Below are 128,312 nucleotides of genomic sequence, written 5' to 3' on the forward strand. Positions count from 1 at the left end.
CGGGATGAATTTCCATTAATTAGTGTCCTCTCTAATTTCTCTTAAGAGTGTCTTTTAGTTTTTTCAGTGTATCAGTCTTTCACTTCTTTGGTTAGGTGCATTAGTAGATATTTTATTCTTTTTGATGCAATTGTGAATGGAATTGTTTTCCTGATTTCTCTTTCTGCTAGTTCATCATTAGTGTATGGGAATGCAACAGATTTCTGTGTATTAATTTTTTATCCTGCAACTTTGCTGCATTCAGATATTAGTTCTGGTAGTTTTGGAGTGGCTTCTTTAGGGTTTATTATGTACAATACCATGTCATCTGCAAACACTTACAGTTTGGCTTCTTCCTTTCCAATCTGGATGCCTTTTATTTCTTTGTATATCTCATTGCCATAGCTAGGATCTGCAGTACTATGTTGAATAAAAGCGGGGATAGCAGGCATCCTTGTCTTGTGCCCGATGCTAGGGGAAAAGCTTTCAGCTTCTCGCTGTTAAGTATGATGTTGGTTGTGGGTTTATCATATATGGCCTTTATTATGTTGAGGTACTTGCCCTCTATACACATTCTGTTGAGAGTTTTTATCACGTATGGATATTGAATTTTGTCAAATGCTTTTTCATCATCTATGCAGATATCATGTGGTTTTTGTCTTTGTTTTTGTTGATGTGGTAGATGGTGATGATGGATTTTCCAATGTTATACCATCCTTGCATCCCTGAGATGAATCTCACTTCATCATGGTGTATGATCCTCTTGATGTATTTTTTAATTCAGTTTGCTTATATTTTTTTGACTATTTTTGCATCTGTGTTCATCAGGGATATTGGTCTGTAGTTTTCTTTTTTTGTGTGGTGTCTTTGCCTGGTTTTGGTATTAGAGGGATGCTGGCTTCATAGAATGAATTTGGAAGTATTCCCTCCTCTTCTATTGTTTGGAAAACTTTAAGGAGAATGGGTATTATGTCTTCTCTAAATGTCTGATAAAATTCAGCAGTGAATCCTTCTGGTTCGGGGGTTTTGTTCTTCGTAGTTTTTTGTTTACTGAATCCATTTCGTTGCCGGTAATTGGTCTGTTTAGATTTTCTGTTTCTTCCTTGGTCAGTCTGGAAGGTTGCATTTTTTTAGAAAGTTGTCCATTTCTTCTGGGTTATCCAGTTTGTTAGCATATAGATTTTAATATTATTCTCTAATAATTCTTTTATTTCTGTTGTGTCCGTCATGATTTTTCCCTTCTCATTTCTGATTCTGTTTATGTGCGTAGATTCTCTTTTTCTCTTAATAAGTCTGGCTTGTGGTTTATATATTTTGTTTATTTTCCTAAAGAACCATCTCTTGGTTTCCTTGATTTTTCTATTGTTTTATTGTCGTCAATTTTATTTATTTATTCTCTGATCTTTATTATGTCCCTCCTGTTGCTGAATTTGGGCCTCAGTAGTTCTTCCTTTTTTCAGTTTCAATAATTATGAATTTAGACTATTCATCTGGGATTGTTCTTCCTTCTTTAAACAGGCCTGGATTGCAATATACTTTCCTCTTAGAATTGCCTTTGTTGCATCCCACAGAAGTTGGGGCATTGTGCTGTTGTTTCCATTTGTCTCCATGTATTGTTTGATCTCTGTTTTAATTTGGTCATTGATCCATTGATTATTAAGGAGCCTGTTGTTAAGCCTTCATGTGTTTTGTGTGCCTTTTGGTTTTCTTTGTACAGTGTATTTCTACTTTTATACCTTTGTGATCTTAGAATTTGATTGATGTGATTTCAGTCTTCTTGAATTTGCTGAGACTCCTTATGTGGCCTAGTATGTGGTCTATTGTGGAAAATGTTCCATGTGTCCTTGAGAAGAATGTGTGTCCTGCTTCTTTTCAGTGTAGAGTTCTGTAGATGTCTGTTAGGTCCATCTGTTCTAGTGTGTTGTTCAGTGCCAGTGAGTCCCTTTCTTACTTTCTGTCTGTTGTATCTGTCCTATGGAGTGAGTGGTGTGTTGAAGTCTCCTTAAATGAATGCATTGCATTCTGTTTCCTCTTTTAATTCTGTTAGTATTTGTTTCACATATGTAGGTGCTCCTCTGTTGGGTGCATAGACATTTAGAATGTTATATCCTCTCATTGGAATGATCCCTTTATCATTATGTGATGTCCTTCTTTGTCTGTTGTGACTTTCTTTCTTTTGAAGTCTATTTTGTCTGAGACCAGTACTGCAACACCTCCTTTTTTCTCCCTATCGTTTGCATGAAATATCTTTTTCCATCCCTTGACTTTTAGTGTATGTGTGTCTTTGGGTTTGAAGTGAGTCTCTTGTAGGCAGCATATAGATGGGTCTTGCTTTTTTATGCATTCTGTTACTCTGTGTCTTTTGATTGGTGCATTCAGTCCATTTATATTTAGGGTGTTTATCCATAGATATGTACTTACTGCCATAGCAGGGTTTGGATTCGTGGTTACCAAAGGTTCAAGGGTAGCTTCTTTACTATCTAACCATCTAACTTAACTCTCTTATTATGCTATTATAAAGAAAGACTGATGATTCTTTATTCCTTTCCCTTCTTAATATTCTTCCTGCATTCCTCACATGTTAGGTGTTTTATTCTGTACTCTTTTATGTTTCGTTTCACTGCTTTTGTGGATAGTTGATTTTATTTTTTGCCTTTAGTTAGTATTTGGTTGGTCGGCTTTCTTTGCTGTGATTTTATTTTCTCTGGTGACATCTGTTTAGTCTTAGGAGTGCTCCTGTCTAAAACAGTCCCTCTAAAATACCCTGTAGAGGTTCTTTGTGGGAGGCAAATTCCCTCAACTTTTGCTTGTCTGGGAATTGTTTAATCCCTCCTTCATATTTAAATGATAATCGTGCTGGATACAGTATTCTTGGTTCAAGGCCCTTCTGTTTCGTTGCATTAAATGTATCATGCCATTCTCTTCTGGCCTGTAAGGTTTCTGTTGAGAAGTCTGATGATAGCCTGATGGCTTTTCCTTTATAGGTGATCTTTTTTGCTCTCTCTGGCTGCCTTGAATACTCTGTCCTTGTCTTTGATCTTTGCCACTTCAAGTATTATGTCTTGGTGTTGTCCTCCTTGGGTCCCTTGTGTTGTGAGATCTGTGAGCTTCCATGGTCTGAGAGACTATTTCCTTCCACAGCTTGGGGAAGTTTTCAGCAGTTATTTCTTCAAAGACACTTTCTATCCCTCTTTCTCTGTCTTCTTCTGGTACCCCTATAATGCAAATATTGTTCCGTGTTTGGTTGGTCACGCAGTTCTCTTAAGATTCTTTCATTCCTAGAGATCCTTTTATCTCTCTGTGCCTCAGCTTCTCTATATTCCTGTTCTCTGATTTCTATTCCATTAACAGTCTCTTGCACCTCGTCCAGTTTGCTCTTTAGACCTTCTAATGGCTGTTTCATGTCTGTTATGTCCCTCCGGCCTTCTTCCCTTAGCTCTAGCATATTTCTCTGCAGGTCCATTGGCCTGGTTATGACTTTTATTTTGAATTCTTTTTCAGGAAGATTGGTTGTATCTATCTCAGCAGGCCCTGTCTGTGGGGTTGTCTGAGTGCTTTTTGACTGGACTATATTCTTCTGCCTTTTCATGGTAGTACAAGTGGTCGCAGGCAGATGGCGCGTGTGTCAGCTGGGTGAACAAAGTCCCTTCCTGCTTGCTGGTCGCCTTGCCCTTTTCTCCTGCCTGTCAGTTACCGGCACACAGGGAGCAGTCTCTGGGATAATTGACTGAGCTGCCATGGGCAGGGTGGCCCTTGGGATAGCTCAGGAAACTACGGGGGGTCGCAGACGCGCCGTCTGTGTTCTCCTGCAAGAGCGGCACCCCTTCGTGCCTTTCGGACCTTGCTCTGGGTTCCTCTGTCTGTGCTGGGCAGCTGTGTGCCGGCGGCAGCGTCTGCGTCTGTCCCAGTTACCTACGCGCTGGAAAAAGACTCTATGTGCTTGTTGTGGGCGGTACTGTTCTCCGGCTGCTCCACAGCTGTGGCTGGTCAGCCAGTTTGCTTGCAGCACCGGCCTGGAGTAATGAATGGCCGGCTGCTTATTGCCGTAAGGGACTTCAGGGCTGTGTAACCCCCCCAGGGGGTTAGGGTGCCTGAAGTTCCTGAAGATTCCAAGCCTGCTGGGCTGAGTGTGCCGGGACAATTTTGTCCAACTGTTAAGCCCTTGTCCCTTTAAGACTTTAAAAAATTGCCCACTTTTCTTTTGTCCCAGGGGAGCTGGCTGTGGGGACCCTCTTGCAGTCTCTGTCTCAGATTTTACTTTTCCTTTTCTCTAATATCCGTACACCATGCAATGTGTATCTGTGTTCCCGGTGCAGATTATTAAGGCTGGTTATTTGGCAGTCCTGTGCTTCCACTCCATCCCCACTCTGATTCTCTTCCTCCTGCCAGTGAGTTGGGGTCTGGGGAGTGCTCGGATCCCGCCGGGTCATGGCTTTGTATCTTACCCTTTCCGATGCTGAGTTCTTGCAGATGTAGATGTAGTCTGGCTGTTGTACTGTATGTTCTGGTCTCTCTTTTAGGAGTAGTTGTATTTGTTGTATTTTCAAAAATACATATGGTTTTGGGAGGAGATTTCTCCCACCCTACTCACGCTGCTATCTTGATCCCCTCCCCCACCAGGTTTCCTTATTTACTTATTTTAATTTAGTGGGTACAGAGTTTCTCTTTGGGATGATGAAAAAGTCCTGGGAACAATAACTGCTACCCATGCATGCTTAGCTTTGCTTGACCTATTTCCATGAGAGGGTTTGGAGTGATCCAGAAACTGTGCTGCTACCTCCATCTTTCTGAAAACTTGCCCAGTCTTTTGACATCATTAGTTTAAATTTGGACAGTGGTGATGGCTTCACAATCCTGTGAATGTACTTAATGCCACTATTGTACACTTAAAAATGGTTAAAATGGTAAATTTTGTGTTATGTCTGTTTTGCCATGATAAAAAAAATGAAAGAACAAGATAACTCAGAATTAGATAAGATGATAGACCTCAGGACTGCATTGAAATATTTTTCTAATTCTCAGAAATGAAGCCTGAATTAAAAATAATGCAAGAGTGAGTGAACATAGTGGATAATACCTGAAAGACACAAACAAGAAGGGGAGGAAATGTTTAGAAATGAAAAAGAAGATGAAAAGAATTTTAGGGAGATGGCAGTCTGAAAGGATAGGCAAAAAGGGACAGTTCTGGAAAGAGTACTGCAAATACACCAGAGAATTTCTTATACCATTAAGTGACATTTCAAATCAGTGGGACAATAAGTTAGTCAGTAAGTTGTGATACACAAATGTCGGGGTATAAATAGTTTCTCAGGAGGGATCCACAGTGTGGCAAAAGTAGCTGTCTTTAAGGAGGGAGGGAAAGGGGGGCTGAGGGACCCGGGGAAAGGGGGGATTCCCATTGCTTCCCTTTGGTGACTTTCTAATGCTCTCTCACATGAATGAATCTATTACCTCTCAAGTCTGATCCCTGAGTTCAAACCCCAGCTCCTTCCGTCACCAGCTCAAACTTGGGCAAATTCCCCGCACTCTCTAGGCTTATCTCCTTATCTGTGAAACGGGGTGAGTAACTTAGCCTGGTGTTGCCTGACACAGCATAAACTCTCAATAAATGTATTTTACTAGTGGAGACAACCCAAATGTCCATCAGCAGATGAATGGATAAACAAAAATCGTAGAGCCACACCATAGGATATTATACAGTCATAAAAAGGAATGAAATGCTGACATGTGGTACAACGTGGATGAATTTTGAAAACATTCGGCTAAAGGAAAGAAGCCAGACTCAGAAGTCACACACTGTATCACTTCACATGTATATGAAATGTCCGAACAAGCAAACCCATAGAGAGGAAAAACAGATGAGGGGCTGCCAGGGTGTGCAGAGAGCAGGGAATGAGGAGTGCCTGCTAATGTGTAAGGGGGGATTCTTTGGGGAATGAATAAAATGCTATGGGTAAGATAATGATGACGGTTGCACAAACTTGTGAATGTACTAAATGCCACTGATTTTACAGTTTCTAAAGGTGAATTTTATGGTGCGTGAATTATATCTCTATTGGAATAGGTTTTAAGATGTAAATTACCAATTTTCCCAAGGTGCTGATCTGCTGTTCAGCCTTCGCCCTCTCCCCACTCCATTCCCTTTCCTTTCTAGTCCTGTGCCCTCCCTGTGGCTGCCCCAATGGGCCTTCTAAGGAGCACCTCTGGACCATCCTGAGGCTTCAGCCTCCAGTTGTTCGCAGGGCAACCCAGCTCGCACACACTGCCAGAAAGAAACAGATGCTTCCAGGGAGATATGTCTTGTGAGCTTATGTTGTTAGTGATGTTTAGAGCAGGCTGCATGTGCCAGGGTTAATGGAGGAGGACCGGTCCTGTCAAGTCAACATTTAGGCCCGTCCCGAAGTTTGATCTGGTCCGCCATGAAGCTTTGGGCACCGTGCTCTGAAAGCCAGGTTGGCCGCCTAACGCCTGAAATACCGAGGACTTCGGAGGCATATAGGCCTTGAAGTGAGGCCTTGCCCTCCCCATGCAATGTGACCTCAGTCCATTGCTGAACCTCACTAGTGAAGTGGCACAGTGATACAGACAGCAGTGTGGTCTCGGTCCTGGTGTGCAGGTGTTGAGTAAATGGTGATTTAAATCCCAGGCCCTGCTCTGGGTGGGCCTCCTGCTGCAGCAGTTTGCTGGGCTCAGCCCGTTATCAGCTGCCCCCAGGATAGCTCTTGGCCCCTGCCATTCATCTGGCAGATTCTTCCTCTGACTTGTACTCGCCACCCCCAGCCATAATCATACATGGATTAGGCAGCCCAAAGTTTTGGAGTTGTGTCCTGAATCCTTTCTTTCCTAAAATCCCTGGTGGCCATGAGACCTGATATCAGCCCTCATGAGAGATTCTTCACATTTCTCCTGGTCAACCTAGATGCATCTCCTGCCATCTTCAACTATTCAAAGGTTAACCCTGACCCTTAGCCCTGATGCGCTTCTTACTTCTGCCATTTCCCACATGCCGGCTCCCTTTTTATAAACCTGTAACCTCTCCCCCCCCTTTGGCCTTCCTGACCCTGGGCCGAGTTCCTTCCTCCCTCCCCAGTTCTTATGTCCCTTTTCCCTGACCCTGCCGTCCACCTTCCAGTTCTTTCTTTCTCATACAGCCTTTCATCCCCACTCCCATCAAATAAAAACCACAGTTAAAAGCATTTCAAAACTCAGGTCTTCTTTATTACTCATCTATTAATTCTATTATGTTAATTGTTTTATTGTTTTAAAATCTATCAGAATAAATAGAGGAACTTACATCTATCTACATATAGAAACATATCTATCTAGCTAAGTGTGGAAATTTATGTCTATCTACATGTGGAAACTTGTATCTATCTATCTACGTGTGGAAATATATCTATCTTTCTACAGCTGGTAACCAAAGTGGCACCAACAGTCCTATCAGCTCTTACATTACATAGCCATCGCAGTCAGGAATTTCTATTTCCTTTACACTCTTAATAAAAAACTATACTTTTTCTTTTTTTGGCAGCATTCTCCCGCTCTTGTTGAGCCCGCCTCTTCATAGCCTCCCGCTCTGGCCTCTGCTCTTCTGTGATGGGCTTTGACATTACTGGCCCAGAAATATCAGGTTTCCTCCATGGACGGGGTTGGAAGCAGAATTCTTGGGGTGGAAGCAGGGTTTGAGGCTTGGGTGGAGGCTGGTGCTGGGGCACAGCAGTGGGAATGGGCTCCTGCTGGTGGGAAGTGCGAGATGATGCTCTGTAGGTCTAGAAGCAGTGGACTGGGTGACCCTGGGCTGGATAGAGTTGGTCAGGTATAGTTGGGCTGAGTTGGGCTGGACTGGACCCAGAGATGAGCAGGCAGGATGTGTCAAAGATGCACATCCTTGCCGGGACGAACCGACTGCAGTAGGTTGAACTGCGTCAGTAGATCCAGGCCGGGTAGAGGAAGGCAAAGCTGGCCGGCGTGAGGCCAGAGACTGTTGCCTCCAAGGAACTCGACGAATTGGAGGCCTCTCCTCAGTCAGAAAAGGCAAAGGCACCAACTTGAACTTGCCAGGACGTGGCTCTTGGTCCTGGGATGGAGATGGACCCTGTTTTTTGACACTGCCCTCTGGTTTCTGGGCTTTGTTGTGAGTTTTCTCAGGACCTTTACCCTCACATGTAGTATTCAGACGTGGTTTGGTGACCGGGGACAGCTGGGGGTGTTTGGGGCTCCTGTAATTTTCTGAGACCCAGGAAGAAGAGAATCCAGGTCTCCTATCAATCTTCTTCCCTGCTGTATGAAAACCCTGCACAGACTCCAGCATGTGCATGCCTAGGCGGCTTTGAGGTTTTTCAAAGTTCTCCTGGCTGAGCTGAGGTTTGTTTTTCTTCTGCTTCATCCTGGGGATGGTTGGCTTTTCTTCTGCCTTGACTCTGCTCCCGGACTGCTTACCCTCTGCAGCTTTCTTGGAGTTGCTTTGTCTGGTTCTTTCGATCTGTTCCTGTTCTTGATTCCTGGTTTAGCCGGTCCTGCTCAATGCATCTTTTGGAGATTGGCGGTTAGACCGCATGGATGTGGTCACAGGAGCCTTGTCATGATCTGCCACACCGCGAATACTCTCGTGTCCCCCTAAGAGACCCTCCATGTCCTGTGGCTGGATTTTGGCCTTGGGAGCAGCACTGAGAGGCTCAGAGGCCTTATATTTGGTGTTCCTGGCTTGCCCAGAGGACCCGTTTTTGTTACGTGACTTTTCCCACAGCTGGTTTAAGTCGATGACTCTGGTATCTTTGGCTTTGTCCACCTCGGGACCTTTAGACTGATCAAGGTCTTTCAAGGAGCTGAAGAGCTGAGGGAGGTGACTGTCCCCCACCAGGGCAGCAACATTTGCAAAACCACCACTCGATTCAGTCTCATGTCCAAGTGTCCCTGGGTCCTCAGGGCTCAGGCTGTTCTTTCCCAGGTCAGTGTTTTCAGAACCAGGCTGCTTTTCTTGGCCAAGGGGATCAGTGCAGGCCTGGAGCTGGTGAATATCAGGGATTTGTAAAGAGAGGAGTGCATCATCTTGTTTTTCTATTGGTATCACTGAAATGCCCCCAACCTCAGGTGGTGGGTTACCCTGAAGTGTCCGGATATTTCTGCTGCTGCAGGTCTTGCGGACTTCTGGAGTTTGTGGCTGACAAAATGACTGGCTTGGAGGCTGCAAACCCAGGGAAGTCTCCATCACTACAAAGGAACAAAGAAGAAGTCAGTCTTTGGTAAGTGAGGTGCTCCTAGACACCACACAGCAATCATGCACTGTTCAACACGGACAAGACTTTTCTCCTAGTGCTTAAGAATCATGGGCAGCACCCTGTGCGAGGAGATAGAGGAGGCAACTGTTCCGGCTTTTACTGGGGAATCACTTGATGTCACTGTTGCTTGGTTTCCTTTGTACTTCATAGGGTTTTTGTAAGTCAAATAAAATTAGAAATGATTTTTAAAATATGAACTGTTTCACAAGGCCTAGCAGTTTTATATGCAGTCTTCAATCCTCTCCGCTTTCCTGAGAAGTTAAGAACACCTCACCCCATAGACTACAAGAGAGAATAGAACTCTTCCTGGTGCAATAGATAAGCAAGGATAGATTCATAGACTGCTTGCTTTGGACAAGATGACGGAACACAAGTTCTTAAATCCTGGTGTCAGTTGAGGATGTGAGGGAAAGTTAAACTGGTACTAGCAGAATAAGTGAAATGCCTTCCAAAAATCATGAATAAATGAGGAAAACGGAGTTCCTTCCAGTGTGGGAGAGTACAGGGGGACTGATTGGCTGGGGCCAAGAAAAGCATTGTATCCCTTGGTACGGTCTTGGGTTTTATGTGCATGTGGCATAGACGGCCGTTACGGCGTCCTGCCTTCCCACCTCTGTTAGGTCTGAAAATGAACACTGAGTGAGGGTGGTGGTTATTAAAGTCTCAGGACTAAAACTCTTCCTATGTGTGGACTCCCTCCTTACCAGCTGCAGATTTGACCTTTCTTTTGAATGCTGACCTTATTCCTCTCCCTACTTGCTGTTTGCCTTCACCTTGAAAATGTGGTTGTGTGATGGGTGGAGCAGATGCAGAGTAGTCAATTCCAGATGTGGAGACTGGTGGCAGGGTGTCTGCGGGCTGAACCTCCTTTAGCACCATCACCATTCCTGGTTGAGGGGCAGAGGCCCTGCTTCCTATATATGACACAGAGCAATTAGATTTCAGGCAGGGGCCCACTTTTCCAGATAGCAGAGGCCCCAGTATGCCTTGATAATAATAACATACCTGGTTCCCTTGCTGGTAAAGAAGTAACAGGCTGCTATGTCCCTGATTTGGAATCTGAGATGATGTTCCCTGAACAAGGCTGGCAGAAAGTGAATGACACAGAGGGACCATGTTACTGGCATCTGAAGCCTTATCATATTGGGCCGCCATGGACATGGCTGTGTTCTGGTCAGTGACAGTCTCAGTGAGGTCTCCAAGGGAAGAGGACTTCTTTTCCTTGCTTCCTGTGACATCCCACTTAAAACCACATGGGTAGGAAGCAGCTGAAGTAGAGTTCTGGCTCTGGCCAGTAACTCCAGACAATACAGCTGTGCTAGAATGTTGGTAAAGGTTCGCACTACCCATGAGTGGCTGGAAAGAGGTGCCAGAGGCTGATGGCAGCAGCCATGTCGAACTGGCAGTGGGAGCAGAGACTCTGGACAAATTGTAGACACTTCCTGTTAAGGAAGAAGCCACGTGGCTCACTATGGGAAGGGAGAGCTGCAGAGAATTTGGAGTTCTCAGTAAAAATGGATTTTGGAAATTTTCTGTAGGGAAAAAAAACTGTGAGGTTGAAAATTCTCTGTCGGAGGAGTCACATTACCTTAAGGTTGCTGCTCTCAGGAGGACTGTAATACCAACTCACTAGAGATAGCAAGATCCAGTCCGTTTCTGATGGCTCTCGGTGCCAGAGCAGTCTCATATCCTTTGGTGCTCACTGCCTGTGCTTCCCCCCAGGAGAGGGGTTCCTAATGGTTCTCTAGGCTAGTAGCAAGCTTCTACCTGCCCTTCTTCCCTGCGAGCCTGCATTAGTGTCTTCTCCTGTGCTGTTTCCTAAATTTGAACCATTTTAGAGCTGGAAGGTCCCTCAAGAACTTGTAACACTCTTGTTTTACAAGTGTGGAAACTGAGGCCTAGAGAGGTCAGATGGGCTTGTTCAAGTTCTCCCGTTCTGGTAGTGGCATTACCAGGTTGTGGGACCCTAAGTATCCTGACCTCCTTGCCAGGACTCTGCTCTGAGCATGACACTGCCAGAAACCAGGAGAAATGGAACTAATCATGTGGAATTTTTTTTTTTTTGGAAAATAGCACAGCTGCTCCCGTTGTAATCCTCAGTGTCTCATTTTGCCTGTGCAGTTCACATGCTCTTACCCAGAGTTCATGTATAGCTTAGTCCAGTTGGTAAATTGAAGGGTCCTTTCTTACCGTCTTCAAGCCAGGTTTCTGATCCTCCCTCAAAATGCCTACCTGAGAGTGAGTTTCTCAAAAAGTGCTTTTTGAGAGAAAAAAGTTACTTTTTCTCTCTGTGAGCTTCAGGTTATTCATCTATAAAGTGGCTATAATAGTAACAATAATGACCGTAATAATTCATACATGGATAACAGTGATATGTTACATATGATTTATAGAGAGGAAAATACAGGTTCTGGAAAGATAATGAGAAAAATTATGACAAACATGTATCACAAAACTAAAAAAATACAGAGATACTATTGAAACCTGGGGTATGTATGGAGCAGGCATTAAAGCATAAGTTGACTAACAAATGAAGTTCTGTATCATATGTGCAATACCATGAAAGTGAATATTGCCTCCTGTATGTTAGTGGGCACTAGTAACCAAAAATCACAGCCCACAGTAGAAGGTGATTTTGAATGAATTCCTAGACAGTACATTCAAACAGAGAAGATAATGTCAGTAAAAGGTTACACAAACAGCAGCAAAAGGCAATAAATGTGCAAGTACAGGGAGCTACAATTTTTGTAGACAAATATTTCAGTAAAACCCGGTACAAAGCAGAGAGCAAGATACTAAGTATAAAGGAATTCCATTATTGCACCCTTTCATAGCTGTCTGAATGTTAGCCAGCACATAACAGATATCAAGCCTGGTTGAAATATATGTATTCCAAATAATATAATCAGATAAGAGAAAAGAACCCTTAACAAGTATCAGGAAGGTTTTAAAATTTAGCTTAAAACCTAGATCACAGTCGTCTTGAACATCCAGGAAAGTGTCATCCTCAAAGCCCAGAAAAACCAACAGGCTAGAATTAAATTTAACTTTTTTTTAATGTACGAAAACCCAAAGGACTCCACAAAATTTTATTAAATAAATGTGGAATTCAAGATGTGGGGCTTGATTTCTCCTTCTTAGATTAGCTAACATCTAAAAGCAGGTAATGGCTGTTTATTAGTGTGCCCTCTGTATTAGGAAGAAAATAACTAAAGATGAAAAGCAGTCTTGACTTGGAACTTACTTATGAGAAAAGCAGTTAGTCCTGATTCAAGTTAGAAGATAACATCTTTTTTAAAGACTTAATTTTATTTTGAATAGGCAAAACATCTGTGTAGTTTAAAAATCAGAATGATGTAAAATAGTGAAAATTTTGTTTCCTTCACTCTCCTAGATAACCACTTTGGTTAGTTTTTGTTTGTAGAAAGCACGATTTCTAAAACATACTCCTTCGGTGTTTACTTTCAAAGCTGTAAGGTGCCATCTGTGGTTCAGAGAGGCAGTGGGAAAGCACAAACAATTGTGTGTGACTTCTGATAAGCTCCTTTTTTCTGATATGTGATACCTACCTGGCCTGGCTTTTCCTTCTGAGTCTACCCATGGAAGCATTTGCTTAGATCAGCTGTGTTCTGCCCTGCTTCTGCTTTAATTTAAAATCTTTGAATGCTTCAACATGCGTCTGAAACTGCTCCTTTTTCTTGAGAGCTGCTCCATGCTTGCCTTCATTCCTGTATTTCCTCCACCCTCTTGGTTCCTGTGGGCCTGTGCTGGTGTAAACAATCTTCAACTTACTTCCTTTTGAATAGCCCAGTACTCTGTATCCTCTGTCCCTACTTTCTCTTTTCACCTGGTTTAGATAGAACACTTGAAAATGTGTGGATATTCCTTTTTGAACATCATTAAACTAATACATAGTAAATTTGAAGCACTAGTGGATGGAGGCCAATGCAGATGATACATCTCAGTATATACTGCCAGTTTTCTACACCACCTTGTTTTCTCTGTTTCTGTGGAAACCCTTTCAAGAGGCCTCTGATTTCATTTACTACCTGGGTGCCCTTTAAGATGCAGTATTGGAAAAGAAAGGGACCAGAGAGAACCAGTCTGGCCTCCTAATGGAACATATCAGCAAAAAACAGATTTTTTGGAGAGTCAATGACTTGTCCAAAGTCACAAAGCCAGTAAATGTCAAAGTCAAAACTGAAATTAGGTCTCCAGATTTCTAGTTCAACACTTTCTCCCATTATTTCATGCTGTTTTAAACCTGCTACTAAATTTAGGGGCAAAGAAATCTAATGAGAATCCTTCAGAAGTTTCTTTCCTTACCTGACATGGTCAGAGAAGAAGAGGAAACATCAACTGTCAATACAAGAGATGAGGAGAAGAAGCTAGAAGATGTCTGAGTGGCTGAAGCTGAAGAGCACGTGTATCCAGTGTGAAGATCACCGGTCACTGGTCACTTGCGATGCTCTGAGTCTGTTTACAGACAACTCCGTGGAAAGCCAAATCCCAAGATTCTACAGGTGGTGATAGGTTGGTGGGAGAATGATGTCACAAGCAGGCAGTTTAAAGGTAAGAGGTAGCCAATAGGGAGGTCAGCTTCCCAACAAGAAGACAGGATTGGATGGAGTCAGTAGTAGGTGAGCTAGAACACCACCTAAATGGCTGAGCTCTGTGAAGGGGGAATCCTACAGGACAGGTGTGATTGCCTCACGTTCCCCCAGGATCTTCTGTTAGGGAAATCATCTCAACATTTCTTAAAGATGTTCATTAATATAAAAAACTATTACTTAATTATAATATATTTTATAACATGTCCCACCCATTTAAATTATATGTACTGTTGATTAATATCCTTAGGAAGGAGCAACATTTAGGTTGAACAGTTACATTTGTTCTGAAATTCTATCAGTTGGTCTGTTTAATGAACTTGTCCCTTTTTTAGGAGCACAGGAAGGGATTAAGGATCTCTTTTTGTAACTTGGTTCAAGAATTGGATGAATTTGTTGAGTGCACCTTGTGGGGAAAGATGTGGTCCAAGGATCTTTCCATTTGGTTTCCTCTCCTTGAATCCTGTCTTCCTTGCGCTAGGCTGGGCGAAGCCAGGTCGCACTTGCATCTCTCTTCTGCTTTCCTTATTCTCTTCCTTATAGGCATTGTGTGTGGGACAAGGCTGTATCTGGCATTCTTCCACTCATGGATGTTACTTTCTGTCAACTTCCAGCAGCAGAGGTGCTCTTTCTCAGTGCCTGATGCTTCGCAAAATGAACTTTGCCCATTAGATGCAAACGCTAGACAGCTAAAAGACACCACTGATTGCACACCTTTCCTCTTCCAGCCTTTGGTTGCAATTCTTTTCCCCATAATTTTTTACCTCTGGCTCCTTGGGCTGCACAGGCATCCTGCCATCCCACTCTCTTATACACGAGAGGCCTTGCTGCTATTTTCCCTTTTCCTTCTCACATAGTGTACCCAGTGTGACAGTTAGAGTAGCCTCCTCCCACCTTGCAAACAGCCACTGTAGAATCTGGGATCCCTGGGATTCTCTGCCTGCCATGCTTGGGCGCAGTGCAGGCAAGCTGAGGAGGAGAATAGTTCGAGAAAGAAGAGGCCCTTGCTGGAGAACAAGGAACACGCAAGGTGAACAGATACAGGAAAAGAGATTCGTGTGGATTTTTCACTTTCTGTGAGAAGCAAGTTGACACATTTTTGGCCTCGTATTAACAGAAGAGACAGTGCAATGTATATTACATACATTTTAGGTAACCTGATAGTACAGCAATTAACCATGAATTCTGTACACTAAAGAGAATAATCTTAAACATTTTCCCTCTTTGTTTGATGTCAGAGCACCTCATTTACTCGCTCACTGGCAGGTGTGTACACTATGGGTGGTTTAAATGCTCTGGTTTTGTCTACATGGTTTCTCCTTGTCCCATTTTTAAGGAACCCAACAATGTCCGGCATAGTGCATGTTTTCCTCCTGATGGTCGTTTACTGTGATCCATCATGCACTAACCTGACTTGATGGATTTAGTGGAGAGATTTCAAAGGAGTCTGTGAAAAGGTCGTTTTGGTGAGTCACACTGTACACGCAGCCATAAGGACAGATGCCTGCAGTCAGTGGCTGGATTGCTTCTGTTCTTGCTCCCCTGTTTAGTAGAGCTCACTAAGGGCTCCGGGACCGTGATAAAGTGAGCTAGGGCTGAGTTGCCTGCGATCTGTATATGTGGTGTAAGCTGGTTTGGTGGAGGAAATCTATGGATCTATTCCTTGGTGGTACATTTTTAGAGGTGCCTAGATAGATCTATCTGGGGACTTTTCCAGTGTGATGAGCAGGAGGTATGTGATATGAGATGCCATGCTTCCCCAGGTGAAATAGAGAGGGACTGCTCTTTAAGATGGGCCTGTCAGTGTTGGGGACACCCCTTACTTACCAAAATGGGGTCCCCCGCAACTCCTCAGGCTGTGCTATTTTGGCACAGAAAATAGGAGTAATAAGAGCAAAAGTTGAATGAAAACCACCAGTACAACCAAACTTCTCACCGAAAAAATGTGTGTTGTTTCCAGGAATCGCCAAGGATATCCTGTTGCTTTCTAACAAGGTCTCATTTGAGAAATCGGCCTCCGTATATTCAAGTGATTAATTCTGAGGCTTTGCTTTTATGTTCAGTGAGCTCTTCTTCCTTCCTTGAGACCTTCCTTAACCTCCATCTCACACCTCGTGAATTCCCCTTCATTTTATGTCCTGAATATCTTTTGAACCTGTTCTCTCTCCTCCATCAGCATCCTAATACAGAACTTTCCTGATCTATTGCTTTTAGGTTCTAATTAGTGTATATATTTTATCAATTCCTTTTTCCTTCCAGTCCGTTCTTCACATAAGACATCTTTTTAATAGGCAACTTGGAAAGTTCTCAAAAATACCACACAAAAACATTGCTTTAAGAATAAAAACAAACTCTTCTCCATGGCCTTTAAGACTCTGTGGGGTCTAGAATCCCCTCCCTTTCCCCAGCCCCATCTTGTGTCACTTTTGCCCTCACTGAATTAACCTTAGTTAATCCTACCAAAGGCAGCTCTATATAAATGCTACCGAAGGCAGCTCCAAGTACTACCCTTTACTATCACTCCTAGCCTTCTTAAGTGAAGTTCACGGCCCATTTTGTATCATGCTTTCTTTAAAAATACAAACTTGAAGTTCACTAGTGGTTGCATTTGATGGCATCGGTTGTATTAAGATTAAAAATAAAGTGTAAAGCGAAAGAATTAAACTGTCAGTCAACATGTGTGTATTAGTGACACCTTAGCATTCAGGATTGGGCTAGATTTTATTGGGGACACAGGAGTTCTGGCCACCTCTGGTCTTAGATGTGTCTTATTTGTTGAGCCCTTTGCACTGTTCTGTTGCCTTGTCTGCTTTCAAGATGGGGAAGCAGAAAGAAGGGAGTATTGGTTGATACCAGGTGGGGTTGAATAAGTGGAGCAGCAAAGTGCAGAGTAGGGAGAAGAGGACCTACTTTTGGGTTCTGCTTTTCATTTTCAAGGAGACTTCATTCTATGCAGAGAGACTGGCTGACCTAAAATTTGTCTAACAAGAAAATGTATTAACAGGTGGAAAGACTGTATCCCAGTTGGACAGCACCTGCCAGGGACTCGTTTCATCGCTGTCAAAGTTCCTTTGAGAAAGGTAAACAATATTCTTTCAGAAATCCACATGCACCATGTAGAACACTGGTTCTCAACCCTGGCACACCCCAATTTTCCTTTTTGGTAGCAAATACTTTGTAATGACGCTTTAGTATCCTGAAATGAAGTTCATATAAGTACACCCACTTCCATACTTAGTTTTTTAAATGAGTGAATAAATGCATTTATCTTACATCTTTTTATTAAGGTATCATTGATGTAAACTCTTGTGAAGGTTTCACATGAAAAACAGTGTGGTCACTACATTCACCCATAATATCAAGTCCCCCCTCCCATACCCCATTGCAGTCACTGTCCCCCACCAGTGTAGTATGATTCCACAGGGCCACTGTTTGTCTCATCTGTGCTACACTTTCTTCCTCTTGATCCCCCGGGGCCACACCATGTGTGCGAATCATAATATGCTCCTATCCCCTTCTCCGGCCTCCCCACCCCTCCCCTTTGGTTACCGCTTGTCCGTTCTTGGGTCTGTGAGTCTAATGCTGGTTTATTGCTTCAGTTTTGCTTTGCTGTTATACTCCATAAATGAGGGAAATCATTTGGCATGTGTCTTTCTCTGCCTGACTTATTTCACTGAGCTTAATACCCTCTAGCTCCATCCATATTGTTGCAAATGGTAGGACTTGTTTGTTTCTTGTGACTGAAGTGTGTATATGTACATCTTCTTTATCCATTCGTCTACTGATGGACACTTAGGTGGCTTCCATATCTTGGCTATTGTAAATAGTGCTGCAATAAACATAGGGGTGCATAAGTCTTTTTGAGTCTGGAAGTTCCTGGGTCAAATGTTATTTCTGTTTTTAGTTTTTTGTGGAACCTCCATATTGCTTTCCACAATGGTTGAACTAGTTTACATGCATTCCCACCAGCAGTGCAGGAGGGTTCCCCTTTCTCCGCATCCTCACTGGCATTTGTTGTTCCTAGTCTTTTCGATGCTGGCCATCCTGACTGGTGTGAGGTGAATCTCATTGTGGTTTAATTTTCATTTCCCTGATAATTAATGATTTGGAGCATCTTTTCATGTGCCTGTTGTCCATCTGAATTTCTTCTTTGGAGAAATGTCAGTTCATATCCTCCACCCATTTTTTAGTCAGGTTATTTGCTTTTTGGGTGTTGTTGCGTGTGAATTCTTTCTATATTTTGGATGTTAACCCCGTGTCGGATATGTCATTTACAAATATGTCCTCCCATACTCTAGGATGCCTTTTTGTTCTGCTGATGGTGTCCTTTGCCATACAGCTTTTTAGTTTGATGTAGTCTGATTTGTTGATTTTTGCTTTTGTTTCCCTTGCCTGAGGAGATGCGTTCAGAAAAAGTTGCTCACGTTTTTATATTCAAGAGGTTTTTGTTTATGTTTTCTTCTAAGAGTTTTATGGTTTCATGACTTACGTTCAGATCTTTAATCTATTTTGAGTTTACTTTAGTGTATAGAGTTAGACAGTAATCCAGTTTCAAACTCTTGCATGTAGCTATCCAGTTTTTCCAACACCAGTTGTTGAAGACGCTGTCATTTCTCCATTGTATGTCTGTGGCTCGTTTATCAAATATTAATTGACTATATATGCTTGGGTTTATATCTGGGTTCTCTAGTCTGTTCCATTGGTCTATGGGTCTGTTCTTGTTCCAGTACCGAGTTGTCTTGATTATGGTGGCTTTGTAGTAGAGCTTGAAGTTGGGTCGTATAATACCCCCTGCTTTATTCTTCCTTCTCAGGATTGCTTTGGTTATTCAGTGTCTTTGTGATTCCGTATGAATTTTAGAAGTGTTTGCCATAGTTCATTGAAGAATGCTGTTCATATTTTGATGGGGATTGCATTGTATCTGTAAATTGCTTTAGGCAGTATTGCTGTTTTGAGAATAATAAGTCTTCCTGTCCATGAGCACAGGATGTAATTCCATTTATTGGTATCTTTAATTTTTCTTAGGAGTTCTTGTAGGTTTCAGGGTATAGGTCTTTCACTTCCTTCTTTAGGTCTATTCCTGGGTATTCTTTTTGATGCAATTGTGAATGGAGTTGTTTTCCTGATTGCTGTTTCTGCTAGTTCATCAGTAGTGTATAGGAATGCAACAGATTTCTGTGTATTAATTTTGTATCCTGCCACTTTGCTGAATTCAGATATTAGGTCTAGTAATTTTGGAGTGGATCCTTGAGCATTTTTTTATGTACAACATCATGTTATCTCCAAACCGTGACAGTTTGACTTACGAATGTGGATGCCTCTTACTTCTTTATGGTGTGTGATTGCTGTGCGTAGGAACTCCAGTACTGTGTTGAATAAAAGCAGGGAGACTTGGCTTCTTTGTCTTACTCCTGATCTTAGATGAAAAGCTTTCAGCTTTTCACCGTTAGGTATGATGTTGCCTGTGAGTTTGTCAGGTATGGCCTTTATTATGTTGAGGAGTTGCCCTCTATACCCATTTTGAGAGTTTTTATCATGAATGGTGTTGAATTTTGTCAAATGCCTTTTCAGTATCTATGGAAATGATCTTGTCCTTTTAATTGATACAGTGCATGATATTGATGGATTTTTGAATGTTGTTGCATCCTTTCATCCTTGGGATGAATCCCACAGTCATGATTAATGATCATCTTGATGTATTTTTGAATTCAGTTTGCTAATATTTTGTAGACTATTTTTGCATCTATGTACATCAGGGATATTAGTCTGTAGTTTTCTCTTTTTGTGGTGTCTTTGCCTTGTTTTGGTATTAGAATTATTCTGGCTTCATAGAATGAGTTTGGAAGTATTTCCTCTTTTTTGATTACCAATTCAATTTCATTGCTTGTAATTGTTGTATTCAGATTTTCTGTGTTTCCTCCTGGGTCAGTCTTGGAAAGTTGTAGTTTTCTAGAAAGGTGTCCATTTCTTCTAGGTTATCTACTTTGTTAGCATATAATTTTTCATAGTATTCTCTAATAATTCTTTGTATTTCTGTTTGGTCTGTAGTGATTTTTACTTCCTCATTTCTGATTCTGTTTATGTGTGTAGATTCTCTTTTCTTCCTGATCAGTCTGGCTAGGGGTTTATCTATTTTGTTTATTTTCTCAAAGAACCAGCTCTTGGTTTCATTAATTTTTTTTCTATTGTTTTATTTTTCTCAGTTTTATATTTCTTCTCTGATCTTAATTATGTCCCTCCTTCTACTGACTTTGGGGCTTATTTGTTCTTTTTCCAGTTTCAATAATTGTGAATTTAGACTATTCATTTGGAATCATTCTTCCTTCTTTAAGTAGGCCTGGTTTAGTATAGACTTTCCTTTTAGACCTCCCTTCACTGCATCTCACAGAAGTTGGGGCATTCCACTGTTGTTTTCATTTGTCTCCATATATTGTTTCATCTCTTTTAATTTGGTCATTTGGAGCATATAGTTAAGCCCCCATGTGTTTGTGAGCCTTTTTGTTTTCTTTGTACAATTTTTCTCTAGTTTCACACCTTTGTCATCTGTGAAGTTGGTTGGTATAATTCCAGTCTTTTTGAATTTGCTGTGGCTCGTTTTGTGACCTAGTATGTGGTCTATTCTGGAAAATGTTCCATGTACGCTTAAGAAAAATTTGTATTCTGTTGCTTTTGGATGGAGTGTTTTGTAGATGTCTGTTAGGTCCATCTGTTCTAATACATTGTTCAGTGCCTCTGTCCTTACTTATTTTCTGTCTGGTTGATCTGTTCTTTTGACTGTGTGGTGCGTTGAAGTCTCCTAAAATGAATACATTGCATTCTGTTTCCTCCTTTAATTTTGTTAGTATTTGTTGCACATATTTGTATGCTTGTATGTTGGGTGCATAGATATTTATAATGGTTGTATCATCTTATTGGACTGACCCATTTATCGTTGTGTAATGTCCTTCTTTGTCTTTTGTGAGATTCTTTGTTTTGAAGTTATTTTGTCTGATACAAGTACTGCAGCTCCTGGTTTTTTCTATTAGTTGCATGAAATATCTCTATCCATTCCTTCACTTTTAGTCTATGTATGTCTTTGGGTTTGAATTGAGTCTCTTGTAGGCAACATATAGATGGGTCATGATTTTTTATCCATTCTGTAACTCTATGTCTTTTGATTTGTGCATTCAGTCCATTTACATTTAGGGTGATTATCGATAGATATGTACTTATTGCCATTGCAGGCTTTAGATTCATGGTTACCACAGATTTAAGGGCAGCTTCTTTACTACCTAACAGTCTATCTTAATTCGCTTATTACACTATTTCAAACATAATCTAAAGGTTCTTTTTTTCTTCCCCTCCCTTTTCATCCTCCTCCACCCTTTATATGTTAGGTGTTTTATTCTGTACTCTTTGTGTATCCCTTGACTGACTCTGGGTAGCTGTATTAATTTTTCATTTGATTAGTAATTAATTTGTCTACTTCCTTTACTGTGGTTTTGTTTTCTCTGGTGACAGCTATTTAGCCTCAGGAGCACTTCCATCTGGATCAGTCCCTTTGAAATACACTGGAGGGATGTTTTCTGGGAGTTAAATTCCCTCAACCTTTGCTTATCTGTAAATTGTTTAATCCCTCCTTCAAATTTAAATGATAATCTTGCTGGGTAGAGTATTCTAGGTCTGAGGCTCTTCCATTTCATTGTATTAAATATATAATGCCCATCCCTTCTGGCCTGTAAGGTTTCTTCTGAGAAGTCTAATGATAGCCTGATGCATTTTCCTTTGTATGTGATCATTTTTTCTCTCTGGCTACTTTTAGTAGTCTGTCCTTATCCTTTATCTTTGCCTTTAATTATTATATGTCTTGGTGTTTCCTTCCTTTGGGACCCTTCTGTTGGGAGATCTGTGCACCTCCATGGTTTTAGAGACTATCTCCTTCCCCAGATTGGGGATGTTTTCAGCAATTACCTCTTCAAAGACACTTTCTATCCCTTTTTCTCTCTCTTTTTTTTCTGGTACCCCTATAATGTGAATATTGTTCCATTTGGATTGGTCACACTGTTCTCTCAGTATTCTTTGATTCCTAGAGATCCTTTTTTCTCCTTGTGCCTGATCTCCTTTGTATTCCTGTTCTCTAATTTCTATTTCATTTACCATCTCCTCTACTTCATATAATGTGGTTTTGAATCCCTCCATTGTGTTTCATTTCAGATATTGTATTCTTCAAAGTTTCATCTCTTTCTTGAATGCCTTCCCGAGGTCTTGAATATTTTTCTGTAACTCCATGAACATGTTTATGAATTTTATTTTGAATTTTTTTTCAATAAAATTGGTGAGTTCAGTTTCGCTTGGCCCTCTTTCTGATGTTTGTGGGATTTTGGTTTGTACCAGGTTCTTTTGATATTTCATGTTAGTAAAAATAACTTTTTATAGGAGACGTCCTCAAGTGCCCAGAAGCTGTATCTACTCTTTGGAGCTGCTCAGCCCCTGGAGTGATAGAGGGGTGGCAGATGAGTGGCAATGGTGGCTGCCTGGAGGAAAAAGCTCTTTTCTGCTTCCTGGCTGCAGTACCTGCCTCGACTGCCAGGGTCAGTGGGCCGAGTGCTCAGGAAGGAGCCTCTTTGCTATGCCCTTGTAGCTGCCACAGGCGGGGCTGCCTTCCAACTGGCCTGGCACAATGGCAGGAGGCAGCAGGTTTGTGAGCCGGTGTCAGCTGGGAGGAAGGAGGCTGCTTATCAGGGTGGGGGCCTCAGAGCCATGTTGCCAGCCAGGGGAATGGAGCACCTGAAGCTCCTGAAAGTTTCCAACCTGCTGGGCTGAGTGCTCTGGGACAATTTTGTCCACCTGTCCTTTTTGCTGAGCAGCAAGCTCTGTGCAATCCTTGCCTCTTTAGCAGCCCTCTCACTTTTGGGAAGTTTCTCAGAGTGTCCGCCTTTCTTTTGTCCCATAGAAGCTGGTTGTGGGTACCTGTTCTCCACAAGTGGCTGGAATCTCAGTCTCTCCAAGTATTGTGCCTGTCTTAGCTTTCCAACCCCATAATCTCCGGAGCACCATGTTAATGTATGTTTGTGCTCCCAGTGAAGATCTCCAGGGCTGGGTGTTCAGCAGTCCTAGGCCTCCATCCCGTCCCTGCTGTTTCTGTTCCTACTGATGGTGAGCTGGAGTGGGGGAAGGACTTGGGCCCACTGGATCAGCGCTTTGATACTTTACCCTTTTATGTGAGGTCTGCTCTGTTCACCAGAGGTAGGAGGTCTGTCTCAGCCTTCTTTCCTGTTGCTCTTTCAGGATTAGTTGTATTTGCTGTATTTTCATATTGTGTGTGGTTTTGGGAGGAGGTTTCTGTCTCACCTCTTGCCACCATCTTAAGCCAATCCTTGGTTAGGGAAATTTTCAACTATTATTTCTTTAAATAAGTTTTTCACCCCTTTCTCTCTTCTCCTTCTGGGACTCTTATTATAGTGTGAATGTTAAGGCAAATGATGTTCTTCCAGAGCTCCCTTTACCTGTCCTTACTTTTTATTATTTTTTCTTTCTGCTGTTTAGTTTGAGTGTTTTCCATTACTCTGTCTTCTGAATCACTGATCTATTCTTTTGCATCTTTTATCCTACTGTTGATACCTTGTAGTGTAGTTTTCATTTCATTTACTGTATTCATCATCTCTGCTTGGTTCTCTTTATGTTTTCTACCTTCTTATTAAGGTTCTCATTGAGTTCATCCACTCTTCTCTCAAGTCTGGCAAGCATCTTTATAACCGTGAATTTAAACTCTCTACCAAGTTGACTGCTTAACTGTTCAGTTCTTTCCCTGAAGTTTTTTTATGTTCATTTCAAGCATATTAACTCTCTCTTCCCATCTTGTTTGACTGTGTTTGTGTTCAAACAGTGACGTGGGTTGATTATATTAATTAGGTTGCACTTCAGCAGCAAGTAACAGAGAAAAAACTACACAAATACATTTGACACAATAGAAGGCATTTCTCTCTCACACAGAAGTGTGGTAGTTGGTAATCTAGGATTGGCCTGGGGTACTCTCAAAATCTTAGGGTTGAACTCCTTTCTTCTATCTGCTCCTGCAACACTAAGCTAGCACTCATCCATAAAGACCAGTGGCTGCTGGAGCCATCACCTCTGCATCCCAGCAGTGGGAAAGAGGAAGGGAAAACAGAATGCCTCTTCCCTTTTAGGACATTTCCAAGAAGTTACACACACACATGTACACATGCATCCACACACACTCAAACTCACACCTATTCTTCTCCCATCCCATTGGCCAGAACTTAATCATATGGCCTTGTCTGACTGCCAGGAAACCTGAAAAATGCAGTCTTTACTCCAGGTGGCCAAGTGCTTGGATAAAATGAGAAGTTCAGGAATGAGGAACATCTATGTGTGCCACCTTAATTCTGTCTAGTCTGGAGGAAAAAATATGCCTGTTATATTTTTTGTTATGAAGACTTCACATCAGTAATGAAAAGCCAATGGAAAGGAATTAAAACAGCAGCTGAAAACATGCTTTGTTGTGAATCTGACTGACTTTCAATCAATCAGATTAAAAGCCAAGGTGGAAGGCTATCCAGCTACCACATTGAACACAAAGCTTGTGCTGTTCTGAGTTCCTGGCCTCAGCTGCCATCTGAAGAACTGCATTCCATGACTTGCTGTTATTTTAGAGAAGACTCATCCTTAAGGTGACATTCCATCCTTAAGGTATTCCTAAGGTGGTGAAATAGAAGGCTTAACATCTCTCCCAACTTGATGAGAAATTGACTGCAATTCCTATTTCAAGACCAACACGATTTGTATTTGTATTTTCAAAAAAATCCAAAGACAATTTATCAAAGAAAAATTTTCTTTATTTAATGGCATTAGATCATTCCACAAAAAAACAAAGAAATAGAAAAGCCAATGTAGACAAAGTTTTTCTCCCCCTTCTGGCACATTTACTGTGTGTGTGTGTGTGTGTGTGTGCTTTTCAGTGTACCTAATTCCTCTTGAAATTGCTCTTGTCTGTGTGAGTTGAGAGTTAATCAGACTCAGGGTCACTAGATTGAGTAGGCTGCACTCTTCTTAAGAAATAGCTGGAATATTGAGTCAGTATCTGTGTTTTTTAAATATAAGATGGTTCATTTAAAATGTGGGTGTCAGGGAAACTCAGAGCTGCAAACTTCATTGTACACTTTCCAAGCATTTTGTTTTTTAAAACCTAGAGAAAAAAGGTTCGTGTTTACCTTTAATATTTCCTTCCTTCCAAAATTTGCTCTGTTACTCCTTTACTAACATTTTTTCATAGCTTCGTTGAGGTATAATTGACAAGACTACAGATACAATTTGGTAAGTTTTTACATATGTATACACTCATGAAAACTACAACAATCAAGGTAATGAATATGGATCACCCCCAAAATATTTCTCCTGCCCCTTAGTCATCACTACCTCCCATCTCTATCTATCTAACCACTGATCTATTTTCTGTCACTGTAAGTTAATCTGCATTGCTAGAATTTATGTAACTGGAAGCATATTTATTATTCTTTTGTCTTGTTTCTTTAACTTGGCATAATTTGAGATTCATCTATGTTGTTGCATCTATTTTATTCCTTTTATTTCTGTTATTCAATTATTTTAGTATACCACAATTTGTTTATCCACTCACCAGTTTATGGACATTTGGATGGTTTCTAGTTTTTGCCTGTTTCAAATAAAGTTGCTATGAAAAGCACATGGGTATATGCTCGCATTCCTTTTAGATAAATACCTAGGAGTGATGGCTGGATCATATGATAGATGTATGTTTAACTTTTAAGAAACTGCCAAAGTATTTTTGTAAAGTGTACCATTTTACATTCCATCAGCCATTTATAAGAGTTCCAGCTGCCCCCACATCTTTGCTAGTACTTGGTATGGTCAGTCTTTTTAATTGAAGCCATTCTGATAGATATGTAGTGGTATCTCATTGTGATTTTAATACATATTTCCCTTATGATTAATAATGTATCTTTCCAAGTACTTATTTATCATCTGTAAAACTATTTGGAGAGGTATTTGTTCAATCTTTGGCCCATTTTTATTGGATTATTTGTTTTCTGATTATTGAGCTTTGAGAGCTCAATATATATTCTGGAATCAAGTCTTTATTAGATCAGATTTTCCAGTCTGTAGCTTGTCTTTTAATTCTCATAAAAGTCTCTTTTGAAGAACTGAAGATTTCTCTTCCATTATCCCTCAGAAGTTTTATGGTTAAGTTTTGTATTTAGGCCTAGGATCCATGTTGAGTTCATTTTTATTTGATGCAAGGTATGCATCTAAATTTATTCATCTGCATATGGCTATCCAATTATTCCAGGGACATTTATTGGAAAGACTAGCCTTGTCTACTGAATTATATTTGCACATTTTTAAAAATTCAAACATGTTAAGAACTATTTTTGAACTAAGAATAAGGTATACTTTTCTATTGATCTATTTGTCTACCTTGAAGCAAATACAACACTGTCTCAGTTTCGATGCCTTATAACAGGCCTTGATATCAAAGAGTAAGTTATCCCATTCTGTTCTTCTTTTTCAAAGTTTTGGCTCTTCAAATTCTTTTGTATTTCTATCTGAATTTATGAATAAGCTTGTAATTTTCTTTTAAAAATGAGGGGAGTTGGAGGGAGGATTCAAGATAGTGGTGTGAGAGGTGAGACAGAGAACTCCTCCCAAAACCACATATACTATGAAAATATAGTTAATACAACTAATCCTAAAACAGCAACAGGAAAGAAGACTGCACCAGACTAAATACACCTGGAGAACAGAGCAGACCTCATGAAACAGGGTCATGTACCAAAGCCTTGATCTGGCAGGACCCAAGCCCTACCCTGACCCCAGCTCACTGGTGGGAGGAAGAGAAACAGAGCGGGGAGGGGATGGAAACCTAAAACTACTGAACACTAAGCCCTGGAGATCTGCTTAGAGCAGAGACCTACATTGTGTGGTGCTCTGAAGGTTGGTGGGGTTGGGGAGCTGGGACAGGTGGAGTGCTTGAGAGACTGAGATTTGTGGAGGATGGGATTTCACATCTGGTCACTCTGGGACAAAGGAAAGGCAGGAAGTCTGACCAAGAGGCTTCCTAGCAGCGAGAGAGCTGCTGAAGGGGTGGGGTTTGCACAGAGCTTGTTGTGTGGGAGAAGGGATACGTGGACAAGGTTGTCAAGGTGCACTCTGCCCATCAGGTTAGGAACTTTGAGGAGCTTCAGGCCCTCCATCCCCCTGGTTGCCTACTCAGCTCCGAGGCAACCCCCCCCCCGCCCCCGACAACTGTGACATGCAACCTGCTGCACCTTCCTGGAACGTGGAAACCAGCAGTCACTGCACTGGCGTAAGGCCAGCCAGAAGGAGACCCTGCCTACAACAGCTAGAGATGGATAGCACACACTTGGCCCACTGGCTCTGACACTGGAGACAGGCACTGCAGCCAGGAAGCATAAAACAGCTCTTTCCTCCCACTAGGCACCAGCACCATTCCCCTGCGCCCCCAACCTCACTCCAGGGGCTGAGAATTTCAAGAGACTAGAGCTTCTGAGCTCTAGGGTTGCTACATAGAAATATGAAATGCAAAAGGAACATGGTTCAAACCAAAATCTCAAAAAAACCAGAAAAGGGCCAAATGAAACTGAGCTCACCAATCTTCCTGAAAGAGAGTTCAAGATAAGAATCATAAACATGCTTACAGAGGTACAGAAAAATATTCAAGAACTAAGGAACGAATTTAAGATGGAGATTCAATCATTAAGAAATTCCATATCTGAAATGAAACATACAATGGAGGGATTTAAAAGCAGATTAGATGTAGCAGATTAGAAGAGATGGTAAGTGGAATAGAAATAAGAGAAGAGGAATACAAAGAAGCTGAGGCACAGAGAGAAAAAAGGATCTCTAAGAATGAAAGAATATTGAAAGAACTGTGGGACCAATCCAAACGGAACAATATTTGCATTATGGGGTACCAGAAGAAGAGAGAAAGAGGGATAGAAAGTATCATTGAGGAGGTAATTGCTGAAAACTTCCCCAATCTGGGGAAGGAGATAAAAGTCTCTCAGGCCATGGAGGTGCACATATCTCCCAACACAAGAGACCAAGGAAGACATCATCAAGACATACAATAATTGAAATGGCAAAGAGCAAGGATAAAGACAGACTTGTAAAAGCAGCTAGAGAGAGAGAAAAGATCACATACAAAGGAAAACCCAACAGGCTATCATCATACTTCTCAACAGAAACCTTACAGGCCAGAAGGGAGTGACATGATATATTTAGTGCAATGAAGCAGAAGGGCCTTGAATGAAGAATATTTATCAAGCAAGATTATCATTTAAATTTGAAAGAGGGATTAAACAATTTCCAGATAAGCAAAAGCTGAGAGAATTTATCTCCCACAAACCATCTCTTCAGTGCATTTTGGAGGGACTGCTATAGATGGCAGTGCTCCTAAGGCTAAATAGCTGTCACCAGGGGAAATAAAACCACAGCAAAGTAGAACAATTAATTACTAAGCAGATGGAAAATCAAATCAACTACCCCCAAAGTCAATCAAGGGATAGACAAAGAGTATAGAATATGATACCTAACATATAAAGAATGGAGGAGGAAGGAAAAAAAAAACCTTTAGGTTGTGTTTGTAATAGCCTACTAAGTGAGTTAGACTGTTAGATAGTAAGGGAATTCCCCTTGAACCTTTGGTAAGCATGAATCTAAAGCCTGCAATGGCAATAAGTACATACCTATCAATAATCACCCTAAAAGTAAATGGTATTAATGCACCAATCAAAAGACATAGTCACTGTATGGATAAAAAAACAAGACCCATCTATATGCTGCCTACAAGAGACTCACTTCAAACCCAAAGACATACACAGACTGAAAGTGAAGGGATGGAAAAAGATATTTCAAGCAACTAATAGGAGAAAAAAAGCAGGAGTTGCAGTACTTGTATCAGGCAAAATAGACTTCAAAACAAAGATAGTAACAAGAGACAAAAAAGACATTACATAATGATAAATGTGTCAGTCCAACACGAGGATATAAATATTATAAATATCTATGCACCCAACACAGGATCACCTACATATGTGAAACAAATATGAACAAAATTAAAGGGGGAAATAGAATGCAATGCATTCATTTTAGGAGACTTCAACACACTGCTCACTCCAAAGGACACATGAACCAGACAGAAAATAAGTAAAGAGACAGAGGCACTGAACAACGTATTAGAGCAGATGGACCTAACGGACATCTACAGAACTCTACACCCAAAAGCGGCAGGATACACATTCTTCTCAAGTTCACATGGAACATTTTCAAGAACAGGTCATATACTAGGCCACAAAAAGAACCTCAGTAAATTCAAAAAGATTGAAATTGAACCAACCAGCTTCTCAGATCACAGAGGTATGAAACTAGAAATAAATTACACAAAGAAAATGAAAAAGCTCACAAACACATGGAGGCTTAATAACATGCTCCTAAATAATCAACAGATCAATGACCAAATAAAAACAGAGATCAAGCAATATATGGAGACAAATGACAACAATAAGTCAACACCGCAAAAATCTGTGTGACGCAGCAAAGGCCATGCTAAGAGGAAAGTATATTGCAGTACAAGCCTACCTCAGGAAGAACAATCCCAAATGAACAGCCTAAACTCACAATTAATGAAACTAGAAAAGGAAGAACAAATGAGGCCCAAAGTCAGTAGAAGGAGGGGCATAATAAAGATCAGAGAAGAAATAAATAAAACCAAGAAGAATAAAACAATAGAAAGAATCAATGAGAGCAGGAGCTGGTTCTTCGAGAAAATAAACAAAATATATAAACCCCTAGCCAGACTTATCAAGAGAAAAAGAGAGTCTACAACACATAAACATAATCAAATGAAAAATGAAAAATCACTTCGGACACCACAGAAATACAAAGAATTATTAGAGAATACTATGAAAAATTATATGCAAATAAACTGGATAACCTAGAACAAATGGAAAACTTTCTAGAAAATACAACCCTCCGAGGCTGACCCAGGAAGAAACAGAAAATCTCAATAGACCAATTGCCAAGAAGGAAATTGAACTGGTAATCAAAACTACCTAAGTCTTGAAAGACAACTATAAGACACTCATGAGAGAAGTTAACAAAGATACCAGTAAATGAAAACACATCCTGTGCTCATGGATAGGAAAAATTAATATTGTCAAAATGGCCATCCTGCCTAAAGCAATCTACAGATTCAGTTCAATTCCTATAAAAATACCAACAGCGTTCTTCTATGAACTAGAGCAGGTAGTTCTAAAATTCATATGGAACCAAAAAAGACCCCGAACAGCCAAAGCAATCCTAAGAAGGAAGAATAAAGTGGGGGGAATTATGCTACCTGACTTCAAGCTCTACTACAAAGCCACAGTAATCAAGACAATTTGGTACTGGCACAAGAAGAGACCCATAGACCAAGGGAGCAGACTAGAGAGCCCAGATATAAACCCAAGCATATATGGTCAATTAATATACGATAAAGGGGCCATGGATATACAGTGGAGAAATGACAGTCTCTTCAACAGCTGGTGTTGGCAAAACTGGACAGCTATATGTAAGTAAATGAAACTGGATTATTGTCTAACCCCATACACAAAAGTAAACTCAAAATGGATCAAAGACCTGACTGTAAATCATGAAACAATAAAACTCTTAGAAGAAAACATAGGTAAAAATCTCTTGAATATAAACATGACAAATTTTTCCTGAATGTGTCTCCTCGGGCAAGGGAAACAAAATAAAAAATGAACAAATGGGACTGCGTCATGCTAAAAATCTTCTATACAGCAAAGAACACTATTAGCAGAACAAAAAGGCATCCTACTGTATGGTAATATATATTTGTAAATGACATATCTGACAAGGGGTTAACATCCAAAATATATAGAGAACTCATATGCCTCAACACCCAAAAAGAAATAACCCTAATAAAAAATGGGTATAGGATATGAACACTTCTCCAGAGAAGAAGTTCAGATGGCCAACAGGCACATGAAAAGATGCTCCACATTGCTAATTATCAGGGAAATGCAAATTAAAACCACAAGGAGATATCACCTCACACCAGTTAGGATGGCCAGCATAGAAAAGAATAGGAACAACAAAGGCTGGTGAGGATGCAGAGAAAGGGGAACCCTCCTACACTGCTGGTGGGAATGTAAATTTGTTCAACCGTTGTGGAAAGCACTATGGAGGTTCCTCAAAAAACTAAAAGTAGAAATACCATTTGACCCAGGAATTCCACTCCTAGGAATTTACCCTAAGAATGCAGTAGCCCAGTTTCAAAAAGACATACGCACCCCTGTGTTTATCTCAGCACTATTTATAATAGCAAAGAAATGGAAGCAACCTTAGTGTCCATCAGTAGATGAATGGATAAAGAAGAAGTGGTACATATACACAATGGCATATTTTTCAGCCATAAGAAGAAAGGAAATCCTACCATTTGCAACAACATGGATGGAGCTAGAGGGTACTATGCTCGGTGAAATAAGCCAGTAAGAGAGAGACAAGTATCAAATCATTTCACTCACCTGTGGAGTATAAGAACAAAGCTAAAACTAAAGGATCAAAACAGCAGCAGAGTCACAGAACCCAAGAATGGACTAACAGTTGCCAAAGGGAAAGGGACTGGGGGCGGGCGGAGAGAAGGAGAAGGGGAATACAGGCTATTAATAATTAGCACACATAATGAGGTGGGGGGGCACGGGGAAGGCAGTATACCACAGATAAGACAAGTAATGATTCCATATCATCTTACTATGCTGAGGGAGAGTGACTGTAATGTGGTATGTGGTGGGGACTTGTAATGGGGGAAATCTAGTAACCACAATGTTGCTCTTGTAACTGTATGTTAATGATGCCAAAATTTTAAAAATATGAAAAAAGTGGGCAGGGTGTGCTATGGGTATTTTCACTGGGATTACATTGACTCTATAGATCAACTTGAGGAGAATTAACATCTTAAGAATATTTTATCTTCATCTATGAACATGGTATATCTCTCCTTTTATTTAAGTCTTCTTAAAAATATTTCAGCAATGTTTTGTAACTTTCAATGTACAGATGTTGCAAATCTTTTGTCAGATTTATCCCAAAGTATATTTTTGGCAACATTATAAATGGCATTTTTTAGTGTGATGAAATACACATAACACAAAATTTACCATCTTGCAAATTTTATAGTGTACAGTTCAGAGGCAGTAGTGTTAAGTACATTTCATATCATTATTCAACCAGTATCCGAAACTCTTTCCGTGTTGTAAAACTAAAACTATATATACATTAAACACAACTCCCAATTCCCTTCCTCCCCCATGCCTTGGACGAATACCATTCTACTTTCTGTCTCTGAATTTGACTATTTTAATTCCTTATATAATTTCTGCAGTAGTCAGCCCTTAAAATCACCTAGTGTATTTTTCATCTCAGAAATTGACACCTCATCTTCAGAAGTTCAATTTGGATCTTTTTTATATCTTCTATGTCTCTACCTCACATGTTTAATATATTTTCTAGCTTTTATTTATATGCAAAACAGATATAATATCTCTTAATCTCTATATTCTATCATCTAAGTATATTGCTTTAATTGATTTTTCTAATTATACATTGTTTCTGAGTTTTTTGTTATTTCCATATACATATTCTTGAACTTTTTTCTAGAATACAGTTAAGTAATATTTTGATCTTTTCTGTTCTTTATTTTAAGCTGTTTTATTCAGAACCAAAAAGCATTTAGTGAGGGCTAATCTTTCCCTGATACTGAAACAAGACCATCAATCCAATGTCCACTGAATTATGAGGTTTTCCAGTTTCCTTGGTGAAACCAGACAACTTTCCTTGGTCTACCCACTGTGAACTCTGGGAATTGTTCTTCTAATATTTTCAGATGGTTCTTTCTCCACCCTCAAGTAGCTTCCTTGCCCACAGACATATATGTACTCCATTGATTACCAGAAAGGGGCCTCTGTACATCTCCAAATACCCCTACTCCTCCATCCAGTTCTCCATTCTCCAGTACTCTGCCCTGTGAGGTCTAACTGTCTTGACATCCCTACACTCCTAACTCCATCTCCTCACCTTGGGGAGACTGTGGGCTCTGTCCATGATCCCTCTTCTTCCAGTGGGTCTTGTAAGCTCTTTCCTGGCTGTAAGCTAGGGCAATTTAGGGGTCATCTCATTTGTTTCCCTTCTCTCAGGAATCACTGTCCTTTGTCTGATATCCAGTGTCTTACAGACCATTGCTTCTAACATTTTGATCTCTTTTTTAAATTGTTTCAGGCAGGAGAGTTAAGCTGGTCCCTGTTACTCCATTTTAGTCAGATATCAAAGTAGTCGTTAATTTTCTTTTATCAATATTTTTTATCCAAGCTTCACTGCTCTCTGGATAGCAATTATGTTTTGGTAATATAGATGTTCAATATTTTTATAAAGTGTGCACAATTACAATAAGGGTTTAAGAGTGAATCAGAGATATGAACAACCAAGTTCGAACAGATAGTCTGGTCTCTTTTCCTAGCTACAAGGGAGCCTAGGAGATCATGTAACTGCTGTCTCCCATGAGAGCCGGCCTGAGTAGGGCCTTATCTTCGGAGTTAAAAAAGGTACTCCCAAGCATAGGAAAAGAACTCAGGCACTAGGCCACCCAAGAATAACAAGAGTTCACCATGACCACACTCTCTGCCCAGTCAAACATATTAATATGCACCCACATCCCACATTAAATATAATGTAACCAGTAGACTAAAACCACAATATTTCAGGAAAATTGACCATATGCTTGTGTCAAAACTTACTAAGTTGCTAGTAATGAATCAACAAAGGAACAAAAAAGTATGCCATTCAGAAAATGTATGAAAAAGGAGATTCATATCCTTCAAAAACAGTGTACAGAAACAGTTGGATTTTTAAAAATACTTAACCAGGTTGTGAGTGCAATTTCAGTTCACGTGGTCATAGATGAGGAAATTAGAGACAGATCGGTCTAAGATGTGCCAGGTATGGATCACAAAATTTAAAGCTCTATAACAAAGAACCAAACAGTAAGGATCATCTCTGGCTATTAATGATAACAAAGGTTTCATCATCCAAAAGTAGTGTCCTATAGACTGCACTTCCTAAACTTCAGTACGCACACAAGTTGCTGACAGATATTGCCAAAATGCAGTTTGATTCAGTTAGTCGGGGGCTTGAGGGACAAGGGATCCTGTGTTTCTAACAAGCCCCTGGGGGCTGCTGGGGACACTAACTTTGAATACCTTTGAACAATGAATTAATTACAGGCATTAACATGAAAACTCGAAGCTTTTCAAATGGGTCAAGAGCAGAAAGAGGTTTTCCATCTCAGGTGGGGATGAAAAAAACAAGGCCCAACTATTTCGTGTCTGCAAGAAACCCATATTAAATGTAAGATATACATAGTATAAAAGTAAAAGATGGGGAGGAAGGATATGTAATACAGACACTAACAAAAAGTTATATTAGTATCAGACAAATATGACATCAGACAAATTATGTGATCTGATATTATCAAATCAGAGCAAGGATAATCAACAGGGATAAAGAGGGACATTAAATAATGATAAAAGTGACTCCTAAATATATGAGCACCTAACACAGAGCTTCAAAATGCATGAGTCAAACCTGAAAATAACAAGGAGAAATGGACAAATCCACAATTATAGATGAAAACTTCAACATTCTTCTCTCAATAACCTATAGGACAAGTAAACAGGAAATTAGCAAGGATATTGAAAAACTGAATGCCATCAACTAGCTGTATCTAATTGTCATCTATATCTACCCAAAGAAAGCAGCTACATATTCTTTTCAAGTGTATATGGAAGATAAAACATATCCTTGCTCATAAAAAAACTTTAGAAAATTTCAAAGATTTGAAATCACACAAAATCGCATTATCTAAATGTGATATGCAGATTTCTAATAGGCACTCCCCTCCGAAATGCTGCCCCCTGGTGTATGATTCTATATAATCTCTGAGATTGTGAATGTGATGTGGTGTCAGTTAAGAAAGGAACATTATCTGGATGCACCTTTAAATCTGGGTCTAGGGGTCAGAAACAGGAATTCAAGAGACTCCAAGTGTGAGAATGATTTTGATGGAGGGAGATTCTCCATTGATGGCTTTGAGATGGACGGGACCACAGAGCAAGGAACGCAGGTGGATTTTAAGAACAGAGAATACATCTCGGCTGAGAGGCAGGAAGAAGAGAATGGCCTTAGTCCCAAGACTTAAAGGGACTGAGTTCTGCCAGAACCACATAAGCTTGGAAGAATCTAGGGCTCCAGAGGAGAACACATTTCACCAGACACATTGATTTCAGCCTTGTGATAACCCAAGCAGAGAACTCAGATACACCACACCATTCCTGGATTTCTCACCTACAGAACTGTGAGCTAATAAATGGCTGTTGTTTTAAGACACTAAGTGTACGGTGATTTGTTACATAGAAATTTAGAAAACTAATGTGCTGAGCATAATAAAAGTAAACTAAGAATCAGTAACAGGAAAACAACAGGAAAATCTCCAAGCACTTGGGAAATAAACTATGCAAGTCAAAATAATTCATAGATCCAGGGAAATTAGAAATTTTTAGCTGATCAAAAATGAGGTATATAAGATATCAAAATATGTGGAGTGTGCCTAAAGCAGTGCTTAGAAGGAAATGTACCCCCTGTAATGCTTATATTAGAAAATAAGAAATGCCTCAAGTTAACAATTTAAGCTTCCAACTTAAACCGAAAAAAGTTAACCCGAAGCAAAGAAAAACAAGATAGGAATGGAATCAATTAAATCAAAAAGGGAAAGGTAATAGAGGAAATCATTAAAACTGAGAGCTGGTTCTTCAGAAAGACCAGTGAAATTGATGAATCTCTCATAAGGCTGACAGAATAAGAGAAGACACAAATAACCAATATCAGAATGAAGGAAAGACCATCACTGCTGGCCCCCAAAATACTAAAGGGACAATAAGAGGCTACTACAAACGACTCTTTGCACACAAATTCTACAACTTAGATGATAATTAACCCATTGTGAAAAAGCAGAAGCCCAAAGCTGATCAAGGAGAAACAGATTATTTGAGTAATTTTATGTCCATTAAAGAAATTGATTTTGTAATTTAAAATCTTCTGAAAAAGAAACCTCCAGACCACGATGGTTTCACTGGTAAATTATACCAAACAAACAATATCATTTCCACATAATCTCTTCCAGAAAGTAGAAGAGGATGGAATATTTCATAATTCATTTTATGAGGCCAGCATTATCTTGATACCAAAACCGAAGAAAGCCTGTGTACAGAGCACTACAGCCCAGTATCTCTCAGGAATATGGACAGAGAAATTCTCAGTGAGACATTAGAAAACAAAAAAACAGAAGTATATAAAAAGAATACGGCATCACCAACTGAGGTTTCTCCAAAGTATGTAAAGCTGGTTCGATGTAAGAAAATTGATAAATGTAATCCACTATATTAACTAAAGAAGGAAAGCCACATGATCAATTGATGCAGAAAAGACATTTGATAAAATTCAACATCTGTTCACAGTAAAAACTCAGCAAACCAAGACTAACAGGGAACTTCCTCATCCTGATAAAGGGCATCTACAGAAAACCTACAGCAGATATCACAGGTAATGGTGAAAGACAGAAGGCTTTCTCCCTAAGTTTGCGACAAGGCGAGGATGTCCACTCACCACTCATATTCCACATCAGACTAGAAGTTCTAATCTGCACAATAAGTCAGGAAAAGGAAGAAGGGAGCATACAGACTATGAAGGAAATAAAACTACATTTATTTGAAGATGACATGATTGCCCATGTAGAAATCCCAAGGAATCCACAAAGAAAACGCTCCTAGAATTGGTAAAATGAGTTTAGTCAGATCACAGGTTGCAATGTCAATGAACAAAAATCTATTCATTGACATTCATGAAAATCTATAGCATACTTCCATATGCTAGCAATAAACAATCAGAAACCAAGGTTTTAAAGAAAGCTATTTCAAAAGCTCACAGAAAAGCAAGTAGTTGGGTATAAATCTAAAATATGTGTAGGAGCTGTGTGTTTAAACTCCAACTGCTGATGGAAGAAAAACTAAATAAATGGAGAACCTTCCCACAGTGGTGAAATGGAAGACTCAGCATCTCTCTCCCAAGTTGACAAGAAACTTGACTGCAATTCCTATTACAAGGCAGCAAGCATTTGTCGATCTAGACAATCTATTATAAAGGGATTTGCAGATTTGACAAGCATAGTCAAAACAATTCTGAAAAGGAAGAATAAAGTTGGAGAATTCAGGCTGGCCAATTTCAAAATCATTGTAAAGTTACATTAACAACAGTCTGGATTTGGCAAAGGGATAGACACACAGATCAACAGAAGAGGCAAGGAATGCAGAAAGAGACTCGCATAAATACAGACAATTTATTTTCAAAAGAAGTCCAGTGCATTTTTTTGAAGAAAGAAGAGGGCTTTTTAAAAATACTATGCTGATTGTATCCCAACTAAATAAATAAATGCACAAGTCATTTGAACAATAAATTTAACTCAAGGGGCAAAAGCCAAGAACCAGGATTTTCGTTTGTTTTAATTATCAGCCACAGCATATGGCTCTCTTCCATACCTCCCCCTAGAAAATGAGAGTTAACAAATCTCAAGCAAAGAAACACAGGAAAAGAGAAAAGGGGAAAATGAGATTCATCTAGTGTGCTCTACAAGATGGTTTTGTTATGGGAAAACCTGAAAAACCTGGACTGGATCGCTAATGGAAGAACTAAGCGGTATTCGGAGGTCTTGGAGTGTTGAGGTTTTATTTTTACACCGGCGGGCTCAGAGGGAAGTAATCTCCCAAGTCTGAGCCCTGAGCACAAGCAAAGGGAGCAATTTATATTATTTTGTTATGTGACATTTTGGCATGTGCAGGGCAAAAGAGGAGCCTGGAGGAGGGAGCTGGGAGTACTTTGCCTATCAGAGGAAAAAAGCGCTTTGCTGACCTTAACAGCTGTGTTGAATATTTTCCTTACAGTTTCTCCATTTCTCTCCAGAGCCCCGAAATGAGACTTTTTAATGGTGTTATCTAACTGAAAAGCCATATACAGAAAAAAATTTGATTAATTAATCTTGACTAAAACCTCACATCTTACGTAAATACTAATATGAATCATAGATCTAAATGTAAAGTGCAAATATCAAACATTTGGAAGAAAACATAGAAGAAAATCTTCCTGACACTGGATTAAGCAAACAGTTGTTAGGCATGATACCAAAGGCACGTCCGTAAAAGAAGAAAAGACTCGATCAGTATTAAAAACATTTGCTCTGCAAGTGACCCTATTAGAAAATGAAAACATAAACGACAGAACCAGAAAAAATATTTTCAAATCACGTATCTGACAAAGAACTTGTATCCAAAATATATATAAGACACTCGAAAACAAACTGTAATAAAAGTAACTCCCTGAATTGATCAATCACCCAAGCGTAGGAAGAGGCTGAACTCCTTCAGACCAATCAGCAGCCAGGAGAATAGTGGATTCCCTACCCTGTCACGCGCAGTATCCAATCAACCAACAGAAGTAGAAAGACAGGGTACAGAGGCGGGGCCTGCCCGGTCTCCATGGTAATTTCCGGCTGGAGGAAGGAGAGGCTCCGATAGCCGCCACATCCAGATGTCCTGATGAGGGTGTTTGAGAGGACAGGGAGGGAATTTATGGAGAGACAGGTGGGAGGTGGAGAGTTAATGGGGGAAGAGGCAGAATGAGGGGCCAAAGGGTTTCCTGAGGGCAGAGAGGGTGTTTTAAGTGGGGAAGTAATTAGGGGAAGCAGGGGTATATGGAACAGGCAGTGATAAGTGGGTGGAGATCAAAGGGTCAGGAAGCTGGTCGCAGAGGTAGAGAGAAGGTGTTAGAGGGACAAAGGGCGGGCCTTTGCAAGGGGCCAGAGGAGAGGACGTGGAGTTTATAGATGCTGCAGTGTCTTGAAGGAGTCAAGTGAGAGGTTAGGGGAGTAGGAGGGAGAAGTTTATGGGTGAACGTGAAGTGTCAGAGCAGGACCGTGACAGATTCAGAGATAGATTGAAGGTACAAGAAAGCCACTGAAGACCTTAACAGTTTATAGGAAATGAGCTTCTAAGGGGACATGAAGTTTTTCCAGAGGAAGGGTGAGAGTGTTAAAGTGTTGAGTGAGTGTCTTCTCATGAGCTGTTTTATTTGGGCAAACAGAAGTCTGCCCTGGGGCAGTGAGGGGTTATAGAAACAAAGTGAGAGAGCCAGCTGCGGTTTCCGGAAGGACTCCTGCGAGTCATTAGCAAGAGATTGGCGGGGATAGTGGCAGGGCCAAGTGAGACGTGCTGTAGGGTCAGCAAGGCAGTGATCAAGGACAGGGAGGAGGTCATAGGAGCTGGGGAAGGGCGACAGAGCAGAAGGGATTCCAGGGCATGGGGCCAGGGGTGGGGTGGTGCTGGGAGTTCCAAGGGACAGGGAAATACCAAGAGGACAGTAAGGTTAAAGGGGGCATGTTGGAAGTTAGAGGGAGTCGGTAAGATTTTTAAAGGGTGTCAGTGAAGATTTTATAGGAGCCAAAGGGGATGTAAGAGAGGAGGTCAGAGGGGACGGTAGAATCCTGAAGCCATACTGAGCCATAACCCACTCCTTGCCCCCAGGCATTTGAACTCTTGCCTGACAAGCCTCCCAAAGACCACTTGTGCCTGTCGGATTTGTGTCCTCATTCCTCCTGTGTTTTCCCATAGGCACTGTAGCTTTGATCTTCTCTATCCAGGTGGGAATCTGCCAGTCATCTCCTCCTCCCTACCTCTTCCTGGCCTTGAGCCTGACTCAAATTCTTCCTCGTTTCCTTCTTGTGGATTCAGGTCCCCACTCTGGGTCCTCACAGTCCCATAGCTCACCCCTTCAATAACCTTTAAAGCCCATCTATTCCTGTCCTGCCTGTCTCCCCTAACCAGACAAGGCACACCAACAGGTGGAATGACAGAGCCTTGGCAGCCGAGACCTCCCACCAAGTCTTCTACATCGCAGTTGTGAAGATTGTTGTGGGGAGCTTCATCACACTCATACTCTTGATTTTCTTTATGATGGACTTATTTTCTCTGTAACTTCCCCTTCAGCTCATGAACAAACCACCAAATACATACAACAGTGTCACCTACCTTGGTTCTATCCATTCAAACCGGAAGGGACACCTGATCCTCAGTGCCTGGAGAGCCAAGTGTTTCCATCCTGAGCCAGCAACTTGAGGTGGTTGATGGAGAAAGGAATTGGTAGCTCAGGTAGCCTTTGGCTCAGAGTTTAAGACCCTGGACCCTGGACCCTGCCAAGGGAAGAGGGCCATGAGAGATGGGGTGGGGCACTGTTTCCCCAGGGCAGCCTCCCTTCTGCCCACATTCGTGCATTCATGCCACAAATCTGTCTGTGCTGACCAAGGCCTTGACTGTGCTGCCTGACCCTGGGGACACAGCAGTGACCAGCTCGGATCCAGACCACCCACTCTGAACCTCTTAGTTTCTAAGCCAGGGTGGAAGACAGATTATCACCAGACAGTGACATCCAGACTGGGCCAGTGTTTAATGGGGGAAACCCAAGGAGGGGGCTTGTGAGAGACCAGACCTCATCTGGGGTACTGAGGTCTACCAGAACACCAGAGAGTCAAGCAGCTGTCGGTGGACTGGTTGGAATGCAGCTCAGGCTGTGATCGTAGGAAGCTTCTGTAACAGGAATGTTGCCTCCTCTCCCCAACACCACCAAAGCCTGTGATTCATTCATCATTCAATAAATACTTTCTGAGTGCCTATGATGTACCAGAAACCAGAAATTCAACAGAGCAATACAAATGAGACTCCTTTCTGATGGAGTTTACATTCTATAGGGTAAAAAAACTACAAACAAATAGACCTCTAAATAAACAAGATAATGACAGGAAATGGTAAATGCAATGGAGAAAAATAAAAGGGCAATAAGCGAAAGCAGTGCCTGTGCTGGTCCACCACTATTGGTCTGCAACAAGAAAAGTGCAGAAATACCAGGAAGTTCTTCAAAACTTAACATTTAACGTTGCCATGACATCCAAGTATATGGTCAATAAACTTGTCTTGTTGAGTAAGGTATAGATCAAAAGAATCAACCCGTGACAGATTGGAGATATCAAAAAGTGGGTCCTACTTCACAACCACAAATATTTTAAGATACTCTTGGCTAGAGGGCAATGAGGTCTAGAAGGTGTATTGTTTAGGGTTGTGTCATCACCTGTAACAATAAACTCCACCACTTCAGTAGCTTGGAATAGAAGTTTCTTTCACACTCACAGAACCTCCCAGTATGGCATTTCTGGTGGCCCACATACTAAGTTAGGGATCCAGTCTCCTTCCATTTGATGATTCCATCATCTCCTAAGGGCTCAGAGTGTTTTGAGTCCAGACAGAAGATGTGCGAGTGGTGAAGTTCTGCTTTCTTCTTAAGATCCTTGGCCCAAAAGTGAGCCACAACAGTCTTGGGAATGTAAATTTTTATGGCCATTATAGAATAGAGTATGAATATTCCTCAAAAATTAAGTCTAGAACCACCATATGATACAGGAATCTCACTTCTGGGTATATAGCCAAAGAAAATTAAGTCATCCCAAAAAGATACCTGTTCGCCCATGGTCATTGCAACATTATTCACAATAGCCAAGATGTCGAAATAACCTAAATGTCCATTAACAGATGGAGGGATAAAGAGGATTTGGTATATATACATAATTATTAATTATTATTAAGCCATGATAAATATGAAATCCTGACATTTCCAAGAACATGGATGAACGTTGAGGTCATTACGCTAACCAAAATAAGTCAGAGAAAGACAAATACTGGGTGATATCACTTATAAGTGGAATCCAAAAAAAGCCAAGCCTGTAGAACCAGAAAGTAGAATGATGAGCAAGGCAGGGAATGTCTATAGAGATGACATCAGGGAGGCAATGCAGGCAAGATCAAAGGGAGCTTGTACTCTGAGTGACAGGAACAGACATTGAACAGATGAGTGACTTGTGCCGACTCAGGTGTGAACAGGCTCTGTTTGACTCTGGTGTGGTGCTGACTGTGGGGAACAGGTGACAGCAGGGAGACTGCTGTGATACTCTGAATGGGAGGTGATGGAGTATCTGGCTAGAGTAGGGGAAGTAGAAAAGGAAAAACCTTGATGAAGGCTTTGAAATTCCTTTTAAAAGGTGGAGTAAATACTAATTGCTGCATGATATGAGTGTAAGAGAAAGGAGATTTTTGGCTTCAGGAGCTGGAAAACAGAGTTCCCCTGCTCTGATCAGGGGAAGGAGGTAAAAAAACAAGTCTGGTAAAAAAAAAAAACACCACTATGGTGTAGTGGTCATTGTAAGGTTTGGGAGCCACGGCCTGCCTGGAGTTTGGTTCAGCAGTGTGGCCCTGCTGAGCCAATGAGACTTAAATAGAGCTTATGGTAAAGAGGAGCAGCCTTCCTCTTCCATGTTAGCCCCTGAAACCACATCTTTCTCCCTCACCTCAGAGGGTGCAGGATAAGCCATCCTGCAACCATGTGAAAGAGTCTGGGGCTTCCAGGATAAAGAAAGCTGAAGAAGAAGCAAGCACTAAGAGGTGGATGAGCAGGACACCGGGTCCTCAGTGTCATCACCACCACCACGATAGTCACGGAGAAGTTAACGATGTGCAGGCCCTGTTGAAGGAGTTTATGCATATTATCACATTTAATCCCCACAGTAATACTGAAAAGTAGGCATTATTGTCCCAATTCATAAATGAAAAACTGAGGTCAGAAACTGAGAAACACAGATCATCCAGCCTGTGAGTGGGAGAGTCAGGTTTCAAACCCAGTCAGTCGGACTGCAGGGACTTCGCTTGTAACTGCCTTCCAGTGTGTGAGCTGCTGGATGACACCTCACCTGAACCAGAATAAACCAGTATACCTTTTTAAACAGATGAGTCAAGACATCTCTTGCTTGGGAGGAAAAACACTACTTTGAGTTGGATTTTTGGACGTTTGTAATCAGAAAGAGGCTTCATTGGTAGGGTCCAAGGAAGTGATCCAACCAACCAACTTGGGGAGTCAGAGAAGGCTTCCCCAGGAGTGCACACCTGAGACATAAAAGAAATGGAGGAGGTAGCTATTGAAGATTTTTTAAAAAGACTGATGAACAAGGTAGGGGGCACAGCAGGGACAGAGCTCCAGAGGTGTAATGGAAGGAGCCTTGAGAGTTATTGCTTTCCTCTCTGGAAAGATCTTAACCTGGGGATAAGCTCCCTCTATTCAGTTAGAACCTCTCCCCTACCAACCCCCAACTATGCTTCAGCCCCATCATCACCTGGCCCCAGTTCCTGGCACTGATCTCTCTTCCTCTGACCCACCCTCCAAAAACAACCAGAATGTTCTTTCCCATCTTTTTTTCCACTTTTAATTTAATTTTTTAAGATAAAGATTTCAAATCTATAGACTACACAGAAAAAGAGTCTACCAGACCCCAAGGACCATCCAGATTTAACAGATGTAAACATTTTCCTACATTTGCATCAGATCTCTTCTTTTTAGAAATAAAGTGTTGTAGATACAAATTAAGCCCCTTCCCCCTTCCTCTCTGTTCCCTTCTTCCTCCCCTTCATCCCTGGAAGAAACCATGGAACTCATGTTGCTGTGACTCAATCCTAGGGCTATTCTGCCCTTTTCTCAATATGTGTAGCTACACTTGATGACACAGAGCTGTTGCTCTGAGTGTCATAGTCCTTGGTGACTTGTGCCAAATCTTTCCAGCTCTTCACCTTTCAGGCCTCACCTTCGGGGTCTCTCAGTTGGCCCAGTTGATGGTTCAGTTCACATGGTCATAAAAATGTCAATTGTTGTGAGGAAATTAGAGACAGGATGATCTAAGATGTACCAGGTATATCAGTCACAAATTTTAAAAGTTGTATAGCCAAGAATCAAGTGATAAGGTTCCTTCTCTGGCTATTAATGGAAATAAAGAAGGTTTCGTCTCCAAAAAGTAGTGTTCTATGGACTGCACTTCTTAAACTTCAATATGCAAACAAATCAGTGACAGATTTTTTTCAAAATACAAGATTTGATTCAGTAAATCCAAGGGGAAGAGCAAAAGGATTCTGCATTTTTTCTAACAACTCCCTGGGGAATTCTGGTCCTCAAACACTTTGTGAGAGAGAATTACAGGCATTAATGTGAAAGCTTGAAGTTTGTCAAACAGGGATCGGGAATAGAGCACAGGCTACCCACCTCAGTTTGGGGATGGAAATCATTTTGTCAAGTATATTGACAGAGTATCGATATGTCAATGTGTGTCAATAACACGTGGGGATACAAACATGACATGTTTCTTGTGAGTAAGATGCTGTTCTTACTGTGGGGTAAATTGAGTTTCCAGACTCTCCGGCCTAGCTTTAGTTCATTTACGTATCAACAGGTGTTTACCACTGCGGAGTCTCCCAACATCTGGGGCAAGCCGTGGAAGAAAATGGCAGTTCTCTCCTCCACTCCATTCCTGGTACATAAATGGTCTGGCGTCTGCCAGTCAAGGACCCGCCAGTGGAGTTCCTCCCAGAAGGGGTGCGCTATCAGGGGCAGAGCATCAGCTGCAGCAGAAGACGGACAGGGCCAGGCCTAGCCAGCCAATTCAAGCAAGCTGCGAGCAATAAAAAAATGGTTTCTCCCAACCTACCCTTTCCCTTGACTTATTTTGGTTTCACTGGTTTCATAGAGGATTTGAAAAGGGCCAGGACACCCTTCCCCCTTACCTTTCTGCATCAGCCTATTTAGGGGTGGAGAAGAGGATCCTCCCTCTCATGCGGGAGAGGAGAAAGAAAGCCACACTACCTTCAGCTTGATGTTACAGTGATTTCTCAGACATCAAGAGTCTCTGCTTACAGAATGCAGTACTAGGGTTCAATCAGAGAGGAGGAACCACTAGGGGAGTGATACTAGACTGATAACAGGGGTTTAGCCTTATGCAATTGGTGTTACACAGTCCCTAAGACAGGTGTCTTAGTATCTCATTCTGACACTTGAAGTGCACAGGACAGGCAGTTAGGAAGGGAAAACAGATGTAAAGTGGGGAGGGGGGTCAGGACTAGGACAAGCTGGAACAAGCTTGCCTCTGACCTTGGTGGTATCAATGTCCACAGGAGAAGCTGGCATCCTTCATGGAGCTAAACACACACCCAACCCAGGAGTTGGAGAACTTGAAGGAAGATCCAGAGGAAGGTGGAATAATTGCTGGCCTAGCTGCTGCCCTATGCAAACATGATGAGGCATCAGCCAGCCAGTGACAACTTGTGTGATCTACAAAATGGCAGTTGCTTCACTTCTGCCTTCCAAATCTTGCCCAAGGATCTTTTAGTTCATCCTAATTGGAAGCATACAGAGACGGTAATGCTAGGATATAGTGCATTCAGCCTAGTCAGGCTGACACATTATAAAACCTCTGCACAGAGCCAGGAGAGTGGAGAGAAGGGGGTTAGTGGCTGCTGGAGATAGTCACATGACTGGCCCTGCTCTCTCCTAGGTATCTTCAGAGGATGTGTCTAATTACCCCTAAGTGGCCTTTTTAAGGACGTGGAGGAAACCCCTGGTAGCTATCTCCTAATTGGTTTTTACCTTTCTCCCAAAATGAACAGACTCCTTTTATATTTATATGTAATTATAGAGCTTGAGTCAATGTACATCTAATTAGCTGTTTTTAGGTTATGGTTATGGATGTTTCATAAACAATATCCTAATACTTTTTTTTTAGTAGACTTTATTTTTTGTGAATTTTATGCTTACAGAAAATTGTACAAAAACCAAAGAAAGTTCCCATATATGTCCTGTCCCTCCACACACATTTCTCCCTATTCTTACCATCTTGCAGGACTATGGTACCTGTATTACAATTGATGAGCAATAGTGAAACATTATTGCTAACTAGAAACCATACCTTACAGTAGGGCTTACTCTGTTTTGTATAGTTCTATGGCTTTTTACAGATGCATATGTGATATATCTATTACTACAGTATCATACAAAATAGTTTCACCCTCCTAAAAATGCCCCGTGCTTCACCTTTTCATCCCTATCCCCCATCCTCTGATTCCCTGGCAACCACTGATCTTTTTATTCATCTTTATAGTTTTACATCTTCCAGAATGCCATATCGTTGCAATCATATGGTATATCACCTTTTATAGTGGCTGTATCATTCTGCTTTCCCACAAACAAGGAAGATATTTCCTGTTGCTCCACATCCTCAACAGCATTTGGTATTGCCATTGTTTGGGATTTTAGACATTCTAAAAGGTGTGCAATTCCTTAATGACACATGATGTTGAGCAACTTTTCACATGCTTATTTGCCATCTGTACATCTGCTTCAGTGAGATAGCTGTAACCTCTGTTCATTTTTGAATTTTATTATTTGTTTTCTTATGGTTGAGTTTTAAAAGTTCTTTGTATATTTTGGATATAAGTCCATCATCAGATATGTTTTGCAAATTTTGAGAACTTTTTTATTGAAGTATCATTGATAAGAGGTTCAGCAGTTATCCATATTATTAAATCCTCATCCCCTCTAGGCAGTTACTATCTGTCAGCAGAGAAAGATGTTACAGAATCATTGACTATATTCTCCAGTTTTGCAAATATTTTCTCCCAATCTGTGACTTGTCTTTCCATTCTCCTAACAGCTAATACTTGAAAGACCCTTGAGAGGCCCACAGACCCATTGCAGATGTGCTATTTAATTTCTTTTTTTAATAGCAAAACACCCCACAAGGGCTAGAAGGGTGGAGACATTTGAGAGAAACAGCATAAATTGAGAAATCAGGCATCATAGAGAAGCAGCTGTTAATCTTTCTTCCAGGAAGCTCACCTGGATTACATCAGCCCATAGCACCTTCTTCTGTTTCTCAGTTCTCATGCAGCACTTGAAGCTGGACTCAGCTTCTCCCCCAAATCTGCTATCTCACTGGTGATGCCATAGTATCCTAGTGATGCTGGGGTTCTTGTTCGCTGAGTTGAAGAATGAACTTTGCAAACACTCGAGGTAGGAGAGTGAATCAGAGGCTTTTGTTTAGAGATAAAGTGAGAGGAAAGAGCTCATAGGTCAGGCCACCAGGGGACAAGAGAGTACAGGGGTGGTGTGTTATCTAGGGGTTTTATAGGTGGTTAAAGACAAAGGGCTAGGAATGCACACCTGCCAAGTAGTCCCAAAATGTTTCTCTTCGAAGAGACATTAAGTTTCTTATTAGTCTTCCTGGTTATTTACAAGAAATTTACTGCTCTGATTTCCTCCCAGGATAGCAGCTTTCTGGTCTGGGAGCATATCACTTAAGACTGCCTGCTTTGCTCCCAAGGCAGGCTGAGTTATTGTCTGTTTGTTAAAGAGTATGTTAAGAAACTTACTTTTTAACTAACTGGGTTTTAAAATGCAATCATTTTCAAGATGTTATCCTTCCTGTTTTTTACTAGGTTGTGTTGGGCTTGCTTGTTAAATTCCGCAGGATGCAAATCACTTGATTAGGGCTGGAGGAAGAAAAGCAGCATCTGAGTAAAGTCAGAAAAATAAGCTGGGCCTCCCAGCAAGCCAAAGCAAATCTCACAATGGATTATATTGCTTTGTTTTTTCTGGAGGCCCTCACCCTACTCTGTCTAAGCCCATGATCCCTGTCTCACTAGTCCCTGGGTCAGAGACTCAGAAGCTCTGGGATGTCTCCTTGGCTCTTTACACCCAGAGTCCCACATTGTTATCAGCATTTCCCCCCAAAGATGCCCCTTGTCTTATGTCCTGTGGATAAAATGAGAGTTCCTGTGGCCAGTATTCTCACCTGGCCGTGGTTGACTAGCTCACTGCACACCTGTGGGCAATACATGCCTGTTGACTCTATATAAAGAGCTCCGCCCAGTTCTCTGGGCGCCCCATGGTGGCAGGGCTGCAAGGCTGCAGGAGAACCGAGCAGAGCAGAGCAGAGGCTGGAGTGGTGGCAGCGCTGAGGACAGAGGCCTGGAGGACGGCTGTGCGGGACACAGGGGCCCAGAGACAGAGACCGGATTGCTGCATGCAGACTCACTCTGAGTGAATGGGATTTTAGTGACTGACCTGCCACCTGGAAATAAAGTTGGGTGTAACCCTTCCACCCCAAGAACGTTTTGCTGTCATTTTCTTTGGTCACATTGAATCCATAGCAAACTTGCCCGGGGCTGAAATCCATTGGCAAGACAGTCCCCATTTCAAGATTTGTTCCACCCAGAGCCCTGGACATCACCCTGGATGCCCCTCCCTTCAGCCAATCAACCTCATGACCCATTCACTCAGTCTCTTCGGCTCCACAGTCCTCCTGTGGTCCAGGACTGTCCTCACCCACTGCTCCTCATCCTGCTCCACCCCCTCCTGGAGTTCCCAGCTTCATATTTCACCCCACCACCATTACCTACATACTCAACAAGTCTTTAAAGAATCAGTCTCTATAATGGACCGTGAAGAGTGGGGACTTAGTCAAGCAGGTTGAATGAAAGATCCATTTCTCAGGGCCCTGAGGCTGAGTGAGTTCTCCAGAATCAAGCCAGTGCTTTCTGGGGCACCCCACAGCCCTCCCAGACTCTCTGTGCTCCCAGTTGATCCACCCCTGCTGCTTATTTTCTACCATACCACTTGGTGATGCGTCTATGTCCTTCACTGAACTGAGCTCTGTAACATGGTGACTGGGGCTGTCTCAGCCACTGTGGTGTCCCCAGCACAGAGTCAGCTCAATGTTATGGAATGGTAAGGACCAACGAACACCTAGAAGAATGCATGCCAGGGAAACATTAGGGTCATGCTATTAGCCCTCTAGCCCTCACTCAGACCTAGGACACCCTGTTCCTGAAATCAGAGCACCAAGTTCAGCATGTTCTCGCCTGGTTCTCTTCCTAAGATGGAAGTCCCACTTTGTCAAGAAAATCAGTGCAGGCATTAGGGACTGTCTGTCTTTTAGGGGACAGCTGGTAGTAAGCAAGAGGACGCGGAAAACAAGAGGTCCACTGTTTCTCCACGTCCAATGGGACCCAGCTCGGAGGAGTGAGAAACAGGTCAGCTCTGCTGCGGCACGGAGCCGGGAGAAGCCTGGAGGACTCTGCCCGGCAACCGAGGACGCCAGTGCCGGCGCATGCGTGACGTCAGAGGCAAGCGCCACCCTTGAAAGTATGTGAGAGGCGGCTGCCGCGGCGCTGTCATGGAATTGGTACAGGAAGCGCGGGAACTGGGTTGCTGGGCGGCCGAAGAGATGCGAGCGCCGGTGGCCGCCCGGCCCTCGGAGTCAACACTGCGCAGGTGAGGTCGCTCTCCACGCTGGAGATAGAGTCTCCGAGACTGAGAACCCCACCCCTCACTGAAGACTCGCCTTCCTCTCCCTCCTCCCCTCCGCCCCAGTGGGAATGACTCCCGAGGGCGTCCCCCTACCCCCAGGGGTAGTATATCCGAGATGAGGCTCCTGGATTGAGTGAGGACGCTCTGGCGGTGACCCACACACTCCCATCCCCACCCCGTGAGGCCTCCCAGAAGGAGGACCCTGGCGCCAGTGAGGATTCTCCCAAGAGTTAATGAAGCCCCCTTCCCGTGTGGAAATAAGATCTCCGGGGTAAGGCCGTCCCACGGCACCTCACCACCTCCACCCACTCTAGCCAGTGAGGACACTCTGGAGTTAGCAAATACTATCCCATTGGAGACTGAGTCTGTAGGAGAGGTGCCTCATCTGGTAATCAGAGAAAACTGGCAGTATACACCCCACTCCCACCTCTGGAAGTGGCTGACTAGCCTTCTTCCAGGAGAAAGGAGCACCCCACCAAGGAATGAGAATACCCCCTACACCCAGAAAGACACACTCTCAGTGACTAAGAACTCCCCAGGAGGAAATATATTACCCCTCTTAACCCCAGAAGTATGAACCTTCCCTCCCACAGAAGTGAGAATTCCCTAGTAAAGACCTTCCCGACCACCACCACCTGGGAATGAGGATCCTCTGTCTTGTGTGATGTCCCAGTCATACTTTTATATGCTCTCCCCACAGGCTGTGTCTGGGCCAGGGGGCTGACATCTGGGCCTATGTCTTAAGGCATGTGCACAGCCAGAGGTGAGCCAGGCTACATGAGGGAGGCTGTGGTGGGGAGGGGACATAGCCAAGAGCCACAGTAACTTCTCGTCTTCCTACCTCTCCATTATAGGAGTGTCAAGAAGATCCGGGGAAACCTGCTCTGGTAACTGGTCCTCAAAGCTATCCCTTCCATCTTCCACAGTCCCATCCAGCTGTGTCCCCACCAATAGCTTTGTATCTCCCATATCCCTTTAAAAGTCTCTGTCATCCCCTAATTGTGGCCTCATTTCCTCAGGTATGGCTACCAGGACAGTCCAGAGGTGAGACACACGTGCTGTAAGATTTTGTTCCATCCAAAAACAGGACTTGTGGATTTCTGCTCTAGGCCCAGCCTTGTGCTGGGTGATGCTGAGGACAGTGGAGCACAAGACAGTCCTATTCCTGCACTCATGGGCCTTACAATTCAGGGGGAGACAGGCATGAGCTGGTGGCTGGGGTACATGGGCATGAGGCATAAAAGCTGGTGAGGGGAGATGGGAGATGGGACTGGTTTGGGAAAGACATTGAAGCCAGTATGGGACCCAGTGTGAAAGGGGCCCAGGTGACATCTAGGGGGAGGCTTCCAGGAGACCTTGGGACTCCTGCATGTGGAGTTCAGTGGAGAGATGAGGACTTGGACAGAGGTGTAGTGTCATCAGCACAGACAGGAACCAGGTTGGGAGGGTAGGTGAGACAATCCCAGGAGGAAGGAAGAGGCCAGGATAGTCCCCTGGTGCTCTGGGATTAGAGGTGCAGACAAAGAAATTGCTTAGGAAAAACCCTCTATGCCATCCACCTGGACAGGTGAGGAGACTGGTCCTCCACAAAGGACAGTCAGAAATGCCCCAGTAAGGCCATGCCTGACCCTGTACCTAATTCCACCAGGCCCGTCAGAAGTTGGAGCTGGAAGCCACTGTTGCCCGCCTTCGGGCAGAGATCCGGGAGTTAGACCAGAGCCTGGAGCTGATGGAACAAGAGACAGAAGCTCAGGGTGACCTGTGGGACTGGGCAGATGGGCACCAGAATTGGGATCGGGGAAGTGCTGACGGCCACTGCTGTACCTCCCACAGATGTGGCCATGGAACAGGCCCTGAAGAGCATGCAAGACATCCAGCATCGTGCTCTCCTCCTCCGGGCCCGAGCTGGGGCCATGCGAAGACAGCAGCGTGGGCTCCAAGATGCCATGCAAAGACTGCAGAATCAGCACAAGCGCCTGCAGGATATAGAGAGGTCAGCTTCAGGTGTCCAGAGACCAGCCCTTGCCAGCCTGGGCAGACAGACATTCTCTTTAGAGACCCCAGTGCTCTGCACTGATCCCTTCTTGGGTTCCAGAATTTTGAACTCCACTCCTTAGGATTTAAAGTCCGTGAGGCCAGGAAGTTTTGTCCTTTCAGCCACCTGTTTTTCTAGTGCCTAAAATAGTGTCCAGAAAACCAGTGCTGGAGAAAGAACAGGAAGCAAGGGACAAGTCCTTACCTTCCTGGAGCTTCTGCTCTGATGCAGAGGAGACAGATGGTAAACTAGGAAGGAGACCAACCCTATCATCTCAGGTAAAGATAAGTGCTGTGAATAAAGGTGATGTGATAGGAAGGGAGAAGGAGAAGTGCCTCTTGGTAAGATGGGCAGAGAAGGCCTCTCTGAGGAGGGAACGTTTGAGTTGGGGTAGGAATTTCCATGGAAAGGAACAGCAAGAGCAGAGGCCCAGAGCTTGGCATGCAGGAAGAGCAGCCGAGGCCAAGTCAGCTTAAATCTCCCTTGGAGAGGATGAGGAGGTGGGGTTGGAGAGGTGGATAGAGTGCCGTGGAGGCACTGGAATCTTACTCTGAGGCTGGGTTCCTGCCCTCTCTTGGCCACTTACGGCTCTGTGACCTTGGGCACAGCATTTCATTTCTTTGTGCCTCCATTTGTGAGCTCTATGGAATGGGGATAATATACCTATTTTATAGTGTAGGTATGATAGTTAGATCATGTGAAGTGCTTAGAAGAGCTCCCAGTACCCAGTGTGGTCATTCTGGGTGTGATGAGAAAACATCACATTGTTTTCGAGGGTTTTGAGCAGAAAAATTACATTATCTGTCTGAGGGTTTAATAGGATCATTGACTACTGGGTAGAGAACAGACTGCAGGGGATGAGAGCAGGGAGACCAGTGGGGAGACTAATGCAGTCATACAGCCAGGAGATGACAATGGCCTAATTTTGGAGGTGGCCCCTGACATGCAGGCTCAGTGATCCCTGTAACTAACCTTGCTGGGACCCCAGTACCAACTGCGCTCCTCTCTCCAGGAAGGCCAAAGTGGATATGACTTTTGGACCCTTGGCATCAGCAGCCCTGGGTCTGGAGCCTGTGGTCCTGGTAAGAGTCCTGAGTCTCGGGGAAGGGTGGGGAGTCTGGGTTCAGGTGGAGCCCTGCATTTCCCTCAGGCCCCATATACCTCTTCCCAGGGCGATGTCCGAACAGCCTGTACCCTCCGGACCCAGTTCCTGCAGCACCTCCTAATTCCTCAAGCCAAGAGAAGCAGTGTCCCGTGAGTCACCCAGGTCCCACAGAGAACCTGGCCTTTCTGGGGTGTTACTTGTCTGTGAATTCCTCAGACACTGGGCTTCTGGGCAGTGTTAGTCCCAGGCGCTGCCCTGCCAGGGCTGGGGAGGGGGGACAGAAGCCCATCACAAACAGTGACAACCCAAGTGGTTAGGGTGTTGGGGGTCGGGAAGCCCAAGAAGCTCTGGGTGTCCAGAGGATACGCCCCACCCAGCAAAGGCAGAGGATGGGTTCTTTACTGAAGAGGCTTAGCAAGGGTAGAAGGTTGAGAGGGTGTTTCGGGCAAACAGTACATGTGAAAGGCCGCATGGCTGGTAGGTTGGTATAAATGGGGAACTCATTTTAGCAGTCATAGCTGGACTTAGTTTCCTCTCCTTTAAAATGGGCACAGGGACAGCCTCTACCTTGTAGGGTGGTGGTGATCATTATTAGAGGGAGAATTGATATGCCTTGTAAAATTCTCTGTCCTCTTTCCCATCCCCACAGAACCACTCAAGATGACCACTTTGTAACTTCCTACCAGCAGTGGCTGAGCTCAGTGGAGGTGAGAAGGCTCTCAGGAAGGCCACTGCTCTGCCCCACGAGCAAACCTCAGAGTGCCAGGACCCAACTCTTGATCCCTACCCCAAGGCCACGGGCTCCCAGATCACAGCCCTGCCCCCATCCAGCTCTACTTTACCCCTGCCCCCACCAGACACTGCTGACAAACCACCCCCCCGGCCACGTCCTGGCCGCCCTGGAGCACCTGGCTGCAGAGAGGGAAGCAGAGATTCGGTCCTTGTGTGGTCCAGATGGGTTCCAAGATCCGGAGATGGCCAGGTGTGGAGTGGATGCTCCCAGTCAGGGCAGGGCAGGTGGATGGGTGAGCTGGGACAGGGTCCCAGGCACAGTGACCTGCGGATGGGGGCAGAGCTGAAACCCAGTGACCAAGTCTGGGAGGTGGGCTGACATTGGCTATCCACAAGGGCCCAGGCAAGGGCATGGACTCCTCCCTCAGCAGTTTCACCCCACCCCCAGGACCCAAGCATCAGACCAGTCAGACTCCAGCCAGGCCCTGCCATCCATGGTGCATCTTATCCAGGTGACTGCCAGACATTCTTTCCAAAACTCCATCCCCTTCCCATCCCAAGACCCAATCAATACCCTTACCCCCAGGGACCATGCCCACCCTGACTTTGTACCCTTGCCCCAGGAGGGCTGGAGGGCTGTGGGTGTGCATGTCACCCAGCGGGGACCCCTCCTGATGGAGCGTCAAATCCTGACCCAGCGCCTCCACGGCCTGATGGAGGAAGTGGAGAGATGTACCCTGGGATCCAGCGAGAGGTGAGGGTCTCCCTCGTCAGGCCTCTAGGCCATCTCCCTCCCAGGGCTTTGGAGATGCCGGCTTTCTCTGCCCCTGTGGGTCCTATCTCTGGCTCTGCCTCCCTGCTCTTGCAGCTTATCTTCTTGTGTTTGTGGCTCCTTGTGCATCCTTGCACATATGATCTCCCTTCTCTCTGCTGTGAGTCTTGGTCACCTTCTCCTTTGTTCTGTTTATGCTCCAGGCAGGCTCTGCTGCTAGGGCTCCGGCGCTGTGGCCTGTGGGCAGAGCTCAAGGCCCTGCATGCCCAGAGCCAGGAGCTGGAGGAGGCAGCTGGGTGGCGGCAACTTCTGCTACAGGAGCTACAGGCCAAACAGCAACGGATCCTGCACTGGCGTCGACTAGTGGTGAGGCGGGACTCCGAGAGGAGCGGCTGGGCCTGGTGGAGGGGCAGCATGAGGCTGGGAGCCTTATAAGCCAGAACTGGGCCTCCTGGTGGTAGGGAGGAGCCCAGGGTGAGTCACCCAAGGGGAAGCAGGACCTGTGCAAAGGAGAGGGCACAGGCAGAGGCAGGAGGCGGAAGAAAAAGCAGCGCCTCTTGGTGGCCTCCCGGTTGTCCAGGAGGAGACACAGGAACAGGTCCGCCTGCTCATCAAGGGCAACTCAGCCAGCAAGACGCGCCTGTGCCGGAGCCCTGGGGAGGTGAGATGGGAGTTGGGGCGAGGTCTGGTAGGACCAGGTACCCAACACGGGGCTGCCCTTCCAATCCCTTCCCTTTGCACAGGTACTGGCTCTGGTTCAACGAAAAGTGGTCCCCACATCGGAGGCAGTGGCACCACAGAGCCAGGAGCTACTTCGCTGTCTGGAGGAGGAAGCCCAGCTTCTCCCTCACCTGCTGCTGGGCACCCTGCTGCGGCACAGCCCTGGAGGGTGAGACGGGCCATCCCCTCTGTCCCCTCCTGTGGGTGACTGTCATTCCGTGGGCCCACCTCAAAAAAACAATCTCAGGGCCCCCATGTTCTCAGGCTGCCAGGCCACACCCTCAGGCCCCCCGCCCCCCTCTGGAGTCCTAGTCAGCCAGACCCACCTCCACTCTCCCGGGCCTCCCAAGCACACCTCAGCCCCCAGAGCCTCTGGAACCCCAGCCTCCTTTTCAGTGCCCCACCCAACCTGGACTTTCCCTCTAGGTTGCAGCCCCTGCCCACCATCCTGCCATCCATCTACCAGCTGCATCCTGCATCCCCAAAGGGCTCCAGCCTTCTAGAACTGAGCCACACACTGGGGCTGCCTACAGGGAAGGTGAGCGCCGGTCCCCTAGGACCTGTCTTTCCAGCCGTACCCCGCCCAAGGTGACTATCCCTTCCCCTCCCTGCAGGCTCCAGAGCTGCTCCTCCCAAAGGCTGCTGCTCTCCACCAGGACCTTCTGTTCCTCCAGGACCAGCGGAGTCTCCGGTGCTGGGATCTGCTCCACATGACAACCAGCCTGCCACTAGGACCATCCACCCAAGGTAAGTCTGCCCTGCTTCCATACCCAGAATGCCTGCCTAGTCCCAGGCCCAGAAGAAATCACACCACCCATCTCCAACACAGTGCCTACTGCGTGCTGAGGGCTTAGGCACGTTTACTAGTTCCGTCTGCACAGCAGCCCTGAGGGTTAGCACCGCCATTCTCCCCGTTTTACACAGGCAGAAACTGAAGCGCAGAGGCCTTGGTAGCTACGCAGGTGGCAGAGCTAGGATTTGAATCCAGGCAGTCCGACATGGGTCTGTGCACCTAACCACCAGGCAACACTGCCCATCAAATGGCCAAGTACTCGTTTGTCACCGTCCAAGAGTATATCCAAGTGGTTCAAAGCTGGGCTGTGCAGTTAACCTACCTGGATGCTCTTCTCAGCCCTACCTCCTCCTTGCTGGGTGATCTCCCTGTGTCTCAGTTTCCTCCTCAGTGGAATAAGCATAATCATAGTACTTTACAGAAGCGCTGGGAAGACTCAGTCCAATGACCCAGCACGGAGAGCAGTCATAGCACGCAGGGAGCCCTACGTGTCTCCTGTGCGATGCGATCATGTGCACCGTGTCTTCCGGTCCTTACCATGAGGGCAGGGATTACTGACTATTCACATCCAGTTTACAGATGAGGAAACTAAAACTCAGAAAAGTCATTCATTCCTGGATTCGTTCAGCAGGCACTCACTGGGTACGTGCCAGGTGCTGCCCCAAGAGCTAAAGGGGGAGAGAGGCAAGAGCTGTCCGGCCCCAGGGCTTTCCCAATGGCAAAAGCAAAGTGTCAGAGGATAAAGAGTTGGAAGAGTTGAACTTGTGAGAATGAATCAGGGTGGCGTCAACAAAGTAGGGAGAGATCATTTTTAGGCCTTTGAGTCTTGGGCTCCCTGCCCTCGCCATCTCCTGTGGGCAGGGAGCAGCGTGCGGGAATGGCCCCAGCTGGCTCAGCCTTGTCGCACCTCACAGGCATCTTGGACTTCAGCAGAGTTCCCTGTGTTCCAAAAAGCAGTTCTGTTTTTTTTTCTGCCTGGTTTCCTTCACTTAGTAAATGACCCCACCCTCCTTGTCCAGGTGCTAAAGCCAAAACCTTAGGGGTCATCCTTAGTTCCTCCCAGCCCCCTAACCTCCCCCGATCTTCACCCTGTCAGCAAGCCCTGTGGGCCCCTCCCCAGAGTGCCCCAGTCTGCCCCTGCCCCACCAGCCTGTGGCTCAGTTAGTCACACCTGACTGCAAGAGAGCAACTGAGGAAGGGCAAGTGTGGTGCCCAAGGTCAGAAGGCAAGGAGGAGGTGGAGTCAGGATTCAGGCGCAAGGGGTCTGACCACACTGCTCATCTGCCCTTGCTCTGAGCTGGGCCTCTGGAGAGGGATAGACCCAGTCATGATGCCCAGGGACAGATGCCACTGGAATGAAGGGTGACAGCCGTCTGAGGAGGAAGCCTCAGGGTAAGAAATGCTGGGAGGGGTTTCCAGGAGGAAAGATGGTGCCTCAAGTGTAGCCCTCTATTTAAAATCGCACCTCTGACAGCTGGCTTTATTTTTCTCCACATAAGTTATTTTCCAACATGCCAGATATTTTGCTGATGTGTCTGTGGTGTTTTTCTTGTCCTAGAACAACTCTCTGAAGGCTAGAGGGCAATTTTAAATAGGGGGCCCGGGAGAATAAGTGAGTTTTGCTCAGGAGTAAAGAGCAGTGGTCCCATAATGCAAACCCTCAAGTACAAGGCAGAGGAGCTTGGACTCTTGGCAGCCTGGGGAGCCTTGGAGGGCTCCCAGCAGGAGAGGGGAAGGATCAGGTTTAAGCTTCAGGAAGGTCACTCTGGCTGCCATCTAGAGGATGGACCAGAGTGGGAGGCTGAGACCTGGCACCTAGGAGGGCTGCTGGGGGGAAGGAAGGAAGCAGGGAGGAAGATGAGGGCCATGGAGGATGATGGGCTGGCCTGGGAGGAGGGAGAGGAGAGATGCTGAGGTCAAGACTAAGTGACTGAAGATTTGGTGTCCAGTTAGCTCCAAGGCAGCAGGGAGCCAGAGGACTCAGTGCTGCCTCCTGGGTTTCTCACCTGCAGAGCTGCTGCAGACTCAGGCATCCCAGGAAAAGGAGCAGAAGGAGAACCTGGGGCAGACTCTGAAGCGGCTGGAGAACCTACTGAAACAAGCGCTGGAGCGAGTCCCTGAGCTGCAGGGGGCTGTCGGGGACTGGTGAGGGGGCATTCATGGGGTGGGGTGAGCTGGGTGCGACAGGCAGGGGGAGGGTGGCGAGCTGGTGACAAGCAGGCCATGGCAGGGGGTGCCAGTGGGGTTCTGAAGGTCTAGCCCTTCAACACCATCCCCTTCCCCAGGTGGGAGCAGCCTGGCCAAGCTGCCCTCTCCGGGGAGCTCTGCCAAGGCCTGTCCCTGCCCCAGTGGCAGCTGCGCTGGGCCCAGGCCCAAGGCGCCCTGCAGCAGCTGTGCGGATGAAGACGTGGCGCAGACAGGAGTCTAGAGCTTCACATTTGTTCACCAAAACCTCAGCTCCCTCATTCACAAGACCTTTGGACGAAAGCATCACCCAGATGTGTCGGCCTATCCAGAAGTCTCTACTCATACCTTCCGTCCCTCTCAACTACCTTGCCTCTCTCCCTTCATCCCACCAAGGCCAAAAGAATGGGATGCTCTGGACCCCATCCCAGGTCCCCCAAAACTCCCCTCATTACTTGCACACTCAGCAAAAATTAACTGAGCACCTGCTGTAAACACTGAGGATTGAGGATGAACAAAATGGACAGAAGTCCCAGCCTTCAGGGAGTTGCCATTGTAGGGACAGGGAAACAGACCACCAGCAAGATAAGCAAAATGCCCAGCATGTTGGGAGATAACTATAAAGCAGGCTGTAGGAGGTGTGATTTTTAAATGCAGGGCTACACAGCAAAAGCCACACTCTGTAAAGGCAATGAGAGAGAAGCACGTGAGTACCTGAGGAGGGCTTGCAGGGGAAGGACTAAAGCTTGTACAGAGGCCCAGAGTTTGGGGGGAGCAGGTGTTAAGAGATGAGATCGTCTTCTAGTTTTTATCCAGTTTCTTTTTTTACCCTTAAATCTGAGCCATTTGGAATTCATCCAAATGGATCTGATTTTTTCATATATGTATATCCCAATAGCACTCCTTAAATTTCTGTCAGAGCAGTGGTTGCCTCTGAAGGAGGGGTGGGTGTCAGGGATGAACCAAGGAAGAGACCAGGAAACTTCCCAGAGCTAGAAGTGCATTATATGTTGAAGGTGGTGTGGGTCATACAGGTAAATAAATTTGTTAAGAACTCATCTAGTAGTACTCCTAAGGTCTGTGCATTTCACTGTGTGAATCATTCTTCAATTTATAAAGTTAAACTTTACCCACCTAAGCTTTATAATAAAGTAAAACTTCAGATGATTTGAGATGCCACCTTTTAATACAGTAAATTTCCATGATTAATCAAGCTGAGTTCTCTCCAAGCCCACTGTCTGTCTGACTCTGCCATCCCGAGTGTTTTAACTATAAAGGCTTTGTAATAACATTTTAGTGTCAAATGGCTGGCTGCTGCCTTGCTCTTATTTTCCAAGGCGTCCCTTCTCTTGCTAATTTTTTCTCTCAAATGAAATGAACTTTAGACTCAACTTGCCTGGCTCCAGAAAAAAAGACAAACGTGGATGGGAGTTTAATTGGGGTTGCAGTCAGCCTACAAATGAAAGAGATTTGACATGGTTGTGATCTTAAACCTAGCCTCCCACCTCTCTTCTCACAACTCCTCTTTTGGCCTCCAGAGCACCCTCATTCTCCCAATTCACCTTCTACCCTGATTGTCCTTTCCTGGTCTTCACAAATTTGCTTGCCTACGTACCACCTTTGTGTTCCCTGTATCTCAGCTCCCAGGCCCCACCTCCCTACTGAACATGAGGGTCCTTATTCCTCTCCCAGTTTAACTTTTCTTCATAGCATATCTTGTCTTCTAACATACTATGTGTTTCACTTCATTTAACTTCTATTGTCATCAGACAGAATGTGAGCTTCATGATGGTGAAATCCTCTATAAACTAGAAGTTGGGCAAACTTTCCTAAATAAGATTCAAAATACAGATGCAAAAGGGAAATATTGACAATGATAAAAACGAACAAAGTAAAAAGAAATGACAAGGGGGGAAGTTTGTAATTTACATCTTAAAGGGATGAACATATGCACTCAAGCAGGTGCAGTCTCAAATGGGAAGGGAAAATCCCAAGTCCATAGAAAAGTGGGCAAAATATATAATGGATAATTCTGAGAAAATACTTTCAATCATAGTAAGAGAAAACCCCACTTTGATACATTTCCCACCTATCAGACGGAAAAAGAAACCAGAAATTTTGGCAACTTGCTCTGTTGGCAAGACTGAATGGGAAAACAGCCTCTGATACATCAGGACATGCAATATGGAACCACCTATGGGATAATCTCCAGCAAAAGTACATATGCATTTACTCTTTGCTCAAACAACCCCATCTGCAGGAATCTATCCCAAAGACATACTGGGTGAAATACAAGTTGTAAGACCTTACACAAAACCACTAGACCATATCTTCAGGGAGTAAGGTGGGGACTGTTTCAGATTAAGAGACTAGAAACCAAGCCCAGTGCAGGATCCTGATTGAATTGTGGACTTTTTAAAAAGTGTTTGAAAGCATATTTTGGGGATAACTGAGGAAATTCAAACATGGAAAATATGTATATTAGGAAATATTGTATCCTTGTTAAATTTCTTTGGTGGAGATAATGGTATTGTAGTTAAGTGAGAGAATGTTCTGAGGATGTGTGCTGAAGTCTTAAGGATGATGTCTGCAACTTACTTTCAAATAGTTAAGGACAGGACAAAACAAGATAGAAGGGACAGAGATGGAAGCCAGACATTTCTGAATGTACATTATTTCATACTTTTTACTGTGGAAACATCTAATTGTTAATTTTATAAAATGAGAAAAATTAAAATTCCTAAAAATTCAAAACAAATTGAAACAAATGAGCCTAACTATATCAAGTTGGTAGCACAACTGATTCAGACAAGAATTTTCAGGTGATGCTCAAACAGTACTTCCATTTGATGCCTCCAGAGGCACATGTATACTAAGGAAAAAATTGCACTGAAATCTTAAACTACATTCAATAGTCTTACTATTTTTAATAATATTGGTGTTTTTATTTTGATAAAAATATATTGTTTAAGATTTTGAGACCCTCCGTTATATATTTTGAAATTATATGTTAGACTAAAGCAAGTAAGTAGTTATGCTAGTGTTACTGGTGGCCAAGAGGTTTTAATGTAAATGAAGCAATACAAATATAAAGTCAAAGAAGTAAACCTTCTGTAGTATTTCATGTGAATTGAAAACACCAGAATGAATTCATGGGTTCCTCTCTTTCTAAAAAATATTTCCCTAGCTAAGTCCACAGAAAAGGCCTAGTAACAGTGAACAATCCTAGTGCCCAAACTGTGGTTTCCAAATACCATTTCTGACTAGAAGAAACCAGGGATCCTTGGGAAAATGGCTGATTCCAGGTCTGGGGCAGGATATGTGCAAAATGAGTTTGAGGATCCTCCAAGACTACTGGGATTGAGTCAAAAGAACTCAGGAGTCAATCTGAAGGGGCTGTCACTGGCCAAAGATGTGATATTCTGAGCAGCAATTACAATGACGGCAATGATTTGTGAATGCTTGAAAAAGTAAGTTCATATTGAAGTGTGCAAGGATCCAACTGACAATTTTTTTTTCATAAAATAGGGAAAGAATCAAGCATGTCTTCTGTCTTTCCTGCATGTGAACAAGTAAGGAGATTCCTGATAAGGGAGAAGTTATTTAGGAAAGAATTACTAATAATTGCAGAGAGAATGATAAAATTTGAAACCACTCTTTCCCATACATTAATGAAGAAACAGATACAGGTAATGATGACCAAGGGCTGCTAAAACTGTTAGTGGAAATGTTGGTTGGATTTCTTCAAATGAATGGACACTGCTGATCACATCACCAAAGGAGGACAACCAGACATCATGTGATAGAGTGGGATGCATTACAACAGCAGCACCATTAAAATACTCTTTCACCAAATTAAACCTAAATCTAATCAAACTGCTGTCACTACAATATATTAGAAAGGGGGAGAGGACAGTGAGGAACAGGTGAAACAATGTAATTAGTTAAATCCAAAATGTGTAGGACAATTAATACAGTTTCTTCAACACGGAAGGCCAAAAAAAAATGGGGTGGCAGGAAAAAAAAAGCAGGGGGAGGTAAATTTATATATTCAAAATAACTTAGTTTTAAAAGCTGGAACAATTTGAAAAACAAAACAACTAAAGTACTGAATTGTAACCCAGCATATAAAGTATTTATGAGTCCATACTAATATAAATGACTTAATAATTAAAGGGAGAATATGATAAATCCCTGTGCAGAAGAATTCCAAATGATTTATGTAGTTTATTCCACTCTCAAGGAGGTGGAGCTTAACTCTCCACTCCTTAGGTGTGTCCTATACATGGTGACTCCATTCCAAAGACCACGGAAAGGGAGTTTTTTAAAAAGGCAGGGTGGGTGTAGGGAAAGTAACTTTATAATGGAGAAACGCAGCAAAACACTGCTTCAGCCAGTAGTCCCAAATTAACATCAACAGTGGTTAAGTCATGTTGATACCATGTCCCCTTGAAATGATATGATGAGAATTGCACTTTCCTTCCCTGGTCTTTTCCCAAAAAAACCATTAACTCCAATCTAATGTTGAGAAATGCATCAGACATTCCAAATGAGGAACATTTTACAAAATACATGACCAGTACTCTAAAAAGTATCAAAATCATGAAAAATAACGGAAGTGTGAGAAATTGTCCCTGGCAAAAGGAGCCTAAGGAAATATCACAACTGAAAGTAATGTGTACCCTGGATGAACAGAAAAGGGAGATTAGGTAAAGAAACACTAAGGACATCAGAATAGAGTATGGACTCTAGTTAATAATAATGTTTTTAAAAAAGGGTCCTATTCTCTTGATTACATCTCTAGCACAGAAGCAAACAAAAGCCAGTATTTTAACAAAGTATTCATTTGTGCTAATTCAGACTGCACTTTCAAGAAATCAAGGCAGCCAGTAAAATTGTTTTGAAAGGAAAAAGACCAATCAACCAAATGCAATGCTTAGACCTTCGAAGCAGGGAAAATTTAAATGTAGTCTGGCTGTTAGATGTGAGTAATTGATTTTCTTAGGTGTCAAAATGCTGCTTGTTTTTCTCTTAAATAGTCCTTATCTGTTAGACATCATGAAGCATTTATGGATGAATTTATAGATATCTGGAATTTGCTTTAATATAAAACCTCCCTCCAGCTAAATAGAGACGTGTAGATGAAACAAGGGTAAAATTATGAGTAATTATTGAGAGGCATATGGAGGTTCGTCATATTCTCTCTACGGTTGTGTATTTTCTAAATATGCATAATAAAACATTTTGGGTACTACAAAGGAAAGGAGGGGTCATCTGTGTCCCAAGAACACGAGACCAAACGTACACACACGACCTGAGTTGACGATTCGACGTGTCTCTCGGCCTTTGCATGAACTACTCCTTCTACCCAGAACATCTCCCCGCGTCACCTAACTAGCGTTCAATGTCACTTCCTCCAGGAAGCCTGGGTCAGACGCCTTCTCTGAGCTTTCCACATCAAGTTTTCGGTCTTTCTGGGAATCACTGTCTGGTAGCTCGTCTGTCTACACCACCACAGGAGCCACGGCCGCCAGCTTTCTCCAGCCTCGGCACAGCCCTGGGCTGATGCGGACTACAGTGTTTTTTCAAACTTCCGCAAAGGGCCTCGCGGTAACGTGAGAGGGGCCTCCGAGCTTTTCTGAGCTCTAAAAGGTCCAGTTTCTACTGTAGGGACAGAACCAACTGACAGTACAACGAACTCGTCAGGCCAAGCTCGTCCCTGAAGGCGTGGCCCCCTATCTTTACAGCACTCCCAGAGACCCAGATTCTTCCACTGGTTCGTCTTTGCCCCACTCTAATTGGCCTACATTCCTCCTTGGGGGTGGGACTTCCGGGTGTGGCCAGATTCTTATTGGTCTTTGATCCAAAGGCTGTTGGCGTATGATGTCGCGCAGGACGCCCGTCCCTTTCGCCTATACGTCATCCGCGGGCGCCCAATCTGACGAAACCAGAGAGTAGACAGCGGAACCGGCGGAGGCGGCTGAGTCCAGGCAGTAGTAGCGGCGACTGCGACGGCAGCAGCGATGGCCGGGGCGGGGCCGGCCCCGGGACTCCCCGGTGCAGGAGGACCAGTGGTCCCGGGCCCTGGCGCCGGCATCCCGGGCAAGAGCGGCGAGGAACGCCTGAAAGAGATGGAGGCAGAGATGGCCCTGTAAGGCCCGCGACAGGGCACCACGAAAGCCGTCACAGAGTCAGGGCCGCCGAGCCCCTGGAGGCTCCAGGCTACGATAGCCATGACATATGTCTCTGTCGTAGGGAAATGGGGACCTTCGGAACCGTGAGGGCGGGAGTAAGAAGGAGAGGTTGGCAGGAGTGAATACGCTGTCGTGACATACCCAGCTTTCCAGAATTGATGCAAGGTCCTGAGCTGTGGTGTCTATACTCTTACCCCAGGTTTGAACAGGAAGTTCTAGGGGCTCCAGTAACCGGAATCCCAACTGCGGTGCCCACGGTCCCCACAGTGGAAGCGATGCAGGTCCCAGCAGCTCCTGTGATCCGCCCAATTATCGCGACCAACACATACCAGCAGGTACGACTGAACTGAGGCATGTAAGTCGGAGAGCAAAATGCCTGGAACAGTGTGTGTGTATACCCAGCTATTTATAATGACATGTCGGCTTGTTGGTTAATTAGCATAACAAATATTTTATGTGCCAGACACTGACAACACAGTAATGACTAAAACAGTTTCACTGGCCTTTAGGATCTTGTATTCTAGAGCATGTTGTCCAGTGGAACTTTTCTGCAGTGTCTTTATTTTTATGTAGTTCCTCAGTCTTACTAGTCACATTCAAGGGCTCAATAGCACAGCTGCATATCTGACATGTTCAAGGAACAGCAAGAATAGTGTGGCTGGAGTGGAGTGACTAAGGCATAGAGTGGGAGGAGATGAGGACGGAGAGGTGGTAGAGACCAGATCTGGTAAGGCCTTGTGGGCCACTACAAGAACCTTGGTTTTTACTCTGAGATGGAAGCTGTTGAAGGATTTTAAGCAGAGGGGTGATGTGATCCAAACCAGAGGTTAACAGGGTTTCTCTGGCTATATTTGGAAAACAGATTGTAGAGGGCAAAAGCAGAATGAAGGAGACTAAGGAAGAGGCCTCCATAATAATCTAGGTGAGAGATAATGGTGGCTTGTGCTGGGTGGTGGCATAGAAGGTGGGAAGGCAGGCTGGACATAATTGCAAATAGTGCTAAGTGCTTTGGGGTGAATGAAACAGTATGGTGAGAGAAATTACTACTGGGAGGAGCTAAGGACAGCTTTAGCTAGTGTGACCCAAAAGCCTCCCTGAAAAGTGACATTTAGCTTAGACCGGTCCTAAAGGTTGACAGCCCCACACACTGCAAAGAATGAAACCCCTGGCCTCTGCACTGAGTCAGGCTCTCATCCCAACCTCCTCCCCAACAGGTCCAACAGACTCTGGAGGCCCGGGCAGCTGCTGCAGCCACAGTGATTTCTCCCATGGTGGGTGGCCCTCCTTTTGTGGGCCCAGGTAAGTAAGGAGTGGTGAGGTTAGGGAGCCAAGGGATATCCTGTAGGGTGGTAAAAAGAGATGCCCAGGACTGCCTTCCCACAATCCTCATTTCTCCCTTCCCAACAGTTGGCTTTGGCCCTGGCGATCGGAGTCACCTGGACAGTCCAGAGGCTCGAGAAGCCATGTTCCTGCGACGAGCAGGTAGGTCTGGGGCCAGGGAATCCCACATTTAACCGAGCACTCTTGTTTCAACTACTTCTGCCTCTCCCCTAAATCACTGCTCTAATCCACCCTCTCCATTTCATCCCTACCCTGATATTATCATCTTCCTAAAGTACAAACCTAATGATGTACCTTGTCGGTTTGGCCTTACTCTTGATTATTACAAACCACCCCCTTGCTGTCACTCCTAGTCCCTACCATTTGTTATGTTCCTCTATAGCATTTAATACTTAATAACAAGCTATGCAATTTACTTATTTGTGGTTATCATCTTTGCTTCCTCTAAAATATTACCTCCATGAGGAGCAGAAGTCTTGGTGCTGGTCATATAAAAGGCATTCCATGCAGTCTGTTGATGGGATGAACAAACCATCAAATAAACACCAAGCTCCTCACCTGGCTGTCAGTACTGCATATCAACTGGCCCTTGCAGAGAGAGATCCCCATACCCTTCCCAGGAGCCTTTAACATTGCTGGGATGTGCCAGCTCTTGTTGAGGTCCCTTCTCTCCCCTGCTCACTGTCACCCAACTATAATCTTCCAAAACCTATCAACTAAACCAAAATCCAGCTAACCAAAGTCAACTAAAATCTATCCTCTCCACATGTCATCTTACTTTTTGTTGTTGAGGTGATCTTTATACACACAGTTTTTGTGACATTATTTCCTGTGTGTATAAAAAGGGTATGTGTTCTGTAAAGTTCCAGTATAATCTCTATTAGTCAAACTAGTTAATTGTGTTACTTAAGTCCTGATATACTTTTTTATCTGCTATCTGAGAAGTTTGATCATGTCTTAGTCTTTAGTACGGTTTTGATTAAAATGCAAAATAACCCAGTCACCCTACCCAGCTTCCAACCCTGGTGTGGCTCCCCTGTGCCCTCAGGAGGACATTAGCAGTTCAACCAACAAGGCTATGCTCGGATGCCTGCTGACTTCATGACATTCTCTTATGATGCTCTCCAACTCCGGACTTCCTCTATTACAATTATACTGAACTGAAAAGGGGAAAATTTTGTTTACAAATGTTCTCCTTGCCAGAAATATTTCCACTGTTTGCCTAGCCAGCGCTTCACTATCTTTTGGGTCTCACATCACAGGTCCCCTTCTCCAAGAAGCCCTCTCAAGTACCCCCGGCTAAGTCAGAAGGCTCGTGGGCTCCCACCACTCCTAGTCCTGGTCACCCTGCCTGGGCATTCCTCCACCCCAGCCCTGATCACTGTGAGCTGTCATTCTCTGGCAGTGGGTCTGTTCCCTTCTACTCTGGACCAGGAGCTCCCTCAGCCCTTTATCTTTTGATGTGTCCCTAGCATTGCCCAGGAACAGGCCAGGCCCATAGGAGATCCTCAATGGTAAATTTTTGCTGAATGAACAAATGAAAAGACCCTTGCATCTCCCATAAGGCTCCCTAGACACTTCTCCAGGATTTCTCAGATGCTGAGAGTACCTACATATACACACACCTTGCCTCAAGCACCCCAGTCCCCCATGACACACACCCCCATCTCTCTCTCCCACAGCTGTGGCCCCACAGAGGGCCCCTATCCTGCGTCCAGCCTTCGTCCCCCACGTGCTACAGAGAGCAGGTGAGGGGCCAGGGTCATCATCCCTGCCACATACCTAACCCTCCCAAGTCCTCCGACTCCACCACTAACACCCTGACAGATACTGCTCTTTCTTCTGCAGCAGGTGCTCCCCGCCCTCTGGCGCTGCGGCCCCCTCACCAGGCCCTTGTGGGCCCCCCTCTGCCTGGGCCTCCTGGACCACCTATGATGCTGCCACCGATGGCTCGGGCCCCAGGGGCACCCCTGAGCTCCATGGCTGCTCTAAGGCCTGCCCTGGTGAGTGTGGGCAGGGAGCTGACAATCAGAGGTGCAGTACATGGGGAGACCCTCGATCCTGGCCTGACGGGCTGTGTTGAAGTCTGCCTTTCCCATACCTTTTTGTGCCTCTGCCTTCTCACTTTTCGGCTCTGTCCCTGTCTTCCCTTATGTCTTTCTGTGGCCAAATCTTTGTTTTTCTCTTCTTTGTGAGGAAAGTGCAGAGAGAAAAACATACTGTGGGTGTATTTGTCTCTATTTTTCCTTTGACTGTACCTTTCTGTTTTTTCTGTCTTGATGTCTTTCTTTGTCCCTATGTCTGTCTCTATTTCTACCTGTGTCTTTCTGTCCCTGTCTCTGTCTATGACTAGAGACTCCTTTCTCTGTCTGGGTGTCTTTTGCCTGTTGTCTGGCCCCCCCCCCGGTGCTCGTTTTATTGTACAGGATGACAGATGGGAGTAATCTGAGCCTGTGAGCTGGCTCCCCCATCATTCCTACTCCTTGCCCACAGGAAGAGTCAGCAACACCCCGAGAGCTGGGCCTAGGCCTGGGGTTGGGCCTGAAAGAAAAGGAAGAGGCCGTGGTGGCAGCAGCAGCTGGGCTGGAGGAGGCTAGCACAGCAGTGGCTGTGGGGGCAGGAGGCACCCCAGCTGGCCCTGCAGTCATTGGGCCCAGCCTGCCACTGGCCCTGGCCATGCCTTTGCCTGAGCCTGAGCCCCTGCCCCTCCCGCTGGAAGTTGTACGAGGCCTACTACCCCCGCTACGCATTCCTGAGCTCCTGTCCCTGCGTCCACGACCCCGGCCCCCACGGCCTGAGCCACCCCCGGGCCTCATGGCTCTGGAGGTAAGCAGGGAACATAACAGTGGGGGGGGGCAGAAAGAACTGGGAGGGCATGCAGGAGCCCCTAGGCTTCCACACACCGCAACACATGTAGTCCTCTATTGATGGAAGGAGGGCCCCAGGAAATTGGAGGGGCTGGGAGGATGTAGGGGAGAGGGAGGCAGACACACATAACCCACACTCAGGAGCACATCCAGTCCCTTAAGTATGGAGAAAGGAGGGCCAGGGAACAAAGAAAAGTGGGAGAGCCCGAAAGGGCCAGTAGGTCCAGAAGACTCCAACACCAAGCCCTCTGCACCCCATCCCCTTTCCTCTGCAGGTCCCAGAGCCTCTGGGTGAGGACAAGAAGAAAGGAAAGCCAGAGAAACTGAAACGCTGCATTCGCACAGCAGCTGGGAGCAGCTGGGAGGACCCCAGCCTGCTAGAGTGGGATGCGGGTAAGTGGGACAAAGTATAGGGTCAGGCATTGCTCAGCCAGGGCAGGCCAAGCCCTCCTCTTTGAGGCAGACACAGGGGAAGTGAATCAGGTACTGCCTCCTCTCTGTAGGGTAGGCTGTGCTGTTAGCCCACCTCATGGAGGGCTAGACTGTGGCCCTGAGGGGCAGGCCCTCGCCTAGCCACTGAACAGAATTTGGTGGAGGGGACTGGCACCCAGGACCTTCTGAGCTCCGCTTTATTCATGAGGGGCAAAGTGGAAGAGCATTCTTTTTCCTGCCAACTTCTTACAGAAAAATTTAAACACTGAATTGCACAGTGAAGAGCCATATATCCACCACCTAGATTAAGCAATTAATATTTTGCTATATTCACTTTATCCCTCTATGTGTATGTATGTTTTTTGGGGGTTTTATTCAATCAGTTGAAGCAAATTAGAAATGAAGTTTTCACTTCACTCCTAATTACCTGTGTTCATCTCCTAAGAAAAGTGACATTCTCTTTAATATTATAATACCATTAACATATCTAGAATAATAAACAATAATTCTGTATTCATATTCCATTTATATTTATATTTCTCTAATTGTCCCCATACTATCTGTAATAGCTTTTTTCCCCCTGACCCAGGATGCATGCAGTTTTGTCTCTAGAATACCTTTTAATGAGAATGGTCCCCCTCTCACCACTTTGTCTTGTATATAATAGTTTTTTGAAGTGCCCAGCTGGTTGTCTTGTAAAAGGTCCCAACCTCTGAGTTTGTCAGATTATTTCTTCCTGAGATGGCCTAACTGTTCTCAAAGTGTCCTTAATCACCACAGAAGTTGTAGGATAACCACGATGGTAGCTGAGGAAATGGACCTACCTTGTATCCCAGTCTGTAATTTCTGCCTTTTCTCGGGGGACCAGCTGTCCACCCAGGCCAGGGCCAGGGCAGGCAGTAGACCCTAGTTCTGTGACTGTGGGCAAGTCACTTAGCCTTTCCAACCCCATTTTCCTCATCTCCATCAAGGGGATAGTAGTATGTGCCTCGTGGAGGAAGGGATGCTTTGGGTTTGAGTATGTTCAGTCAAGGCTCAGTTCGAGCCCAGGGGAGTCTGCCTGGGAATGGCACCTGAGGTCAGCCTTGGAGAAGGATCGGGCAGTGTGTTCAGGTTTCAGGAACTCAAGGAATTAGAGTGGGCTTTGCAAAGGAAGTAGAGCTGAGGAAAGATGAAGTCTTTGGTATTAGGGTAACATTGTGGGAGCCAGCAGGTGTCAGAGCCCAGGGGATGTCCGTGGGGTAGGTGTCCAGATCACCAAGGAATGCTGGGGGCTCAGAGGGGAAACCAAGGCTGGGACAGAATTAGGGGCTTCATCGTGAAAGTGGGTGAGATGACTCTGGGTTGGGGAAGGGCACTGCAGTTAGGTAAAAGTGAGGATTCTGGAGCCAGATGCCTGTGTTCTTGTCCCGGCTCTGCTGTTACCCATGACTTCATTGTCTATGTGCCTCAGTGTAAAGGTATCTGGCCTAACACATTTAAGCAAATGTGTGAAAGCCTCCTGAGTGCTTAGCAGAGAACCTAGCATGGGATAAATGCTATACAGGTGTTGGCTGTTCTTACTAAGAGAGCTCAGGCAGAGACTGCTGGGGACAGAGGGGAGAGGGCTTGGGGGATGCCTCCAGAGAAGGTGGGCCATTTAAATAAGGCAGACACTGGGCCAGGCTTCAGCGTCCTCTGACCTCCTCTCCCCCAACCACAGATGACTTCCGGATCTTCTGTGGAGATCTGGGCAATGAGGTGAATGATGACATCTTGGCCCGTGCTTTCAGCCGCTTCCCATCCTTCCTTAAGGCTAAGGTGATCCGTGACAAGCGCACAGGCAAGACCAAGGGCTATGGCTTCGTCAGCTTTAAGGACCCCAGTGACTATGTGCGCGCCATGCGTGAGATGAATGGTGGGTGAGGCCTCCCCTAGGGGCAGTGGGTGTGACAGGTATCTGGTCTAAGCCTGACCTTGAACCTTCCATTCCCACAGGGAAGTATGTGGGCTCGCGCCCCATCAAGCTGCGCAAAAGCATGTGGAAGGACCGGAACCTGGATGTGGTCCGCAAGAAGCAGAAGGAGAAGAAAAAATTGGGCCTGAGATAGGGTCTGTGGCCAGGCAGCCGCTCCCACCTGGCCGGGTGCTGGCTCCTCCCCACAGTTTTTTTTTGGAAAACCCCTAGCTATTCACCCACCCATCCTCCCCAAAACCAGTTTCAATAAATTTACCTTCATTTCCATCCCTGACTGGGCTTGGAAGCACTCTGTCAGGAGCAGGGCTTTGGAGAGCCTTGGAAGTTTGCCCAAACATGCAGATGCACATTTTCATCTACTGTGTGTCCACTACATCTTCTTGAAACCTCTTAAGTGCACACTGAGTACAGCATATGCCACAGAAGAGGAGGTGGATACTTATGGCAAGGTGGAAGCCAAGCTGAGACTTAGACCTATGGTCTTCTGATTCACTTGTGTTCATAGCACCAAGGTAGGGGGCCTTCTGAGCCCTGCCCTTCTGGAGCTGACAGCCTTCTAGGCTTTCATCCATTCAGCAAACTCTCGCTGAGGGCCTGGACAGTGCTGGGGACAATCGTGAGTGAAACAGTCTTGGCCCTGGTTTCTCAGAGTTCATGATCCAGTGGCAGGTCCATTGTTCCAGACGATCAATAGATATGCAGATCCAGAAGATAGATCTGACTCCAGACTGACAGCTCAGAATGGTCAAGGTTGGGATGGGGGAGCACAGAGTGCTGACCTGGGACTCAGGGAGCACTTCCTGAAGGAACTGGCTACTTCTGAGACCATCTTTTCTTCCCGTGGTTCTCTCTCCCAGTCTCTGCAGCTATCACCCTCTGGACCTCTGAAACTGTTTTCCAGTTTCTTCACTCTACCAAACCCCTGCCGGTGTCTCTGTCTATGTCTTTGTGTGAGTCCCCTTGAGTGTTTTTCTGTGAATGTCTCTCCTGCGAGTGCCCCTGTTTCTTGTCAATCTGATTGTATTCTCTCTTTGCATCTGTGGGTCTCTCCCTGGCCCCTCTTTTCCCAGCTCCAAGTTTGTCTCTACCTTTCTGAAGAAGTATCCATGCAGGACCCTGAACACTAGGCTTAAGAGCTTAGACTTTAACCTGAAGGAGCAGCAAGCCCCGGGAAGCTGAAATCAAGTTCAAGCAGGGGACTGATGTCACAGACCTGCCCTTCAGAAAGGGCCCTGAGACAACCATGCTGTAGGATGGAAGGACGCTGGGGCAGGAACCAAGCAGAGGAGAAAATTGAATGGTTCCAGTGTGGGGAGAGAATGAAGGTCTCCCAGGGCAATAGCCATCAAAAACTCCTGGCTTTAGAGGACACTGGGGAAAACAATGCAAGTCCTCTCAGAGGAGCTGGTCATCCAAGAGAAGTGTCAGATTTCCTCTCTTCCTGCCTTCCTCCCTTCCTGCCCCATCTCTGACGTCACATTTTCCAGTCTGGTTAGGAGGGTGAGGTCCCCCCTCCCTGACAGGAAGTGCCCTTAAGCCCCCTGCCACCTGGGCTGGACCACCTAGCCCCAGAACCCAAAACTCCCACCCCCACATCACTAGCCTTCCTTACCCCAACCCACTTCTGCTTACTGCAACCACAGGGGCAAGGGAGGAGATGGGATGAGAATGATTACAGAAAAGAGTGGGCATTTAAGTCCTTAGGGCAGGGAAAGAAAGATCAGTGGCAGGGTTGAGACACACGGACAGAGATGGAAGGAATGTAGCCAGCAGAGATGGAGAGAGGTAAGAACTATGGGCCAGAGGCAGTACAACGGGAAAGGCAAAGGGAGGAACCCCAAAGAGAAATAGAGACAAATAAGGAAATAGATGGAGAGGGACTGAGACCAGGAAAGACTGGGTGACAAGGCCTCACTGGAGTCAGGCCTAGTGCAACAGACCCAGAGCCAGAGGCCCCAACCCCAGACAGAAGCAGGAGAGACAGAAGAGAGGCCAGCTTCAGGCAGAGGAGGCCCAGGGCCTGGTGGGGTACAGCAGATCAAGACACCCTTCAGGCCCCTGGGTTAGATGGATCAGTGGGGTTCAGTCTCCACCTGCCCCCACCCACTGTGTAACCTGGTAAGTGGTTTCCCTCTTGAGGTCCAGTTACTCTTCTGTAACAGGGATAGAAGAGCAGTGCCCACACCCCCAGCCCCAGAATGACAAGTGGTTGATATCAAGCTGGGTGAATATTGGAAAATGCCCATATTAAAGAGGATATTTTTAATGCTAAATACTTGGTTACCAATACAGCAGGATGGGCACAAGCACAGGCTCTGAAGCCAAGCTACCTGGGTTTAGGTGTGCCATATTTAGGAGATAAAAAGGATGTCTAGTTAAATTAACTTCAGATAAACAACAAATAGTTTTTTAGTGTATGTCCCAAATATCACATGTGTATGTTGCATATATACATGATTTTTTTCCTGAATAATTTGGAGCAAACTATAGACATAACACTTCACCCCTAAATATCTGTGTTTGTTTCCTTATAGAGACATCTGTTACATCATACATCTAAGAAAATTCTATTCTTGTATTCACTTCATACTCAAATTTCCCCATTTGTCCCAAGGAAAGGGCACGGAATCTGGATTTGAAAAGAAGTGAGAGAAGTCTCAGTTTCCCCTTGCCCAAAATGGGGATAAGACCAGTACCTACCTCAAGAGGACTCAAGGAAGGCCCACCGCACAGTTGGTGGCCTGCAGAGCCCTCAATAAATGTCAACTAAGTGTATTACTGTTACTGTTTACGTGGTGGTTCTTGCTATCGTGAAAAAGGGGCAGCCCCAGAAAATTCTTCTCAAAGTCCTCAGAAGGGAGAACTCAGCCTAGTCGGATACCCCGGATGGCCTCCCCCACCCCGCTGTATCCCCCACCATAACCTCCACAGTCCCCCTGTAGATGTGACGTCGGCCAACCCCGGGTCTGGCCGGAAATCTCCCTTCCTGTTGCAGATAAGCCGGTTGCAGCCCAACTGACCCCAGACCCTCCTCCCCCACCATCCCCCATGTGGCTGGATCAAGTCCCCAAGACGGAGAACCTGTCCAACAAGCCCCGCACTGCGCCCCCATCACCCCGTACACACTCCTCCTTACCCTGGTCTTACCCAGCGCGCCGTTCTTCAAGCTCCTGTCCTAGTCCAAGCCACCCCTTGCAGCAGGGCAGCCGCGGCTACCAGGAGGCAGGCAGCCATCCCTGAGGGGGTGGGGGGCCGGCTCAGCCCCGCCCCGGCCCCTGCAACTCGACCCCGTCTTCGACCCCCAGCTCTGACGTCTCGGAAAATTCCCCCCTGCCCAGGCCCCGGGGGAGGGGGTACATAGTATGAAATGGGGCTGAGACCCCCGACTGGGGGCAGAGGAACCCTCCAGAGGTGAGCTGAACTGGGGACTGGATATCTGGGGACCTGGGCTCCTAGGTGTGAGGGAGGAGAGGGCTAACATCCCTCACTCCTGGTCTGAGAGAAAAGGACACTAGGAGGCCAAGATTGGGGAAGGGGGGAGCAGAGGCCTGGACTCTTGGGTCTGAGGAAAGCAAGGGCTCAGAGTTCCTAAGTGTCACCAGCTTACCCATTGCCCTTTTCCCCCCACCCCACCTCAGAACATTCACAACCATCGTCCATGGACTTGTGGAACTGGGATGAAGCATCACCACAGGAAGTGCCCCTGGGGAACAGGCTGTCAGGGCTGGGTAGGCTGCTGGAGCTGAGTCAGTGTGGGTGGGAAGGTGCCCGGGTGGGGGCCTCTGCTGACCCCAGCCGGCCCTAACCTCCTTACTGCCTGCAGAAGGAGCTGAACTCGGCTTCTATTTCCCTGAACTGGCCCTCCAAGGAGACACGCTGACAGCGGGGACGTGCTGGAAAGGTGGCTGTGGGCTGGGACCCCTAGGCTCTGGGGAAGAAGGTGAGAGGCTAGGCTCCTGGGTCTAAGGGTGGAAGGGGCCTGCCTGGACTACAGGGAGAACGGAGAGAGGGTGGGGGCTTGAACTTCGGAGGTTGAAAGACCTCGAGTCCTAGGTCTGAGTGAGGAGGGGCTACGAGTAATAACTCAGTCTCTGACAAACTACTGGATGAGTGAGTGGTCGAGGGGCGTTTTCGTCATTGCTCACACCCTTCCGCAAACTCAGCTACATCCTCATCCCTTGCAGGGCTCCCGAGGCTGGACGGGGACTCCACGTTACGGCAGACAGAAGCTCCATGGGGGGCGGGTGAGTGTGTGCGGGGAGACGGCCGGATGGGGGAGAGTGGGAGGAGACTGGTCCTCCACCGTGGCTAGAGGGTTAGAATCCTCAGTCTTTGAAGGGGAACGGGGTTAAGACGGGGCACGCTTGTACTCAAAGTGGCATGTCCTGGATGCGGGATGCGGGAGCCGGGGCTGAGAGCTTATACTCCTGGAGCCCCCGAGAGGGCCCGAGACAGGGACACCTGGGCTCCTCTCACTTGGGATCGGTTCCTCCTCACAGAGCCCGCCCCTCAGGCTTTTCAGTGGTCTGGGGACTGTACCGACCTGGAGCGCACTGGCTCGGGCACTTGGAGCAGCGTCTCGCAAGCCCTGGGCCCCGCCCCGGGCGGCCTGGGCCACGCCTCCTTCGCTGGTCCTGAAGGAGCCGCAGGCCAGAACGTTACCACCTCGGCAAGTAGGGCCAGCTCGTGGTGGCGCACCCCGGCCGCCGCCAGCTCCACCATCTGGGACTGTTCTTTTGGCCCCGACCGCGCCACCTACTGGAGCAAGGGCCTCGGCGAGCAGCCGCGCGCGAGCTCGGCCATGTCGTGGGGACCGCCCTCGGACGCCGACTATACTACCTCCTGGGACTCGAGGCTGCTTACGGATTGCACCGCCTCTTCGAAGGGGCACCTGAGCTCAGATCTCACCACTCTCTCCGAACTGAGCCAGCGACCAGACCGAGCAGCCTTATCTCGTTGTTACCCGAAAACTAACCACAGAGGTGAGAGGTCCGCGAGACCACAGCGTTTATGAGGCGGGGCCTGGGCGCCTAAGGGGGCGGGACCCGGGAAATTGGCAGTGAGGGGGCAGGGCTTAGACACAACAGATCGAGAGGAGGGGGCGTTGCCTATATGCCTGGGTCCTGAGAGAGATTAAAACACTGGCAGTCTTCTAGCGGGCAAGGGATGAGGACCTAACCTCCTGGGTTAGGTGTGAGGAAAGAGATGACGGTCCGGATGGTCCCCGAGGACGACTCTTGGGTCCTTTATATGGAGGGATCCGGACTCGTTGGTCCCCGAGGAGAAAGGGATCCGGACTCCTGGGACCAGAGTCGGGAAGACCTGGACCCTTGGACCTTCGAGCTGAGGAAGCCGGGACTCCTGGGTCATCAAAGCGATACGGTCTGGAGCCAGGAAGCCTGCGTGTTCACCTGCCTCCACTCCGCAGGTCCGATTCAGCTGTGGCAGTTCCTCCTGGAGCTGCTCCAAGACGGGGCGCGAAACAGCTGTATCCGCTGGACCGGCAACAGCCGCGAGTTTCAGCTGTGCAACCCCAAAGAGGTGGAGCAGCTTCCCAGACCCGCCAAGTCTCTCCCTAGTCTCCCCTGTTCAACCTAGCCCGGCCATGCAGTTTGCCTACTAGTTGGCCCCGCTGCCAGCGTCGCTCTAGTCTCGACCCCTCCGGGGTTACTGGGACTAACTCTGGTCCCGACTCTACCCGAACCCGCCCCCTGCCCTGTTGTCCATTCCAAGCTCCTCCCTCTCCCATCCTGTCGGACTAAGCGTGGAATCCGCCCTAGGTTGCGCGGCTGTGGGGCGAGCGTAAGAGGAAGCCCGGCATGAATTATGAGAAGCTGAGCCGAGGTCTGCGCTACTACTACCGCCGCGACATCGTGCTCAAGAGCGGTGGGCGAAAGTACACTTACCGCTTTGGGGGCCGCGTGCCCGGCCTCGCCTATCTGGACCATGGGGGAAGCGGAGAGGGAGCAGCGACCCAATAAAAATATCCCGTCAAACTTCATCGCGCGTGCTGTCTGCATCCTTCCCTCTAATACTGAGTAGACCCACTAGGGAGCCTAAGTAAGTGTGCGCCACCACACCCACATATCCCCTGCCTGTGTGATCCCAGACAGACCCAGGCCCTTAGGGAACCCTCTATGTGTGATGGGACATTCAAAGGAAACTGAGTACCCATAAGAGCCTACTGTGTGCCTGCCCTATGCTGGAACCTGTAAAGGAATCAGACCCAATCACTGACACTCTGGACCAGCCCAGTGGGGACATGGACCCATCACCAGACGGACAGCCCAGAGTGGTCTTGGCTGGGATGGAGAAACTCCAAGGGGTTAAGGGGGCCAAAAAGGAGGGACCTGACCTAGCCTGGGGCAATGTGGGTCAGGGAAGGCTTTGTGGAGGAGAAAAGAGCTGATTTAAGAAGTCAGGTGGGCAAAGAATGTTCTAGACAGAAGAAACAGCATGAGCAAAGGTGTAGAGGTAGATCTCACAACACTAACCAATGAACTGAAATATCAGTGTGGCTGGAGAGGGGGCCATGGACCATTCACAAAGGATTGTGGGCCACTGTGAGGAGCCTGGACTTTGTCCCAAGGGCACAGGGGAGCCATGGAGCAGTAGGAGGGGAGGGATTTAGGATTTAGGAAGATCTCATTGAAGGGGGTGAATGTAGTCATATAAATACATAGTTCCACAAATAGTTAGAACGTTGATGAAAACAGAATGTGTAAGAGACCTCTGACCCAGTAGGCCTAGACACTGCACCCAGCGCAGTATGTGGGAAGCTTCAGAGGCCAGACTGAGGGGAGGAATGAAAGCAGTTCTCTTTCACAGCTCCTTCTTCCAGTCCCCAGGAGCACCTTTATTCACCCAAGAAATTCATTCAACATATTTATAGAGCTTTTCCTATGTGCCAGGCACTGTTTTAGATGCTAGACATATATTGGTAAATAAGACAAAAATTGCTCCTTTATGATGCTTCCATTATATTAAGGGAGACAAACAGAGATAAACACAATGAAAGGAAGGTTTTATGGTATGTGAGAAAATAAGTATTATGGAGAAATAAGTAGGGAAGGGAGATAGAACTGACAAGATGACAATTTTAAATATCTGGTCTGAGAAAGTGACATTGAAGCAAAGACCTGAGGGAGGTGAGGGAACAGCATTCCACTTAAAGCATTCAGGAAAGAGTATTGCAGGCCAAGGTAACAGCAAGTGCAAAGGCCCTTGGAGGAAAACAACTTGCATGTTTGAGGAACTGCAAGAGGCCAGTGTGGCTGGAGCAGTAGGAATAAAGAGAAGAGAGATAGGAGATACTAGTATAAAGGAGGCCAAAGTGTGTAGGTCATTTGTGAGGACTTGGCCGAAGGCTAAGAGAGAGAGAGCCAGAGCAGAGGGGAGGATTCTAGGCCAAAGAAGGGAGGTGATTTCACTGAGGTGTTTAACAGGATCTGGCTGAGTGTACTGGTTGTGGAGGACAACCGGTAAGCCAGGGGGCCAGGCAGTGGGTTACTCTAATAGTCCAGGCTGGAGGTGCAGGGGTGGCTTGAACCAAATGTGGCAGAAGATTCTAGATATATTGCTAAGGCAAAGCCAACAATATTTCTTGATAGATCAGCTATGGGATATGAGAGAAAAATAGGTATTAAGGACAGCTGTGTGACCAGAATAAGTTGCCATTTTCCAAGATGGACCAATTTCTGCCAGACACTTCACAGACCCAGGCTTTAACTCTTAAACCCCTCCTTTACAAATGACATTTGACAAATGATCCTGGGAGAAAGACTGGTTCGCTTTCAATCCCGCATCAACTGACCTCGGTAATAATGATAAAGGGTAGGGATTTTTGTGTTTTGCTTAGCGATGCATCCCCAACTCTTATAGAAGTACCCCACATAGTATAAGCGTTCAATAAATAATTTTTGCATGAATAAGAGCATTTCGCCGGGTCATTTTTCCCAAGCCCACTCTCTACCTAACCCCAGGACCCATAAACCCTTTCTCCAGAGACAGACAGGGAGGTGATGAGAACCGTAACTTGACTCCTCTAAGCCCCAGCTCCGAGCCCTTCGAGACGCCATGCACGCTTACTATTGGGCTGGAGTGATGATGAACAGGCTTTCAGCCCAATAGGAAGTCTGAGGTCACATGGATGGGCGTGGCCTTAATGGCTTCTGGGACCGGCTTCTCTGCACCCTCTAGCCGCGCGGAAGACTCCACTATACCCCGCCTTCGCCCGGCTTCCGGCCGGTCTTAATTCCGCTTCCTGTCCGACGCTGGCGTCTTTGCTGAGGGTCACATTGAGCTGCTGGCTGCTTCGGGGTATTTTTAGGTGAGTGTCTTGGGCTGGGGAACCTGGGACCCCATCCTGGTTCTCAGCTTCCCTGAGAACGAGGGGAGGTTTCTGGCCCGCGGCGTCCGGCCTCTCCAGGCCCTGGGGTCCTGTTTTGTTAATAGTCGTAGCTAACGATTAGTTCCTCCTTAATTCCGAGCAATTTATATTAATTGACTTAATCCTCCTTCCAGCCCTATGATGTCGGCCCTGTTATTATCCCTTTTTTGACCGTTAGGCAACTGAAGCTCAGAGATACTAAGTTACTTAGCCAGCGACCAGGATTTGGACTCAGTCATTTGGACTGCTGTGCTCTTAATCCCCAGGCCGCCGGCATGGCCCTCTCGTGCCTGGCCCCTCTTCCTGGTGGGACGTTGGAGGGGCCGTAGCGCCATCCCCGATCCACCCTCGCTCCCAGATGGCGGGTCCAGATCCAGAACAACTCTTCGGATCTTATCTTTGTCCCAGCGACTGGTGTTCTACGTCCCCTTCCCCGCGTCCTTCTCCCCTCCCGGAAGACTGTGCTTTTGTGGCCCAGATCTCTACCACCACCTTGGGTCGCTTGATTTAACACTGGCCAACTCACCTCTGTGTAACCCTACGACTCCTCGAATTCTCTAGAATAGAGACAGTTGTCTCAGATTCCCTGGTGAAAATTGTGTATCACCTGAGAGACATTATAACAGAGGTTTTAAACTCTAGGTCTGCAGAATCAATAGACTTAAAGGGGTGCTAGTACTTGAATGAGGGGAGAATTGCACCTATATTTTTACTGATCTCTAATTGAAATATCCTTCAGTTAGGAATGGAAGCAGCAACCTCAGTAGTAGTAGCATCTGCAAGTTTGTCAGCCATCAAAATCACAGGTCATCTTCTGTCACATGGTTGAAGATGTCACAAAATATTGTTCTCATTCATGGTTACTTCAAAATTGTGGCAGTTAATCAATTCTCAGCTAAGTATAACTTGTTTTTGTGATCCATGCAATTTTTTAAATTAAAATGTCATTAACATACAATCTTACATTGGTTTCAAATGTACATCACAGTGTTAACAGCCCCTGTGATCGACTTATATTGTGATTGCAAATTATTATGCCCCTTTATCCCCCTCTCCTCCCCCCTTTACCCACCCCAACCAATTTTTAATGCCTTTAGATATACTCTGAAAAAGGACTCATTAGACCACTGAGGGGAGTTCATGGTACCAAAGAGATGAAGAACCTCTGCATTATAGGCTATGTTGATGACTGACTGCAGTTTCACCATGTGAGTGCTGAATGACTTTGGGAAGTCACTTAGCATCCTGTTCCATGTCTATGAAATAGTGATAGTAATAGCTCCTTATATTATTATATTACCTTATAGAGCTGCTGTAGGAGTAAAGTGTGTAAGGCAGTGCCTGGCAAGCAGTAAGCATTCAGTGAATGTTATCCAATGTTATTTCAGGACAAATAAGGCCTAATTTTACTAAGGAGTTGTCCCCATCCAGCCCCCCAAAAAAATTCTGCTATGACTTCCCCCCTCAGAGGTGTGTGGGAATTGCCCTATCCTTCACCTGTGTTGAGAGGGAGAGGGTGGAGGTTTGTTCACACCACCCCATTCTTCTGTGTCTGGGCCTGCAGTGGGCCCAGGTGGACTGATATCCCCATGCCCAGGCCCCCTGGAGCCCCTGCCAGCATGCACTCTCTTTGTCTGCAGGAGTCAGCACAATGGCAGAAGACATCAAGACCAAAATTAAGAACTACCAGACTGCCCCTTTTGACAGCCGCTTCCCCAACCAGAACCAGACCAGGAACTGCTGGCAGAACTATCTGGGTAAGCAGGACATTGTTGGGGGGTGCAGGGGGGAGATACAGACCTCCCCTGGTTCCAGGCCTCAGATTGCTCACCTCTTGCCTCCTCCTAGGGAACTTATACATCCCAAGCCTCTTCTCTTTTACTCTGGACATCCTGCCTTGCAAGGCCTGTATCCCTCCCTCATCATCAGCTGTGTTCAAGATCTGGACTTGGGTCATGAACTTTGGATCCTATAATTTTTTTTAAGATGTGTGTGTATGGGTGAAATATAACATACATACATACATACATACAGGAAATACATAAAACAAGGTACAGCTAAATGAATAATTCTAAAGTAAATCCCTCAGTGTAACTATAACCTGGATGGATAGAAAACTAGATGCTGCCAGCACTCTGAGCTCGTCTGCCTACTGCACGCACTGTCTTGAACACAACACCCTACTTTCCCCACTAGAGATAAATCCTACCAGCTTAGGGCAAATCACCTTTTGACTTTATCACCTCGTTTAGGTTTGCCTCTCTGTGAACTTTGGAAATACTGTATGTATTCTCTTGTGTTTGGGCAACAGTTTTGAAGGTTGATCCATGCTAGGGCGTGTAGTTGGCTCATTCTCCTGGCTGTACAGTTCTCCACAGCTTATTCATGGACATGTGTAGTTTTCAGTTTGGGACTCTTAATGAATGATGCTGCTATAAACGGTCTTAAAAATGTAATTCGATGTTCACGTTAGTGCTTTTCTTTATAGGGAATGTGCCCTGGAGTGGAATGCCTGGGGCAATTTTTTTTTTTTAATTAATTGCCTACTTTTAAAAAGCAGATAATCCCGCTCCTGTCTTCTCTAGGATGCAAGCATCTTAGCATCAGGACCATCTTCCCCTTCTCTGGCCCTGGTTTTTGACTTCCATAATCCCCACGATGCCCTTCATGCTGCCCTATCATTCCTGACACGAGAATTTTCAAGTTGGACAGTAGTTCTGTGGAGGTTACTAAATGAGTTTAATGAGGTGTGTCTAGCCCTTTTTAGTCCACTTGTAAGAGTACGCATTCTTTGCAAAACTTGTTTTACAATGTGAGTGTGTATGTGTAACTAATTGCTTGTTAAGGAAGAAGTATATGGTGAGTTGATGGAAAATATGTTCCAGCTGGGCTGGTCTGGGCTGACCTGAATCTCTTTCTTAACAGATTTCCACCGCTGTGAGAAGGCAATGACTGCTAAAGGGGGTGATGTCTCCATGTGCGAATGGTACCGGCGGGTGTACAAGTCCCTCTGCCCTTTATCCTGGGTATGTGCTTCTTACTGGGGCTCTGGGGGGACTGGGGTGGGGTCTTAGCTGAGAGGAGTGTGGTAACCTGGTGGGAGGTCGTCTGCCAGGGACAGAGGAAGGACGGCATCACACTGTCTGTGGGGCTTGGACTTTTCTTCTTCCTAGAATTGCCTTCCTTTCCTCCTTTCACCAAAACTCAACCACTGGGGCTCTCAGCCAAGGCGACTAGGGCCATGGCCCTGCTAGACCATCTTGCTGGCTCCCACACACTCAGTAACAGGTCCCTGTCCCTGTGGAGCCGATGATCTTGTGCAATTCTGTCCTTTTTTATTACAAACATTTTCAAATATACAAAAAAATAGAGTAATTCAGTGACCCCCAAATATGCCCATTACCCAAATTGAATAGTTTCAAGACTTTTCCTCGTTTCCTTCATCTGTCCCTTTTTCTTCTTTTCTTTGCTGGAACATTCTGAAGCAAGTCCCAGGTGTCATTTTCCCCCTCCCTACTTCACCAGGCATCTCCACAAACTACAGACACAATAAAGCAGCTCTTTTATTTAGACCTTTTCTCACCATCTAATACTCTCTGCGTGCCCTTTTTTGGACATAAAGAATTTATGTTTAACATTATAATTTCATTTAATCAGAGACCCCACCGACTGCAAGGAATATTGAGAGATGTTCGGATCTTTTTTAGAACATTGGAAATGAATGTAAAAAGCATGTTAATTTCAGTGATGTTAAAATTTTTTAAAAATGTGTCTTAGAATCAAAATATGATGCTATTGCAGAAGTAACAGTGCTCATTTAAAGAAGACAAATGTGAGCAGGCCAATAAAATAAAAAGTAGAAGCCCTCTGTGCTCCCCAGTCCCTCTCCCCTGAGCTAGCTACTATTAACCCGTTCCCGTTTCTCTATATAAATTTATCCTACATAAGCCGGTAGAACTCTGCATGGATGTGTACAGTCTGTTCTATGACTTGCTTTGACTTATCTGTGTATTTGGAGGCCTTTTTTTATGACAGTGCATATAGATATGCCTTTTTTGTTATAATAACTTAACAAATGCTTTTATTTACCTAGTCCCTTTTTGATAGAAATTATGTTCTAATTTTTCAGTATTTTAAGCATCCTTGATATACATTTTTGGGGCTTATTTCAAATTGCCTTAATGCACTTCTCAGCTTGCTTGGTTTTCCTCCACCTCTCTGGCCACATTGTCTCAAGTGTCTTTGAGTACCTTGTGCCCTCCCAGGGTTTCCTTGTCCCTGGGTGATCTGGGGTAACGTGGTGGTGTGGTTCTGTAACATCCTTCCTTTGGCCTCAGGGCCTGCATTGTGTGCATGCTGGACAGGATTCCAGGAAACATGCTTCCAGGCCTGGTGCCGCCCCACACCCTAGTCTCTGGGACCTGGGCCTGTGCGTACCTGGGAAGGAGCATCAGATTGTGTGGTTCCTCCCCTCAGGTGCCTGCTGTGTCTGCCCTGTTAGGACTGGATATAAATGCACCCTGTACAGGCCCCTTTACACCCAGCTGCCCTGGCTTCTTTATTCCAAAAGCTTGGTGAAGTAAAAATAGGTATTTCTTTTGCTATTGTTTTTGTGTTTTATAAGCAGTACATTCACTCCACAGAAACTTAAAAATAGAGGAAGAGGCAGAAAGATGTTCCTCATCCTCCTGATCTTGCTGACAGTATTGTAGTAGCTTCGAGGTGTTCCCTGTGTATTTTCTAAAATTCGTCTCTAATCCTAGTGTATTTTGGGAGAGGTGGGGGTGGGATACCAGCACTTTCCTTATATGTGTTGAAAACATTCTTCCCAAGCATCTTTTATTTTCCAGTTGAAAAAAATTTTTAGTTTCTCAAGACAGAGAAACCCATTGAATGAGAGACTGACTCACACAGAACTGAGGACTCTAGACAGAGCAAGTCCAGATAAGAGAATCCAGTTCTAGCTATCCATCCCCACTCAAGGCATCAAAGAAACATAGCCTATAGAAGCAACAGAGAAATCCTGGTTTTTACCTTGCAGTCTGGTGCAAGAATTACAAAGGTTCACCATGCTAAGTGTTCACAGTTGTATAAATTGGTCTTTTTTTTTTATACAAATGAGTAGTTTAATAAAGCAAAGTACATACTTGAGGAGGGAGTGCAGGTGTGCTTCAGAGGTGAGCAGCAGGGTTGGGGGGTTTCCACTGGGCAGTCTTATAGCTAGAGCTAAGCACGGGTGGAATATTCATCGGGTTTGGTGGGGTATTTTTGGAATAGGGAGGGAATTTCTGGGCACTAGGGTGACACCCTCTTTTTGTCCTTAGATGGTCTGTGTTGGAACTGTCATGGTGCCAAGGGCTGTGACTTTTAGTATGCTAATGAGAGTATAATGTACTTTGAGATGAAGTTGGGGTCAACTCCTCTGTGTTGGAACTAGTCAGTTTTGGTAGGTCTGGTATCTATATCCTCCCTCCCCACATCCCAAGAGAACAGTTTACATAAAATGTTTAGAATATAAACAAGCATCTGACTGAATGTAAACACTGGGCAAAGTCCCCAACCTCCTCCCTACTCATTGTCTGGCTATCCACCTACTGTAACATTTCTGTCCTCAAGGAACGTGGACCCTTGAAAATGGGTGTCGTCGTTCTTCTGTAGCTACTTCCTGCTGAGGAGGGGCATTGGCCCTCCCTATGGATCCCAGCAGGTTCCTTGCTGTCTTTGGGAGAGGAGGACTCAGAGTTGTCTCGGCAGTGGCCGTGGTAGACACGTGCGCATAAAAGGAGGATGCAGCAAGGTTGTAGGGTTGCTGATGTGTGTCTTCATCAGTGTGGTGGGTAGGTTGAAATCCCAACATCCGGAATTGGATTTTTTATAACCTGGAGGAAACAAACTTGACAAGGAGATTAAGAATGCATGGCCCGAATATGAGAACTAGTAATAGTAGGACCCCAGTTGAAATGATGGGAGAAAATTGGAAATGTTTGCAGAGTCATAGCCAGATATTTTAAGGAACCAGAATTTAGGATCCAGTCCATTTTGCAATGACCAATATTAGAATTTAATACCCATAAGGGTGTACTATTGAAATACAGTTCTTCTCTCTCTAAAATCACCCTCATTTTTATTAGGGGTAACCATCCTAAGACTAATTTGTCTGTAATACAAGATCAGCTTCAAAACACTTGGCCTGATTAGTTACATAAATACAAGAACAGCCACTGATCACACAGGCTTTTTTAAATGTGCTTTGCTAGAACTCTTCATAAGGAATTTCAGATTGAACTCAAAGGCCTCCTATTGTCAGGGAAGGCAAGCCAGGGACTTGCCATGAGGTTTCATCTGCAGTACCTATAGATTTGGGTGAATTCCTCTCTTCTCAAGGTCTCCAAGATATTTGAGGTTCCGGCACTTGCCAGGAAGTGACCTTCCTTATTCACCTGGTAAGGCTGCTGAGAACCCTGTAAGCAGGCCAATTCTTCCAAAGGGCTTTATTGGCTCCATAAAGTCAACCTTAGTTCCTTAAAGCTGTCTGACCATACCTGAGTCTATGCACGTCTCTCAAATACATTTCGGTCAAAGCCTCGGTAATATAAACAGTTTTCAATTATGTCCTGTCACAAGGAGAACATATTCTTATTGAACTTACGTAAATTAATACACTGACATAAAATACCAAATTACTCAGTTTCCAAATGCTGGAGGGGTCAAGTAGAGAAAGACAAATATTCCAGTTCTACTTAAAAAGGTATCATTTACTAGACTGCTATAAGTTAGCTTAAGAGAAAAAGTTTAAAAACAAGCACATTTTTAAAAATATCAGGAATATTTGAAATGAAAACTCATAAAATTTAAAACCCTCCTCAGTTTATTCAGTCTTACATAATTTTTGTTCTGCTTGAAACCAGTTTTTCTACTAGTTCTGAGTAAAACATTATGTATAAATGACAAAAGACTTAAAAATGGTGGTGGTTAAATATCTGAAAAGAGTTCATTATAAGGCAATTGACAAGGACATTTTGTTATTTCTGTAACATTAACAGTTCAGTAAAGTTCAACATCATTCATTTGACAGTGCTTCCCAGGTAATTTTATATATCAAATTAATAAGCTGAATTAGCTAAATGTAGTTCTCCTTTACAAGGAGAGAAAATCCTCTGACATGTTCCAGCGGCCCTCGGGAAAATCTTAGAGTTAACTAGTAGTAAAAGGACTTTATTTAAAATTTGATTTGGGTAAGTTGTCAAAATTATCAAGAAAGTGAAAACTAAGAAGTAAGCAATTGTAAACTGTTACAGTAGCAGTCTTTAGATTTGCAATTTTATGAATACATAATTCTAGAAACATGAGCTTCTTAATAATACAGTCTTTTCGGTAAGCACAGAAAGTGTTTACTAATAGAGTCAAATTTGTTTTTAGTTTCTCTGTATTAAGGAATCCAAAAGTAGGTAAACCTATATTCAGTAATGTTTCATTATTTTATCTTATTTGGAAATGACCTAATTCTTTAACTCGACTCATTACTTAACTTAGCGAAACTTTAAGGTTTCAGGTTACCAGAAAGATTTTCAAGCTATTTTTAGGTATACATACTTTAACACATAATTATTGTTAAAAAAATTTACCCGTTATACCTATTTAGTTCACTTGTTTAACAACCATGCTAGATTACCCATAAAGGCTCCATTAAATATCAAAGTCAGCCATTCTCCCAGACCTCTTTTTTTTTTTTTTTTGAGAGAGAGTAAACAGATAACCTCAACTTAAATGACTAAGTAAACCTAGGCAGAATAAAACTTTATTTTAATGCTGATAACCATAAAGACGTGTCTATTTTAGTTAAATTATCATTAATGCTAAATATTTTCTATCAATTTCTGAAACTTTTGGAATACCCAATTTTTACTAGTACTTGACTTTAAACCAGTTAATTTTTAGCAATACCGTCAGACAAAGAAACTGATAAAAAGATTTTCTAGTTACTAATATCCAGTTGCAGAATGGTGTTGTAATTAAGGGTCTCATTTGGGGGCCATTTTTCTCTGCTGGGCAGTTTGTATTGAGGCCAAGCAGTGTTACAGAAGGAAATCAGCTTCTTCTTTTTAACCAATCTAATTTAAAAGTGTCTCTGTTTTTTAAGGATACACCTTAAGAGTGAGTAGTTTAGGGCCAGGCTAAGACCTCCCAATTTTTGATGATGTACCCTGATGGGAGTCATTCAGAATGAAGGAGATGTCACCCATGCCTAAGTCAGGACCTGAGAGGAGAAAAGAGTTTCCCACTACCACCAGGGGGGCCAGGCATCCCTGATCCCCAAGGGGCTAGGGGTTATCTAGGTGGCCCCAGAAACCCGAAAGTACCTCTGGGCACAGGTCAAGTGAGGCATCCTTCCACACCTGGCCCTATACCAGGTGTGCACAGGAGGTTCTGCAGCCCAGCTAAGCATGCATAGGTGTCCCTATGGCTCAAAGCCTTCCCCGGGTGCAGCCCCAGGAATGGGAGTTAGGGGAGAAGGGGTCAGGGCCCTGAAGTCCAGGGTAGACTCCTCGTGACTGAGCATCCTGATAACCTCACTTTCAATGGCCCTGAGGGGAGACGAACCACCTCAGTGTGATGACATCAAATTAGATGGGTTATGAGATTTACCAAAAGGCCAGGGTCTCTCTCTTGGCTGTCTTTTGGTGTCCCGAACATCACTTAAATTCTAGGCCACCCTGGCTGGCATAGACAGACCCAACAGACTGCCCTTCCCAAAGGGGAGGGTGATGGGTGTGAAAGGCAGAGAACAAGGCCGTAGAATTTGGGAGTCCAGATGTGAATGAAGAGGCAAGTGAAGTAGGTGTGCAGGCAGGGAGATAGACATGGAAGCGAGAGGAAGAAGTGTTTGAGTCCCAGAGGAGGCGCCCGGGGGCACCATGAGTGGGGGACCTGGAGCCATGGGAGCCAAGACTACACTGCAGGGAGTGTGCCGCGGGGTGGGGTGGGGTGGGCTGTTTTGCTTCACAGTGTACCTTGATGCGCAGACACTGTCTTGAGGTTGGCAGGTGGCCTAGAGTCAATCTGTTTCACAACCAACTTGCCCTTACACAGGAGACTTACAGTAGTTGGCAGCCACCCTAGGGGCTTTTAAATGGTCGGCTTGTGCCCACCAAGGAAGCGGCGAGAACAACCAAAGATCCAAGAGGCAAAGACAAGGAGTGCCTTAAAGTAGCACAGAATCGCTCCTTCCCTAGACCGTTAGTGAGTACCCTGTTTGGAGTTCCTTGTGGTTGCCAAAATGTTGCCGGGCAGCTGCGTCAGGGGGTGTCCCCTGCACCCTAGGTGAAACCTCAGCCTGGACAGGGAGGGTTTTTGACTCTGATTGAGAAAGAATTCACAGGTAGATAAAGCAGGTGCTAGCAAAGGGTAGTTCAATAAAGCAAAGTGCACACTCAAGGAGGGAGTGTGGGCATGCTCCAGAGGAGAGCGACTGGCCCAATCACTTGAGGTCAGTTAGGCAGGATCTTTCAAGATGAAAAAAATCATACTCCAGATATAGCACTTCCACATCTAAACATCCTACAAAAATGTTTGTGAATAGAGGTGTCCATTGCAGTTTGTAAAGGAAAACATTCAGAAACAACCCAAGTTAGATAAATGATGGTACATTTATTTTGATCTTTGTGACAGAATCGTAGAAAGAGCTCTACAATTTGTGGAAAAAGCAAGTTGTAGGTCAGCCTATATAGTATCGCCCAGTTTATTTATATATATATATATATATATATTTTTTTTTTTAGAAAGATACTGGCATACATTTTATTTATTTATTTTTAAGTTTAAAATCCATTTATTGCTTACAAACTGCAGTCCAGGGCGGATTCGTTTCTGCTCTGGCTGAAGCAAAACCAGCCCTCTCCTCACCTCTCAGGTACAGATAAGCCCTCTGTTGCCCAGGTAATTACCGATTGATATGGAGATGAACTTCTCTCCATCCCTGAGGAATGATGCAAATGCACTAAAGCCATACTTCTCTCCACCCTTGAGCAGGCGCCTGTTGATACACGGATGTACTAAAAGCCAGGCAAGATAATCTGGAAATACTAGAATTTTACCCACATGCCCTCTCCTGCCTGAAGACTTTGGTCTCTCCCAGTCATCTTTCTCCTTAAAATAACACAACATATATTGCTGATCTTTGCCCCTTTTTCAAATCAAGTGGTTTTTATATTTAAACAATATATATTCAACAAAATCTACACTTTTGGGGGCTCAGTTCTAAGTTTTGACAGATGCACAGTTGTGTTACCACCACCACAGACAGGGCACAGAACATTCTCCCTGACCCAAAGTGCCCTCGGACTGCCTCTTTTTAGCCAAACCCTCTGCATCCTTTTACCCAGGACCCCCACTAACGTGTTCTCTGCCGCTATTATTTGCCCTTTCCAAAATGTATAGAAATGGGATTTCCACTGTGAGCCTTCTGGGCCTGGCTGTGTGCACTTAACATTTTGAGATTCATGAGTGTTCTTAATTTTTTCCATGGTGTGTGGGAACCCCATTTTATTAGTCATCAAATGAAGGGCATGGGGGTTGTTTCCATCTTAGGACAATTTTAAATGAAACTGCTGTAAACATCCATGTTTAGGCTTTTATGGGCACATAAGTTTTCAGGTTATATATTTTTTGTAGTAGAGAATATTTGTGATATGGTATATGTATGTATAAATAAAATAGGCACATACATAGTACTTAGTATGGACCAGCTACTATGTAAGCACTTTTTATCATAATAAGGGCAAACATGCTAAGAAAATAGGTTGAGGTATATACTGTTATAAATTCCAATTTTTCAGAATTGAAAACTGAGGCCCTGAAAGGTTGAATAATTTTCCCAAGACCACAACTGGAAAAATGATGGAGCAGGGTCACATTCAGTCTTATCCATGCTTCTATCCACTGCCTTCCATATACAGCATGTAAATGTGAGTGTGTGTGTGTCTGCATGTGTGCATAAAAATGGATATGCTTCTAAACTGCCTGTAGTCGGGGGGTACACAAGTTACAGTGTTACTTCTGGGGAGTGTTGACAGTTTGGTATGGGCCTTTCTGTCATTTTTTCATGTATGCATGCACCTGTGATCAGTAGTAGTGATCAGCACTCTGTATTCAGTTTGGCATCCTTTTGCACAGATTTTATGTCTTGGAGATTCATTTTTGCCGAAGCATAGATCAGCATTTTCCACAGCTGCCTAGTATCCCTTTTTTCCTATTCTGATGCTTATCACGGACTGCTGACTCTGGGCTCCAGGGCCCAGCCACACTCCTGAAGCCCTGCAGTCACATCCCCCCACGGACAGCCTTGCCTTGAGTCTGGGGTTGTTCTGCCTGTTACTCGTCCTCCCCACTCCCTCAGTGGGTCAGCTCATTCGGGGCAGTGATTCTTGTCTTTCTGGGTGACTGCTGGTTGCCCAGCTCCTGGCACATAGCAGGTACTGGGGCTACTTGTTGATTGACTGAACAGGTGAGCAAAGTGAGGAGGACAAAAAGTCCACCCACCTGGTTTCTACACAGAGGAAGGGAGTAACACTGGCTCTCTTTCCACAGGTGTCTGCCTGGGATGACCGCCGGGCAGAAGGCACGTTTCCTGGGAAGATCTGAACTGGCCCCACCCCACCTCTCTGTTCTCTTCCTTCTCCCAGGGTGGTGAAAGGGGACCTGGATACATGGTGATCCCCACCCTGGGATCCTGAATCATAGCTTAACTAATAATAAATACTCATTGGAAAAGTATAAGACTGTGTATGTATAAAAGAGCTGAATGATTGGCCAAGAGCCAGGGTTGGAATTAGTACTTTAACCAATATGAGGGGCTTCAGGTGATTATTTTTTCTGTTTTATTTTATTTTGTTTTTTTGTTTCTTATTTTATTAAACTTTGACCACCTCCTCTATACCAGATGGTAGGGTGAGTGATTATACAAAGTAGCCTCAATCCCCTGTGCATGCTAAAATTTATCTGTATGATACACTTTATTAACTGTACAGTTTTTTAAAACTTACATAATTATTGAACAGCATAAAACTAGCATAATAAAAGCTCCTATGTACCTATCACTAGCTTTAACAATTACGAAGAAATGACTAATTGATTTCATCTTTTTTTTTTCTTTCCTCAACCAGTGAATTTTAATATTAATATTTAATACATTAAATAAATGTGCTCCCCTCCCCCCCTGGGTAATTTTAAAGCAAATCCCAGAGATCATATTTTATCCAGAAGTAGATATATGTATCTCAGAGATACAGATTTATTTTACATATAACCATACTACCATTATTACACCTAAGAAATTAACAGTGAATTATTTATCATCTAAGAAGCAGTCTTCTGTACAATGTGTAAAATTCTTCCTGTGTTTTGGGCCTCCTCTTTTATGTTGATCACCATGATGATTGAAAGCCAAATTAAGAAATGTTCTTTCTTGATGCCCCCAAAGGAATTGCCACACAATAATGGTCCAAAAATGCCATCCATCAAACCTGTCAGCAGGGACGCCCTGAGACAGCATGACCAGCTGGAGCATCATGTTGTGGCCAAATTGGTGTTGATTCAAAACTGTTCGGATGGTTGTGTGACAAATTAATCTGAAGCATATTCAAACAGGCGATTGTTTTGTTAAGGACAAATCGTCCTAGGGAGCGATCTTCTGACATGGGTGCCTGTGAGGAGGAAGGGCTGTAAACTGGAGCCTAGAGAAGGCATAGGGACTTTGAGGGACTGTAGAAGCTTATGGCATATGTTAGAAATGAGAAAGAACTTAAACTTGGTGAAATTTCAAATGAAACAGGAAGTCCAATGAAAAGTCAAAATGTAGGACATTCCCTGATGTCTGTTGTCCAATCCCAGAGGCTGCCACCATTAGAAGTTTCCCGTGTAGCCTTCCAGAAATAGCCCATACATCTAGAAACATCTATAAATATGTATTTAATAAAAATTTGATATGGCTCTCGTAGTTCCTCTGATCTACCACTTCTCATTTGATACTGTATGAGCAAATGAGATGTTTCAGTGCACCAGGCTGGCTCCAATCTCAAGGCCTTTGCATTTGCTGTTTACTCTCCCTGTAATGACTTTCCACCAGATACCCACCCACTTTGTCCCTCTTGCGTTCAGGTCTTCCTCAGATGTACCCTCAAGGCCTTTCCTTACCATTCGACCTACTATTTCAACTTCTGCTCCCACACTACAGACCTTGACTCCTTTTGTTTCTTAAGCACTTCCCATTAATATTCCCTATATTTTCTTTCTCATCCTTGATAATTGTCCCCCTATCAATAAAATGAAATTTCTGTGATGGCAGGGAATCTTAAAAATATTTTTTCCCCATTCATCATTTTATGAAAATTTTCAAATGTACAGAAAAAGTGGACGAACAGTATGATTGCCCTTATGCCCACCACATACATTTAACAGTTGTTAGTATTGTGTCATATTTACTTTGCTTATATGTACACATTTTTACTGACTCATTTAAGTTTCCAAACACCTTGACACTTCACTCCTAAATGCTTAATCATGTATCTCTGAAAAATGACATGTTGCTTCAAACCATTATCACTCCTAAGAAAAATAAATTCCCTAATGTTTCATATTCAGATTTCCCAAATTGTACCCCCAAAATTTATACTGTTTTGTTTGTTTTCTGTACCAAGATCCAATCTAGGTTCACATTCTGCATTTGGTTTTTACGTTTCTAGGTTCTTTTAAATTCTGAAACAGCCGCCCCCGCCGCCTGCCCTCATAAGATGGACCTTTGTAAGAGGCCAGCCGTGTTGTAGAATGTCCCCCACTCCGGATTTGCCTACTCTCTTCCTCGTGGTGTCTTCTAGCTGCTTCTACCGTCTTTTGCCAAGCAGTTTCTCATCTGCTTCCCTCTTGCGGGAACTGCTTTAAGACCGTTTCTCATCCACCTTCCTTGTGTCAGTGGAGTGCAGGACCTTACTACCTTATCCCTTAGGGACTAGCTGCAGGCTGTAAAACTCCAAAGGTGCTGAGGCACCTTACCTGTCTTACCTCAGGCCTTTCAACAACTCCAGGAACAATGTATCATTCTGACTTCAGTTTTACAAGTGAGAAAACGGATGCTTCCATCCCTCTGCCAGTTAATGTGGCTGTGGGTTTCTGTGTAAGAGGGGTCAGTACAGAAAATAGAAACCTCAAGACATCAAGCAGAAAGGGATTTAATGTGAGGAATTTGGTACAGTAAAACTGGTCATGTGAATTTGGATTTAGTAGCACACCCTCATTTCATTGTATTCAACTCAACACAACCCCACATTTTCCAGGATTGAATATAGCTTCACAGTAGGGGTTTACATTACTTTAAAACATAACCTGGTATCACAGTTAACAAATGAAGAACTGAAACAATTAGAATATCCACATTTTGCAATCCCTAATCAATCTAAGCATTATATCAATGGCTGCAAAAGCACCAAAAGGGAGATAACCAAACCTGACATGCCTCAGATGGAAACACACTACACACTGGAAATGGTTTTGCCAAAAAAATCAAACCTGAATCTCATCAAGCTTCCAGATTCAACCACTGGTTCACAGGATAGTGAACACCATAGGGTGTTAACTGCATCGTAGGATACAATCAGAAAAAGCTAGATTCTGGAGAACTACAAGAAAAATGACCCACTTTTTCCAATAAAAACTATCCATGCAGAAAACAAGGGTGGTGGTGGGGAACATACAGATTAAAGGGGATTTAAGAAATACATATTTTGATCCTAAATCAAACTTTTTTAAAATGACATTTATGAGACAGTTGGAAATTTCATTAAGGAATTATTAGTTTTTTAGGAGTAATGATGTTGAGGTATTTTAATCTATTATCTTTTAGAGATACTTAGTATATTGAGTACTGAAATGGTTTCCAAAAATACTTAGATTCAAATCAAAACTTAAAAGTTGAAAGATGTGGAGAAATGAATCTAGCCTGGATTTGCAGAAATTGCTCTTAAGAAAATACAAACAGGCATGCCACAGGACCCAACTCCCTCCCCTACAATCATTAAATTGAGGAACTGGGAGGTACCTACTGGAACCCATTATGTCAAGAACATACCACTGCTCCAGAGACGCCATCGTCAGGACTTCAGGAGCCGTGAAGCTGAGCGTGCGTGGAGGGTGTCCCGGACAGTGCTTGGAGAGCACTGCAAGCGGGAGGGCATTAACCCTGCCTCTCGGCCACTTCCCAACCCCCATTCTAGAGGCTGCCTTTCACGGCGATGACCAACTGAACACCCTGAACTCTCGGTGAAAGGGAGTCCAGGGACCTTTCCTCCTCCAGCTTTATTGACATGAAATTGACATCTAACATTGTGTAAGTTTAAGGTACACAATACAATGATTTGGTTCATGTATGTATTATGAAATGATTACCATATAAGGTTAGTTAATACATCCATCACCTCACATAGTTACCTTTTGTGTGTGTGTGTGGTGGGAATATATAGGATATATTCTAAGCAACTTTCAAGTATATAATACAGTATTGTTAACTATGTCTGGCTTATTTTACTAAGCATAATGCCCTCTAGGATAATCCAGGTTGTCACGAATAGCAGGATTTCCTTCTTTTCTTAAGGCTGAATAGCATTCCATCACATTTGTATCACATTTTCTTTACCTATTCATCTGTCTATGGACACTCAGGTTATTTCCATACCTTTGTGATGTGTGTAATGCTGCAGTGAACATGGGTGTGCAGACACCTCTTCAATATAGTGAGTTCATTTCCTTTGGATATATGCCTAGAAGTGGGGTTGTTGGATCATACGGTATTTCTATTTTTAATTTCTTGAGGAACTTCCATACTGTTTCCATACTGACTGTACCAGTTTACATTTCCACCCAGTACTCAAAGGTTCCCTTTTCTCTACATCCTTGTCAGCATTTGTTATCACTTGTTTTTTGATAATAGTCATCCTAACAGGTATAAGATGGTATCTCATTGTGGTTTTAATTTGCATTTCCCTGATAATGATGTTGAGCACCTTTTCATGTACCTGTTGGCCACCTATATGTCTGGGATAATGTTCAAGTCCTTTGTACACTTTTTAATTAGTTAGTTTTTTTTTCACTGTTGAACAATATGAGGTCTTTGTATATTTTGGATGTTAACCCCTTATTGGATATGTAGTTTGCCAATATTTTTTCCCATTTTCTGGCTTGCCTTTTCCTTTTGTTGATGGTTTCCTTTGCTGTGCAGAAGCTTTTTAGTTTGATATTGTCCCACTTATTTGTTTTTGCTTTTATTTCCTTGGGTTTTGGTGTCAAGTCCAAAAAAATCATTGCTAAGATCAATATCAAGGAGCTTACCCCCTGTTTTCCTTCCATGAGTTTTATTCTTTCAAGTCTCTTGTTCAAGTCTTTAATCCATTTGAGTTGATTTTTGTGCATGGTATAAGATGGTGGTCCAGTTTCATTCTTTTGCTTGTGACTGTCCAGTTTTCCTAGCACCATTTATTGAAGAGACTATCCTTTCTCCATTATAAATTCTTGACTCCTTTGTTGCAAATTAATTGACAGTATGTGCATGGGTTTATTTCTGGGCTCTCTGTTCTCTCCCATTGATCTATGCATCTGTTTTTATGTAAATACCATACTCTTGATTACTATAGCTTTGTAATATAGTTTGAAATCAGGAAGTGTGATGCCTCCAACTTTATTCTTCTTTCTCAGTATTGCTTTGGCTGTTCTGGGTCTTTTGTGGTTCTATGCAAATTTTAAGATTGTTTTCTCTATTTTTGTGAAAAATACCATTGGAATTTTGATAGGGATTGCATTAAATCTATAGATGGCTTTCAATAGTGTGGATATTTTAACAATATTAATTCTTCCTACCTATGAGCACAGATTATCTTTTCATTTATTTGTGCCTCCTTCAGTTTTTTTCATCAGTGTCTTATGGTTTTCAGTGTACAGATCCTTGGTTAAATTTATTCCTAAGTATTTTATTCCTTTGATGTTATTATTGTAAACAGGAGAAATTCAAGTACCAAATGATTTCACTCATCTGTGGAGTATAACAACAAAGCAAAACTGAAGGAACAGAACAGCAGCAGACTCACAGACTCCAAGAAAGGACTATCAGTTACCAAAGGGAAGGGGATTGAGGGGCATTATGATTGGCACACATGGTGTGTGTGGGGTCACTAGGAAGACAGTGTAGCTCAGAGAAGACAAGTAGTGACTCTGTGACATCTTACTACACTGATGGACAGTGACTGCAATGGGGAGTGGGGGAGACTTGATAATGTGGGTAAGTGTAGTAACCACAATGTTTTTCATGTGAAACCTTTATAAGAGTGAATATCAATGATACCCTATTAAAAATATATAATAATAATAATAAAAGATACCAATGTCCAGGCAAAAGTAATAAAATAAATAAGCAAGGGAACTTACTCAAGGCTTGTCTTGGGTAGCTCCAAGATGAATAGATTTTTGCAGCCTCCCTCCCAGATCTTAAGGTTTATATAGAAGTCTTAAGTGGGTTCAGTCACATTTACCATCCAAATGGTCTCAACAACGCTCTACCCTCTCAAGGCTATGTCCTTGGAACAGTTCCCACTGTGGAAACAGTTGGCAGAATGTACATTCCAAAGGACGGGAGAGGGAGGGGAGCCTCCAGTTATCCATGTCCAGCCCCAGGATCAACAAGCAGTCATGTTCTTTTGATTATCTCCTCTCAGTGGTGTGTGTTCCATTCCAGGTATAGTACATTTTAACAGGTCCAGCTTGCAGCAGGACAACAGGATCCCAGTGGAGACTGAGTAGTTCCCCTGAAATAACACCCATCCTGGAAAGATGTCCCATTGCAAATTCCAGTAGATAATGCCTCTCCCAGGTATGATGGTGCTTGGTGTTCTCAGCAGCATAGCTCATTGATCCATGGTGAGAACCAGAGCAATGGCTGTTTCCTAAGACTTCCATACCTTTATGGCATTGGGTGTCTCCACAGGGGTCCCCAGTCTGACATATAGGGAAATAGGCTCTGTTGGTTAATCATTCAAATTATTAAAGCCTGGGACAGTACTTTACTCCACCCAGCCAAGGTGGTTTTACCTGTTGTGATTTAATCTGTTGTTTTAATATTCCATTATTCCTTTCCATTCACTGTGCTGTTTGCAGGTTATAGAGGAAATGGAACTTCCACTCAATGTCATGTTCTTTTTCCCAGCCTTACATAGCATGACCTTTGAAATGTGACGCCCAATCATTGTCTATTCAACAGGTATTATCTGTACATAGTATTCAGTTCCTCTTACCCTCAGTGGTGGCAGCCTTGTTTGCACTGTGACAGGGCAAAGCTTGGGTTAGGCCAGATGCAGTGTCCACCCAAACCAGTACTTGCTTCCTTATTCATTTATTTATTTAATATTAAGGTTCATACAATAAAATGCACAAATCAGTGTATAGCTTGATGAATTTTGACATGTGTATACACTCATGTAGCCATTGCCCAGACCAAGATATCAAACATTCTCACTAATTTTTCCCACTCACCTATTTTACCTATCTTCTCCCATGGCAACCACCAGTCTATTCCTTGTGTCTATGAGTCTATTTCTGTTTTGTTTGTTTATTTATTTTGTCTTTTAGAATCCACATATATGTAAAATCATTTTGTATTTGTCTTTCTCTGACTTATTTCACTTAACATAATACCTTCTAGATCCATCCATGTGGTCACAAATGGCAAGATTTCATTCTTCCTCGTGGCTGAGTAATATTCCACTGTATATATGTATGACATATTTTTTATCCATTCATCTGTCAGTGGACATTTAGGTTGCTTCCATATTTTGGGGATTGTAAGTAACGCTGCAATAAACAGAGGAGTGCATATATCTTTTCAAATCAAACCAGACCTTATTTAGAAACCTCAGTCAGAGGAAGGGGGCCAATATAAGCAATATGTCAATCTTTTACCAACTTGCTGGGTACCCTGGTAGAGGGCCTCAGACTCCTGTGGCAGTTCCCTTAGGCATTATTTAGAACACACCGGACATGCTGTTACTGCATTAACCAAGAAGCAACAATATTTCAAGGGCAATCTGGCATCCTTGGAATATGCCATTCCACTCAGGTGCTATGTTGGCTTCTCTTTCTTTGTATCCAATCTGCTGTATATACTGAAGAGTCAATTGCTAGGGTTCATACCCAAGCTAGGGCATCTGCTTCCTAATTGCCAGGTGGTGTCAGTACCCTATGAGCTGGAATGTGGGAAACAGTGAGGACTGCCTCAGGTTCTTGCAGGTGAACTCAAATGTTTTTCCACATATCCTGTCCCCAAATGGGCTTATTCATGACCATCAACCCCTCAGCTTCCAATTTTCCAAGCAATAGGGCTAATCCCTTTAGAACAGCCAAACTGTTAGCCCAAAGGGTTAACAGCCAGGGTCCATGAATGATCACCAGCTAAACCTGAGTTCAGCTCACTGACTGTGGAGGTTTGTTCCTGTTTCCAGGCATTTGTATACTGGCATCAGTGGGAATTTCCCCCACTCCCTCTTTGTGGACCTCAGGGGCCACCACAGGAATGGGGGTGGGGACATTTGGGAGATCTGCATACTCTACAGGGTCTAGTAACACCACATTTCTGAGACAGTGAACTGTTTGACAGGGTGCTCCTCTGCTGCAGATATTCATGCCTCTTAATCAGTGTGGGAGTTTGAGTCATGCAGAGGTGGGTTGATGGAACATATTTTCAACTCATCCTTTTATAGGAAGGGAAGTTCTTACCATGAGATGCTATTCCTTCATGAGAAGCTCTACCTGGAAGAAAGCTGTGTATTTTTCTAGGAGCTATTGCTCTGTGGGAGTATATTGTTTGCCCCCTTCCAGAGCTGGGACAAAACTCTAGGGGTACTTCTTCCTTCTGTTGTTTCTGTGACAGTGCCCAGTACAAAACTTCTGGAGTCATAGACACACCTAATTTAAATGACAGCCCTACATGGGTGATGCCCAGAGCTTTAATCTGTTTTATTTTTGCTTATCAAAGGCAGCTTGCTGCTCTGATCCCCAGTCCAACATATGCCCTCTCTTTACCAGGTGATATAATGGACAGAGGCTCTGTGCCAGGTTAGGAATAAAAGTCCTCCAAAAACCCCCGAGTCCCTACAAAGACTTGCATCTCTTTCATGTTCTCAGGGTTGGATAGGCTTGCATCTTATTAGTCACAGCTTGTGGGACAACCCATATATTACCTGACCAAATGACTCCCCAAAACTTTATAGTGGTGCCTGAGCCTTGAAGTTTCATTGCTTATCCTCTCCCTCACAGATGTTCCAGCAAAATATGCAGTGTCCTGCAACAGAGGCAAATCTTCACGTTAATGTTATATCATCATTGTAATGGGCCAATTTATAGATGTAGGGAAGGAGACAGGGGTTTCAGGCTGCCATTCCATAACATTGTGGGGCTGTGCATGTAACCTTGGGGAAGCACTTGAAAGGTCTACTACTGTACATCCTCTGTGAAGGAAAATTTATCTCAGTTATCAGAAACCTGTACTTGCCAGTCTTCCATGAATCTCCTTGAATATGAAGCACTTTTGCAGGAACACTTTTACAAAAGCATCAGAGTAAAACAGTAACTGTCTATAAATGACAAAAGACTCTAAAATGGCCATGGCTAAAGATATGATAAAAGTTCATTATTAGGCAATTGATAAGGCAATTTGGTTATTTCTGCAACATACATTTTAAAATTATGACTGATAACATTATACCAGGAAAAACCAGATTCTAGGAATTTCATATAAATATGCCCTACAGAAAGTTTAGCATTTCTTATTTGACAATATTTCCCATATAATTAAACATACCTAATAGGCCAAAATAATTTAATATCTCTCTTTTGTAGGGAGGAAAAAAAGATCTTTTGAGATGTTCCAAGGATGCTAAAAAAATCCAAAAGTTAGGTCATGATCAACCAGAATTCATTTTAGGATTTGATTTTTGGGAAGTTTGTTAAAAATGCCAAAAAGTTTTAAAACACTTAATTAAATAGGATCAGAAGTCACTCTGAAACAATATTTAGTTATTTAATCAAGGTGACAAAGACTTCAGAGGCAAATACAAAAAATTATATCGTTATAAAAAAACTTAGCTCTTAGTAGAGAAGACTCAGTTTTCTTAAGTAAAGACCTGACAAAGACTACATGAAGCACAGGAAATTATTTTGATAAAACATAGAATCTTTACTTTCTAGGCAAATTACTTAAAAGGTAAAAAACCTTTCATAACCCCATCAAGAACAGATCAATAATCCAAGAAAACTGTCCTTTTCGGTTTTACAGAAGTACACTATTGATATTAAAACTTATTTTTCTTTAGGCCAATCAAATAGAGATCTTTTACAAGTTAATTTTGTCAGTCCTTCCAGAGGTAAACAATAGCACATACAGGAAGACACAGAGACCCCATAGCTTTAAACTTTAGCCAGAAATTATAATAATAACTTTAGCCAGCATTATAATAATATAATTCTCATTAGTTTGCAAAACATTTGAATTCAAATGTGTCTCTGGAAGACAGAACAAGTTAAGGTTACCCATTCACATGGCTAAAGATTTTTACTAATATTTGTGGGGAAGAGTTGTAAACTTTGTGTTTGCCATTGACAAGTAATCTTATGGAGGCTATGGACTAGATTTTGGGCAAAGGAACTTCTGTGATGAACCATATTTTTAAAAAGCCTTCCCCCATCTTTTTTTTCCTCAGGCAATCTTGAAAAATCTTTGTTTGCATTTCAGAGACATGATAAGATTCATAATGTCAAGGGACAAAGAAAGAATGCAAGTTTTCTCCTAGGAGTTTTGGGATATATTGCTCTATTACCGGAAGTCTAAGGTTGTTACTGTTTAAGTTTTTCCTTTAGGGGCAGGAAGACCTGGGGCACTCTGTCCATTTCATTGTCAATCCCTACAACATCTCCTCTTTGTTTTCTTCACTTTTGCAGGGATTTTACAACTTATCATCCTAATCAGGCTTTGTCACAAGCCACATGACCTTTCTAACTTTCAGCTCTTCTTCCAGCTTTCTAATTTGAGCTTCAGTCTCTAATTGGGCCTCAGTGGCCAACTAAACTGCCAACAGTAGAGGCCAGCCCACTGTAGCAGCCTTTAACTTTTGTTCTTTGCCACAGTGCTCTATGTGAAGTTCCTCAAATAAGTGCATTAAGGCAGCCAGCATTTTTTGAGCATCCATGTATTTGCATGGTGCTCCACAAACATCTATCATATAAGCCACGTCTGCTCATGTAGATTTTGATGGCCAACTCGGGATTTTCTCTGTGGATACCTCTTCCAAGACCCATTTCTATGGTCTTCTGTCTAGCTCACTAATTGTTGGTTCACAAATTAGCCACTGTATACAGAGGGCAAGGAAAAACCAAAAAAAGAGGTAGGTGGCAGATTGGTAGGTGGCAGGTTTAATAAGCAAGGGAACTTACTTATGAGGCTTGTCTTGGATAATAAGTATATTTCTGAGTAGATTTCTGTACCTGTCCCCCAGAATCTTAAAGTTTGCATAGAGGCCTTTACTGGATTCAGTCGTGTATACCATCCAGATGGTCTCAACAACACCTATTCTCTCAGGACCATGTCCTTTGAATAGCTTTCACTGTGGGAATAGTAGGCAGAGCATACATTCCAAGGACAGGTCTATGTCCATCTCAGGGGTCATCTGGAAGTCACATCCTTTTTATTACTTCCTCCAACAGTATGTAGGAATGCAACAAATACAATTTTTATATTGATTTGCATCCTACAACATTACTGAATTTGTTGATTATTCCTAACAATTGTTTGTGGAGTCTTTAGGATTTTCTATATGTATATAAGATCATGTCATCTGCAAAAAGATACTAATTACTTCTTTTCTGGTTGGATGCCTTTTATTTCTTTTTCTTGTCTAATTGCTTTGGTTAGGGTTTCCAGTACTATGCTGATAGGAATGTTGAGAGTGGGATCTCTTGTCAGTTCCCTGATCTTAGGGGAAAAGCTTTCAGCTTTTTTAGTATTGAATATGATATGAGCTGTAGGCTTGTCAAATATGGCCTTTATTATGTTGAGGTATGTTCCTTCTATACCCAGTTTGTTAAGAGTTTTTATCATGAAAGGATATTGAGTTTTGTCAAATGCTTCTTCTGCATCTGTTGGGATGATCGTATGATTGTTAGCTTTTACTTTGTTGCTGTGGTGTATCACATTTATTATTTACTTATGTTGACTCATACTTGCACCGCAGGGATAAATCCCACGTGGTCATGGTATATCATCCTTTTAATGTACTGCTGAATTCAGTTTGCTAATATTATGTTGAGAATTTTTGTGCTTATATTCATCAAGAATATTGACCTGTACTTTCTTTTTCTTTTAGCATCCTTATCTTGCTTTGGTATCAGGGTAATGCTGTCATAGCAAAATGGGTTAGACAGTGTTCCTTCCTTTTAAAATTTTTAGAAGAGTTTGAGAAAGATGGGGGTATTAATTCTTTACATGTTTGGTAGAACTTACCAGTGAAACCTTCTGATTTTTATTTTCTTTTTTGGGAATTTTTTGATTACTGACTTAATCTCCTTATTTGTAATTGGTCCATTCAGACTTTCTATTTCTTCATTATTCAATCTGATCCAAGAATTTATACATTTCTTCTAGGTTGTCCAATTTGTCAGCAAACAGTTATTCATAGTATTCTCTTGTGATCCTTTGTGTTACCAGTTGTGATGTTTCCTCTTTCATCTCTGATTTTATTTATTTGAGTGATCTCTTTTTTTCTTAGTCTAGCTAAATGTTTGCAATTTTGTTTACCTTTTAAGAAAATAGCTCTTAGTTTCATTGATCTTTTCTATTGATTTTCTGGTCTCTCATTTATTTCTGCTCAGGTCTTTCTTATTTCTACTAATTTTGGGCTTAGTTTTTTCTTTTTTTGCCCAGTCTTTGATGTGTACAGTGTGGTTGTTTATTTGAAGTCTTTTTTTCTTAATGTAGGCATTTATCTCCCTATATACTTCCCTCTTTGAACTGCGTTTGCTGTATCCCGTCCATTTTGGTATGTTGTGTTTCCATTTTCATAGGTCTCAAGATTTTTTTCCTTTTGATTTCTTCACTGACCCATTGGTTGTTTCATGAATATTAATATGTAATGCTTTGCCTTTTGTACTGTTTTTGACTTAATGCCTATTTTGTCTGATAAAAGTATTGCTTATACCCTGCTCTTTTTGGGTTTCCATTTGCATGGAATATCTTTTTCCATCCCTTTACTTTTAGCCTTTGTATTTCCTTTAAGCTGAACTGAGTCTCTTGTAGGTAGCATATAGTTGGATCTTGGTTTATTATCCATTCAGCCACTTTATGGTTTTTGATTGGATAATTGAATACATTTACACTTGAAGTGACTATTGATAGGTAAGGACTCACTAATGCCATCTTACTAATTGTTTAGTTCCCTTGTTCCTTTCTTTCTCTCTTGCTGCCTTGCTTTATGAATTGATCATTTTCTGTGCGGGTGTGTTTTTATTCCTTTTATGTTTTATATATATGTACTATAACTTTTTGCTGTGTGGTTACCATGAGGCTTATATAAAATATCTTATACAATATCTATATCTATACAATAGTCATGTTAAGCTGATAACTTTGATCATGTATAAGAACTCTACCCTTTTATCAACTCCCTTTTATGTTTTTGATGTCACAATTTAAATATTTTTGTATTATGTGTACATTAACAAATTATTGTAGCTAGAGTCATTTTTAATACTTTTGTGCTTTAGCCATGATACTATAGTTATGTAATTAACACATCACCATTTACAGTATTGGAATATTCTGAATTTGACTATATACTTACCTTTACCAGTGTGTTTTATATTTTCATAAGTTTTCATGTTACTAATTCGCATTCTTTCATGTCAGCATGAAGAACTCATTTCAGCATTTCTTGTAAGGCAGTTCTGGTGGGGATAAACTCCCTCAGTTTTGTTTGTCTGGAAAGTCTTATCTCCTTCATTTCTGAAGGACAACTTTGCTGGGGAAAGTATTCTTGTTGACAGGTTTTTTTTCTCTGAGTACCTTGAGTTTATCATCCCATTCTCCTCTAAAGGCTCTGCTGAGAAATTCCCTTATAATTTTATGGGAGTTCCCTTGTGAGGATTTTTTTTCATACTGCTTTCAAAATTCTCTCTTGTCTTTGATGTTAGATAGTTTTATTAAAATGTAACTTGGAAAAGACCTTTTTGAGTTGAAATTTTTTGGTTGCTCATGAGTTTCATAAACTTGGATGTCAAAATCACCCCAGATTTGGAGTTCTTAGCCATTATTTCTTTAATTGTTTTCTGTGTTGCTGTGCTTTGATTCCTTTTATCTTTTGTGTATCTACTGTAAATTTTTGCTGTGTGGTTACCATGAGGCTTACATAAAGTATATAGATATAATAGTCATGTAAAGCTATTTTTTAAAGTAAGCTTACATTTATTTCTATAAGTAAGCTTTCTCCCTCTCTTCTCCTGGTACCCCAATACTGCCTGGTTTGTTTATCTAATGGTATCCTATAGTTTACATAGGACTTTTTCACTCATTTTTATTCACTCACTTTTTTCTGCTTGATCGAGCTTATTGTTGATGCTCTCTGTTGCATTTTTCATTTCATTTTTTGTATTCTTCAGCTTCAGAATTTTTGGGGGTACTTTTTTTAAGACTTCCATCTCTCTGTTAAACTTCAAGTTTTGTTTGCATGTTTTCCCCAATTTTATTGAATTGTCTTTCTGTGTTTTCTTGTAGCTCACTTAGCTTCCTTTAACAACTATATTGAATTTTTTATCAGGCAAATTTCAGACCCCGTTTTTGGGGGTATTGGTTACTGGAAAATTATTGTGTCCTTTGGTGGTGTTATGTTTCCTTGATTTTTCATGTTTCTCAAAGTCTTGCATTGCTGCCTTCACATTAGAAGCAGTCACCTCCTCCAGTCTTACTGGCTGGCTTCAGGCAAGGAATACCTTCCACCAGTCTTGTCAGGCATTCTGAGGCTTTCTCAGACTTTTTCTATGGACACATTGCTCCCTGCTGATTGTTTCCTCTTGGAGGGACTTCTTAAGATTGTTTACCTCCTCTCTATCCTGCAAAGCCAGACTGAGTACTGACAGCCTCCTGTTTTCATTCCCTAGGGCTGTGCTGATTGCTCAGGTTTGTGTGCTTTCTCCCAATCCACTGAGTCAGCTGATTATCTGCATGTACTTACCAGCCATCTTCAAAGGCTCACTCTCACAGCCTTTGGGGTTGGGCATGGGGATGAGGTCTGTGGGGCACTGGGGATGCCTGTGGGCCAGTGGGGAAGTCCACAAGCAAGGCATCCCCAGTGGTTTATGGGCAGTCTTCCTGATGTCTGCAATGCAGTTAGTCGGCTCCAAGTCCCTTTGATGCTTTCCAGGACCCTAGCTGCCGTTCTCCCAGCTGTTCCCTGCCCCCAACCTGTGCAGAACTTCTCAACATTCTTCAATGTGACCAATATTGGGGGGTTTTTGCTCTGGACTACCAGATTTCCACAAAAGCACTCTCATCCATGGGTGATTTTCAAAATCAATGTTCTTTGGGGGGAAGATGGTAAAAATTTCACCATTTGGTAACATCACTCTCTCAACATTTTCAAAGGTACAAAAAAAAAAGTCTCTTCCCCATCTTCTCCTCTAGCTATAAGGGGTGGTTTTTTTATATAACATTACTGGTTTTCTGTGTGTCCTTCCAAAGATATTTTATACATCTGCAAACAGACCCTTCTTTCTACCTGTCTACCCACCACAGCCTGCTGTTCCTGATGTACTGAATCTTACTTTATTCCATTAACAACAGTACTTGGAGATCATACTTGTTCAGTCTGATACTCTCAAGCTTTTCAAATTGTACAATACATGAATATATTCTTCTGGGCTTTTTTCCTAAGAGGAAAATATTCCAGCAAAGGCAATATACACACAGAAAACAGTACAGTTTAGTGGTTAAGGGGATAAGCACTGAAGCCAAACTGCCTGGGTTCAAATTCAGGCTCCATCACTTAGGAGTTGTATGACCTCTCTGTGTCTCAGTTTCCTCATCTGTAAAATGAAGTTAATGACACCTTCCTCACAGGGCTGTTGTATAGATTAAACGAGAGTAAATGATGTGCTACATTCTAACTGCTTGGCACAGTGCCCAGCATGTTGGAAATGCTCTCCACAGTCACTCTCAACACAGTGTCTCCTTCCTAGGCTGTGAATGCACCAAGGAAGTATTCCTTCTCACAGTTGTTTAATTGCAGTAAGAACCCTTAACATGGGATCTACTCTCTTAACAGAATTTTAGTGTACAATACTGTATTATTGTTCACTACAGGCAAAATGTACAGCAGATGTCAAGAACTTATTCATCTTGCATAGCTGAAACTTTATACCTGTTGATTAGCAATTCCCCATTTCCTCCTTCCCCCAGCCCCAGCAGTCACCATTCTACTCTCTGCTTTAGTGAGTTTGACTGTTCTAGATAGCTCATATAAGTGGAATTATGCACTATTTGTCATCCTGAGGCTTATTTCACTTGAGGCATAATGTCCTCAAGCTTCATCTATGTTATTGCATATTGCAGGATTTCCTTCTTTTCTAAGGCTGAATAATATTCCATTGTAGGGATATACCACATTCCTCTGTCAGGATGTTCATTCCTGCCTTCTGTCTGCTGGCCTCATTCGCCTCCTGCAACATCAGTTCCTTTAGGAAGCCATCCTCTAGGCCCCAGGCTGGTGAATCACCTCTTCTGGGCTCACATTCACCTTTGTGTTCCCCATTTTGGCCTTGATCACTTTGGCCTGTGCTTCCTCTCTCGATGTCTTATCACTTTAGCATCTTCATGACCATGCTGAGCTGTCACACTCTGGTGAATGTCTGTCTCCCCCATACTCCTTTGACCCTTCAAGGGCAGGAACAGAGCTTCTTGAAAACTGCTGTGTTCCTCACATGGTGCTGCATGACGAGGCTGGACACATATTTGCACAGTGCCCTTAATGCTTAATTCAGGCCTGATCATATATTGGTGCTTGATAAATCTGAGAAAAAAATAAGACCTTTTGGCTGCCCCACCTGAGCACTTTCCTCCTTGCTCTGCGTCCTCACACCACCTGACTTCTCTCTTTCCCCTCCCTTTCCTCCTCTCCTTATATCCCACAATGCACACTGGTCCCACCCAGCTCTGAAGCCTCCCTTTCTTGGGCATGATCTATAGCTCTCTCACCTCTACCCATGAATTCAGGCCCTCCATTGCTCAGCTGACCCAAAGGAGCCCCTGAGATTTCTGCATTTACTTATTACCCTAGTACCCGAACTTCAGGTTTCAACATGTTGCTAAGTCTGCACAACTCTGTGCTGCCACTGATGACATTTTTCTATACAATGTTTGCCAAAGTGAATTCATATGGAAACTTTAACCTATGAAGAGTTTTTGCAAAAAATGAATGAGCTAGAGCCACATCTATGATGAATAAAACTCAAATGCATAGTTTGAAGTGCAAAAAATCAATTGCATGAGGATATGTACCATAAGACACAACTTACATAAAGCTTGCCAAAACTATTCTATACACTGTTGATGAATATATACATATACGGTAAAAATATGAAAGCATGAATTGGAATGAAAACCCAAAAGGTTAACAAATATTTGAAATGATTCTCAAAATCATTGATAATAGAAGTGAGAATTGCAATAATGGCTGGTGTCCCTTTACACTGAATTATCCCATTAAAAACTAGAAAGCTGGGTGATGCCAAGGGTGGGTGGTGATGAGAGAATGCAAGAACCCTCATGAACTCTTGGTTGGAGTGTGAAGGGAAGGGACAACCATTGTGGAAAGCAACCTGACACATACAGGTCCATGACCCAGCAATTCTACTCCCTACGAAAGAGACAAGCGCCGAGGGGCCACGCATGAGGGCGCTCACCACAGCATTATTTATAGTGGTAGTAGTGCCCTCCCCTGGGGAAGAGAGAGTGGGTTGCAGGATGCAGGCCAGCGATGTCCCAAGCAACCCTCAGAAGCCGTGGACACAATGTGCCCAGAGTAACGTGGATGGATCTTAAAATCACAGTCCTAATCAAGGAAATGAACATGATAAGCTTATTTAACACATTCATGGGTATGTAAATTAGAAAATAAACCAAGGAAACAAAGGCACCTATTTTATAAGAACACAACCAATGAAAAATATAAATACACACATATTAGAATGTTGGCCAGTAGAGGGCACTGAAGGAGACTGGGATGTGGGGAGCTGAGGAAATACATTTAAAACAAGAGGTGTCTTATGGGGAATAATAATAAACTCTAAACTGAGGGTGTGGGATTAGCTCAACCCATGACACCTGAAATCTGAAAAAGAAAGCAGGGGAAGAGGTGAGGAAGAGGATGAGTCCCAAATTCAGTAGTGAAGTTATCTTTGGGATGAGGTCAGGTGGCTTCAAGTGCCATCTGCTATGAATGCTCCTTTAAAAAATCTGCCCCTAAGAAAAATCCTTAGGCTTCACAGTGCTGAGTGGTAAGAATATAGGTGTTACATTAGCCTCTACATTTTCTTGTATACTTGAAATATCTTATGATAAAAATTTTTGAGAAAACTTCCCTTTCACTACTGACCACAGAAAACAAAACATCCTGTATTAAAAATAACTATAATGAAAATGCTGCTAAATTCTGGTCAGACACTGAGGCCTGTTGAGGCCTGCTGTAAGCAAGTTTGGAGGGGTGTTTAACACCCAGTAGCAACAAACTACGGAGACTTTCTGCATGGCACCAACAGGATTAGAAGTGGATCGTTTTCGCCTCATAGGAGTTTGATATCATTTCATGTCCATAGCCTGAAATCTTGTGTGCCCGCTTCAACGACTTCAACCATTTCAACACACTGCACATGTTTCTTTGAAAGGATTTATTCTCTTTAGAAGGCATTGTAATTATATATATATATGTACAGAAGAGTGCACTTATTATGTGTACTTCTTGATGAATGTTCATAATCTGAACACCCCTCCAGTCACAGTGCCCACAAGGGTAACCACTCCTCTGAATTTATCACCCTAGACTGGCTCTGCCTGTTCTAGAATTTCATATCTAGAATCACATAGCTGTGGCCTTTTTCATTTAACATAATGCTTTTGAGATCCATTCCCGTAGTTGCGTGTGTCAGTTGTCTGTTGCCTTGTACTGCTGAATAGTATCCACTGTGGGCATGTACTGTAATGGGCGTACCATTCTACTATCAAGGGGCATTTGGGTGGTTCCCAGTCTGGGGCTTTTATGAATACATTTCACAGCATTCAGTGGACAGAAGTCGGGGGAATTCCCAGCGACAAATGGCTGGATCATAGGGTAGGCACATGCCATCCTTAGAAGATCTTGGCATTGTGGTTTTTTAAAGGAAGTAATTAGCACTTCAAATTTTGTTGTTTAAAGACTGGCTTATATAACAGTAAGAGAGAAAATTCCAGTTTGAAAATTCAAAGTACACAGCTTCATGTTTCAAAACAAAATGGATCCCTTTTATGCTGGTGACATATTAATGCCCCATGGATGATAACTTTTTGCTTTTACTAGACCTTTTATATAACTTCCAACTACTAATAGTCACCAACTGTTTAAAAATAAAAATATTTCCTGTTATCAGCACAGACCTATTATTTTGCAAGTTTTAGCTAAAACTTATAAAATGTACTTGACAGCGTACGTTTTATTTAAACTCTCTCATCAGTCTTTAATATAAGTGGAAATCAACAGAGAAAAACTTTAAATGTTAAACGGACTGACTAAAGACCAAGTTATCCATTTTAATTGGAAAACATCCGTATATCTTATTGCCAAGCCAGTGCCTGGACATTGGGATTTTAAGTTCCATTTGTCCATTTCGCATGCACTGGAGGACCTACAGCTCAGAGAGAAAACGCAATAAATGCTCTGGTCCTCGGGGTTAAGATGTTCTGGGGCATGGCCGCGGGCCCCGAGGCACCATGTTCTCATGCAGAATCAGCCTCGTGCCCCTAGGGGGCGACATAGGCAGACCCGTGGGCCTCTCAGAGCGCTGCGGGCGAGACAAGGCCACTTGCGGCACTTAGGCGCTGGAGCGGGGGAAGACGACCTCTGCAGACATCCCCGCACTCGGTTCCCACTGCCGCCTAGGAAAGTGGTTTGATGATACCCAGTCTGCAAAAGGTCACATGCACACCCCAAGTCCTGAGGCCCAGAGGAGGCAGAACCGGGCTATGAAATCACATCTTTCTCAGCCTGAGGACATTTCCACCCAGGGCTCCCCACCCGGGATGCTGCTTTGTCCTTGCGGGTGGGGGCGGGCGGGTACCTTTCTCCCACCAAGCCTATCCAGTGTGGCCCGCCCCTTTTCTAGCACACTTCTCTTCCCCCTCGTTGTACACTCAGCTGGAACTCCCCTTACACACCCATCTCATGCCTGCTGATACAATCAGCCTTCTGAGCTGCCCCCCAGCTCCTCTCCACCTCCTCGCCTTGGTCCAGCCCTGTCCTCTCCCTCCAGGGTTCCTGCCTGGGCCTCTGCCTAGGCTCCCAGCCTCGGAGAAGTGGAGCTTCCAGCAGAGGAGGCAGTTCTGGGGTTTAGGATGTACATGCCATCTGGCTTGGGTCTCTCTCCTGCTCCCAGGAAAGCCCACGTCCTAGGGAGAGACTTCAGGTGGTTCCCTCGCCCTCCCAACCCCAGCAGCCTGGGAACCAGAGGGCACATCACACTGCCCATTGGTCAGACATGAGCCCGATCTGGAATTTCAGGTCTATAAATCACCTGGGTTGTGGGGTGCTCATAAAGCTGCTCTCCATGTCAGTCTGCCTGCTTGACCTCTTGTCCCCTCCCCACTTCCTGGGAGACTGGCCCAAGGAGGGACCTGGGCATATAAAGGGAGCTTTTGTGGGAGGGGCTGGCCAGAGGCCTTGGGCAGAGAAGGTGAGTTGGGGACCTGGATGGGCGGGAGGAGCTGGGGAGGTCCGAGGGGCAGGGAGATCCAGTGCCAAGTGCTGCAGTGACTGCCCTGTCTGAGCCAGTTTCCTCTTCTGTAAAATGGGCTCCCACCGAGGAGGGGTCGCTGGGCACATTCAGAACCAGCCAGGTCCCCAAGTGAGCTGGGAGCAGCTGGGGTATACAGTAGGAGTTGGGGGTCTGGCTGGGCTCTCACTCACCTCCTGGCCTCTGCCTGGCCTCACCCCTGCTCATGTGTCCCTGGCAGGACTATGGCTTCTGCAGCAGCAGAGGCAGAGAAGGGGTCTTCAGTGGTGGTGGGACTGCTGGTCGTAGGCAACGTCATTATTCTGGTGAGACATATCCCAGTGCTGGGGGCCGACTGGGTGGGTGGGGAGGAAGGGATGACCTGGGCCTGGGGGTGGGTGCTGAGGGCCCAGGACTCCCTGGATGGCCAGTGCTGCAGGCTCTCAAGTCAGAGCAGCCTGGATTCGAATCCTAGTGCTGCCTCTCCCAGCTGTGTGACCTTGAGCAAGTGACTTTACTCCTTTGTGCCTCTTTCCCCATGTATAGGCCACATGCTCATTGTGGGGATTGTTGTGTGGATTAATCCATGTATGGCCCTCAGCTTAGAAAAGGTGACTGCCAAATACTAGGTATCACCATTAACATGATTATGGACATGAAGTGCCTGGTTGGTGCACAGGAGGCTCAAAGTAATGAATAATAACAGTGTCTCTTAATTACTATTTAATGTTTTTTTAAAAATATGTGATACCTGTACATGGCCCTGGAGCCAAAGGGCCTGGGTTCAAATCCCAGCACTGCCACTTTCTATCATGGGACCTGTGGCCAGTGACGTGACCTCCCTGGATTAATGCACTTAGAGCAGAATTTGGCCCATGTGGTTACTATTCGTATTGGCCATAAGCCCAGCAGCACACAGCCATTGCTAACAAGGATGAGTATCACACAGCAGTTACAGGGCCGGTGCCTGGCATACACAGTGAGCACTCAGTGAGGGGTGGTTTGATTGTGGCCAAGGTAGCCCCTGAGAAGTCTTTCTCTCTCTTTGATCCCCATCCCTCACCCCGTAAGTAAGAGATTTTTCATTCTCCCATTTCTTTAAGCGAATACAAGCAAAGGGGAACATGTTTACCTATTTTCTCCCCTTACCTGTACAAATGCAGCTCATTCCGCATCCTGCCCCATGCCTCCCACTTCTTTCCTGCTCGCACAGTCTGTAGGCCGCACCGCATGAGTCCTCAGAGAGCCCCCCTGCCCTTTTCCACTGTGGTGCTGCGGGGAGTTACCTCGTGGGTTTGTGATTTTCCTGCGTGTAGGATTGATTTTTGCAAGTGGAATTGCTGAACGAAGTGTTGACGCGTTTGTAATCGTCCTGCCTGCAGCCAGATCCCTGCCCAGGGAGTAACACCGCTGCTTGGGGGGCGCGCTGGCTGAGTGCTCCCCCTTTGCATGTGGCGTTTCCTTGCATCCTTGAAGCAACGGGAGGCTGAGGTGTGGGTGGGGGGCAGGAGTCTGGCTGGCCTCCCTTCCCTCCTGGCCTCTGCCCAGCCTCATAATGCTCATGGATGTCTTTGCCACTCTTATTATGTGCCCACTTTGCCAAAAGGGCAGCGAAGGCTCAGACTGGGGAAGGAACTTGCTCATGGCAACTCATGCAGCCAGGGCTGCCCCCCTGAGCAGGCCTTTCTGCCCGGCCACCTGGCCAGCTGTCAGGCCTGGCCCTGTTTGCTGAGACGGTATGGGTGACAGCCGACCAGTACCGCGTGTACCCACTGATGGGCGTCTCAGGCAAGGACGACGTCTTCGCTGGTGCCTGGATTGCCATCTTCTGCGGCTTCTCCTTCTTCGTGGTGGCCAGCCTTGGTGTGGGTGCCGCGCTCTGCCGCCACCGGTCCATGACCCTCACGGTGAGGCCCCAGGGGCAGGGGGTGGGGACGGGCGGGTACGAAGATCATCATCACACAGTCGCCATAACAACCATCACCGCAGTCATTTCATTTCATCATCCTGTAACCCAATAACCTAGGCTAGGCTATTGCCTCATCCTACAAAGAAAACTGGGGCACAGGGGAGGAGGAAGGGAAGGAAGCCCTGCCCAGCAGGATGGCTCTTGAGTAGCAGGACTGGGATCTGAACCTCCACTGGCTGGTCTTCAGCATGTGCTGGTAGGCTCTGTCGATAACAGTGACAGTAATAATAATAGCACAGCTGCCATTTAAGTGTGATGCCACTCACTACATCCTAAATGCTTTATGTAGATTAGTTTATTTACTCCTCACAACCCACCATGAGAAACCACCACCACCACCACCACTGTCATCGTCATGGTGAGCCCATTTGACAGAGTTGAAACTGAGGCTCAGAGAAGTGAAGTCACTTATTCAGGGCCGCACAGCAAGTGACAGCCAGAATTTGAACGTGAGCAGTTCAGCACTTGAACCCCTGCTCTTAACCTGCCACCAACAATAATTGAGACAATAGTATCCCGCAGCCCCCTAGGGCCTCTCCTATGCATGCCGCTAGCCTAAGCTGTTAGAAAATGACCTCCCTCAATGCTCCCAAAGCCCTCTATGCATTAGAAGTTAGCACTTCTTTACCCACTTACCAGATAAGGAAACTGAGGTTCAAAGAGGCCAAGAGCCCAGGTGACAAGGAGAGCAGGGTTTCCATACCAGCCCCACTGACAACGCTGTGCTTCCTCTACAGATGAGGGCCTTTTAGATTCCCAGGAGCAGCTATTTATTCAATCAACAATCATTTATTGAGCAATTACCATGTAGCAAACCCTATGCTAGGCCCTGGGGCTATCTAGTGAGCAAAGCATAAAAGCCCTTGCCCTGGGTAGGGGATGCTCCGCTGGGGGAATGGTAACCAGGGAAAGAGCCTCTGGAGCTGGGGGAGGGGAAGCCTCACAGCCAGAGAAAGCAAAGGCGTGCAGGTGGTGAGGGGGTGAGCGTGTGTGTACCTGCAGGAAGAGCTTCCAGCAGAAGGGAACAGCAAGAGCAAAGGCTCTCAAGCCAGAGGGGACCAGGTGTCCAGTGTGGCTGGGCCAAGTGGGGGTTGGAGGCGAGTGAGCAGAAATGAGGGAGAAATGAGAGTGGGCATGGAGGATGAGGGGAGAAGGGGAAGGTGGCTCTTTGGGCCATGGTAAGGACTTCCGGCTTTACCTGGAGTTAAGACAGGGCCATAGAAAGGCTCTTTTCCTTTTCTTTCCTTCTTTTTGTCTTGCTTTCCTGCATTTAATTCTCTGGCATAACAATTTAACCAAGGCCCTAAAAGTTCACCCAAATAGTTAACAACAACAACAAAAGTTTGTGTCTGTCTTCCCTATTAGTTTGTCATGAACTAAGACACAGGATTTTTTAAAATTATTATGGGACATTTCAAACATAGAGTAGAATGAATGGTATGACAAACCATGTGTACTATCACCTGGTTTCAACCACAGCAACCTTTGGCCAACCTTCTCCGCCACTCCACCCCCTCTGCCTGCCCACATTTTTCTTCCCAGGGGTATTCAAAGCACATTCCAGACATCAGGTCGTTCACCTGTAGATGCTTGAGTGCACATTTCTCCCAGTGATAAGAACATTGCTTTAAGGCGGCCGGGCGCGCTGTGCCGCCTCATCTCATGTCTCAGCAACGACTTTGGGATTTCCACACTCTGCTTGGGGGCTGAATGTGAGAGGTGAGGATAGCTGAGGATTCAGGTGAGACAGTGAGGACAGAAAAATAATTTTCATCAAACACCGAAGAGCTTTTCTGTTTTTTTGCACAAGAAATTTACAGACCCACAAAATTTCACCCTAGTTCCTCCCTATCTATTTTCCAATATCTGGTCTGTGTTCAAACATCCCTGGTTGTCTTGAGAATGTCTATTTTTTTTCTTTTGATAGTAGACATTAATTAAGTTGCATCTAAGCCATTCAGGAAATACTTTACATATTTTCTTTTTTCATTTTCCCCTAACATCTTACTATAAAAAATATCAAACATACAGAAAAGGTGAAAGACTTGAACTGCAAATAGCTGTATACCCACCATGGAGATGCTGCCATTCACGTTGTCCTACATTTTTTCCTTTAAATTACAGTTCTATGCATTGATCCATCTCTTGAGGGGGTGTGACATCACAAGCCTTGCCCTGACTGTGCTGTCCCTCTGTCCCTCTCCCCATCTCTCCCCAGTACCTGGTGCTCATGCTTACGGTCTACATCTTTGAGTGTGCCTCCTGCATCACGTCCTACACCCACCGGGACTATGTAAGCTGGGAAGAGGCCAGGGGAGGGACACAACTTCTGTGGGGGTGGTCGGCCTCTCTCCCCACCCAGCCCCACTGGACCCTGTTCTTCCTGACCCTCCACAGATGGTGTCCAACCCATCCCTAATCACCAAGCAGATGCTGACCTTCTACAGTGCAAACACGGACCAGGGTCAGGAACTGACCCGCCTCTGGGACCGCATCATGATTGAGGTGGACGAGGGAGGGTGGAGAGGGCTGGAGGGCCTGGGGCTCTGCCCACAGATGTAGCTAGGGCTCCCCTTATGCCCGCTGGCAGGTGATATCCACTCACATGGTTCCTGTGAGGCTGGGGCTCTGCTCATGGTCATTTTCCAGTTGTGTAAACAGGCCCCAAAAAGGGAAGGTCCCTTGCCCATGACCTTGTGTAAGTGGCAGAGCTGGGATCCAAACAAGGTGGCCGAGATCTAGAGCCCCTGCTCTTAACCATCATACATGCTTTCTTCCTCTTTTTTTTTTTCCTTGTTTGAAAGTCGACTTTCTTTTCTTTTTTATTAAGGTATCATTGATATATATTAGTATGAAATTTTCATATGAGAAACAATGTCATCACTACATTCACCCATATTACTGAGTCCCCTCCACCCCATGGCAGTCACCGTCCCTCAGTGTGGTAAGATGCCACAGAGTCACCACTTGTCCCCTCTGTGCTACACTGTCTTCCCCATGATCCCCACACACCAACACATGCTTTCTTAATAATAATAACAATAAACAGTGAGCACTTAAACAACCAAAGTGGGCACTAACTTTGTTTAGCATCATTTCAAGCACTTTTCAAGCTGATTTAATCCTCACAACTGCCCATAAGAGAGCTTTTTAACAATGAGAAAACCAAGGCAAGAGGTTGACTGGCTTGCACAAGGCCACACAGCTGGTAAGTCATAGATCCAGAGGGACTCAGACCCAGGCCACCAGCTTCCAGAAGCTGCATTCTAATTAAGCCCAATGTGATATGGCAGCACAAGAGGAGAATACTGAGGACCAAGGGAAACTGAGGTCGCAATTTGGCCCAAATTATATAGTTAGCTAGGAATGGAACCCACGTTTGAAGGAGCCTGTATTTTCATAATTCAGGCGCCACAAATTAAACACCCACAGAGGCCAGGAGAAGCCAGAAACCTGACTTTTATCTCATGTTTTGTCAACAGCTAAATGAAAAGAATTTAAAAATAGATCATGAGTGTGGGTTGGACCCAAATCCCCCATGAGCCTTGGTGCTGGGACAAAGTGCTTACACACCCAGACACTGCCCGCCCCCAATGGTGGGGCCTGGGGCGCAGGGAGCAGGGGCCCAGCTGCGGCCCTGCCAGCCTTGCCCGTCCTCACTGTACGACCTCTGGCCGCTGGCTCTCCTCCGCTGACCCCTGCCCTCCTCTCTAGCAAGAGTGCTGCGGCACATCTGGTCCCATGGACTGGGTGAACTTCACGTCCATCTTCCGGACCGCCACGCCGGAGGTGGTGTTTCCCTGGCCCCCACTGTGCTGTCGGCGAACTGGCAACTTCATCCCCCTCAATGAGGAAGGCTGCCGCCTGGGCCACATGGATTACCTGTTCACCAAGGTGTGTCCCTCCTCGCTGACGCTCAGTGTGTCTGTCTGGCCCTCTCTGGTTCTGCTCTCTCTTCCTCCGTCCCTCTGTCTGTCAGTTCCTCCTCCTCCCTTTTTTTTCCTTTTCCTCTTTATCCCACCTCTCTCTGGTTTTCTCAACTCTCCCTCCATCTGTCCATCCCTCCCTCTCAAGTCAGGGGGATGCGCACCGGGTTTGGTGCAGACCTGACTCCTGCAACTTCCCTCAGGCTGTCAGGGACAGAGAGCAGTAGTCATAGAAACAGCACAACACCAGTAACAACCAACATTTATGGAGCCTTTGCTTTGTGCCTGGCATTCTTCTAAGTGCTTTAAGTTTTTATCTTGCTTCAGTCACACCACAGCCTCATGAGGTAAAGAGTATAATTAACCCATTTTATGATGATGAACCAAGAGTTCACTTGCTAGAGAGGGATGGAGCCAGGATTTGATTCCAGGTAGTCAGGCCCCAACCAGGTGCTTTAACTATTGCAAGGTGAGTGCAGAGGCCGAGAGAAATCAGAGGAAGTGAGACTGAGAGGAGAATCAGTCCCAGTGGTCTCCCTGTCTGCTTTTAGAGGGCAGTGCTGTCAAGATCACTACTTCACAGATGGGAAAACTGAGGCTCAGAGGGTCAGAATCATACCTCAGCCCCACAGTCAACAAATGGCTCATGGGCCAGTTCAGCCCTGCCTGACTGCAGGACGCAGGCCTTGAACCTTTGTTCTCAGCTGCCTCCAAGTGGGGGAAGGAGTCTCCATGATCGGGACTCGTGGGGTGCTCTCGGTCTCATCTCTACATGAGGAGGCATCGGATTTGGACTAATCCTAAAGGTGTATTTCAAATCCTTTGAAGTTGTGAGCCCCATGGGAAACCAGCTCTAAACAAAAGTGCCCCCAGGCGATCACAGCCACCATCGGGGCGGCACCCACCTAGTGCAAGGCTGGCGCAACACGGCATCCCCGCTCCCCAAGACCACCGCCGCAATCCCGCTGCACAGGTGGGGAGGCCAAGGCCTGAGGAAGGAAGTGACTTTCCCAGGGTGCACAGGGTCTCTCCCCTCAGCGGCCAGCCCCCCAGACATCTTCTCAGACCTCCATCTCCCCCTGCCCAGGGCTGCTTTGAGCACATTGGCCACGCCATCGACAGCTACACGTGGGGCATCTCGTGGTTTGGGTTTGCCATCCTCATGTGGACGGTGAGAGGCGGGGAGCCTGTGGGCGGGTGGGGTGTGGGTGTGGGGCCGGGGCACTCTCACCTGACCTCCTGCCCGTCCAGCTCCCTGTGATGCTGATTGCCATGTATTTCTACACCACGTTGTGAGAAACCAGAAGGGAAGGCCACGTGCAAACTTCAGCCTCCTCCCCCTGCTCCTGCTTTCCTCTGGCTGAGGCCTGGACGGCCACCTCCCTCCCTCCTTCCCCATTCTGAGCCCTGCTGGGACTTGGGGGTGCCCTAAACCTCCTGGACAGGTGTGCATGGACCCTTAGCCCTTGGCCTCATTTCACTTGGCTGATTCCTGGCCCATCTTTCAGCATCAAATCAAAGTCCTGTCCTCAAGGGACCCCTCCCTGACCCCGCCACCCCAACCACCAATGCCTTTATTGTAGCTGCCTGAGCTCCCTCAGGGCAGGTGTTGCTGTTATTGCTGAATAGTTTGCGGTTGTTTAAGCTCTGATAGACTGGGATTGCTGTGCGGGGAGGGACGAGTTCTGTCCTGGCCACTTTATTGTCCCGAGCATCATCCAGCACAGGGCTGAGTGTGGAAATTCAATAAATCCTGGTTGAATGAATTAATCTGTTTTTTTCTGGGGCAGAGGTGAATAACACAAGAACTCTTCCAATCCAAGTGGAAGAAACCTAGATGGCACTGACTGAAACATGACACAGAATTTAGTGGGTCATGTAACTGAATCCATAGGACTGACTTCAGGCATGTCTGAAGCCAGGGGCTGTAGGTTTCCAGAAAGCCTGCTTCCCTCTCAGACAGGATTTCTCTGGCAACACCAGACTTACATCATTTTAGCTAAGCAATGCGGCAGCAAGAAGGGCCTCTCTCCCAACAGCTCTGGCCAAGGTCAGGGATTCAATCTCACTGTTTTGGTTTAGGGTCTAGGCCCATTCATTATGGGTGAAAGGAGGCCACCTGAGTGAATGTTCCTGCTAAGGATGCAACCAGTGGTAGTGCTGGGAAGGTGGGTGGTTTATCCAAGGGAACTGAGAGTACAACACTGTTGGGCCAGTGCAGGTGACAGACATCCCCCTCCTAGGGGCTGTGCCTTCCAGCAAGTTCTCTAATGAGTGCACGATGATGGCAAACACTAAGAATCTCACATCGCTCTTTTGTCCTCCCTGAAGCAGGCCCAACCTCTGTCTACTTTACAGCAATTAGGCCCCTGCCAGGAGGGCCTGGCTTCCTTCCCCATCAGATGAAGTTTCTCAGGGTCCTATTGTGCTCCATTGGTCTGCAGATGATCTACAAGTGCTAAATTCAGATGTCAGCTCTTTAAAATACACTTTCAAAAATACATAATGGTCAAAGAGGTCATTATTTTTATTGGGGTGAAAAATGGGAAATGACCTAACATCATCAGCAGGGAATGGGATGTAAAGCTCATATTATATCCCTGGACTGGAATTTTCTGTGGCTGTTAAAAGGTAGATCTATGTGAGCTGATAGAAAACACGTCATAATGGTCTGAATAGTTGGAAAGCATATATAAGGATGTTCATCACAGTAACATGAATGAATGTCAGTAGGGAACTGATTAAATTAGCTACACACTTAGCTACATGCTGGACTACCATACACTAGTAAAAAATAATGTTTTAACATGGAAAAACCTCCAAGAAATGCAGAGTAGAAAAACCTGCAAACCACATACAGTACTTTATTCCTGTAGAAGCACATGTTGATTGGTCTTTTCTTTCTTTTTTTTATTAAGGTATTATTGATATACACTCTTATGAAGGTTTTACATGAAAAAACAATGTGGTTATTACATTCACCCATATTATCGTGTCCCCACCCACACCCCAGTGCAGTCACTGTCCATCAGTGTAGTAAGATGCCACAGAGTCACTATTTGCCTTCTCTGTGCTACACTGTCTTCCCCGTGACACCCAACACCACGTGTACTAATCATAATACCCCTCAATCCCCTTCTCCCTCCCTCCCCACCCGCCCTTCCCCACCCCTCCCCTTTGGTAACTGATAGTCCCTTCTTGGGGTCTGTGAGCCTACTGCTGTTTTGTTCCTTCAGTTTTGCTTTGTTCTTACACTCCACAGATGAGTGAAATCATTCGGTACTTGTCTTTCTCCGCCTGGCTTATTTCACTGAGCATAATACCCTCTAGCTCCATCCATGTTGTTGCAAATGGTAGGATTTGTTTCTTTCTTATGGCTGAATAGTATTCCATTGTATATATGTACCACCTTTTCTTTATCCATTCATCTACTGATGTACACTTAGGTTGTTTCCATATTTTGGCTATTGTAAATAGGGCTGCAATAAACATAGGGGTGCATATATCTTTTTGAATCTGAGAAATTATATTCTTTGGGTAAGTTCCTAGGAGTGGAATTCCCAGGTCAAATGGTATTTCTATTTTTAGTTTTTTGAGGAACCTCCATATTGCTTTCCACAATGGTTGAACTAGCTTACATTCCCACCAGCAGTGTAAGAGGGTTCCCCTTTCTCTGCATCCTCGCCAGCATTCATTTTTCTTAGTCTTTTTGATACTGGCCATACTACCTGGTGTGAGGTAATATCTCATTGTGGATTTTATTTGCATTTCCCTGATAATTAGTGATGTGGAGCATCTTTTCATGTGCCTGTTGGCCATCTGAATTTCTTCTTTGGAGAATTGTCTGTTCATATCCTCCACCCATTTTTTAATCAAGTTATTTGCTTTTTGGTTGTTGAGGTGTGTGAGTTCTTTATATATTTTGGATGTTAACCCCTGGTCGGATATGTCATTTACAAATATATTCTCCCCGGTCTTTTCTTTTTAAAGAAATGAGTCAATGTTTTTCAAATGGGAAAATTTCTCTTAAAAAAGCAAAAGTAATTTGTAACCCTTCCACTTACAAACATAGAAACAGAAGAAACCCATGTTTCACTCTCCAGTAACTGCCCCCTGCCCATAATCTGGTCCAACCCCATAGATAACTGCTATTAACACACGATAAATCTCCTTTTCAGCTTTTCAAAAGTTTATATTGTCACATCTCTATATACTTACATGAGCAAACACACATTTGCTGGAATCATGCTTTAAATATTGCTTTGAAGCTTGCTTCCTTCACTTAATGAGGTATTATCGTCATCTTCCCATAATAGTATTTATGAATTCACCTTTTTTTTAATTGTTGCAATATTCCAAAGTATAGATGTGTCAGAGATCATCATAATCTGTTGTTAAGTGAACAAGGCAAGGAGCAGGACACTATTGTGTGATTTAATTTTTTAATAATATATGTGTAAACACATACATATTTCCCACGAAGGAGAGTGGGATGAAGGGCTGAGAGGAGGAGGAATTTTCACACCATATATATCTTTATTTTATAAAGATCTATTATTTTTTCAAAAACAAAACAAGGGAAGTGGTTTGTAAAATGCTAAACAGTATACAGCTTCGCCTCTCAAGCCAGAATTTTTAAAACACCATGTAAATGTAATATGTACCAAATTGTAACACACAAGAGCCCCTCCAGGTAAACCAGTCTAACTGGCTTTTCTGCTGGCCCCAGAATGAGAATTCTGCCCCCAACGTGGGTACATATTTTAACTGCCTTGTAAACTTGTCAAGGAAAGGGGGGATTCCTGCCTACTCTACCTTTAAATTCAGTATGTCCTCATGAGCAAGTTCACAGAGATGAGGTCTATGACTCAGATTCTCTGAGAGAGGCAGCGCAGCAGAACCGGATTCTTACCAGCCCCAACACACTCTGAGCCTTAGTGTGCCCCTCTATGAGATGGGGGGTTCTAACTGCCCCTACTTCATGGCATAGGGCCCAATATATCCTAAGAGCTCAGGAACAAGTAGACTTTTTTATTATGAATCAGGAATTTTCTTGATCCGGTGTAATCAGAATCAAATGCAAAAATACACTGCCTGCTGAGGCTGCTACTGTCTCTGGTGAACTCCAAATTCACATGTTTGGAGCTCCACCAACCTCAATACACAGAAGCTGATTTGCCGAAGTGACCCACGTATTTGTGCTTAAGAAAGTGAAGTCAGACCTGAAAACGGGTGGTGCTTTCACTGAGAGATGTTTAACCTATGGGCTCAGCATAGTTAAAGTTAATACAATGTTTTTTGTCTGCGGGTCTTTGAGGAATGTCTGTGAAGCTAATGGAGATTGATATGCATAAAGTCAGTTTCTCCCTTAAAAATCACATTGCCAAAGAATATTTAAGGTCATGGGAAAATACTTGGGAAATGGTTAAGTGAGAAAAGATTACAAAAGAGCATGCTAAATGTGATTGCTTTTCTAATAAAAATAGAAATATGTGCACATTTGCATTCAAATTGGAAAACAAAGTCTCCCAAAGGTTAGCACTGGAAGAGAAGACACTTACAGGGGATTTTTATTTCATTCCTTGAGCATTTTGGAATTTTCCAAATAGCCTGTGATGATTATTGCTTTGGTCCTCCAACAAAAATCAAGAAATAAATGTTAATAAAAGTGTCACTGCAGGACCTAAGATGTGCATTGAGGAAAGAATTTTTAGTCTGCTAAACATTTTCAAATTTTACCTGAGCTGTTGAGACAGGTCAGGCCTTGACAGATGTTGGGGCCTCGGGGTTGACCTGGTCCCTGGGAGAGCAGGTAGGCAAGGCTGCACCCCCTCCCACTCTGCTACTACCTTCTCTGGCGCCAGCTGGTCACATATTTGCAGAGTGCAGCTCATCCGGACTGGCACTAGTGTGGCCTGGACAAGGCAGGCCTCAGCCAGAAGGACAGGTTTGTCCCCTCCACTCAGAGGCGCACTCCTGTGGGTGAGAGGGGAGGAAAGAGATGACAGCCAGGTGAGGTTCCCAGGACTGTGCAAGGGAGAGACAGCCAGGTGATGGCTGTTCCTACCACACTTCTACATGATCACATCTGTCCATGGCTCAGTCCAGCCTTTACCCCTCCATGGCTCCCCTGTGCCCTCAGCACAAAGTCCAGCTCCTCAGCCTGGCACTGAGGGGCCCTGTGGCCTGTCTCCTTGCCATCTACCCAGGCTTATCTCCCTCTCCTGCCCCATTGAGACAATCTCTCACCATCTGAGATCACGGAATGGAAAGACTAAACTATAATAGTAATCAAGCAGACACACAGCTCTGACTACACCCACTGTTGTTTACACTCCTTCCCTGAGGGCAAGTGGGTGTGGTCACTAAAAGGTAAAACCCCTATTCCTGATTTCACAAAATGTAAAACTAAATTCACTTAAATTTTTACATTTACTAAATTTTACATTCACTAAATTCTACATTTTAGTGAATTACATTGTAACCTGATTCCACCTCTGAGAATCTATCCTGCACGTGCACTCACAAGTGTGTGCAAAAGCCTGTGTACAAGGGTAACTAAAAAGCAATAACCAAGAAACAGCCTAAATCATGTCAGAAGGGAATTAGTTATTGAATAACTTTTTCGCACCATGGAATACTAGGCAGCTAAGTTAAAAGGGAGTCACATTGTATTTGCTGATATGAAACCATCGCCAAGATACATTGTTCACTGGGAAAAATGCAAAGCACAAAACTGAATGTATCCTAAATGATTAGACCATGAAAGAGAAAAAACACATTAGTGGAAAAACTACTGCAACCCAAATAAAGTCTGGAGTTCAGTTAATGGTATTGTACCAATGTTTATTTTCTGATTTTGATCAACATACCGTGCCCATGTAATATGTTAACATCTGGGAGGGTATATAGGAACTCTGTATTATCTTTTCAACTTTTCATAAATCTGAAATTCTTCCAAAATAAAAAGTTTATTTTAAAAAAGCTGAATGTGTGTTTCTATATTTGCAGAACATTAAAGAAAAAAATAGAAAAATTTATGTATGCACAGCATGTGTTCTTTCTCATAAATTGAGTTTTCTATGATTAATTTATTTTCCTTAATTCAGGAATGCTTATCCAGTTTGAATATTGGTGGATATTTTAGAAATAGTTTACACCCACACTTGCTTCATGACTTTTTCAGGTACCCCAAGTCATTATTGAAATTTTGTACCTGACGGCATTTCTGCAGAATGTCTTCATTGTGGATCGCTGAAAGAATTTTTATAGGGCTGAGGATGGCGTGACAGTAAGGAATCAGAAACCAGCTCACAAAATGTTCAAGTTACCAAATGGCCATCTCATTGATCAAAAATGCTTTTATCAGTTTTAACCAAATGGTTAAACAGGTTGTAGAGAAACGGAGTTTTTTACTGTGGTCCCCTCAGAACTCAGCTCAAGTGGTACTGAGTCAGATGCTGAGCAGACAAAAGGAAATGGGCTTTCCAGAGGAGTGGGAACCTGGAAGCGGTAATAGTCTTCAGGAAAATCTAGCCACTGACTTTGCTGGCTCCCCAAGGTGGCCTTGTTGATCCTGAGTTAGGGGTGAGCACCAGGAGTCCAAGATGGGTTCTCCTCCCTTATGTGGGAAAGCTTACATTGTTATGTAAGTTCTTCCAGAATGGAAGTCCTGGTTATTCAAGGGCTCTAGTATATTACACGAACAGAACTTTCCAGATCCAGTGACAACCTGTCTTATGCAAACAGTGTCACTGATGTCTTATGCCCCAGAGACTGGGGGCTCAGGAAGCTGTGTTGAGACAGGTTGCATCTACCTCCATCCCAGATGGTAAAATTGTGATTACCATCCAGTAAAATTGTTAAAATTGACTCATTCATACATTAAAATATTTATTGCTTGCCTATCCTGAGCTCCAGGCACTGTTTTAGGTTCTCGTGACCCAGCAGGCAACAAATCAGACCTCAGTCTCTGCCTTTTATAAAGCTGATCTCTTTGAGAGAGAGAGAGAAAACCAATAAGGTAAATAGACATTGAGAAGATAGTAAGTGTGAAGGAGAGAATAAAATGTAAAAAGAGGAAAGAATAAAAAACCTGGCGGTGAAGGAAGGCAAGGAGTTTCAGCACCACATGTGCAATCTCCTGGATATTTGAGGTTTTAGGAGTGGCGTGGCACCCCCTCTGGACTGGTTCCCATTGTCCCATTGCCAGTGTATAGGGGGCTGGGGAGAGCTCTGATTGACCATTCCTGGGACACGTGCCTGCCTCGGAGCAGGGATGGAGTCAGCTCCCCCTAATGGACCTGGCCTGGGAGCAGGCGGAAGTTGGCTACCCAGAGCAGGCTCAGGCCCTGAGCCTAGGGAAGGCGAACAGACTCCGGGGGCAGCAAAGACCACTGTTCCCTCTCCCCACATATATTCCTCCTGACAATGTGGAGATAAATGACACAGAAAACACTGGGAATTCAATGTTAACCATTATCATCACTGCCATTTTTGTTAATATCAGGAGCCTCTCATCACTCACCTGTGCCACTTACCAGTTTATTGCCTCCTAATTCTAACATTTATCATCAGTTGGCACAAGGTTAGGCGTTGTAAGAAGAGGACGCCAGAGGGAGACTGCGTGAGTTAGGGACTTCTCTCCTGATTCTAGGGCTTTCTTTTGTTCCTACTGGGCTGTGACCAGCAGGTGGCTCTTACTCTTCTCCACAGTGTAGCCAGCCACTTCAGCACCTTCTTAAGGCCAGCTAGGTAGGACACATGTAACCGAAGTAAGGGATCTATTGAAATCATGACATAGAATCATGATTTCTCATTGAATTGACTGTCTTTTCAGGTGCTCTGCTAATGGAAATAGAAAGATGCAAAGCAGAGAAAATTGTCTTTTTGAAGAGCAACTTCCAGTCCTGCTGGAAAAATAAATGACTGAAAGATCCCAAGCATTAAAGTTTATCTTATGAAAATTCACTCAGAAAATTAAGGAAACAAGTTTGGAATTTTTCAGCTTTCTGAATGTTCTGTTCGTATAATACTAGAGCCCTTGAATAACCAGGACTTCCATTCTGGAAGAACTTACATAACAATATGAGCTTTCCCTCTCGTAAGGGAGGGGAATCCACCTTGGACTCCTGGTGCTCACCCCTAACTCAGGATCAGCAGGGCCACCTTGGGGAGACAGCAAAGTCAGTGGCTAGATTTTCCTGAAGACTGTTACTGCTTCCAGGTTCCCACTCCTCTGGAAAGCCCATTTCCTGTTATACCCAGAGTCAAAGCAAGTGATATTGTGGCCTAGAAATTACTCTGGTCCATGGTATATCAATTAGCTTTTGTTAACCACTTCAAAATACGGTGGCTTAAAAATATATATATATATATATTTTTTTAAGCTCCCGATTCTGTGGGACCATTTGAGCTCAGCTCAGCTGGGCAACACTTCTGTTAGTCTCACCTGAGCTCAGTCATGCAGCTGCAGTCAGCTAGTGAGGTGCCGGGGGCTGGTTGGCTTAGAGCGGCCTCCTTCACATGTATGGCTGGCTGACAGTTGGTGTAGGTGGCTGGGGTGATGGATCTGAGTGAGCCATGTGTCTAAGCAGGCCAGCCCAAGATTATTCACATCACAGGGCTCACACATTCCCAAGAGCAGCAAGAAAGGACAAGTCCCAAAGTGCACAGCAATTTTCAAATCTCTCCTTCTGTCACATGTTATTGTCCCTTTGGCCAAAACAAATCAATGGCTAAGGCCATAGTTAGTGTGGGAGGTATGCAAAAGGGAGGAGAATTATGGAGGCCATTTCAACAAACAATCTACCCCACAGGGAACCCAGGATGATAAAAAGATACCAGCAGTCCCCAGCAGTAGTCAAATTCCTCTGTTTGAGAATGTGCCAGATCTGTGATCTCCTCAAATGGCCTGCAGTTCCCAGGACAAAGCTGTATGGGAAACAGTGCCAACATCAGCCTTGACCTTGGGCCATTCCTCTAATAACCAAAGAAATATCCTATGAACAAGTGCCTTTTTCTAAATTTCAGATGTCACAGAAGATTAAGGAGACAATGCTTGACTAAATTCATGTTTCAAAACCCAAGTAGGAGAACTATTAAAGACACAGTTTCATTTAGATGCCTTCTCAGATGCCACAGGCACTGGAACAGAAATAAATAAAATGGAAAAGGTGTAAAGCTAAGAAAATGGTCTCTTTGGAGTTCTACTTCAGTACTGTTGGACACATAATTAAAGGACATTCCCTAATATTCAAATTCCACTTACTGTACAAAAAGAATACCTACAATTGTATTGTCAGGGCTGTTTCATCTCACCACTCATTTTCAACATAGCTGGAAGTCCTAGCTAATGCAATAAAACAAGAAAAGGAAATAAAAGAGTTACAGATCAAGAAGGAAGAAATAAAACTGTCTTTTTCACAATGACATAATTGTCTATGTAGAAACTCCAAAAGAATTGAAAAAAAAACTCCTGGAATTTATAAGCAACTATAGCAAGGTTGCAGGATACAAGGTTAATATGTAAAATACCAAATTGTAAGTCCAGGAGTTGTAGAAATATTGGTATAGAAATAACAGGTGCAGTTTTGAAGATTGCCTTTTGGATATTTGCAATCATGAGATACAAGTGCTGTTTCCTATTAGATTTTCCTGACCTTCCTCAAGAAAGTGACATCAATAAAGTTGAAAACAGAGGAGTTTATGGTATATTTCTGTGCCATGGCACTGAACCTTTTCTTCAATAAAGGCAAACTTTCTGATCAGGAAAGAATGAGGTTAACAGCCACCATGACCCAAGTCATATACTTTTTACTTAAATACCAAGATATTTTGTGGGCAGGCAGTCCTATTTCGATTGTAGATACTTACATTTAGGATGCTTACCATAATAATCCTCAAGCAGAGTGAGTGATAAAAACCCAAACAAATTTATATTCTGAAAACATTCCTTTAAAACACTGGAAATGCATTGTTCCTAAAAAAATGTTCAGGCATTTTCAAAGTATTTCACAAAATGCATAATTGAAAAGTATACATTATCACTGGATAAAACCAACTATGTGTGAGTCTTTTCTCCCTAACAAAAGCAGATATGATGGTATGTTTCCCTTTCTCAAGAGATTCCTAATAGCTTTCATTGTTAAGAAAAATGTGTTCAAGAAGAAAAACTTTTTTTTATTGAGTATTGATAAAGTAAGAAAGGCAGAATGTTGATAACTCTTGCTTCTGGGGTGATAGGTACATAGGTGTTCATTAATCTACTCTCGGTTTAAAATGAACAACTCCTTCTGTGCCTTTGCTTGACTCTTAGGAGAATGCCAGCACTCCTGAGCGTGGCCTACCAGGCCAGGTCCTGCCAGCCATAACCAGCCTCCGGCTTCCCCTACTCCCTTTTGCTTTGTTCTTTCCACTCCAGTGATGTTGGAATTCTGGACTATACTTCCTCCCACCCCAGAACTTCTGGAACCTACTTTTTTACTTCCTGGAAGACTCATCCCT

The 128,312-nt window shown here is 44.2% G+C and overlaps 6 protein-coding genes across 12 annotated transcripts; 5 read left to right on the forward strand and 1 right to left on the reverse strand.

The window, feature by feature from the left end:
• Nucleotides 1-7,475: 7,475 nt before the first annotated feature.
• Nucleotides 7,476-13,590, reverse strand: LOC118934015 (uncharacterized protein C2orf78-like). The gene is given in 5 exon segments (XM_057492856.1): nucleotides 7,476-7,742; nucleotides 7,745-8,480; nucleotides 8,532-9,189; nucleotides 10,031-10,789; nucleotides 13,584-13,590. Coding segments are annotated over 5 exon segments (2,427 nt in total).
• Nucleotides 13,591-49,127: 35,537 nt separating this feature from the next.
• HAUS5 (HAUS augmin like complex subunit 5) lies at nucleotides 49,128-63,651 on the forward strand. Of its 4 annotated transcripts, XM_036928953.2 has the most exons (20): nucleotides 49,128-49,270; nucleotides 50,007-50,069; nucleotides 50,161-50,193; nucleotides 50,326-50,350; nucleotides 50,955-51,060; nucleotides 51,140-51,299; nucleotides 52,354-52,423; nucleotides 52,513-52,595; nucleotides 53,096-53,153; nucleotides 53,304-53,428; nucleotides 53,627-53,690; nucleotides 53,802-53,932; nucleotides 54,154-54,316; nucleotides 54,531-54,611; nucleotides 54,694-54,839; nucleotides 55,097-55,208; nucleotides 55,285-55,417; nucleotides 61,176-61,219; nucleotides 63,318-63,423; nucleotides 63,517-63,651. In XM_036928953.2, the coding sequence occupies exons 1-20, from the start codon at nucleotides 49,173-49,175 to the stop codon at nucleotides 63,603-63,605; spliced, it is 1,890 nt and encodes a 629-aa protein (XP_036784848.2). In that variant the 5' UTR covers nucleotides 49,128-49,172; the 3' UTR covers nucleotides 63,606-63,651. The 4 variants fall into 4 exon arrangements, with proteins under 4 accessions (XP_036784848.2, XP_036784850.2, XP_036784849.2 ...); XM_036928955.2 differs by lacking the exon at nucleotides 63,318-63,423 and having other exon boundaries at nucleotides 63,517-63,546; XM_036928954.2 differs by lacking the exons at nucleotides 63,318-63,423; nucleotides 63,517-63,651 and adding an exon at nucleotides 61,325-61,542.
• Nucleotides 63,573-70,712, forward strand: RBM42 (RNA binding motif protein 42). 3 transcript variants are annotated; one of them, XM_036928958.2, is made up of 10 exons: nucleotides 63,573-63,798; nucleotides 64,041-64,176; nucleotides 65,056-65,140; nucleotides 65,249-65,323; nucleotides 66,865-66,930; nucleotides 67,031-67,185; nucleotides 67,676-68,008; nucleotides 68,325-68,442; nucleotides 70,184-70,378; nucleotides 70,459-70,712. In XM_036928958.2, the coding sequence occupies exons 1-10, from the start codon at nucleotides 63,671-63,673 to the stop codon at nucleotides 70,569-70,571; spliced, it is 1,404 nt and encodes a 467-aa protein (XP_036784853.1). In that variant the 5' UTR covers nucleotides 63,573-63,670; the 3' UTR covers nucleotides 70,572-70,712. The 3 variants fall into 3 exon arrangements, with proteins under 3 accessions (XP_036784853.1, XP_036784854.1, XP_036784852.1); XM_036928957.2 differs by having other exon boundaries at nucleotides 63,574-63,798; nucleotides 67,010-67,185; XM_036928959.2 differs by lacking the exon at nucleotides 66,865-66,930.
• A 1,501-nt stretch (nucleotides 70,713-72,213) lies between these two features.
• On the forward strand, nucleotides 72,214-76,439 carry ETV2 (ETS variant transcription factor 2). Its single transcript, XM_036929097.2, has 7 exons — nucleotides 72,214-72,223; nucleotides 73,434-73,556; nucleotides 74,229-74,378; nucleotides 74,623-74,682; nucleotides 74,938-75,420; nucleotides 75,867-75,979; nucleotides 76,219-76,439. The coding sequence occupies exons 1-7, from the start codon at nucleotides 72,214-72,216 to the stop codon at nucleotides 76,417-76,419; spliced, it is 1,140 nt and encodes a 379-aa protein (XP_036784992.2). The 3' UTR covers nucleotides 76,420-76,439.
• A 2,173-nt stretch (nucleotides 76,440-78,612) lies between these two features.
• Nucleotides 78,613-90,602, forward strand: LOC118933989 (cytochrome c oxidase subunit 6B1). Of its 2 annotated transcripts, none has more exons than XM_036929044.2 (4): nucleotides 78,613-78,767; nucleotides 80,468-80,584; nucleotides 81,753-81,853; nucleotides 90,414-90,602. In XM_036929044.2, the coding sequence occupies exons 2-4, from the start codon at nucleotides 80,479-80,481 to the stop codon at nucleotides 90,465-90,467; spliced, it is 261 nt and encodes an 86-aa protein (XP_036784939.1). In that variant the 5' UTR covers nucleotides 78,613-78,767; nucleotides 80,468-80,478; the 3' UTR covers nucleotides 90,468-90,602. The 2 variants fall into 2 exon arrangements, with proteins under 2 accessions (XP_036784939.1, XP_057348918.1); XM_057492935.1 differs by lacking the exon at nucleotides 78,613-78,767 and adding an exon at nucleotides 79,919-80,035.
• Nucleotides 90,603-95,878: 5,276 nt separating this feature from the next.
• UPK1A (uroplakin 1A) lies at nucleotides 95,879-118,573 on the forward strand. The gene is made up of 8 exons (XM_036929075.2): nucleotides 95,879-96,732; nucleotides 111,154-111,238; nucleotides 112,619-112,819; nucleotides 115,100-115,174; nucleotides 115,279-115,386; nucleotides 116,596-116,775; nucleotides 117,895-117,978; nucleotides 118,059-118,573. The coding sequence occupies exons 2-8, from the start codon at nucleotides 111,158-111,160 to the stop codon at nucleotides 118,101-118,103; spliced, it is 774 nt and encodes a 257-aa protein (XP_036784970.2). The 5' UTR covers nucleotides 95,879-96,732; nucleotides 111,154-111,157; the 3' UTR covers nucleotides 118,104-118,573.
• The last annotated feature ends 9,739 nt before the right edge of the window (nucleotides 118,574-128,312 follow it).

The sequence above is a fragment of the Manis pentadactyla genome, chromosome 15, assembly GCF_030020395.1.
Source record: "Manis pentadactyla isolate mManPen7 chromosome 15, mManPen7.hap1, whole genome shotgun sequence".
In the NCBI taxonomy this organism is placed as follows: domain Eukaryota; kingdom Metazoa; phylum Chordata; class Mammalia; order Pholidota; family Manidae; genus Manis; species Manis pentadactyla.

Bases quoted from the DNA above. Each gene is read 5' to 3' on its own strand.
- HAUS5 (XM_036928952.2), top strand. From the start codon at position 49,173: ATGGAATTGGTACAGGAAGCGCGGGAACTGGGTTGCTGGGCGGCCGAA. The intron at 50,194-50,325 runs GTAACTGGTCCT...TCATTTCCTCAG, and splicing joins ATCCGGGGAAACCTGCTCTG to GTATGGCTACCAGGACAGTC. The intron at 51,061-51,139 runs GTGACCTGTGGG...TACCTCCCACAG, and splicing joins ACAAGAGACAGAAGCTCAGG to ATGTGGCCATGGAACAGGCC.
- RBM42 (XM_036928957.2), top strand. From the start codon at position 63,671: ATGGCCGGGGCGGGGCCGGCCCCGGGACTCCCCGGTGCAGGAGGACCA. The intron at 63,799-64,040 runs GTAAGGCCCGCG...CTCTTACCCCAG, and splicing joins ATGGAGGCAGAGATGGCCCT to GTTTGAACAGGAAGTTCTAG. The intron at 65,324-66,864 runs GTAGGTCTGGGG...TCTCTCCCACAG, and splicing joins CATGTTCCTGCGACGAGCAG to CTGTGGCCCCACAGAGGGCC.
- ETV2 (XM_036929097.2), top strand. The intron at 75,421-75,866 runs GTGAGAGGTCCG...TCCACTCCGCAG, and splicing joins CCCGAAAACTAACCACAGAG to GTCCGATTCAGCTGTGGCAG. The intron at 75,980-76,218 runs GTGGAGCAGCTT...AATCCGCCCTAG, and splicing joins AGCTGTGCAACCCCAAAGAG to GTTGCGCGGCTGTGGGGCGA.
- LOC118933989 (XM_036929044.2), top strand. From the start codon at position 80,479: ATGGCAGAAGACATCAAGACCAAAATTAAGAACTACCAGACTGCCCCT. The intron at 80,585-81,752 runs GTAAGCAGGACA...CTTTCTTAACAG, and splicing joins CTGCTGGCAGAACTATCTGG to ATTTCCACCGCTGTGAGAAG. The intron at 81,854-90,413 runs GTATGTGCTTCT...CTCTTTCCACAG, and splicing joins CCCTCTGCCCTTTATCCTGG to GTGTCTGCCTGGGATGACCG.
- UPK1A (XM_036929075.2), top strand. From the start codon at position 111,158: ATGGCTTCTGCAGCAGCAGAGGCAGAGAAGGGGTCTTCAGTGGTGGTG. The intron at 111,239-112,618 runs GTGAGACATATC...CCACCTGGCCAG, and splicing joins TAGGCAACGTCATTATTCTG to CTGTCAGGCCTGGCCCTGTT. The intron at 115,175-115,278 runs GTAAGCTGGGAA...GACCCTCCACAG, and splicing joins CCTACACCCACCGGGACTAT to ATGGTGTCCAACCCATCCCT.